Source organism: Mobula birostris, chromosome 9, assembly GCF_030028105.1.
Source record: "Mobula birostris isolate sMobBir1 chromosome 9, sMobBir1.hap1, whole genome shotgun sequence".
In the NCBI taxonomy this organism is placed as follows: Eukaryota; Metazoa; Chordata; class Chondrichthyes; order Myliobatiformes; family Myliobatidae; genus Mobula; species Mobula birostris.
This window is the reverse complement of record NC_092378.1, coordinates 99851062-99961578: the sequence shown is the minus strand read 5'-3', so window position 1 is coordinate 99961578 and position 110517 is coordinate 99851062. Positions and strand designations below refer to the sequence as shown.

The following is a 110517-nucleotide window of genomic DNA, read 5'->3' as shown; positions in this document are numbered from 1 at the left end:
AGAGGGAAATAAGTTGAGGGAATGATGGAGAGCAAAGGGAGGCCAAATGTTGGAGGAGGAACAAAAGTGAGGGAACAGAGAAAGAAGGTGGAGCAATGCAAAATACTGGAAGAGCTCAGTGGGTCTGACAGGGAAATGAGACAGTCAACGTTTTGAGTTGAAACCCTTCATCAAGTCAGTGGACACTCCGGGATTGGTGGCGTGAAGTTGACAACTATAAAGGAAAAGGGGGAAGGGAGGAGTAGAATGGAGGGATAGAGAATGGCGTGGAGAGGGGAGAGTCAGAAATGAAGAAGGATGAGGAAATGAAGAATGTTGAGGAAAGGAACAGGAAGTGAGGGAAGGGGAGAAGGGAGCAAGAGATAAAGGGAAAAGCAGACAGAATCATTAGAAAAACAGGAAAGGGTTGAAATGAATGGAAGAAAAACTGGGAAGAAAGAGGATGAGAATGGAGGAAGAAGTAGTGGGCAGTAGGAAGAAGGGAGAGTGAATATATGCTGAGATCACAGAGGCTGGAGGTGATGAAAGTAAATTCAGAATCAAAAAAACACGGCTACAGGAGTACATATCTCAGAGGATTATAACATTTATGAGATATTGGAAAGGGAATAATAAGAATTTTTCACTCCAAATTTTGCTTGTTACTCCAGTTAGAAGTAGGGTAATGCCTAAATCTGACAATCCAAGTTAGTTCACAGCAGTGGTTTTAGTTGTCCTGAACTTTATGGAGATCTTGGCATATCAGATGAGCCAGAATAGTTGATTGTGGAGGAAGCAAAGGCAGAGCTGTAATGTATAGTGAGGTGGGAGTAATTATAAATGGGTTCTGAATGTTTCCATAACATTGGCACCATTCTTGGGATTTTTCCATAACAGGGTTTATATACGAGTTCAAACAATCTGCCTTCTCTCCCACAGACACCTCACAACAAAAAGAGGTGGAAATCTTGATGGCTGTTGCACACAAACTCCAAAGTAGCAATCAATTCACTGTATATATAAATCAGAGGTACATGTCAGTGAAGTACCTCAATTAGATACAGGCAATACAAACCAAATCAGTAATAGAGTTGAAAATGAATGTTTAAGTAATATCTAGAAATGGTGATTCAGTTAGCATTAGAAAACTATTAGCACTGGAGAAATTAAAGGGATCGAAAGATGATACTCCCCAGGACCAGATAACCTGCATCCAAGGCTTCTAAATGGAATGCATATGAAGATAGTACATTCATTACCCATCTTGTTTCAAAAATCCATAGATGGCACAATAATCCCCACAGGTTGGAAGTAACTTCATTACCTAAGAGATGGAGAAAGCTAATGATAAACCCCAGAACATTTTGCCCAAAATACATGGAATGGAAAATGCTGGAATTTACTATAATGGAAATTTAAACAAAACACTTGGGAAGTAATAGGCTGACAAGTGTCAATGTGGATTTATGATAGGGAAGTCATCTTTGACAAATCTCGTTTTATTTTGAGGTCGTAACTAGCAGAATTGATAAGAGCAAACTAGTTGCATTTGAATTTAAAAGGCTTCAATAACATAAACACAAAGGTAAATTAAAGGTAAGAGTTAATTTAAAGTTACTATAGGATATTGATCAATCATGAAAGTGGGCAAAGGAATGGCAGATTGAAGTTAACTTCGACAAGTGCAAAGTGATATATTTTGGGAAGTTAAACCAGGGCAGGCTAAAGACAGTGAATAGCAGAGTCCCTGAGGGTGTTGTTGAACAGAGACCCAAGGTACAAGTTTTCATCTTTTTAACAACACTTTCTTTCAGATCCTCATTCATTTTAACCAGTTATCCTTTATCAATTCCTGGGATTTTATGCATCCATGAAGATAGACATAAAATATTTGTTTAACTTCTCGAGCATACCTTACCCCCTCAATACAATTTCTCTTTGTCTGTATGCAACCTACATGTTTTTCTAATTGTTTCCTTCTTACATTACCATAGAAATTTTACTCAGTCTATTTTCGTTTGTTTGTTTGATAAGATTACTCTCATATTCTATTTTCCCCTTCCTCATTCATGTTGTGGTCCTCTGTTGAATTCTGCACATTTCCAATTCTTGGGCGTTATAGGAAAAGACCATGCACTGCAGATCAAATCTCCGAATAAAGATCACAAGTAATTTAATACAAAAGCTTAACAACATTAATATATTGGTAACAATTAAAAAATCTGAAAAATGAAAATGCATTCTTATCCTGATCATGTAAGATCTTATTTGTGCTATAAATCTGAATTATGCAATAACTTGAATGTAAATAAGACTATTAGACATAGGAGCAGAAAAAGGCCACCCGAGAGTGTTCCACCATTCCATCATGGCAGTTGATTATCCTTCTCAACTCCATTCTCCTGCCTTTTACCCATATCCTTTGATGTCCTGTTAATCAATAACCTATCGACCTCTGCTTTAAACATACCCAGAGATCTGGCCCCTTCAGCTGTCCGTGGCAATAACTTCCACAGACTCATCACCCTCTGTCTAAAGAAATTCCTCCTCATCACTGTTCTAAAGGAACATCATTATATTCAGAGGCTGTGTCCTCTGGTCCAAGACTTCCCCACTATAGGAAGCATCCTCTCCACATTCACTCGACCTCAATTTCAATATTCAATAGGTTTTAATGAAATCCCTCCCCTCATTCTTCTAAACTCCAGCGAGTACAGGTCCAGTGCCATAAACAGCTTCTGATATGTTAACACTTTCATTCCCAGGATCATTCTCATGAACATCCTCTGGACCCTCTCCAATGATACAACTTTACTGGCATACTGTTTACTTTAAATTAATTGATTGAATTAGTGGTCTGTATCTTCAAAACCAACTCTGCAGAATTACAAGCGATAATATTTCTCCTATTTTACAGCACGTTATCAATAGTCCTCCAAGAGGACCACTACCTTGTCGCGGTTCGGAAGCTTGCGTGCCTCAATGATTCAGAGACCTATTCTGGCATGCCGCTTTAAGCACCAGTGGTGTAACAGGCAGAAAGTAAGTGATCAATAGTACAAAATAAAAAAAATCAAAGCTTCAAACCTTTAAGGAAGCAGCAATTATATCAATAAAGAAATATTAATTACTTTGTTTTCATTCATATTGCACATCAAATCTGATTTATTTCTATGCAACTCAAGTTTATAATGGCTACTTCAATAATAAGATAAGCTGATGCTTTGTCATACAAAAGCTGCTATAAATTTTTTTTAATTCAATAGAGCATCAGACTTGCACTTTGTGATTGCCCCTTTCAGTATAAGGTGGAGTTTTCTTATATTTTATAATTGTTCAAAGTCCTTGTTGTTTCCAAGCTCCATTCACACCTGTAGCATCGACAGCAATGTCAATTGTATCATCTGGAACTAAACACCTCAGGACCAACAAGAAAAAGAAGTCCAAAACAGCAACTAAAGCAAAAATGCAGCCAGCCACAGGACCACAGTGGGTTATTAATCGGTACAGTCGTTGGTTCATTGGCAGCACTCCTTCTTTGGCCACTCGGTCATAAACCTAAAACAAAATTAAAAGATGAAGATTAGAATCCACCAATTATCATTTGTGTTGGACTTACGATTATTATTATGCCATCAAAGCAAGAGAAGGACATATAAAAAAAGTCTTCTTGAAATGATCAGTTTTGGTGAGACCTCATATGCAGTGCGTGGACCTCATCCAAGAAAGAATATGTTTGGTTTGAGGAATATACAACAAAGGTCTACCAAACTATTCTGAAAATGAGAACTATCAAAAGAAGAACAATTCAAGTAGAAAGGAGGAGTGATGTCATCAGAACATACACAACATCTAGATGGTTTGGCAGGATACATGCCAAATGGCTCCCTATCCTCACAACAAGGTACTAACTAGTCAAGAATTTGATAAAATTACTTTAAAGTTATGACTCTTCAGAATTTTTATCCCTATTCTCTGTGCATGGTCAGTAAACTGGGTGTATTAAAGATGCAAATTGATAAGATTCTTCTGTTCTGATGAAGGGTCTTGGCCCAAGACGTCGACTGTTTATAGACGCTGCCTGGCCTGCTGAGTTCCTCCAGCATCTTGTGTGTGTTGCTTGGATTTCCAGCATCTTCAGAATTTCTCTTGTTTGTGATAGGAATACTTATAATGTTGGTTGATAGGAAGTTAAATTATTGATGACTTGGAGGAGAAGGGTGGTTTATACTGTTCTGACTTTAGAAAAATGAGTGTGAACCACTGTTCTCTTTAAGCTGTGCAAATGCTCAGCTGCGCAGTAACTGAAAAGCTCCCACACACAGAACCTTTGTTGCTTCGCAGCTGGTATTTTCTTTTATATAATATTAACATAATTTTGAAATTACAGTATGTTAATATAATTTTTAAATCTATGTTGATATAATTGTGAAATACCCTGTAATTATGTTAATACAACCCATAAATGTTCTAAATAATAAACATATCACGATCTTTAAATCATTTTGAATCATTTTAGTGCTTCAAACAATTTACATTGTCAGTGTTTCAGGTTAAAACACTGTTACAAATTGTAATAATAAACACAGAATGGAAGTCAGTAGGCCATTATAAATAAATCACTGTGACCAGAACTGAGAGCAGTACTCCAAGTGGGGTCTGACCAGGGTCCTATATAGCTGTAACAATACCTCTCAGCTCTTGAACTCAATCCCACGTTGTTGATGCTCCATACCATATGCCTTCTTAAGGCTGATTATACTTGTGCGTCAAATGTACGCCGTACGTACGGTGTGGCAGCGTACCCTACACTGTACTCTACGCCGAACCCTATGCCATAGCCTAACACGCACCTCTCCCAAAATGTAACCTCGCATCGCGGTGATGCAGACCTCAACAAGTGTGATTGGTTCACTTGGTAGCATCGTATTTCTTCCTACGCTGCAATAGCTTCCCATTGGCGAATGAAGGGCAGGGAAGGAACTCTGGCTGCAATGCTTTCCATAAAGCTTTACAGACCTCCGAAATTATGGAGGACCCTGTGCTTGACGCCAGTTTGTAGCTAGTTGCTACAGCCTGTTGACTTCCACCCGAAGCTAAAACCCGAATGGTGATTGCCAGTCTCTGAGTATACTGTGTGTACACTGATAGTCATAGTCATGGTCATACTTTATTGATCCCAGGGGAAAATTGGATAGATGCGAAATAAATGGTTGGAGACGATGAACCAAATCATCGAATCTACCTGCTGACATTCGAAAATATTTGAAATGCATTTCCTCGTCCATGTCCCTCAGTGGCCAGACAAACACAGAAAATTCACCCTCCTTCAGTCTGAGTTGCCATTGTTTGAAGTTTTGAGTTTCTTCATGTTGAGTTTCAACACGAAGAAACTCAACACAGTGGCATAGAAACCCCACAGCCAACTAGCGTTTTGGCGGTGAATTGCAGAGTGACGCAGACATACCAATGCACAACTATAAATGCTCACAATGGTGTAGACCACTTGCGTAGGCTACAGCGTAAGCTAGTACGCACAAGTATAAATCAGCCTTAAAACACAGAGTCAACCTGCGCAGCAGCTTTGAGTGTCCTATGGACTCAGACCCCAAGATCCCTCTGATCCTCCACACTGCCAAGAGTCTTACCATTAATACTATATTCTGCCATCATATTTGACCTACCAAAATGAACCACCTCACACTTATCTGGGTTGAACTCTATCTGCCACTGTCAGCCCAGTTTTGCATCCTATCGATGTCCCGCTAAAACCTCTGACAGCCCTCCACACTATCCACAACACCCCCATCATCAGCAAATTTACTAACCCATCCCTCCACTTCCTCATCCAGGTCATTTATAAAAATCATGAAGAGAAGGGGTCTCAGAACAGATCCCTGAGGCACACCACTGGTCACGGACCTCCATGCAGAATATGACCCATCTACAACCACTCTTTGCCTTCTGCGGGCAAGCCAGTTCTGGATCCTCAAAGTAATGTCCCCTTGGATCCCATGCTTCCTGCATGGGGTACCTTATCAAATGCCTTGCTGAAATCCATACACATCTACTCCTCTATCTTCATCAATGTGTTTAGTCACATCCTCAAAAAATTCAATCAGGCTCGTATGGCATGACCTGCCTTTGACAAAGCCATGCTGACTATTCCTAATCATATTATGCCTCTCCAAATGTTTATAAATCCTGCCTCTCAGGATTTTCTCCATCAACTTACCAACCACTGAAATAAGACTCACTGGTCAATAATTTCCTGGACTATCTCTACTCCCTTTCTTGAATAAGGGAACAACATCTGCAACCCTTCAATCCTCTGGAACCTCTCCCATCCCAATTGATGATGGAAAGATCATTGACAGAGGCTCAGCAATCTCCTCCCTCGCTTCCCACAGTAGCCTGGGGTACATCTTGTCAGGTCCCGGAGACTTATCCAACTTGTTGCTTTCCAAAAGCTCCAGCACATTCCCTTTCTTAATGTATATATACGCCAGCTTTTCAATCCTCTGTAAGTCATCCCTACAATTGCCAAGATCCTTTTCTGTAGTGAATACTGAAGCAAAGTATTCATTGAGTACCTCTGCTATCTCCTCCGGTTCCATACATACTTTTCCACAGTCACACTTGATTGGTCCTATTCTCTCACATCTTTTTTTTTCCCTTTTTTTATTGAAGGAATGACACAATACAGAATATATAATGGATTACATTTTCCTCCATTTTGCTTTAGTATCGTACCCCCAAAACAAACCTCCCCCCACCTGCCCTCCCCGAACATATCATGGCAGCTAATATATTTACAACACAACAATTCACAAATACAAGTACGGACATTTCACAACCATACCCCCACACTACTTCAAGACGATGGCTCACACACATCTGCAACATGTCAGATGATCCAAAATACACTCATATTTACAATTCATCAACCACCCTGTGAGGTAAATTATAAGCGTGTTAAATGGGAGGCAACTTCCCAAGTACAATCAAATGCCCTCAACTAGTAGGCAATTCCTTAAGACTCCCAAAATATGATTAGAAAGGTCCCCATTTCGAATAGAACTTTTTCACAGACCCCCTCAAAGTGAATTTAATCTTTTCTAATTTCAGAAAAAACATTACATCTTCTAACCAAGCAGCAGCAGTTGGGGGAGTGGCAGATTTCCAAACCAGCAAAATTCTCCTACGGGCCAATAGCGATGTAAATGCAATGATATCCCACTGGCTTGCATTTAAAACCAAATCATCATCTGCCACACCAAATACAGCTATAAGCGGGCATGGTCTCAGTGTCACCCCCAAAACCTCACTGATAATTTTAAAAACCAGTGCCCAATAGTCATCAAGCCGAGGGCATGACCAAAATGCATGTATTAAACCAGCTGGAGAGAAGGAACACCTGTCACAGCCAGCGTCTGTCCCAGGGTATATGTCTGCAAGTCTGGCTTTACTTAAATGTACCCTGTGTAAAACTTAAAATTGTATGAGCCCCAGTCTAGCACATGATGATGAGAAATGAACCCTATTCAATACTTTTGCCCAATATTCCTCAGCCAGGTCCATACCGAGGTCATCCTCTCACCTACACTTAGTTTTGTTTAGATCTTGAACTCCCAAAGACATCAGCTGAGAGTATAGTTCAGCGATCAGCCCTTTATTGTTACAGCTAAGAGTGAGTTTTTCCCATAACATAGCAGGTGGTAGAACAGGAAAAGAGGGAAATTTTTCCTTGACAAAGTGGTGAATCTGCAGGTATTTAAAAAAATGATTATGCGGAAGGCCATACTTACCACACAGGTTATCAAAACTATCAAATATGTTATCAGTATACAAATCCTTAATGCGCATAAGACCGTTCAAACCCCATTGTTTGAAAGTTGAATCGAATGTGGAGGGAGGAAATAAATGGTTTTGATGAATGGGGCCCAAAACTGAAGCTGATATGAACTTATAGTGGCAGCAAAATTGATTAAAAATTTTGAGGGTGGAGAGCATAACCGGGTTAGATGTGAATTGAGAGGATTTCAATGGTAAGGAAGAATACACCAAAGCTGGGAGAGACGAGGAGTGGCAAGACCGTGACTCAAGCAGGCACCAGATTATATCTGGCCGGTGGAGCCAAAATAATACTTTTTGAATGTTCGATGCCCAGTAATAATGAATAAAGCTGGGAAGACCCATTCCACCTATGTCACGACCTCTTTGGAGAGTGTGCTTATTAACCCTTGGGACCTTATTTTCCCAAATAAAGGAGGTTATAGCTTGGTCGACTGATTTAAAAAATAACTTAGATAAGAAAACTGGCAAACACTGAAACAAATAAAGAAATCTAGGAAGTATAGTCATTTTCACTGACTGAATTCTCCCAGTAAGGGGTAAACTGCGCCATCTCTCGAAATCAGCCTTCATTTGGCTAACCTGAGGCCTGTAGTTAGCTTCAAACAGAGATGTAAAAGAGCGAGTAATATGTATTCCTAAGTATACAAAACCATCTTGAGATAAAGGAAAAGGCAAAGATTCCTGTCGGATCTGTGGGGCCAAGTTATTAGTGGGAAAGCATTTGCTTTTTTGAAAGTTCAGTTTATAGCCAGAGTAGGCTCCAAATTGACCTAATAATGACACAATAGCAGTATACCTACAGGGTCGCTAACATAAAGTAAGAGGTCATTAGCATATAGGGATACACGGTGTTCCATGTCCCCTTTTCTAACACCTTGAAATAATGTAGTTGACTTAAGTGCAATAGAAAGAGGCTCAATTGCAATTGCAAAAAGAAGAGGGACAATGGGCAGCCTTGGCGAGTGCCACGTGTTAATGGGAAATAGTCAGATCGAAAATAATTTGTCTGTATACATGCTAAAGGCGAGTGGTATAAATAGCTTAATCCAAGCTATAAATATTCTGCCAAATCCAAATTTCTCCAAAACACTAAATAAGTATACCCACTCCACTCTATCCAAAGCCTTCTCCGCGTCCAAGGAGATAACAACCTCTGGACTTGGAGAATCACTGGGTGAATAAACCACATCAGCCAGTCGACGGATATTAAAAAAAGAATAGCGATTTTTAATAAAACCTGTTTGATCATCTGAATTTATCTTGGGAAGGGGACGTTCTAAATGACATGCAAGCACTTTAGCCAAAATTTTCACATCTACGTTCAAAAGTGAGATGGGGCAATATGATCCACATTGAGTCGGGTCCTTGTCCTTTTTAAGAAGTAGTGAAATAGCTGCCTGTGAAAGAGAAGGGGTTAAGGAGCCATTCTCCAAAGATTCCTGAAAGACTTCTAGAAGGACCGGTATGAGCTTATCCTTAAATTTCTTATAAAATTCTATTGGATAACCATCAGGACCTGGGGACTTACCACTCTGCATAGCCATAATGGCATTATTAATCTCTTCCTGCCCAAGAGCCCAATTTAGGTTCTCCACCTCCTCTGGTTCAAGAGTTGGTATTTCCAAATTATCTAAAAAACGTTCCATACTTGTTTTATCTGAGGGGAACTCTGAGGCATACAGAGAGGAATAAAAAGTTGCACAGATGTTATTAATCTCTTTTGGATTGCTTGTCAAGTTCTGGTGTGTGTCTCTTATCTGGGGAATAAGTCGTGATGCAGCTTGACGTTTCAACTGATGAGCCATAAGCCGGCTCGCCTTGTCACCATATTCATAATAGAGGCCACGTGTCTTAAGAATTAATTGTTCTGATAGGTTTGTAGATAGAAGATTAAACTTCGCTTGCAAATCAACCCGGCTTTTATATAATTCCGCAGTGGGTGCCTCAGAGTATTTTCTATCCAGGTCCCAAATAGATTGCAATAACACTTGCATTTCCTTCTTACGCTCTTTATTGGCATGTGAAGTATATTATTTGACCCCTCAAGTAAGCTTTTAAAGTTTCCCAAAGTAAAGAGTATGATACGGACTCAGTTTTGTTATTCTCGAAGAATGTGTCAATGTTAGCCTATATATAACTACAAAATTTCTCATTAGAAAGCAAAAGGGGGTTAAGTCTCCACAGACGCTGTTCTCTAACGTTTAAAGGAAAACATAGGTCCACTTTCATGGGCGAGTGATCAGATATAACTACAGCAGTGTATTCAATTTGTCTAATCATTGGTATCAAGGAGTTATCTATAAAGAAACAGTCTAGCCTGGAATAGGTGAACATGAGAAAAGAAAGAGAATTGCCTAACTAATGGATTCAAAAATCTCCAAGGATCCATATAACCATTTTGTTGCATAAACATCGAGAAGGCCTTTGCCATACCAGAAAATGTTCCCCTAGGGCAAGACCTATCAAGCAGTGGGTCAATAGCACAGTTCAAATCTCCGGAAAAGATTAGCTTATGTGTATTCAGGTTAGGTATTAATGACAAAACCTTATTTGCAAATTGGACATCGTCCCAATTAGGAGCATAAACATTTACCAAAATAACAGGTATCTGAAAGAGAGAGCCAGAGACTATAATAAAGCGACCATTCGGGTCACTGATTACATCAGATGGTGTGAACTGCACTCTTTTGGTGATAAATATTGCCACCCTCTGGACCTACTATTAAATCTGGAATGAAAAACCTGACTAATCCATGCTTTACGAAGTCTATTATGGTCCTCCACTCTTAAATTGTGTCTCTTGTAGAAATAGTATATCTGCTTTTAATTGTTTCAGATGAGAGAAAACTTTAGCTCTTTTAACCGGACCATTGAGCCCCTTTACATTCCAAGAAATAAACCTCACAGGGTGGCCTCCATCAGCAGCACTCACGTTAACCATATCAAAAGACACACAAGGCCTACAATCCAAAACAGTGCGAGGGCATAAGTTGCACACAATAACGCACAATGAAAAGAAAGTCTGATCAATCCGTAACACACAAAAGAATAAACTGCCATGGTAATCCCCCAAAACACTCCCCCCACCCCTTTACACAAACAACAAAAAAACCCAATTAACCCCCGAAACCTAGATCTACCTTCCTAACTGAGGATGATCGCAGGCAGTACCCAACAAAAAACTTCCAAGGCGTTCCCCACACAGCCCAACTTTCAATCTAATGTAGGGTGGCTCCCCTCCTTAAAATTTATCCTATCACTTATACTACCTTTAATATAACATATAGGCTAAAGATGACACAGGTCAAGCTAAGCATTAAAAACAAAAACAAACAAAAACACTGGGCAACTTAAATGCCCGAGATACAAGTCCCAAATATTTACATTTTGCCGGTTGAAAGTTTTTGTTAATCAGTTTCAGCAGCATAGCAGTTCGACCTGATCGCGTTCCACAAATTAAACTGGAAAAAATGAACAAAGAAGTGGATTGTGAAAATTAACAGTTTGCCTCGGCATGAGGCCCCTTCCATGCTGCATGAATAACCTAAAAAAAAAAGTCATTGTTCTTCTCGTTCTTCTTCTCCCCAGCGCAAATGATAAAACTCTTTGGCCGCCTCTGGTGTATCGAAATAATGCTTTTTACCTTCATGTATGACCCGGAGCTGGGCAGGATACAAGAGGCCAAACCTGACCCCTTTCCCGTAAAGCAGGGATTTCACCTCCTTGAAAGCTGCTCATTTTTACCCAGCTCCACACTAAAATCTTCATAAAAAAACACGCGGTGTCCGCGGAAATACAGCTCCTGCTTCCGTCTATTGATGATGCGTTGCTTATCTTGAAAGGAGTGAAAGCAAACCAGGAACGTTCTTGGTCTCGTTTGCTTGGCTCCAGAGACACCGGATGGTTTACGCCCGACTCGGTAAGCACGCGAAAGTACGAGAAGCCTTGGGAAAAAATTTGTCCCCAGCACTTCGTCAAAAAACTCGGTCATAAATTTAACAAGGTTTGAACCTTCCAAATTTTCAGGAATGCCGACTACTCTCAAATTGGATCTCCGCTACCAATTTTCAAGGTCATCAAGCTTTCCCTTCAGAAATGCATTTTCGCTCTGCAACGCTGCAATGGCAGCTTCGGCGCTCACCAGTCGGTCACTGTAATCACTCAGGCCGTCTTCAACCCCACGAACGCGTTCGTCGTGCGACTCGTAAGAAGACATAATTTGTCCCATGGTAGCATTCACTGGTGATAAGGCATCTTCAAGTTCTCTTTTTAGGGCAGAATGCACCACTTGCGTCATGTCAGTAATAAGTACTAAATGAAGCCTCTCCAAGTCATCGGGTAGTGCAGGTCCGGGTCCAGGTCCAGCAGCGTGCAACGGTGCCATTACTGTAACATCCACCTTCTTGTTCGAGGCTTCGCTATCTTTTTCCCCAAAGTTTTACTTCTAAGGTACATTCTACTTGCCATTTCAATGTCCAGTGTCGTGCACAATGGTAAATATTCAGTTATCTCGAGCATACGGCAAAGATAAACAGGTAGGTTTTCAATAAAAATCGGGAGCCACACTCACACGCACCCACTCACTCCATACTCAACCCCGGAAGTCATTCTCTCACATCTTATCCTCTTGCTCTTCACGTACTTGTAGAATGCCTTGGGGTTTTCCTTAATCCTGCTCGCCAAGGCCTTCTCATGGCCCTTTGTGGCTCTCCTAATTTCATTCTTAAGTTCCTTCCCGCCAGCCTTATAATCTTCTAGGTCTCTATTATTACCTCGTTTTTTGAACCTTTCGTGAGTTTTTCTTTTCTACTTGACTAGATTTTCAACAGCCTTTGTGCACCATGGTTCCTGCACCCTACCATCCTTTCCGTCTCATTGGAACATACCTATGCAGAACGCCACGCAAATATCTCCTGAACATTTGCCACATTTTTGCCATACATTTCCCTAAGAACATCTGTTCCAAATTTATGCTTCCAAGTTCCTGTCTGATTGCTTCATATTTCCCCTTACTCCAATTAAACATTTTCCTAACTTGTCTGTTCCTATCCCTCTCCAATGCTATGGTAAAGGAGACAGAATTTCATTTGGATGCAATGGTTATAGTTATAGTGGTTTTAGTTAATGCTTTGTAATAAAGGCAGACAAGAATATGTTTATGAAACATGAAAGATTTTCTTTGTTGTACTATATTTCATTATATCCTTCAATTAATAAATAAAACCAAAAGTATGTGATTTTTTTCAATTTTCATTCTAAATATTCACAGTATGCATATTACAAAAATAAATTAAAGAGCCGCACAGTTTTCAGGCCGTGTAAAAATTTCTTGCTCAGAGCAATGGTAAAGGGAGTGACTATTACAAACAGAGAAGAATAAAATTTTTTCACCCAGAAGATAGTGAATCTTTGGAAATTTCTAGCCTAGAGCATTATGGAGGTTCATTCATTGAGCATCCTCAAGCTTGAAGTCAATAGATTTGATTTATGATATTAAGGGGATCAAGGGATATGGAATTTGCTCAGGAAAATGCATCGAGGGAAAAGAACAGCCATAATCTTATTTAATGGCAGCATAAAAACCATTTAAATGGGGGATAATATATAATATAAATTCCATTAAAAAAGTAAAAGCCCAACAAATCTGGGGTAACATGACAAGAATGAAAATTAGTTTAGTGTCAGAAAGCAAAGTGCAATGCTCAACAGGAACTTTAGTTCTGGGGGTTAGAGGAGGGGTGAGAGTTGTGTGCAGTGGAGGTATACAAGGCTCATGCTGGGCCTCTTTCATTTGGTAATTATATACAAATATGAAGTAAAATGTAAGGGCCAAAACTTTGGTAGTGCAGTTGGTAGCAAGGAACAACATTCCAGATATCCATGGATCAGCTAGATGGGCAAAGAAATGGAGCTAATCTGGTGAAGCATGAGATCAAACAAGCTAAAAGAATAAACAGCAAATGGTAGGGTATAAGGTGTGGAGGAACAGCAGGATGGTGAAATGCATTTTGATAAATTGGCTAAGAAAGTTTTGTGGTTACTTACCTTTTTGTCCAAACATAGAACACAAGAGCAGGAAGTCATGTTGGTATTGTACGAAATTTAATTAGGCCAATCAAGAGTACTATACACATACTATGGGATGGATGTGATAGCACTAGAGTGGGTATTGGAAATTTAAAAGAGGCTTGGAGAATTATAGTTATGAGGTCAGACTCTCTGGGCTGAAATTATTTTTTTTGGAAGGGATTGAGGGGACATGACTGAGGTGCATAAAATTGTGAGAATCCTACACAGAGCAAATAGTAAAGGAGTTGTTTCTCTTAACAGAGATTATTAGCTGGGAGCAGGGTACAGGGTTGTCAATTGGTAGGAAGATTGGGGAAAAGCAGAGAAAAAATAACTCCATTTAATGATACATAAACAGTCTTTTTTCCCCAGAATGGAAATATCAGATAGCAGATGGCTTATGTTTAATGCGGAAGAAGAAAAGTTTAAAGGAGATTTGCAAAGCAATTTTACTTTTACGCACTGAGGTTAGTAGATGTTGAGAACACACTGCTGGGGAGACGGTTGAAGCAAATAAAATAGCTGCATTTAAGAGGGATTTAGGTAAAAACATGAGGAGGCAGGGAATGGAGGGATATAGGTAGAAGGGATTGGTAAGATTAACATCTTGGTTGGTGCAGATTGGGCGAGGGAAAGGTGGTGATGTAAAAGACCTGTTACTTTTCTGTATTGTTCTATGTTCTATTAAGAGATAAATGGCCTCCCTCAGTGTCATAAACTTTGGTTCTTAAATATTAAAAAAACCTAGGGTTTGCACAAGAATTTGACGATGTTAAAAATAATTTCTTATGATACTCTGATTTAAGTGTATTCATTTTTGATAAATTAACTTCCTTTGAAATGAGAATAAATAAACTGCATACATTGTTGCTCTTTTGCACAGTAGAAACGGAAAGGTTGCCTCTTTTTAGTTATGCACACTTTACAAAATAATGCAACATCTGAATGGCACACCATAATAAAGTTGTTTTATTGCTTTCATATAAAGTTGCTCAATAAACTGATTAGAAAGGCTGGCTCTGTTATAGGAGCCAAACTGGACACACTGGAAGCTGTGGTACAACAAAGGGCCCTATGGAAAATCTTGGCAATTCTGGACAATGTTTCTCATCCTCTGCATGCCACTGTGGTTGAACAGAGGAGAGCTTTTAGTATCAGACTAAGACAACTGCACTGCTCCAAAGCGCACTATATGAGGTCACACTTACCTTCAGCTATTAGGCTCTATAATGAGTCAACCTATAGCGGGGAAGTGATGACCCCGCTCCTGTTAAGACTGTTTGAGGTAACTTATTTTTTATTCTTTCAAACTTCTCTTCTAATATTTGTATTTCTGTGCACTTGTAATGCTACTGTGACACTGTAATTTCCTTTGGGATCAATAAAGTATCCTCTGTTAAGACGAACTATACATCAAGATTAAAAGGTCTGTTTTACAGTAAGTATATACCTTTTCAGTGCGTTCTGCCACATTTCTCCATGTGTATAGGTTCTTCACTCTGTTGTGTATTATTTCCACTGGTGGCAGTGTTCCTAGCCGTTGGCGAGTAATGGCAACTTCCAATCCTTCACACAAGGACTTCACAGTGGGCTCACATAAGATGATGAGATCCTCAGGTAGAACCTCTGGCACCCCACCAACCTTTGTACTGACAACCTTTTGCAAAAACAGAGAACATAGAAACCATAGAAACTACAACGCAGAAACAGGCCTTTTGGCCCTTCTTGGCTGTGCCGAACCATTTTCTGCTTAGTCCCACTGACCTGCACACGGACCATATCCCTCCATACACCTCCCATCCATGTATCTGTCCAATTTATTCTTAAATGTTAAAAAAGAACCCGCACTTACCACCTCGCCTGGCAGCTCATTCCACACTCCCACCACTCTCTGTGTGAAGAAGACCCCCCTAATGTTCCCTTTAAACTTTTCCCCCCTCACCCTTAACCCATGTCCTCTGGTTTTTTTCTTCCCTTGCCTCAGTGGAAAAAGCTTGCTTGCATTCACTCTATCAATACCCATCATAATTTTATATACCTCTATCAAATCTCCCTTCATTCTTCAACGCTCCAGGGAATAAAGTCCTAACCTATTCAACCTTTCTCTGTAACTGAGTTTCTCAAGTCCCGGCAACATCCTTGTAAACCTTCTCTGCACTCTTTCAACCTTATTTATATCCTTCATGTAATTTGGTGACCAAAACTGAACACAATACTCCAGATTCGGCCTCACCAATGCCTTATACAACCTCATCATAACATTCCAGCTCTTATACTCAATACTTTAATAAAGGCCAATGTACCAAAAGCTCTCTTTATGACCCTATCTACCTGTGACGCCACTTTTAGGGAATTTTGTATCTGTATTCCCAGATCCCTCTGTTCCACTGCACTCCTCAGTGCCTTACCATTAACCTTGTATGTTCTACCTTGGTTTGTCCTTCCAACATGCAATACCTCACACTTGTCTGTATTAAACTCCATCTGCCATTTTTCAGCCCATTTTTCCAGCTGGTCCAAGTCCCTCTGCAGGCTCTGAAAACCTTCCTCACTGTCTACTACACCTCCAATCTTTGTATCATCAGCAAATTTGCTGATCCAATTTACCACATTATCATCCAGGTCATTGATATAGATGACAAATAACAATGGACCCAGCACTGATCCCTGTGGCAAACCACTAGTCACAGGCCTCCACTCGGAGAAGCAATTCTCTACTACCACTCTTTGGCTTCTTCCATTGAGCCAATGTCTAATCCAATTTACCACCTCTCCATGTATACCTAGTGACTGAATTTTCCTAACTAACCTCCCATGCGGGACCTTGTCAAAGGCCTTACTGAAGTCCATGTAGACAATATCCACTGCCTTCCCTTCATCCACTTTCATGGTAAATAATTAGTTTTGAAGCTGAGGTATAAACAAATTGACAAATACAGGTTCATTGTAAGTGTACAATTACGACAAATAACAACATTTACTGGAGGATAACAGTTCACAGAGGAATAGGGGAATAGGTGGAGGAATGTTAATAACCATCACCAACCAAATATTAATCCAGTCCGGCTGCCTTTGTTAAGTGTTTGTCAACAATATCAGCACACTGGTGCCAAAGGCAGCAGTGGTCCAGGAGATGAATCCAGCTAAGATGTCTTATTGTCATAGTAAGTGAATCAAAATGTTGGGGAAGCACTGTGTAAACTCTATGATGCCATCAGTGACTTCCAAGCCACATACCCTTACTGTTTCTTTATTGTCGCCAGCGGCTTCAACCATGCTAACTTAAAAACAGTCCTGCCTAAATCCGATCAGCGTGCTGACTTTGCTAGCGGAGGTGAGAACACATTAGATGTGGTTTATACCAATATCCGCGGTGCTTTCAAAGCAGTTCCCCACCCCCACCTTGGATACTCTGACCACTTACCTGTTACGCTAATTCCTGCATACACTGATTAAACGACTCAAACAAGTTCAAGGGAAGATAGGACCTGGCCAGAAGTAGCAAACTCCTCAGCATTGCAAGACTGTTTTGAAAACAAGGACTCAAGCCTGTTCAGAAAGGCAGCTATCGACGGCCATCACATTAACACATGTGAGACCAGTGACTGTAAAGAAGTGCATTGAGGACCTCACTGTTATAACCACATCTCTGTGAGGGCAAATCAGAAGCTACTATTCACAGCAGAGGTCCAGGCACTACTGAGATACTGGAAATGCTGCCTCCAGTTCAGGTGATATGACAGCTTTCAGGTTCTAACAGACATCTTCAACATCTCTCTGGAATAGTCCATTGTCCCTTCAGGCTTCAAGGCAGCCAACATCATCCCGGTGCCCAAGAGGGTGACATTAACCTGCTTTAATGATAATGACCTCAACAATAATGAAGTGCTTTGAGTGGCTGGTTATGAATCGCATTAAATCCTATCCGCCTGCTATATTGGACCCCTTCCAGTGTAGTTATCACTCAACCCGGTCCACTGATGATGCCATTGCCTCTGACCTCCACTTTGTCCTGTCCCACCTGGAAAATAGTGCCTCATATGCCAGAATGCTGTTTATTGACTTCAGCTTGGCATTTAATATGATCATTTCTCAGAGGTGGGTAAACTGTCCTTGTTGGGTCTCAACGTCTCTCTCTGTAACTGAATTTTGGATTTTTTGACAGAAAGATCAGTCAGTCCGCATTGGCAGCAACATCTCTAGTTCCATCATGCTGAGCACCAACCAGCATTCCCCAGGGCTACATGCTCAGCCCGCTGCTGATGCATGTCCGTCCTGCTAGACCAGTTCAAACCAAATCTGCAAGTTTGCTCATGACACAATTGGTTGCCTCATCAACAACGACAAGATGGTGCACAGAGAAGGAGTAGAGTGGTTTGTAGAATGGTGCGAGCACAGTATCTTGAGTCTCAAAGTGGACAAGACCAAAGAGATGACTGTGGACTTTAGGAAGGCACAGGCTGACCACTCCTCACTGCACATAAATGGCTCCATCATGGAGAGAATTAAGGGCACCAAGTTCTTGGAATGAACAACATAACAGATGATCTCAACTGGTCCCTCATTACCACCTTTAGTTAAGAAAACCTAGAACTGTTTCCAATTATTGAGGAGTCTAAGGTGAGCGAGCGCCCCCCCCCCCCCCCGCCATTCTACCCAATTTTTACAGCAGCACTACTGAGAGTGTTCTGACCAGCTGCATTACCATCTGGTTACCGGAATGGCAAGGCAACTGACAAGACACTATAAAGGATTGCAAGGACTGATGAGGGAGTCACTGGGGTCACTCTTCCACCCATCTGATATATTTACCAGGAGTGCTGTGTAGGCAAGGCATTCAGCATAATCAATGATCTCTCCGATATGTCCAAAAATCTCTTTGGCACCCTCCCCTACTATCAGGCAAGAGGTATCATAGTGTTAGGAAAAGGACTGTTAAGGAAGAAAAAACAGCTACTTCTCTCAGGCTGTCAGACTACTGAACTCCCTGTCACCACATAGGCCTCACCATGTACGAAGCGCTAGTAGCGTTGTATTGTTCACTTTTTAAACTTGTGGCACAAAGGAATCTTATTATTTGTTAATGTACTTGTGGGCATATTACTTATTGTATTCTGTGAGAGTTGTATGTACTGTGTTGTGTACCTCGGCCCAGAGAAATGTTCTTTTGTTTAGCAGTATATATCATGGTTGAAATAACAATAAACTTAAACTTGAGAATCTATGAGTCAAGCCTCTAGGCTTCATCACTATTCCTGAGAATATCTTGTCCTAACAGTTCAGAGTCAAAAGCAAGAAGCACACCAATGAACTGGGACAGAGAAGGAACTGGTTGGGGGGGGGGGGGGTGAATCTTCAAAATTGCAACCACATTATGTCATATCATTTCCTGTCAACAATGGGCAAGAAATCCCCCTGATGATTACCCACTGCTACTTTCCCTGGTTTAAGAATCAGAATTTCTCCAGAAGGGGTACCATGGTAGTGTGGCAGTTACCATGATGCTATTACAGCTTGGAGCATCGGAGCTCAATTCTGATGCTAGCCGTAAGGAGTTTGTATGTTCTCCCTGTGATCGTGTGGATTTCCTCCGGGTGTTCTGGTTTCCTGCCATAGATAGTAATTGGTTGTTGTAAATTGTCCTGTGACTAGGCTAGGGTTAAATTGGTGGGTTGCTGGGCGGTGCATCTAGTTCTGCACTGTATCTCTAAAGTAAAAAATAAGCAATTCCTGGGGAGAGGCCTTCACCAACAGTAACTCTCAGGCAATACCGTCAGATCTTTGGACAAAACTGCTTCTTCAGTGGCTTACAATTCTGTTGTAAGCCCACTCTGTTAACTGTTGGGTTAATACAAGAAAGAAATGAAGTTTAACAGTTTTGTTTGTACAATGTGGTTCCTATTTATCAAAGACAATTCTTACATGTTATGTTTAAGTAATTTAGTAACTTCAGTTGTGCAGGCGAACCAGTCTTCTAGGTAGCACCAATTTTTCCAGATGTAGGTGTCTTTTTATTAAGGAAAAGGAAACTTAGAGTGAGAAAATCATCTTCAAATTCATTAGAATGTGAATTCCATGTTTACTAGTACACTAGATGCACTCTACTATAGACAGAGCAGCGATATATATCAGTTAATAGAGTGGTGTTGCAGCAACAACCTGGCACTCAATATCAGTAAGTTGAAAGAGCTGATTGTGGACTTCAGGAAGGGTAAGATGAAGGAACACATACCAAATCCTCATAGAGGAATCAGAAATGGAGAGAGTGAATAGTTTCAAGTTCCTGGGTGTCAAGATCTTTCAGGACCTAATCTGGTCCCAACATATTGATGCAGCGATAAAGAAGGCAAGACAGCAACTATACTTCATTAGGTGTTTGGTCAACAAGAACACTCAAAAATTTCTATAGATGCACTGTGAAGAGCATTTTGACAGGCTGCATCACCGTCTGGTATGGGGGGAGGGCTACTGCACAGGACTGAAAGAGGCTGCAAAGGGTCCTAAATTTAGTTGGCTCCATTTTGAGTAGGTCACATCCGGAATTTTTCCAGGTAGCAGATGACTTCCTCCCACGCTGTTCTGACGTAGTTGGAATTCGCGTACGAGGCAAGTTACAGCAGTGGTTTGCCATTGCCTTCTGCCGGGTGTTTTTTTTTTCAAAGAGATCACCAGCTCTTAACCCCGCACAGATGGAAAGAGTGGGATCTGAACTTCGGAACCTCTGCCCCGCAGTCCACTGCTGATGCCACTACGCCACCAGCCATTTTGGGTACTAGCCTACGAAGTACCCAGGACTTCTCCAGGAGCGGTGTCTCAGAAAGGCAACGTCCATCATTAAGGAACCCCAGCATCCAAGGCATGCCTTTTTCTCATTGTTACCATCAGGTAGGAGGTACAGAAGTCTGAAGGCACACATTCAGCGATTCGGGAACAGCTTCTTCCCCTCTGCCATACGATTCTTAAATGGACATTGAACCCATGAACACCACCTCACTTTTCTAATATATATTATTTCTGTTTTTGCACGATTTTTAATCTATTCTATGCAAAGATTCATAGTAATTGACTACTTACCTACTTATTTTTACCTTTTTTTTCTTTCTATATTATGTATTGCATTGAACTGCTGCTAAATTAACAAATTTCACAACACATGCCGGTGATAATAAACCTGATTCAGATAGAACAGGAAATTTACCTGAAGACCACAACTTGCTCCTTCAACTATTGCCATACAAAAAGCTTCAGTCAGAGAAGTGTTTAGAAAAATGTGACCCTGGACCAAAACATCTCGCACATCTTTATGCTCCAAGGCACCCAGAAGTCGTATTCTATGTGAAGAAAGTCAAAACGTGAGCAACCCATTACAAATCAAAAACAAAGATATATATTTTATGAATGATATAAACAATTGCAGATCAATTGCATTAAATATTGCGGTATTGGTTTAAAACAAGATTTATATTTGTCACAAGGTCAAATGTTATTAATATTTACACGACTTTTTAACGAACCAATTCTATAAGAGAACATAATTGTATTTCATTTTTTTTTTAAATCAGGAGGAAAACAGACCATGAACGGCATAACTCGATTTGTAATTACCTTCCTCCTGGATGCATCTCATTGAACAGCACTTCCGTGTCCGTCTGGGTGAATGTGGAAGCTTTCTCATTCTGCCCTGTAGCCTCTGATGTCTGTTCCTGCTGCCTGGCTGCCATTAGGAGTGCGTATTTAAGGGCTGACGCCCGTCTCTGTCTCCTCCATGCCAAAGCATCAGGTAATGTGCTAGGTCCCTTTTAGCACTTGTTTCTAGCTATAAACCACCCTACACTATAATGAATTGTAATCTTGACCAATTTCATTTTTGTTTTGTGGGAGGTCTGAGTGCACGTCCTAAAAGCAGCAATGTTTTATAAGACACAAAGCTACAGTGCAATTACATGGTAAGAGTAAGACAGCAAACCAACAAGAATTATTTGTAAATCTATAAGTCTATAAATATGTAAAAAGACAATAGTTTATCCATTTGAGACAGAGACAGATGAAATACAAATGGGAAATGACTGATAAGTTACAAGGGATGATTGATAAGTTTGTGGCCTAAGGTAGAAGGAGTCAATTTTAGAAAACCCTGGCATATTTATTTTTCAACATAGTCCCCTCCTAAATGTACACACTTAGTCCAGCGGTCCTGGAGCATACGGATCCCTTCTTTGTAGAAATGGCCCACAGCAGGGGTGATTGATAAGTTTGTGGCATAAGGTAGAAGGTGATGAGTTATATAGCTCTCGTTACATGCACATGCAGTTCAACTCTTTGAGTGAAAATGCAGGAAGTTTGAAGTTTCTCCTCATCTCCTTCTACCATAGGCCACTAACTTATCCATCACCCCTGCTGTGGACCACTTTCTGGAGGTCCAAGACACTGACTTCTACAAAGAAGGGATCCGTATGCTCCACGACCGCTGGACTAAGTTTGTAAATGCAGGAAAAATAAATGTGCTAGGTTTTCTAAAATTGACTCCTTCTACCTTAGGCCATGAACTTATTAATCACCCCTCGTATATATTTTGTTTCGGTCATCAGTTTTGACGATACAATAAATGTAGCATAAACAGTGAACAACCATAAATCAAATAAGAGCAAGGAACAAATACAACTATTACCAGTAGAGAAATTAATGGCTCCAAACGTTGACACATTCCCTAAATTTGAATGGCTACATTATCAGATTCTGTGAAAAAATACAGATAATAGACGTGGTGATCTTTAGGAATTCAATGACAGGAGGAAAGTGGAGGAGAATGGGGTGGGAGGCTAAGGTTGTTATGAGATTGTAAAGAAAGTTTAAACAATGTATCAGATAAAATTTTCATTTTGAAATTTCCTGCATGTTTATTATCTTCTTTCTTCGCATTACTGTTAAAGTAAGCTTTTAGCATTACTTATATAAGATTCATGACAAAGATGGCCATTAGTCTGTACCAGTAATTTCACCTTCCAGCACAATGTCTGCAGCTTTACAGGTCACAGTACTTCAATATGACAAAACACTCTGCCTCTCTGACTCTTTCAGGCAGAGCTCCAGACCCTCATTTCTCTCTCAGTGGGAAAAAAATGTTTCTTTATCTCTTCTGCAACTTCCTGCCACCAGGATTTCTTTCCTGCTATCCAGTGCATGATCTAGTACTTTTGGAACAGCACTAGAGAGCCAGGGCGCAAAGTGACGACTTTGCAGTCATTTCTTTTTTTTTTTTTGCAAGTATACCTTGCTTTACTTAAAATACATTTTCCCTTCAAAGGATATTGCTGCTCTTAAATGGCATTAGTGAGTGTTGATTTTTCAATTCCCAAAATAGGAGCACGTACTGCTCAGTAATTCAATATTGCTTATAAACTAAACCAATATTTGGGATTAAGACCAACATCACTGCTATTTCTCATCACACAAGTGCAGCAAGTTTGGCAATGTCTCATTACCTGTCATGAAGCTGGTACTTTTCCCGAACTTCCTCCAGCACTATCCGCTTAGGTCCTTCACCACCAATGAGAAAGTTTAAATCTGGATGCTTAAGGCACAGTTCAGGAATTATCCCAGCAAGTAAATCAATTCCTAAACATATATTAAGAAATATTAGTAATAGTACTAAAAATAATCTAAAGTTCAAGATATAGCTAGTGTTCTCATACAGTATATCCGAGATTCTCCAAATTAGAAAAATCACAATCTCCTTTTCTTTTGTAATTTCAAATATGCCAAAATACTAACTGAATAGTCATGAACAATTTGGAATTGAGTGATACTTCATATTAATTTGGATTTTTTTTTACATGTGCCACTTCACAGAAAAAGACTGGCACAAAGCTAAAGCTCAAAGGCTTAGATAGTGCTAGAAGCATTTATTTAAACCACATCTTTCGAAATTAGTTGCAGAAAACATTGAGAATAAGGAAGCTACATGAAAACAGAAAATGGTAGAGACCCTTGTCAAGCAGCGCTTGTACAAACAGGTTAACATTTAAGATCAATCAACTTGAGTCATTAACTTCTTTGGCCAGCTGGTGGCACAATGGCATCAGCGCCGGACTCCGGAGTGAAGGCTCCCGAGTTCAAATCCAAGTCGGGCCACTCCCCGAGCATGCTTTCCATCTGTGCTGGGTTGAGCGTCGAGCTAGCCACTCGGCCTCGTAAAAAACAAGGGTCGAGTCAGGAACGTTCATATTGTGACCCAGTTAATCTGAAAGGAGACCAATCCTGACACTATGCACCAGACAAGAATGGCTGACTGTCTGGTGCAACACGCAAGAAAAAAATTAACTGCTTTTAATTCTTTCTAAGTAACAAAAGAATTTCAAATTTCAAACATTTGAATCTTTTTTGATTTTCAGTTACATTTGGTCTGCTGAGTCTGGCACTTTCAGTCAGACCCTCTCCCAGGCATTAGACTTGTAAGTTTCAGCTTATCAAAGCAATTCTCCACCCTTTGTATTTACAGCATCCTTACTGAAATACCTTCCCATTTATTTGCTTACTATCTATTTCATTTGTTAACTCCCTGAAAAAGTTCAGGGTTTATTGTACCACTCATATGAATTTCCACATATTAGGCACAGTGGTGTATGTGGCCTCACAGCCCCAGGATTGGGGGTTCAATCCTGGTCACAGGTACTCTCAGAGAGCAGATGCAGACTTTGTGTTGTGTCTGCACATTCCTTGTAAATCCTAACTTTATAAAACTTTGACATAACTTCCTGAATCTTGAACTCAATGCCTCAACTAATAAAGGCAAGCAGGCCACAGTGGGCAGCATGGTAGCATAACACTATTATAGCACCAGACATCCAGGTTCAATTCTGCCGCTTATATGTTCATGTGACTACATGGATTCGTCCCATATTCCAAAGACATACAGGTTAGTAGGTTAATTGATCACATGGGTATAATTGGGTCTCGTTGACTGTAAAGGCCTGTTACCACGCTGTACCTAATTAAAAACATTTAAAAAGTGTGATAGAAGTGGAAGGATTTGGGTAGTTGATGAAAATATAGGGAGAATAAAAGGATTAATTTAAATGAGTGGCTGTTGGGCACTGTGGACTCAAAAGGCCTGTAGCTTCCTACTGCTGTACTTTATAATAAAGGTTTTTTTCTTTAGGAACTAATCCCTTCATAGAAATGCCAAAGGTCAAAGACTGAAGTCAGCAAGTCTGGAGCTAGAGGTCTAAAAGGTCTGCAAGTCCGGGCCAGAGACTGAAGGCTTGGCAGCAGCCTCCCCTGTGTGTGTGAGGGGGTGGGTGGATAGGAAAGAGGCTTGTTTTGTTTTGATGCTGCTTGTGTTGTTCTGCATGTGGGCATGCAATGTTGGTACTGAAGTATGTGGTGACACTTGAGGGATGTTGGTTGTAAACACAAATGTTGCATTTCACTGCATGTTTCAATGTACATATGATAAATAAATCTGAAATCAGAGGGTGACATGTACAATGCTTACTTTATAAATTCCAGATTTAACTCCCTGTCTTTTTATAAGACCCTCTGAAGTTCTGTTGTGTCACTTTATTCCTTCCCATCAGAAACTTAAGATCCAAACCAAAGTTTCAGAGAGGTATGGAGGGTGTGCTACACTTTCAACTATGCTATCCTTTGGACGATACTTTGAAACAATACCAGTTGGCTCTGTCAGTTGATGTAAAAGATCCCACAAAGACCAGGCGAATTATCCTGTGTGACAGTGAACTTCACACCTTATTCATTATAAGAATCATTCAGTAATCGTACTGCTCTTTGAGGGAGCTTACAGTGCGTAACCGACTTGCAAGCTTTCCTAATGCGATTTTTTTGTTCACAATTCCAAACGAATTCTTTCTGGGAGACAAGGCGGCCGTAGAAGGTAGTGTAGGCATATTTTTCGTTTTGGTGTCCAACTCAGTACACAAGCCTTGTGGACAGAGAAAAGCGTGGCCCGGCTGTACCTTTCCTGTACACCAGCCTGCTGACCACCACCACAGTGACGGTACCCGGTTCGGGCCGGCTGGGGTCGGGGATAAAGTCGGTGGGATCCACAGCGTTGGGGATGACCGAGACGCAGTCGGGGCTGAGGGCGGCCCGCAGCACGGTGTTCTCCTTGCTGGTATAGGAGACGCAGACAACGTGGTTGGTGTCGCACAGGGAGACGGTGAGCAGCTTGTTCGTCAGCACCGAGCTGAGGTCGGCGAACCCGAAGAGCGAGTGGTCGGTGAAGACAGTGCGCAGGCCCAGAGTGCGCGCGTGCCAGAGCGCGTCGTGCGCCAGCGCCGAGAACGAGCTGTGCGCGTGCACCACGCCGACGCGCTCGCGAACCAGCACGCAGCGCACGAGCGGCAGGCTGTGGAAGAGAGTCGTGGCCGTCGACTGGTTGTACATAACCCGCAGCGGCAAGTAGTACACCTTCAGGCCGTGCGTCAGGTAGCGTACGCCGCGCCGCTCGCCGTACGCGTGGCTCAGCACGATCACCTTGTGACCGCGCTCGATCAGGCACTGCGACAGCTGGTAGATGTGACTCTCCACGCCGCCCATGTTGGGGTAGAAAAAGTCAGACACCATGCAGACCCGGTGCTTGCGCCCGGGCGCCGGTGGTGCCGAGCAGGTCGCCAGCGTCTTTTCCCGGGTGGACCCGGGCCCCAATCTTGGACGGAACGTACAGCCGGCCGTTGGCGAGAGCGCGCGGACCCGGCGGAAGTTGTTTTCGTCACGTGATGGGGGCGGGGCGACGTCTCCCCCACGCGCCGTGTACCGCTGTTATTAATTCATAAATATGGATACGTACCTTTTGAATGAGTGACTAACAAGCAAAATAAACAGCTGTATCTCTCTCGTGTGTTATTCACGGCCACCCGGTTTCCTAGTAACACAAATATAACAAGGTGACATGTACTCGCGCTGTATTTATTGTTTTGGTTCGGCAAGAGAAATCCGTGTACAATGCTGGCGGTGTACTGCTGTGTAATGTGGGTGAGCGAAAAGAAAACGGCCACAGGAAGCGTGGTGAGTGAAGTATCCAATGGGAGAGAACGAGAACGGGACGGTTAAATAAATCAAGTAAGAGGGGGAGAATGAGAGAGAGGCGGATAAGAATAGTTAACGTGATTCTATTTGAAAATGGCGATAATGTTTGGAAGTATGGGATCGTATGAAGAGACGACAGCAGTTGAGTTCGTGCTCTGAAATGTTTGAATATTTTGTACTGGGAACTCAAATTTCAGATGATATTCGTGTTCGGAACTGTGATGGGTGTAAAAACGTTTAATTTATTACGTAGTCTACTGCAACCTCCTAAGCTTTCAGTGCTAAGCCTTATGAGGAGATAATTAGTCATAAGGACCATTATTCGCCTAAGCCTTTGATTATAGCTGAGAGATTTAGATTTCATAAAAGGACTGAAGGGCTAGCTAGTCTACTGCAGGGCTGCTGAAGCAGTTTTCTGAAGACTGAATTTTGGGCAGTTGTTTGACACATCCTGTGATAGACTCGTATGTAGTCTGCGAGGGAGACAATTCAGAAACGTTTGCTTACAGAAGACAGTCTAACATACAGAAGGTGATTGAGATTATTACATCTATGGAGATGGCAGCTAATGAAGCACAGCCTGTTAGGCACATCTTCCCAGGTTCATGAAGTTACTACTGACTTTACGAATAAGACATCAATTGGCAATCAATGTTACCTTTGTGGCAAAACTGGGCATTCAGTAAAAGAATGCTGGTATTGCTATGGCATAAAAGGACATATTAAACGTGCCTGAAAGTAAAAATACATTGTAAACTGAAAACACTGTAATAAAGAAAAATAACTTCTGGAAAAATAAAAGAAAATGAACAAGATGGAGCATACTGAGGACAGACTTAGTGACTCTAATTCTGTAGTTTAAAAAGCTTTGCTTGGTTTATCTGTTTCAGAACACAAAGACGGCTATTAGGTGACCCCACCCCGTGGATGGATGCAGGTGAACATAGGAGCTACAATATCTTTGTTTTTGGAGACAGTTTACAAGGAGTAGTCGCAGCATCTCATCCCAGAAGGGGCAAGGTTGACTTTAAAGGATAACATTGGTGAGGTTGTTCCAGTGAGGGGAGTAGTACATGGTACCATGGAGGTTAACAAACAGAGAAAGAAACTTACACTGTACATTGTTAAAGGTTGTTATCTAGTGCTTCTGGTTGGAGCAGCTTAAACTCAACTGGCACAAAGTGGTCTTGAATGGTGGGAACAGTGGTCTACAAGAGGTATTAAAGAAACTTGCAGAAGTGTTCAACAGAGAACTGGGCAATATGAAAGGAATCACTGTCAATACCCAAATGTTTGAAGGCAAGTCCTGTTCCAAACACCCTCAAACCAAAGGTAGAGGCTGAATTGGAAGGACTGGTCCAGAGTAAGGTATTGGAACCAGTATTTGTAAGCTCCAATAGGCAAATCCAGGAGTTCCTGTCCTAAAAGGGGATGGTCTTTAATGCTTTATGGAGACTTCAAGGTAACCATTAACCTGGTTCTTATGGCTGAGCAATACCTTCTTCCACTCATTGATGAATTTTTTGCAGGATTGGCTGGAGGACAGACAATTAGCAAGATGGATTGTGTCAAGTGTATTTACAGATGGATGTGAAGCCAGAGTCCCAAGAACTGTTGACCATAGTGACTCACAAATCGATGTTCAGGTACCTAAGGCTTTCGTTTGACATCACTTGAGCTCTTGCACTTTTTCAGTGAGCAATGGGCAAGATCCTGAGTGTTTTGACAAGGGTGACAATCCTATTTGGAGGATTTGCTCAATACTGGGAATTATGAGCGTAGGCACCTACAAAACCTGGATACTACACTACAAATACTCATGGAATATTGGCTAAGGGTTCAGAAAGGCAAGTTCTTTCGACCTTCAATTGAATATTTGGACTATGTGATCAACCATTCAAGACTTTACGAGGCACTATCAAAGGTGAAGACAATTATAGAGGCTTCATCACCACAGAATGTAAGTCAATTAAAGTCTTTCTTAGGACTACTAATACACTACACAAAGTTTGATCCTAATCTGGCTGGCACACTGAACCCACTTCATGAGCTTTTAAGTAAATCAATACACTGGCAATGGATAAATCGCTGTGAAGAGGCTTTTAAAAAGACCAAAGCAGCAATGTCACAATCTGAAGCACTCACACACTTCAACCCATCATTGCTCATACAGTTGGTCTGCGACATCTCATCCTATGGTCTGGGGGAAGTTATCTCACACATCATGCCATCAGGTAAAGAGCATCCAGTCACTTTCACATAAAGGACATTAAGCAAGGTAGAAAGCCAGTATGCCCAGGTTGAGCAAGAAGCACTTGCAATTGTCTTTGGAGTTAAGAAATTTCATCAATTGCTCTTTGGTTGACAATTTATACTACTAACAGGTCATTGCCCTTTGACATAATTTGTTTGGTTCACATGCATTCCTTCCCTGGTTACCAGCTGAATGCAACATTGGTTTCTGTTACTATCAGTACCATATAAAGCACTGGAGGTCGAAGCACCTTTTGAATGCTGATGGACTATCCAGACTTCCCTTAGCTGATAGAGCCCCAGAGTCATCCTTGAAAGAGATGTTTTACTTCAAGGAATTACCTGCAGCTCAAGTCGAGAAGCACATGCCTACTGACCCTTTTCTAACTAAAGTGGTGGACTTGGTAAGTTACAAATGGAAAGGAGAGGCAACCATAGTATTGAAACCTTACCAGGCTCAATGGAAGGAGCTCACAGTCCAAGCAGAATGTTGCTACTGTGTTGTCACTCCTCCACCATTATCAAAGCAAGTTAGGGAACCAGACAGGTCAGAAGTATGTGTAGGCGAACATTTTGGGTTCAGTGACCATAATATCGTTAGTTTCAAGTTAATTATGAATAAGGATTGGTCTGGTCCTCGAGTTAAGGTTCTAAATTGGAGAAGGGCCAATTTTGAGGAAATGAGAAAGGATCTAGGAAGAGTGGATCGGGATAAGTTGTTTTCTGGCAAGGATGTGTTCAGTATGTGGAAGGAATTCAAAGGTGAAATTTTGAGAGTGCTGAGTTTGCATGTTCCTGCCAGGATTAAAGGTAAAGTTAACAGGCATAGGGAACCTTGGTTTCCAAGGGATATTGGTTAAGAAAAAGAGAGAGGTGTGTAGCAAGTATAGGCAACAAGGAACAAATGAGGTACTTGAAGAGTATAGAAAATGTCAGAAAATACTGAAGAAGCAAATCAGGAAGGCAAAAAAAAGACATGAGTTTGCTTTGGCAGATAATGTGAAGGTAAACCCAAAGGGTTTCTACAAGTATATTAACAGTAAAAGGATAGTAAGGGACATAATTGGTTCCCAAGAAGATCAAAGTGGTCATCTATGTGTGGAGCCTCACGAGATGGGGGAGATCAATTTTTTTGCATCAGTATTTACTCAGGAAACTAGCATAGCGTATATGGAAGGAAGGGAAACAAGCAGTAGTGTCGTGGAACATATAGAGATTAAAGAGGAGGAGGTGCTTGCTGCCTTGCAGCGAATAAAGGTAGATAAATCCCCCAAGCCTGACATGATATTTCCTCGGACCTTGAGAGAGACTAGTGTAGAAATTGCTGGGGCCCTGGCAGAAATATTTAAAATGGCCTTAGCCATGGGTGTGGTGCCGGAGGATTGGAGGGTAGTTCATGTTGTTCTGTTGTTTAAAAAAGGCTCCAAAAGTAAACCAGGTAATTACAGGCCGGTGAGCCTGACATCAGTCGTGGGTAAATTATTGGGAGGTGTTCTGAGAGATCGGATATACAAGTATTTGGACAGCCAAGGGCTGATTAAGGATAGTCAGCATGGCTTTGTCTGTGGTAGATTGTGTTTAATGAATCTTGTAGAATTTTACGAGGAGGTTACCAAGAAAGTAGACGAAGGAAAGGCTGTGGATGTTGTCTACATGGACTTTGACGAGGTCCCACATGGGAGGTTAGTTCAGAAGGTTTAGACACCAGGAATCCATGGAGAGGTTGTAAACTGGATTCGAAATTGGCTGTGTGGGAGAAGACAGAGAGTGGTAGTGGATGATTGCTTATCAGACTGGAGGCCTGTGACTAGTGGTGTGCCTCAAGGATCTGTGCTGGGAGCGTTGTTGTTTGTTGTCCATATTAGTGGTTCCCAGCCTCTGGGCCATAGACCGATACATTGCTGCGAAGAATGCAGTTGTGCAGCAGTAGTCAGAACGCACCCAGTACATCTTTAAGAAAAAAGCCGAAATAAACAAGCTAATTAATTAGGTGCCGTCTGGCACATAAATGTTGGCCCAGATCGGCCTCTGATCTGGGCGGCACCTAATTAATTAGCTTGTTTATTTTGGCTTTTTTCTTAAAGATGTGCTGGGTGCATTCCGACTACTGCTGCACCACTGCATTCTTTGCGGCAATGTATTGGTCCACGGCCCGGTGGTTGGGGACCACTGGTCTATATCAATGATCTAGATAATAATGCAGTAAATTGGATCAGCAATTTTGCTGATGACACTAAGATTGGAGGCATTGTGGACAGCGAGGAAGGCTTTCAAAGCTTGCAGAGGGATCTGGACCAACTGGAAAAATAGGCCAGAAAATGGCAGATGGAATTTAACACAGACAAGTGAGGTGTTGCATTTTGAAAGGACAAATCAATGTAGGACATACACAGTAAATGGTAGGGCACTGAGGAGTGCAGAGGAACAAAGAGATCTGGGAGTTCAAATACATAATTCCCTGAAAGTGGCGTCACAGGTAGACAGGGTTGTAAAGAAGGACTTTGGCATCCTGGCATTCATAAATCAAAGTATTGAGTATAGGAGTTGGGATGTTATGGGGAGGTTGTATAAGACATTGATAAGGCCAAATTTGGAGTATTATGTACAGTTCTGATCACCTAACCATAGGAATGATATCAGTAAGGTTAAAAGAGTGCAGAGAAGATTTACTAGGATGTTGCCGGGTCTTCAGGAGTTGAGTTACAGGGAAAGGTTAAACAAGTTAGGACTTTATTCCTTGGAGCGTAGAAGAATGAGGGGAGATTCAATAGAGGTTTATAAAATTATGAGGGGTATAGACAGAGTAAATGTGAATAGGCTCTACTTAGATTTGGAGAAATAAATACGAGAGGACATGACTTTAGGGTGAAAGGGGAAAGGTTTGGGGGAACTTCTTCACTCAGAGAGTGGTGGGAGTGTGGAACGAGCTGCCATCTGACATGGTAAATGCAGGCTGACTCCTAAGTTTTAAGAATAAATTGTATAGGTACATGGATGGGAGAGGTCTGGAGGGTTATGGACTGGATGCAGGTCAATGGGACTAGTGGAATAAAGTTTTGGCACAGACTAGAAAGGCGGAATGGCCTGTTTTCTGTGCTGTAGTGTTCTATGGTTGTAAGTGCTTGACAAGCTACGTGCAGATCACTGGTGTAGTGTGCATGAAAGAAATTGCACACAGTTACTTCTGGTGGCCAGGGCTGGATGTAACCATTGAAGAGAAGGCCACATTGTCAGTGAGTGAGAAATGCTCCTCAACTGTCTCCTTTGCATTCATGGGAATGGCCTGAAGAACCATAGCAGAGAATTCACAAAGATTTTGCAGGACCTGTAGAAGGTCACATGTTCTTGCTCATACTGGATGCATAGTAATTGGCCCAACGTTGTCATCATGAAGAGCACTACATCTGAAGAATCCATTGAGGAGCAATATTCCACCTTTAGCCGTTTTGGATTTCCTCAACAGCTCGTAAGTGACAATGGCCCACAACTCCTGTCCGAAGGATTCAAGGCATTAATGGAAACAAACGGTGTTCAGCACATGAAGTCAGCATCATATCATCCAGTCACAAATGAGCTTGCTGAACGATTCATATGAACAATGAAACAAGCCCTCAAGGCTTCAGTGGGAAGTGGATCCCTCAACCAGCAGCGTCTTGCTGATATACTGCAACACACCTCACGCCTCCACCAAAATGGCTCCAGTCACTGCACCGATGAAGAGACAGCTTCATGTGCGGCTTGACACGCTTAGACCCCCAAACATGAAACAAATTGTGTTAATGAACGGAAAACTGAAGCAGAGAGACATGCCAAAGTGCAGTACAGAAATTTCACAGTAGGAGGAAAGTACTTGTCCAGAACTACATCTCTGGAACAAAGTGGATACCTGTGACGGTAGTGGCACAAACTGGTCCTGTGTCGTACACACTGGAAACTAGTATCCGCAATATCTGGGGAAGCACGTTGATCAGCTGTTGCCCACTTCTGAGGCCACTGAAAACAACACTACCTGACCAATCCAGATCCAGTTGTAGAAATAGAACAGGATTCTGAAACGACTATAAAACCTCCATTAAGATCAAATGACACAACCAGTGCTGCTCTGTCACCTGTGATTTCTGAGGTGCCACCAACTGACAATGCAGTACCCAAGTCAACATCAATGTGTGCACCACCAAGAGATGAAATGACTTTGGCGTCATCCCCTGGTTGTCGGTACCCTCACAGGAACAGGCAGCCTCCAGACAGATTGAATCCTAGTTTAGTGACTAATCCTCAGCACATGGGGCAGAATAATCCCCAGGGTTAGGTCTGGGCATAGAGGTAGTTTACCTTGTTGGTTGAATTTCCTGTATTACTCCATTGACTGTTAACAGTTCAGCCCCTGGTCTCTGTATGGGAAAGGGGAGAAAACTTTAAAATAAGGGCAAAGGGAAATGTTATGTACTCATGTACATTTTGACTCTTACAGGTTGCTGTCAAGCTTCTCTGTGTCATGTAATGTGAAAGGGCATTCTGGGGAGATGACTTGCAAGCAAAATAAACTACTGCAGCTTTGTTCTTCATCTCTCCCTCTCATGTGGGTTAGTTGCAGCCACCTGACTTCCCAGTACCACTAAAATAATATCTCACACCCTTTCCTCTCCCCACACCCCTCCTTCCTCTCCCCACACCCCTCCTTCCTCTCCCCACCCCCATCTCCCTCTCCCCAGCTCCTCCTCCCTCTCTTCTTCCCCTACCCCTCTATCCTCCTGCACCCGTCCTCCCCATTTCTTCCCTCGTCCCTGATCACCCTCCACCCCTTGCTCCCTCTCCCATGACCATATGACATAGCAGAATCAGGCCATTTAGCCCATCAGGCCTGCTCCGCCATTCTGTCATGACGGATTTATTATCCCTCAACCCTATTCTCCTGCCTTTTTCCTGTAGCCTTTGTAAAACTTACTAATCAAGAACCTATCAACCTGTGCTTTAAATATACCCAATAACATGGTCTCCACAGCTGTCTTTGTCAATGAATTCCACAGATTCACTACCCTCTGGCTAAAGAAATTCTACCTCATCTCGGTTCTAAAGGGATGTCCTTGTATTCTGATGCTGTGCCCCCTGGTCCTCGACTCTTCCACTATAGGAAACATCCTCTCCAATTTCATTCTGTCTAGGCCTTTCAATATTCGAGGGTCTCAGTGAGATACCTCTCCTTCTTCTAAGCTCCAGTGAGTACAGACCCAGAGCCATCAAATGCACCTCATATGTTAATCTTTTCATTTATAATCATTCTTGTTAGCCTCCTCTGGACCCTCTCCAATGCTAGCATATCCTTTCTGAGATAAGGGCCCAAAACTGCTCACAATCCTCAAAATGTAGTGTGATCTATGCCTTATAAAGCCTCAGCATTATAATCTTGCTTTGATATTCTAGTCCTCTCAAAATGAGTGCTAATGTTGCCTTTGTCTTTATTACTACCGACCCAACCTGTAAGTTAAACTTAAGTGAATCCTTCACGAGGACTCCCAAGTCCCTTTGCACTTTTGATTTCTGAATTTGCTCTCTGTTCAGAAAACAGTGTATGCCCTTATTCTTTCTACCAAAGTGCATGACCATACAATTCTGTACACTATTCCATCTGCCACTTTTTCCCCATTTCCCTAATCTGTCCTTCTGCAGATTTCCCGAATTTGGCTACAAACTCTCAATTTTGACATACAATGGAAAAGAAGTACTGCCAACTCCAACCCCTGCGGAACACCACTGACAGTCAACCAGAGAAGGCCCCGTGTTCCCACTCTTTGCTTTCTGCCAGTTAGCCAATCTTTTATCCATGTTAGTATCCATGGCTACTATAGTGCCTTGAAAAAGACTTCAGCCTCCAACCCATTGTTCATATAAATGAGTATTTCGATCAGTTTAACTGAATTTCTATTTGTGAATCATGTGATCCTTTTTCTTCCCCCCTCCCCCCCGCAGTAGACCTCAAAAAATGGGGGAAATTGTAAAGTGTGAAAAACTAAAAACTCAAAACCTGAAATGTCGGTGGTTCAAAGGCATTCGTCCCCCTTTGCTCAGTACTTAGCTGAATCAGCTACTACCGCCAGTAGCCTTTGGCTAAGTCTAACTCTCTATTTGCTTTGCACAATTTGCCCATTCCTCCTTGCAAAGTTCCTCAAACTGTGCTAGGTTATTTGGGGAGCAGTGATGGACAGCAATCATGAAGTCTTGCTAGAGATGTTCAGTCAGGTTACTTTATGCTTTATTGTCGTCAAACAATTGATATTAGAACGTACAATCATCACAGTGATATTTGATTCTGCGCTTCCCACTCCCTGGATTACAAATATTAAATATTAAAAATAGTAAAAATTAGTAAATATTAAACATTTAAATTATACATCAAATAGAAAAATGGAAAGTAAGGTAGTGCAAAAAAACCGAGAGGCAGGTCCGGATATTTGGAGGGTACGGCCCAGATCCGGGTCAGGATCCGTTCAGCAGTCTTATCACAGTTGGAAAGAAGCTGTTCCCAAATCTGTCCGTATGAGTCTTAAAGCTCCTAAGCCTCCTCCTGGAGGGAAGAGGGATGAAAAATGTGTTGGCTGGGTGGGTTGTGTCCTTGATTATCCTGGCAGCACTGCTCCGACAGCGTGCGGTGTAAAGTGAGTCCACGGATGGAAGATTGGTTTCTGTGATGTGCTGTGCCATGTTCACGATCTTCTGCAGCTTCTTTCGGTCTTGGATAGGACAACTTCCATACCAGGTTGTGATGCACCTTAGAAGAATGCTTTCTACTGTGCATCTATAAAAATTAGTGAGGGTTTTAGGGGACAGGCCAAATTTCTTTAGTTTTCTCAGGAAGTAAAGGCGCTGGTGGGCCTTCTTGGCAGTGAATTCTGCTTGGTTGGACCAAGTCAGGTCATTTGTGATATTGACCCCGAGGAACTTAAAAGCTTTTGACCTGTTCCACTTGCGCACCACTGATGTAAACTGGGTCGTGCGGTCCGCTACTCCTTCTGAAATGATGATTGCTGACGTTGAGGGATAGGTTATTGTCTTCGCACCATGCCACCAGATTCTTAATTTCCTCTCTGTACTCAAACTCATCATTACCCAAGATATGGCCTACAATTGTTGTGTCATCAGCAAACATATATATTGAGTTCGATGGAGACTTGGCTACACAATCATGGGTGTACAGTGAGTACAGCAGGGGGCTGAGTACACAGCCTTGTGGGGCACCGGTGCTCAGAGTGATTGTAGAGGAGAGCTTGTCCCCTATTTTTACAGCCTGGGTCCTGTCTGTGAGGAAGTTGAAGATCCAGCTGCAGATCTGAGTGCTAAGGCCCAGGTTCCGGAGCTTAGGCAGAGCTGTAGTCAATGAAAAGGAGCCTTATGTATGCGTCTTTATTCTCCAGGTGTTCTAAGGAGGAATGTAGGGCCAGAGAGATGGCATCTGCCGTTGACCTGTTGCTCTGGTATGCGAATTGCAAAGCGTCGAGGTTGACCGGTAGGCTGTGGTTGATGTGTGCCATAACCAATCTCTCGAAGCACTTCATAGCAATTGATGTTAGAGCCACAGGTCGATAGTCATTCAGGCATGCCACCTTGCTCTTCTTCGGCACTGGCATTATCGTTGCCTTCTAAAAACATGACGTTATCTTAGACTGAAGCAAGGAGCAGTTGAAGATGACAGCAAACACTCCAGCCAGCTCGCTTGCACAGGCCCGGAGAACCCATCCTGGGACGCCATCTGGGCCCGTCGCCTTCCTTGGATTTATCTTCAGGAAGGCCGTTCTAATGTCCTCCTTGGTGACGATGAATCTCGATGCCATCTGGTCCTGTTCATCCGGAGAGAGTGGGCTACTCTTCTTCTGTTCGAATCTTGCGTAGAATAGGTTAAGTTTGTCAGGAAGAGAGGCGCCACAGTTATTGATATTCCCAGCCTTTTCTTTGCGCCCGGTGATCTCATTTAGACCCTGTCATAGTCTGCTGGCATCCCTCAGGTTAGCCTGGGCTTCCAACTTGGCTCGATATTGCCTCTTGGTGCCCTTAATGGCTTTGCGGAGTTCACGCCTGGATTCCGTGTAGTGATTGGTATCCCCGGACCTAAAAACCACAGCTCTAGCCTTTAAAAGGGACTTGACCTCATAATTCATCCAAGGTTTCCGGTTAGGGAACACCCGGATTGTCTTGCGAGACACACAGTCCTCCGTGCATTTCCAAATAAAGTCCGTGACAGCTGAGGCATACTCATTGAGATTAGCTGCCGAGTCCTTGAATACTAACCAGTCCACCGATTCAAAGCAGTCATGGAGGACCTCATCCGTTTCCTCCGTCCAACGCGACACTACTTTTGACACCGTGACCTCCCGCTTCAGTTTCTGTTTGTAAGCTGGGAGGAGGAGTACGGCCTGATGGTCCGATTTTCCGAAGTGAGGTCATGGGATGGAACGGTAGGCACCCTTGACTGCTGTGTAGCAGTAGTCAAGTATATTCGGGCCTCTAGTGGGGCAGGAGACATGTTGGTATAACTTTGGCAACGCCTTTCTGAGGTTGGCCTGGTTAAAGTCCCTGGCTGTAATGAGCAAAGCCTCCGGATACCTGGTCTCAAGTTCACTGATGTTGGCATACAGTATGTTCAGAGCACGCTCCACATCTGCCTGGGGGGGGGGAATGTAGACTGCTGTCAGTATGATTGAGGTGAATTCCTGTGGTAGATAGTAGGGAAGACACTTCACCAACAGGTGTTCCAGGTCCGGGCTGCAGGAGCTTGTCAGTGCCACTGTGTCCGAGCACCACGCAGTGTTGATCAGTAGGCAGACACCACCTCCCCTCGTCTTGCCCGAAGACGCCATGCGGTCCATCCAATGGATTGAAAATCCCTCTGGTCGGATGGCACGGTCAGGGGTGGCAGGGGAGAGCCAGGTCTCAGTGAAACAGAATACACAGTAGTTCTGCATCTCCCTGCAGTAGGTGAGTCTCCCTTTAAGATCATCCACCTTGTTTTCTGTGGCTTGCACATTAGCTAGTAGGATGGTGGGCATAGGGACCCTGAAGCCCCTCAGCTTCAATCTGACCAGCAGCCCAGCTCTTTTCCCACGCTTCCTCGGTAAATAGTGCATCTTTCCAGGTTTCTATCGATGCAGTGTATTGTTGTCAGCTCTTTGATGTTGGTGGACGCATCCCGCGGGGATCGATCGGCGGGTCGTGTCGTCGGACGCTCCGGGTTGGGCCGAGTTACGGGGGAAGCTCCGCTGCCACTTCCAGCTGTCGGGGGCCCGGGCTGTTGATTGGGTCAGGCTCCGAAGCTGACAGTTAATCCCGGAGGTCCAGGCTCCTGGTTGAAACAAGTCCTTAAGCCGAGTCATGGTTGCGGAGGCCTCCGCTCCAGCCGAGCCTCGGGCTCAATTTCCAAGGTCGGCGGCGGAGGCCTCACTTCCGGCAGCTGTGGATGGCTACCAATGGGGCTTTACGGTGGTCGCTCCGGGGAAGAGTCTGGGGCACCTTGAAGTCTCCACCGTCACTTCTGTGTGGTTGTCTGCTCCGGAGTGGTTCTGGTCGGAATGGGCCATGTCTTCAAGCGCTCTGGCATGGTAGCAGACCGCGGGTCTCCGGGAACGTGGTGGGCCTCACTGGTCCAGTCCAGGTGCGGTCTGGAGTTTAAGAAGCAATTCTGGCGCGGTGGTCTCCAGCTGGGTCAGTAGCTTCGCCAGGGTGTTGTTAATCTTGATCTTGCTAGATTGGAGGTTTAGAAGAGTTTCTCAGGTTACAATCAGGATATCAATTTTCTTCATTTAAAGTTACTCCATGGTTGCTCTATGTCAGTGTGCTTTGAGTTGTTGTCCCGCTGAAAGACAAACTTCCTCCCCAGTTTAAGCTTTCTGGCAGAGGCTAGCAGTTTTTTTAAAATCCAAGATTTTTCTGTATTTAGCAGCATTCCCCTTTCCATCAATCGTGACATGATTTCCAGTCATTGCTGCTGAAAAGCATCCCCATTGCATGATGCTACCATTCTTTACAGTAGGGATGGTGTCACCTGGCTGATGGGCAGTATTAGATTTATGCCACATGTACTGCTTCATGTTAAGGCCAAAAACTTCCTCTTTAGTCTCATCCAACCACAAGACCTTCTTCCACATCTTTACAATATCTTCTAAGGGATGCTTTGCAAAGCCTTGACCAGCAAGGATATTCTTTCCTTTTTAGCCAGGGTTTCTTTCTTGTCACTCTTCCATAAATACCCTTTTTGTGCAAGGCCTTGGAGATTGTGGAGCCATGAACTTCATCTCCAGTTGTAGCCACTGAGTTCTGCAGCTCACCTGGAGTGGCTGTTGGTGTCACAGTAGCCTCTCTTGCAAGTGCCACTCTTCTCTGGCGACTAAGTTTAGAGGGGCGGCCTGACCTAAGCAGTGTGGCTGTTGTTTCATATTTTTTCCACTTTTTCCACAATGAACTGCATTGATCTCTTGTTTTCATTTTGGTTTGGTCTTTTAAAAGTCCACCAGGGGACCTTACGAAGAGAGGGGTTCTTTGTAATCCTTATGAATTCATTCAAATCAGGTGATCTTCCAGTTTTTCTACATCAACAAATTGTGTGAGTTGGTAAGGTAGGAAGTTAGCATAGTAATTATGAAGGGGGATGAATACTTTCTCAGCCTCATAATTTTGATTTTTAATTTTTAGTAAATTGTTGACAGGTTTTGCAATTTTTCTTGTGATTTGACATAGTCATAGAGAAGTACTGCCCTTTGGCCCATCTAGTCCATGCCAAACCATTTAAACTGCCCACTCCCATCGACCTGTACCAGGGCCATAGCTCTCCATAGCCCTACCATCCATGTACCTATCCAAACCACTTAAAAGTTGAAATTGAGCTCGCATGCACCTCTTGTGCTGGCAGCTCTTTCCACACTCTCACGACCCTCTGAGTGAAGATGTTTCCCCTCATGTTCCCCTTAAACTTTTCACCTTTCACCCTTAATCCATGGTCACAACCCTTGGTTGTAGTCCCACTAAACCTCAGTGGAAAAAGCCTTCTTGCATTTACCCTTTCTAGTTGTAGGTAGCTTTCTATCCCAGGGATCATGGGTTTGCGCCTCTGATGGACTGTATCCTCTTCAGGGTGCATGCCTGAGTGGGAAGATTTGAAGAACCGGCTGTTGCCCATGCAGCAGGTTCCCCCTCTCCATGTCACTGATGTAGTCCAAGGGAAGGGCAAGGGCCGATACAGATTGGCACCAGTGTCGTTGCAGAGATTGCCAGAGCGAAGTTGTAAACAACATCAAACTGCCTTAGGGACTCCGGCTGGGATTCTTCCTCGGGGTTTACTCCCAAAGCCTCTCCCATAGGTGGGTATGGCCGCAAGGCGGCGGAGGTTTAAAATCAGAAATTTCCTTCTAGGCAGCTGCCATCCAAGGCTGATGAGCCCCACCTGCCCGAAGCAACTGGTTTTGAGGTGCCAGTGGCCTGCCTTTGCCTCTTCTCTTGTCAGTAGAAACATTTCTGCCAGGCCTAGCAGCTAAGCCGCACGTGAAGGCCAAGAGTTGGACTTGGTTGTCAGAGGCTGTTAGAGTCGCACGCCATTTGGAGCACTTTATAGGTAGTGGGAGCTTATCCCCACTACCACCCCCAACTATGAAACCTTAGGAACCTTACCCTATCTGTACCCCTCAATTTTGTATACTGCTATCAAATCTCCTCTCAATCTTCTATGTTCTAAGGAATAAAGTCCTAACCTATTCAATTGTTACTTATAACTTGGATCCTCTAGACCCAGCACCATCCTTGTAAATTTTCTGTACTCTTTCAACTTTATTTACAGATTTCCTGTAGGTAGGTGTCTAAAACTGCACACAATACTCCAAATTAGGTCTTACCAATGTGTTATGCAACTTCAACATTCAATCCCATCTCCTGTATTCAATACTTTGATTTATGAACACCAATGTACCAAAAGCCCTCTTTACGAACCTATCTACCTGTGATGCCACTTTCAATGAATTCTGGACCTGTATCCCCAGAATCCTTTGTTCTACCACATTCCTCAGTGTCTACCATTTACTGTGTAAGACCTACCCTGTTTGGTCCCACTGAAGTGCAACATCTTACACTTACCTGCATGAAATTCCGTCTGCCATTTTTCAGCTGGTCCATCTCACACTGCCAGCTTTGATAGCCTTCCTGGATGTCCACTGCATGCCCGATATTAGTGTCATCTGCAAGTTTGCTGATCTAGTTAGCCACAGATCCAGATTGTTGATAAAGTTGACAAACAATGACAGTTCCATTCCCTGTAGAAGTTCAGTAGTCATAGGCCTCCAATCAGAGAGGCAACCATCTGTTATCACTCTCTGACTTCTACCACAAAACCAAAGCCTAATCCAATTTTCTACCTCATCTTGAATGCGGCACAACTGAACCTTCTTGACTAACTTCCCATGCGGGACCTTGTCAAATGCCTTGCTAAACTGCATGTAGAAAACATCCACTTCCTTGCCTTCATCCGGTTTCCTGGGTAACTTCCTTGTAAAACTATAAGATTGGTTAGACATGACCTACCATGCACAAAGCCATGCTGACTACCCTTCATCAGTCCATGTCTATCCAAATACTTATATCTGGTCCCTTAGAATACCTTCCAATGACTTTGCCACTACTGATATCAGGCTCACCAGCCTATAATTTCCTGATTTATGTTTAGAGCCTTTCTTAAACAGAGGAATAACATTGGCTATCCTCCAATCCTCTGCTACCTCTCCTGCCGCTAAGGATGATTTAAAGATCTTCTGCCTGGGCCCTGTCAATTTCTGCACATACCCTGGGGATTTATCCACCCTGATTTGCTTCAGGATAGTAAACACCACCTCCTTTGTAATCTGTATAGGGTCCATGAAGTTGATGCTACTTTATCTCACTTCTATAGTCTCTGTGTCTGTCTCCTGAGTAAATTCAGATGCAAAATACTTATTTAAGATCTCCCCCCTTTTTGCTCCACACGTGGATTACCATTCTGATCTTCCAGATGGCCAATTTTGTCCCTTGCAATCCATTTGCTCATAACATACCTATAGAATCCCTTGGGATTCTCTTTCACCTTGTCTGCTTGGGCAACATCATGCCTTCCTTTAGCCTGCCTATTTTTTTTCTTAAATGTTCTCTTGCCTTTCTTATGCTCATTTGTTTCTACCTGCCTATGCCTCCTCTGTGTGTGCGTGCATGTGTGTGTGTGTGCGTGCGCACACGTGCGCACCAGTAACTACTGGTGGAGTCATCAGGGCGTCGTCATGACAAGCTTTTTTAGGTATGCTCATTTTTTGGTCTTGGGCATCTGAAACCCATCCCTCTCTAGGTTTTTTCTTATGAGGTCGAGTTGTTAGCTCGATACTCAACCCAGGCACAGATGGACAGTGTGCAAGGGAGCCGGCCAGATTCGAACTTGGGACCTCTTGCCCCGAAGTCCAGCGCTGATGCCACTGTGCCACCAGCCGGTCACCTCCTATGTATCTCCTTTTTTTTTCCTTAACCAGGGCCTCAGTATCTCTTGAAAACCAAGGTTCCATTCACTTTAAAATCGCAAACATGAGGAATTCTGCAGATGCTGGAAATTCAAGCAACACACATCAAAGTTGCTGGTGAACGCAGCAGGCCAGGCAGCATCTCTTGGAAGAGGTACAGTCGACGTTTCAGGCCGAGACCCTTCGTCAGGGCTAACTGAAGGAAGAGCTAGTAAGAGATTTGAGAGGGGGAGGGGGAGATCCAAAATGATAGAAGAAGAGGGGGAGGGATGGAGCCAAGAGCTGGACAGGTGATTGGCAAAAGGGATATGAGAGGATCATGGGACAGGAGGCCCAGGGAGAAGGAAGAGGGAGAGGGGGGGGAAACCCAGAGGATGGGCATGGGGTGTGGTCAGAGGGAGAAAAAGGAGAGAGAGAGAAAGAATGTGTGTATATTAATAACGGATGGGGTACGAGGGGGAGGTGGGGCATTAGCGGAAGTTAGAGAAGTCAGTGTTCATGCCATCAGGTTGGAGGCTACCCAGATGGAATATAAGGTGTTGTTCCTCCAACCTGAGTGTGGCTTCATCTTGACAGTAGAGGAGGACGTGGATAGACATATCAGAATGAGAATGGGATATGGAATTAAGATGTATGGCCACTGGGAGATCCTGCTTTCTCTGGCGGACAGAGTGTAACTGATCTCCCTCCTGGCACTTATCCTTGTAAGTGGACAGCTTTCTGCAGGGATCGCTCCCTATGCAACTCCCTTGTCCATTCGTCCCCCCATCCCTCCCCACTGATCTCTCTCCTGGCACTTATCCTTGTAAGCGGAACAAGTGCTACACGTGCCCTTACACTTCCTCCCTTACCACCATTCAGGGCCCCAGACAGTCCTTCCAGGTGAGGCGACACTTCACCTGTGAGTCGGCTGGGGTGATACACTGCATCCGATGCTCCCGATGTGGCCTTCTATATATTGGCAAGACCCAACACAGACGGGGAGATCGCCTTGCTGAATACCTACGCTCTGTCCGCCGGAGAAAGCAGGACGAAGGGTCTCGGCCTGAAACGTCGACTGTACCTCTTCCTAGAGATGCTTCATGGCCTGCTGTGTTCACCAGCAACTTTGATGTGTGTTCCATACACTTGTTATCTTTACCTTTTATTCTGACAGGCATATACAAGCTTTGAACTCTCAATTTCACTTTTGAAGGCCTCCCCACTCACCAAGTACACCTTTGGCAGAAAACAGCCTGTCCCAGTCAGTACTTGCCAGATCCTTTCTGATACCATCAAAATTTGCCTTTCTCCAATTTAGAATCTCAATCTGTGGACCAGACCTATTTTTTTGCATTTTTGCTTTGAAACTATTGGCATTACGATCACTAGTTGCAAAACGGTTCCCCTCACAAGCTTCTGTCACCCGCCCTATTTCATTCCCTAAGAGTAGATCAAGTATCGCAGACTCTTGTTGGGACTTCTATGTACTGATTAAGGAAACTTCCCTGAACATATTTGACAATTATCGGTGGGAGGAGAAGATGGCGGTGCGGCGCAACTCACAGCAGCCACTCCGGTGGTGATGTCTGTTATTTGTCAAGTAGGGTGCCGTGCACAATCCTGATTTGATGGAAACAGACGTGAGAGCATGGAGGAACATCTGGTGAAACTTCTAAAATGCCTGCTTCACTGCTGCTGCTACTGTATGATCAAGAATCTCCAGAGGGGAAGGCCCCGAGTCCTTGGCTTTGCTTGTTGCTCGGCGGCCGGGGCGGGGTCGAAGTGCTCGGCAGAGGATGGTGCTCGGTGTCAGTGGGCTGGTTGGAGGCTTCAAGTTTTCGGATGGACTCAGAGTCCGCTGCGGTCAAATGCTTCCAATGGTGCGGCATCGGCAAGTTTACGGCGCTTGGAGGTTCATGGTAGGGAGAGTTTCTCCCTTCTGCCGCCTGTGTGAGATGATGAGGCTATCGGGACTTTGACACTTTTTTTACCGTGCCCATGGTCTGCTTTTTATCAAATTACGGTATTGCTTTGCACTGTTGTAATTATATGTTATAATTATGTGGTTTTGTCAGTTTTTACTCTTGGTTTGTCTTATATTTCTTGTGATACCATTTTGGAGGAACATTTTATCATTTTTTAATGTATGCATTTCTAAATGACAATAAACGAGGACTGAGTGTCCTCATAATCTAAATAAAACTCTATCCCATCTGGTCCTTTTACAGTATGGGAGTCCCAGTCAATATTTGGAAAGTTAAAATCACCTATTATAACAACCTTGTGTTTCTTGCAACAGTCTGCGATCTCTTTACAAATTTGTTCCTCTAAATCTCTAGGACTGTTGGGTAATGTGGTCATGCCTTTCTTATTTCTCAGTTCCACCCATAAAGTCTCACTAGATGAGTTCTCCAGTCTGTCCTGACTGAGCACTGCCGCGACATTTTCCTATCAGTAACACTAACCCTCCTTCTTTAATCCTTCCCGCTCTGTTGTGTCTAAAACAAAGGAACCCCAGAATGTTGAGCTGCCAGTCCTGCCCCTCCTGCAGCCAAGTCTCACTAATGGCTACAATATCATAATTCTGGGTGTTGATCCATGCCCTGAGCTCATCTGCCTTTCTTATGTTACTTCTTGCATTGAAGTATCCACAACTCAGAACACTAGTCGCACCATGCCTAACCTTTTGATTCCAGTCTGAGGTTTTACTGACATCTATCTGTACAACCTCTCCATTAATTGTCCTGCTACTCTGGTTCCCATCCCCCTGCATCTCCAGTTTAAACCCCATCATGCAGCATTAACAAACCTTCCTACTAGAGACAAATAGTCTCTTCCGTACATAACCCATGTTCCCTGAAAGAGAGCCCAATGACCCAAAAATCTTATCCCCTCCTTCCCACACCAACTCCTTAGCCACGTGTTAAACTGTATAACCTTCCTATTTCTGGCATCATTAGTGTGTAGCACAGGTAGCAATCCTGAAATCACAACCCTGGAGGTCCTGTCCATTAACTTAGCACCTAACTCCCTGAACTCCCTTTGCAGAACCTCGTCACTCTTTCTACCTGTGTCATTGTTAACTATGTGGACCATGACCTTTGGCTGTTCATCCTCCCACTTAAGAATGCTGAGGACTCGATCCAACATATCCCAGACCCTGGCACCTGGGAAACAACATACCATACATGATGAGCAATGTTTTGTAGAATAGCTCAAAAAATGCTACTTCAATGTATTTTCAATTTAGAGAATGAGACAGTAAAATATGAAAATAGTTGTGGGGGCTAAATACTTTTTGAAGGCATTGTATCCCTGAGTTCCTCCTCCTCCTCCCCCCCCCCCCCCAGCCCCTTCCCACTCCTTCCAAACACCTCTCCTCACCTTCACTCCCTCACCACCCAACCTCTTACTGCCCCCTCCTCCCTCACCCAATCCTCCTCCATCCTCTTACCCCCCCACCCTCCCCGGCCCTGTACCCCTTCTGTGTTCTCTGTCCCACACAGTTGTAATACCTGCCCTGACACCTCTACCCACCCCACTGTCTAGAGACCCAAAAAGGTAATGCAGCCAACCAATGACAGATCTTGCACTATGGCTCACTGCATTCTGGCCTCCTCAGTACTGGAGAACATCGAACAATACAGGAACAGGGCCTTCCACCATGATGTGTCCAGCTATTCAAACTAGTACTCTCTGCACATTCATGTGACCATGAGACATAGAAGCAGAATCAGGCCATTCGTTCCATCAAGTGCTCTGTAAACTTTGTGAAACTTGCCAATCAGGAACCTATCAACCTGCACTTTAAATATACCCAATGACTAGGCCTCCAGAGCTGTCTGTGCAAATTCACCACCCTCTGGCTAAAGAAATACCTCCTCATCTCTGTTCTGAAGGGACGACCTTGTATTCTGATGCTGTGCCCTCTGGTCCTAGACTCCTCCACTATAGGAAACATCCTCTCCACGTCCACTCAACGAGATCCCCTCTCATCCTTCTAGATTTGAGTGAGTACAGATCCAGAGTCGTCAAATGTTCCTCATATATTAATGTTTTCATTCCCAGGATCATTCTTGTGGACCTCCTCTGGACCCTCTTCAATGCCAGGACACCCTTTCTGAGATAACGGCCCCAAAGCTGCTCACCATATTTCAAACATGGTCTGACCAATGTCTTATAAAGCCTCAGTATTACATCCTGGCTTTCATATTCTGTCCTCTTGAAATACATACTTCAATTTGATAACAAATGCAGTGGAAATGGAGGAATGGAGAGGATCTGGTTGCTTCTTTACAGGAAACAGGGTGCAAGGAGGTGTACTTGAGATAGCTGTGAGAATCAGTGGGTTTATTGTAGATATCAGTGGATAATTTATCTCATGAGAAGGAGACAGAATTCTAGAAAAGGTAGAAGAGTATCAGAAATGGTCCAAGTGAGTTTGTGGGCAGGTGCAAGCTTGTAAGAGAGTACAAATGTTTGTATATAAAATTGAGTTTTGCGAAAGTGAAGGAAGCAGCACCAATGCAGCCATTGATGTAATGGAAAAGGAGTTGGAGAGAGGACTGTTCCATGTAAGCAATGAAAAGTTAAGTTAGTTCCCACATCTAAACCTTCAACTTATAGAAACTGGGAGGAATGGAAAGAGAGGTTGTTGACGATAATATCAAGTTCTGATAGGTGATGAGAGTGTTAGTGGATCTTTGCTCCAGAAAGAAGAGAGGACCCTAATACCTTCTTGATGGCAGTCTTGGGGCCCTCTGCTTCTTCCAGGAACAAAGATCTGGGAAAAAGCAGGTATATAGAGACTGGACATCCATGATGATGGGGCGGTTGGGAACAGGAAATTTGTCAAAATGGTGGAGGACATGAGAGGTGCCTCAGATGTAGTGGGAAGTGACTGGACAGGAAGGATTTTTGGTTATTGAAAGAATCAAAGGATGTGATGTTAGTGTGGGAAAAAGATGTTGATGTAATGCATCAGCCATAATCTTATTGAATGACAGAGCAGAACTGAGGAACTTCCTCTTTTTCAATTTTACAAATGTCAGACAATGGTCAACTCCAACAAGTCAAAGGTATAACAACATTTCTTGATTTTGAATGGTGCACCATTAATCAATTTTTGCCAGCCACACGAACACTGGCCATAGAAGCGAGTCTGACACATCCTCTTGGCATCGATCTACAGCAGGTGCCTCACCTCCTCATACTTCAAAGCCTTTCCACCATCTGCAAACAAGAAGTCAGGAACATGATAGTCTATGATATGTGTACCTTCATGCTATTTGTGACAAAGGTTCCTGTGTATTCACTTGCTCCACCACTAGCACACAACTGCTGCAATGTGAGCCATCAACAAAATCTACTGCTGTTACTCAAAACCACACCAGCACCTCTTAATGACAATGCTATAAAACAGAAAAAAGTCAGTGGACATATGAAAGCAGCATCATCTGCAGGTTCCCCTCCAAATCACACTTCACTCTGAATTGGAAATATGTTGCAATTCATCGTCATTGAAAATCCTGGTACAGTATTCCATTCATTGTAGGAGTATCCTCGGAAAGCCTGAATTAATTTGAGAAGGTGGCTCACCGCCTTTAGTTTAATTAGAAATAAACAATAAATGTTAGCCCTTTTGGTAGTGGCCTTATCCTGAAATATGAGGAATCTAAAGGTCTGAGTGTGAATGGGTTATCCTCCAAATTTCAGATTGTGCTGTTGTTCACAGATGAAGTAAACCTGTTTAGCAGTCAAAATTTAAACTTTTACTTTAAGTAGATGAACAAACTGTATTTGTACTGCCTTAGTGACTGAGCAAACTCAAATGGCTGAGCCATACTTTAAAACCAGTTTGCTGATGTAAAAGATCCCTTTAATTTCCAGGTCCTTTGAGGTCACTCCTGCAGAAATCTCAGCCAAATGCTTCCTCTTTCTCCAAGAATACTTAAGGAATTTCCATGTTCCTGTACTTAGAATTGTTAACATTCTATCTGAACTGTGTGTCAGGCCCACAGATCACCAGTTCTATAAAGGGAAAAGTTCTAGATATGAAAGGAATAAAACTGAGGAAGTGTAACTCACGCAACACACACAAAATGCTGGAGGAACTCAGCAGGCCAGGCAGCATCTATGGAAAAGAGTACGGTTGACGTTTCGGGCCGAGATGTTGACTGTACTTTTTTCCATATGAGGCTGCCTGGCTTGCTGAGTCCTCCAGCATTTTGTGTGTATTGCTTGGATTTCCAGCAGCTGCAGGTTTTCTCTTGGAGTGTAACTCACGCCTACTTTGTAATTATGAATTCTGAAAATAATTTGAAAAAGCAGAATTTATTTGGTTTAAAGAAGTGACATAGGGCCATCTCTGGTTGTCCCACACCAGTTTCCTAGTGCATTGATTCTTGTAAAGACATGTGGAAGACAGCAGTCTGATTGTCCTTGTTTACAGTATTGTATATACCTTGACAAATAACCCTTAAATGATGCACACATAACATAATATTTATTGTGCCATGACTATATAAAATGCAACTTTTATCTGGTATATAAAAATGAACAGACTTAAAATGTTACTGACCTACGAAGGTGCAGTTCATGTAGTCTAAACAAATCAGGAATATTTTCTCTGCAATCAATCAAAAATTAGTCTTTTTAATTTGAAGATTTTATTTGAACCTGGTGCAGTCTGTACTGTGCTGAAACTGGGCAAACAAGACGTTAAGACCATAAGACATAGGAGTAGAATTAGGCCATTTGGCCCATTGAGTCTGTTCTGCCATTCAATCATGGCTGTTATTTTTTTCCCCTCTTCAGCCCCACTCTCCAACCTTCTCCTCATAATCTTTGATACCATGGCTAATCAAGAACCTATCAATCTCAGCCTTAAGTACACCCATTGACTTGGCCTCCACGTCTACTCTGTCTGAGCCTTTTAACATTCAAAAGGTTTCAATGAAATTCCCCTTCATCTTTCTAAATTCCAGCGAGTACAGGCTCCAAGCCATCAAATGTTCTTCGTATGTTAACCCTTTCATTCCTGGTATCATCTTTGTGAACCTCCTCTGAACCCTTTACAACACCAGCACATCTTTTAGATAAGGAGCCCAGTACTCAAGATGAAGCCTCACCAGTGCCTTATAAAGCCTCAGCATCACATCCCTGTTCTTATATTCCAGACCTCTTGAAATTAAGGCTAACATTGCATTTGCCTTCCTCACCACTGACTCAACCTGCAAGTTAACCTTTAGTGTGTTCTGCACAAGGACTCCCAAGTCCCTTTACATCTCAGATTTTTGTATTTTCTCTCTGTTTAGAAAACAACATGCACATTTATTTCTTCTACCAAAGTTCATGACCATGCATTTTCCACCATTGTATTTTATTTGCCACTTTCTTGCCCATTCTCCTAATCTGTCTAAGTCCTCCTACAGCCTTCCCGTTTCATCAGCACTAACTGCCCCTCCACCAATCTTGGTATCATCTGCAAACTTGGCAACAAAGCTATCTATTCCATCAGGATACTAAAAGTTTCTTCAGTTACATGAAGAGTAAAAGGGAGGTGAGAGTTGATATTGGGTCACTGGAAAATGATGCTGGTGAGGTAGCAATAGGGGCCAAAGAAATGGCAGATTAAGAGATAATGGATGCATTGGTCATGATCTTTCAAGAATCACTTGATTCTGGCATGGTCCTGGAGGACTGGAAGATTGCAAATGTCACTCCACTCTTTAAGAAGGGAGGGAGGCAAAAGAAAGGAAGTTATAGGCTAGTCCATTAAAGATGAGGTTTCAGGGTACTTGAAGACTAATCATAAAATAATTCAAAGTCAGCATTATTTCTGTAAAGGGAAATCTTGCCTGACAAATCTGTTAAACTTCGAGGAAGTAACAAGCAGGGTGGACAAAGGAGAGGCAATGGATGTCTTTTACTTGGATTTTCAGAAGGCATTTGATAAGTTGCCACACATGAGGCACCTTAATAGGACAAAATCCTATGGCGTTACAGGAAGGATACTGGCATGGATAGAGAAATGGCTGACAGGCAGGAGGTGGTAAGTGGGAATAAAGGAAGCCTTTTCTGGTTGGCTGCCAATGATTAGTGGTGTTCCTCAGGGGTCAGTATTGGGACCCTACTTTTCACATTGTTTGTCAATGATTTGGATAATGGAATTGATGGCTTTGTGGCAAAGTTTGGGGGTGATACAAAGATAGTTGGAGGGGGCAGGTAGTGCTGAGGAAGCAATGCGATTGCAGCAGGACTTAGACAAATTGGAATAATGGGCAAAAAAGTGGCAGATGGAATACAGTGTTGGGAAATGTATGATGCATTTTGGTAAAAGGAACAATAGTGCGGACTATTATCTAAATGGGGAGAAGGTTCAAACATCGGAGGTGCAGGTAGTCCGTGAGCCAGGACCCCTAATTTGGGCCACCGGTACCATCTGGAAGGAATAATTCTTATAGTGATTCTTGGCAAGGTATACACCCCTAGTGCTAGAAAATATGTGATAGCATTGCAGCGGTGGTAGCTTTCTGTGATTCCATGGTGCTTTGCCTATCATAAGATGAATTATGCCAGGTTCCTGTCCCCTTACTTTTCTCAGATGATGAACCTCCCAGAGAAGAATCCTTTTGTGTATGAGGCCTTCAAGACAGGCCTATTCTCAGTGCAGCTGTCAAGTAACAACCCCTTTGGGCAGATCCCTGTGCACCAGGTTATTGAAATCACAGTGAACAAAGGCACACAGACGCCTGGAGGCACATCACGGTTCAGCCTGAATGCTGGAGCTATCAAGCGTTACTACATCACAGCAGAGCACCACAGTGCATTTCTGGGACAGTTAAGGGAGATGGTGCAAGGCAACAAATCAGAGCTTTGTCATGTGGAGCTACTGCGGTCAAGAATCCAGAAAGATGAGGAAGCAATTTCAGCGGTCTCTGATTTCCTTTCTGCTGCATCTATCCTTTCTTAAAGAATGGAGTGACATTTGCAATTTTCCAATCCTCCAGAACCATGCCAGAGTCCAATGATTCTTGAAAGATCATTACTAATGCCTCCACAATCTCTACCACTACCTCTTTCAAAACTCTAGGTGTAGTTTGTCTGGTCTGGGTGATGTATGTATCTTTAGGTCTTTCAGCTTTATGAGCACCTTCTCCCTTGTAATAGTAACTTCCTTCAACGCATGGCACACTGCTCGTGTCTTTCACAATGAAGACTTTCGTAAAATACTCATTTAGTTCATCTGCCATTTCCTTGTCCCCTGTTATTATTTCTCTGGCCTCATTTTCTAGCGGTCCCAGATCCACTCTCATCTCTGTTTTATTTTTTACATACTTGAAAAAGCTTTGATATTGTTTGCTCGCTTGTTTTCATATTTCATCTTTTCCCTCCTAATGATTTTTTAGTTGCTCTCTGTAGGTTTTAAAAAACTTCCCAATCCTCTATCTTCCCACTAATTTTTGCTTTGTTGTATGCCCTCTCTTTTGCTTTTACATTAGCTTTGACTTCCCTTGTCAGCCACAGTTGTAATATTTTGCCATTTGAGTATTTCTTTGTTTTTGGAATACATCTATCCTGCACCTTCCTCATTTTTATCAGAAACTCAAGCCATTGTTACTCCGCTGTCATCCCTGCCAGCATCTCCTTCCAATTTACTTTGGCTAACTCATCTCATACCACTATAATTTCCTTTACTCCACTGAAATACTGCTATGTCAGACTTTACTTTCTCTCTATCAAATTTCAAGTTGAACTCAATCATATTGTGATCACTGTCTCCTAAGGGTTCCTTTACCTCAAGCTCCTTAATCACCTCCAGTTCATTACATAACACCCAATCCAGTACAGTTGATTCCCTCGTGGGCTCAACGACAAACTGCTCTAAAAAGCCATCTCATAGGCATTCAACAAATTGACTCTCTTGATATCCATTACCAACCTAATTTTCCCAATCTACCTGCATGTTAAAATCTTCTACGACTATCATAATATTACACTTTTGACACACCTTTTCTATTTCTCATTGTAATCTGTAGTCCACATCCCAGCTACTGTCAGGAGGCCTGTATGTAACTGCCATCAGGGTCCTTTTACTTATGCAGTTTACTAACTCAACCCACAAGGATTCAACATCTTCTGATCCTACGTTAAGTCTTTCTAATGATTTGATGCTATTCTTTACCAGCAGAGCCACGCCACCCCTCTGCCTACCTTCCAATCCCTCTGACATAAGGAGTAACCTTGGACATTCAGCTCCCAACTACAACCATCCTCCATTCATGATTCAACATCATACTGGACAGTCTATAAAAGTGCAACAAGATCATCCACCTTATTTCTTATACTCCGTGCATTCAGATATAACACTTTGAGTACTGTATTTGCTACCCTTTTTGATTCTGCATCCCTAATGCACTGATACTCACTCTGCTGGTTGCAATTTTGTCCTATCATTTGCTGTCCTTACTGACAGTCTGACTGCTCACTATCTTTGCTATTATATCATCCATCCTATCCTGAGTTCCTTCACTCCAGTTCCCATCCCCCTGCCAATTTAGTTTAAACCCTCCCTAACAGCTCTAACAAACCTGCCTCCAAGAATATTGGTCCCTCTCAGGTCCAGGTGCAACCCGTCTCTTTTGTACAGGTCATACCTCCCCCAGAAGAGATCCCAATGATTCAGGAACTGAAGCCCTGCCCCCTGCACTAGCTTCTCAGCCACGCATTAATCTGCCAGATCATACAGTTTTTACCCTCACTGGTGCTTGGCACAGGCAGCAGTCCAGAAATTAATACCCTGGAGTTCCTGCTTCTCAGCTTTCTGCCTAGCTCTCTGCTCTCTAAATTCTCTCATCAGGACCTTCTTGTTTTTCGTTCCTATGTCATTGGTAACAATAAGTACCAAAACATCTGGCTGCTTTCCCTTCCACTCCAAAGTGCTATGGACACGATCCGAGATGTCCCTGACCTTGGCTGCTGGGGGATAACATACCATCTGGGTGTCCCATTCACGTTCACAGAATCTCCTGTCTGTTCCTCTGACTATTGAGTCCCCTCTCACTACCGTTCCCCTCTTCTTCTTTTTCTTCTGCAACATGGACCCATGCTCAGTGGCGGTAGCCTGGTCTCCGTGGCATTCCCCTGGGAGGTCTTCCCCACAACAGTATACTTATTATTGAGGGGAATGGCCACAGGGGTGCTCTGCACTAACTACCCATTCACCTTCCCATTCCTTCTCCTGACAGTCACCCAGCTACCCACCTCCTGCAACTTAGGGGGGGACTACTTCCCTGTAATTCTGATCAATTATCTCCTCACACTCCCATACAAGTTGAAGGTAATCCAGCTGCTGCTCCAGTTCCCTAACACAAGGAGCTGCAGCTGGATGCACTTCTTGCAGATATAGTTCCCTGGGAGACTCTGGGTCTCCCAGGACTCCAACATCTGGCATGAAGAACATGCAATGGCTAGTTAAACCTGACACAGTAAGAAAAAAGGAAACTTAACAGAAATTTACTTGGACAAATTGCCTGAACTGAACACAAGTTAACATATTTAGAATCTTAATGTATCACTTTGATATTGTAAACATAAGAAAATCTGCAGGTGCTGAAAATCCAAGCAACTCACACACAAAATGCTGGAGGAACTCAGCAGGCCAGGCAGCATCTTTGGAGAGAACTAAATGGTCAATATTTTGGGCCAACATTGGGAGTCTTGGCCTGAAACGTCGACTGTTTATTCCCCTCTATTGATGCTCTCTGACTTGTTGAGTTTCTCCAGAATTTTGTGTGTGTTAGTCCAGTTTCCTGGCTCTTTCCCTGCAATTTTTCCCTTCAATTGCTTATTTAACTCCCTGTATAATGTTATGATCAAATCTGCTTCTGCTGAATACATTTTCTAATTCCTTGTAGAAAGCCATGACTAAATCTGCTTTCATCACCCATTCAAGCACCAAATTACACATAATCTCTCAATGCGAGTAATAAGCCTTTTTCCTTCTGTCACTTATAGCTCTTTTGCCAATTACCTTATATCTGTATTTTGTGGTTCCAATTTTGCTGCCAATAGAAATATTCCTTTGCAGTAACTAGGGTCTTCACAAATTTGAGCACTTAACTCACATTTAAGCCATAACTGCACTTATATCAACACTAAATATGAATTCCTTTACACCTAGAAATATTTTACTGGATGTTTTCTAATATCTTTATTTATTTCTACACTGAATATTGCATTCACAGCACAATGAATGTTGGAGAATTCATTTACCTGTGTTTGTAATGTGACAGAACCGACTTTCTGATGCTGGAATATAGACTGGAATTGTATTTATATCAACTGTAGTTTGCAACTCTAATGGTCAAAAGGTATGGTATATTAGTCACAGGAATGACAATAAGTAAACATAAGTGACACAATTTCAGTATTCAGTCCTTGTTTTAAACTAATCATCTGAAAACGTGTTTGTAGCAGGGCTCTGACAGAGGTGGAAACTTAACAGTTATCAGTCAGCAATTTGTTTTTGGTAATAAAATTGTTAGTAGTCTCTGATTTTAATGGAGGGGTTATACAGGGGATTGTAATGGCAGACATTATAGGAGCTCCCTCAGACCACTCCCAAAGTAGCTCTTGAAATAAACAGGGATAATGGAAAATGGGAGAGGAATAAAGCAAATTTCCGTTGCATTTTAAGTTCAGGCTGCAGTACTCCTTCTATTTCCAGATTCTGCAGTCATTCTGAAAATTGCCACACCAGTAGTTTATCCACAAAGCAAATTTAGAAAAGTACATGGATATTGCTGTTGTTCAATCATTCTTCTACACACTGTACACTCAAATTTTATTTTTGTCACTTTGAAAAGTCGCTGTTCTTTCTAAATGGCAGTTCTTTAAGTTTGGTTTCTAATTCACTTATTTTCATAACTTTTTCACACATCCTTTAAAATTACTAATTTGAACGGAATATGTAGTAGAGAAAAATCACATGGTGCTTTCACATTTTTCCCTTGGTACCCTGGACATTCTTCTCCCACCCCCTCCCATTGGGCAGCCTGAAAGCATGTACTACCAGACTCAAGGCAGCATTTATCTTGCTATCATAATTCTATTGAATGGACCTCTTGTATGATCAGATAGACTCTTGACCTCACAATCTGCCTCATGATAGCCTCATTGTCTGCCTGTATTGCAATTTCTCTGTAAGGGTAACACCATGTGTTGCATTCTGTTCCTGCTTTTCTCTTGTACTACTTCAATGTACTGATGTGATGAAATGATCTGTGTGGATGGCAGGCAAAACTAAGTTTCTTCTATACCTTTGTACATGTGACAATAATCAGCCATTTTGCCAATTTATAGTTACGACTACGAGGGTAACTGTTCTCATTTACATCTTTATATTGTGTCACACACATTCTGCTGAAATATTTTGCTTGAGCTTAGAGAGCAACAAATTTTTTGTAAGAATGGAGGAGGAATCAATGGAGATGGAATTTATAAATTCAGTAAAGGAATTGAAATGAAGAGAAAAATAGAGAAGCAATAGGCAACATACAAGCAAATGAGTTAAAACATTTAAAACGCAAATATAAAAAATGTCTAATAACAAATTACTGACTCTGGGATTGAGGCTGCACTGTTTCTCCCTGCATCTGATCTCTGCTGTCCCTACCAACACTGATTCTAATGTGTTGCCTGCATTCACTCTCCTCTTGGTCAATTCTTACCACCATAGTAATTGATCACACAGACAAAGCATGAGGTGCAGAAAACTCATTGAAACAATCGTTAAATCCAAGTCTTTTAAATCAATAGATCTTTTTATTCTATATCATTTGAGTCAACCAGCTCATCGAATAATCTCTATTAATTTGTTGGTAAGAGCGAACGGTCCACAAACCATGAAATTCTGATGTTGGTAGTAACACTGCTACCAACCTCATAGTTACTTTACCCTGCACTGGTCATTTCTACCTCCTACTTAAGATCCACAAACCTAGCTGTCTGGGTGGGCCAGTTTCTGCCTGCTCCTGCCCCACTGAACTCGTATCCGTATACCTTGACTACATTTTATCCCTTTGGTCCAGTCCTTTCCTACCTCTATCCACAATACTTCACATGCTCTCATTCTCCTCAACAACTTTCAATTCCCTAACCACTTCTACCACCTGTCAAGAAGGCCTTAAAGTTATCTGCTTCTTTCTTGACAACAGATCCAACCAGTTCCCCACTACCACCACCTTCATCCATCTGGCGAACTGGTCCTCACTGTCAACAATTTCTCTTTTAGCTCCTCCCACTTTCTTCAAACTCAAGGTGTACCCATGGGCCTCAGCCGTGCATGCCTTTTCATTGGCTATGTGGAACAGTCCATGTTCCAAGCCTTCCCTGGTAATGCTCCCCAACTACATTCACAACAGCATTGATGCTGCTTCTTGCACCTATGTTAAGCTTATCAATTTAACCAACTTTGCCTCCAACTTCCACCCTGCCCTTAAATTAATTTGGTCCATTTCTGACACCTCTCTCCCTTTTTTTGATCTCTCTGTCTCCATCACTGGAGACAAATCATCTACTGATATGTTTTATAGACCTACCAATTCCCACAGCTATCTTAGCTATACAACTTCCTACCCTGTCTCCTGTAAAAGCACCATCCATTTTCTCAGTTCCTTTGTCTCTGCTGCACCTGTGCCGAGGATGAGACTTTCTTTTCCAGGACATCAGGGGTGTCCTTCTTCAATGAATGGGGATTCGCTTCCTCAGTCGCTAATGCTGCGCTCAGCTGTATCTTCTTCATTTCCTGGATGTCTGCGCTCACCCTCTCTTCCCGCCACTTTAACGGGGATAGAGTTTCTCTTGTCTTCACCAACCATTCTATAAGCCTTCACATCCAATCTATCATTCTCCGCAACTTCCACCATCTTCAACGGGACCCTACCACTAAACACATCTTTATCTCCCACACCCCCACCACACTCCACTTTTGCAGGGATTGCACCCTCTGTGATTTCCTTGTCCATTCAACCCTCCCTACTAATCTCCCTCCTGGTGCTTATACCTGGAAGTGGCAGAAGTGCTACACCTGCCTATTCACCTCCTCCATCACCTCCATTCAGGGCCCCAAAATAGACTTTCCAGGTGAGGCAACATTTCACCTGTGAATCTGTTGGGGTCATCTATTGTTTCCAGTGCCTCCGATGCGGCCTATTCTACATTGACGTCACATGGTGTAGAATGGGGGAACCACTTCGTCAAGCACCTCAGCTCTATCCACAAAAAGCGTAATTTCCTCGTGGCCAACCATTTCAAATCCGATCCTCTTTCTCATTCCGACATGTTGGTCCATGGCTTCCTCTTTTGTCATGATGAGGCCACTCAGGTTGGAGGAACAACACCTTGTATTCCTCTGGGTAGCCACCAACCTGATGGCATGAACATCGAATTCTGCAATTTCTGGAAATTATCCCCTCCCCCTTCCCGCTTCTTCATTTCCCTACTCTGGCCTCTTACCACGTCCCCACACCAGCCACCTGGTGCTCCTCTTCATTCCCTTCCTCCTATGACCACTGCACTCTCCTATCAGATTCCTTCTTCTCCAGGCCTTTGCTTTTTCCACTTATTGCCTATAAGCTCCTTACTTCATTCCTCCTCCCCCACCCACCTGGCTTCACGTCTTGCCTTCTAGCTTGTCCTCCTTCCCCTTCCCTCATCTTACTCTTCTGGCATCTTCTCCCTTTCTTTCCAGTCCTGATGAAGGGTCTTGGCCCGAAATATTTATTCATTTCTGTATGTTGTCCGACCTGCTGAGTTCCTCCAGCATTTTGCGCGTGTTGCTCTGGATTTCCAGCATCTTCAGAACCCTTGTGTTTAATGTTAAAGAAGAATTAGCTTGAATCTCATCCCTGAAGTACACAATGGACTTGGTTTACAACAGTCTAGCTTCCATCATAGATTATGGAAACCAGTGAGTGGCAATTCAGATGGAACACAGTTTTGTATCTTTACTGGTGAGAAAATGGTCATTGGATCATTATAGCAGGAATTGACCATGAGAATAAAAGACATTGGAGCAGAATTGGACCTTTTGGCTCATTGAGTCTGCTCCGCCATTCCATCATTATTATGTCTCTCAACCCCATTCTCTTACATTCTCCCCATAGCCTTTGACACCCTTACTAATCAAGAACCTATCAACCTTCAGTATAAATATACCAAATAACTTGGCCTCCCCAGCCATCTGTAGTAATGAATTCCACAGATTCACCTCCCTTTGGTGAAAGAAATTCCTCCTCATCTCTGTTCTAAAAAACATCCCTCTTCATCTCTGTTCTAAAAAGACATCCCTCTTTTCTGAGGCTGTGCCTTCTGGTCCAAGGCAATCCCACTATAGCAAACATTCCCTCCACATCCACTCTATCTTGGCCTTTCAATTCTTCTCTAATTTTTCCTGTTTAAGAAGGGACTACTGAACCTGTGCAGAAGACAACGGTAGTTCAAAAGGCAAGAAATTTGACTAACAACATCGCTAATAACACCATTTCTGTAGTAAATTACCACTGCAAACAATGAAGATCAAGTGAATTCGAGGGATGAGCCATGCTGCTATGTTGCAGAATCGACGCAGATGGAGTGACCCATGTGGAGAGGAGAAGCTGAGGTGTGGCCCGGGTCTGAGGTTGGATTGCTCTGGGCGCCAAGCTGATTTGGAGAAAGTGAGATCAGCTTTGGGCTGTGTGGTGAAATCTGGGCCCGGATCAAGTCTCTGGGCAGCGTCTGCTAGGACCGGAAGCCTTTTGCTGCAGCAGTGCCTGGATCCTAGTGCAAGGTACAGTATGCTGTTTGGACAATTTAAATACCAGCCCAGATATACTGGAAAGATAGAGTGCTGATTTCACTTGTTCTCCCACAATGTTCACTCCTCTCTCCATGGCACTGAGGCTATGACGACTGTCCCCGTCTGTTGTGCTCTGTGTCCGCTAATATGCCGGATTGATACTAAGGCTTTGGAACTAGTCTGAGGTTTGGATCTAAGGACTCATTTTGATTTGGAATGTTGTCACTCTTTCTATTGTTTCCATGATTTGTGTTTTTTCTCCCCCCTTTCTCTGCACATCAGGGGTTGGTCTTTTTTTTAATTGAGTCTTTCGGGTTTCTTGCTTGGTGGCTGCCTGTAAGTAAACAAATCTCAAGGTTGTATAAATTATACATTCTTTGATAATAATTGTACTTGAAACTTCAAAATTCTTCTAAATTCCAGCGAGTACATGTCTAGAACCATTAAACGCTCCGCATACCCTTTAATTTTTTTAGATGCTGCCTTTTAGTTTTTAAAAACTTCCTAATTCTCTAGCTTCTCTTGCAATATTATATGCCCTCTCTTTTGCTTTCATGCTGTCTTTGACTTCTCTTCTCAGGCACGGTTGCTTCATCCTCCGTTTAGAATATTTCTTTTTCTTTGGCAGAATCTCTCTTGTGCCTTCCGAATTACTGCCAGAAACTCCAGCCATTGCTGTCCTGCCATCATTTCTGCTCATGTTCCCTTCCAGTCAACTTTGGCCAGCTCCTGCTTCATGCTCCGTCTTTCCCTTTATTCCACATCTGATTTTAGCTTCTCCCTCTCAAACTGCAGGGTGAATTCTTTCATATTATGATGACCCCCTTCATAAGGGTTCCTTCACCTTAAACTCCCTAATTAAATCTGGTTCATTACACAACACCCACTCCAGAATTGCCTTTTTCTAGTGTGCTCAACCTGGTCCAAAAAGCCATCTCGTAGGCATTCTACAAATTTCCACTCATGGGATCCAGCACTAGCCTAATTTTCCCAATTTACTCACATGTTGAAATCCTCCATGACTATTGTACCATCGACTTTTTTACGTTGCTTTTCTATCTCCTATTGTGATTTGTATCCTAGCTACAGAGGCCTGTACGTAACTCCATCTGGGTCTTTTTACTGTTGCAGTTTCTTAACTCTATCCACAAGGATTTTACATCTTACGATCCTAAGACACCTCTTTCTCAGTCTTTGATTTCATTTTTTACCAACAGCGCCATCCCACCCTCTCTGCCTACCTGCCTGTCTTTTCGATACAAGGCGTATCCTTGGATTTTCAGTTCCCAACTGTGATCTTCCCTCAGCCATGACCTAGGGTGATACCCAGAATGTCATAACTGCTAATCTCTAACTGTGCTACAAGATCGTCTACCTTATTCCAAATTCTGCATGGATTCAAATATAAGACCTTCAGTCCTGTATTTATCACCCTTTTCAATTTTATCCCATGTTACTGGGAGTTAAATTCTAATGCATTTCTAAAGTTTCTGTTTTTAAATTTATTCTGGAGACTTTCATAATCTCTCCTGCATTCTCCTTCCTTTTTACTTTAGCCTCAATTTCAAAACCATTGAACCACCCCACTAATTAGTTTAAAGATACACTTCAACTCATCCCACTGACTGCAATTTTCCTATCAACTGCCTATCCTATCTCACAGCCTCACTATACACTGCATCTACTTGTATACCAAATGCCCCATCCTCTGCCGTATCATTCCAGTTCACATTCCCCTGCAAATTAGTTTAAATTCTCTCCAACAGCTCTAGTAAACCTGTCCACAAGGATATTGGTCCCCTGAAATTCAGGTGTTACCTGTCCTTTCTGTAAATAGCATACCTTCCCCAGATGAGATCCCAACGATCCAGAAATCTGAAACCCTGCCCACTGCACCAATTCCTCAACCACATATTCATCAGCCAAATCATCCTATTCTTATCCTCATTTAGCCCAAGGAATGCAGTCACAATGCTCACCCCGCTTCACAGCTCTTCAAACTTTTTCTCCCTCAAATATCTTGTCTGTTTATCCTTTGAAAGTCACATTTGAATTCTCCCGCCATTCTTTCAGGCAGCTAATTTTAAATCATAATGTGTCTTTCCACTTACCCCTGAGCTTTGCTTAAAACTATGTGTTGAAACTATGTTCTTGATCCATTTACTCATAGATATAATTTCTCTTCATTCACATGAATGGAGCCTTCATAGTTTTGTATTATACCAAATCATCTCTCGACCTTACAGTTCTCAGGGGAACCATCCCTGCTTTTCTAGCATATTCATAGCTAATATACTATACTTTTGCCACATTACTATTTTAAATGTCTACACCAAGGGTAGGCAACCTACGGCCCGCAGGCCAGATCCGTCCTACGAAGGTATTTTCACCAGCCTGTGAGCAAATATTGGGATACTAAGCTTATCCAGCCCGCGAGTGATTTTTCCTTATTCTGAGTGTTTCACGCGACCACACTGATGGACATGCATGGCGTTTTGTTACACTGGCCCCAGGTTCCGTTTTCTTCGAAACCAAACACTGGTATATATGAATGACGGGAAGATAGACTACCTTATTAATATGTATCAGATACTCTCCGTGCATGCGCGGGTTTTCAGATGGGGTCATTCAAATTTGTAAACAGAAACAGCATCACTGTGTTTTAACAAGAAATCCACGCTAAATATCCAGATATTTACATGTGCTACGATACTTGTTGAATAACTCGCGTTTCGAAATAAAATTGAAGAAAAAAATTCCAATGGCAATGAATGCAAAACGCAGGAAGGTAGACACTGAGTGCCGAAATTTCCAAGACACTTGGACTTCTTCCACATCAATGATTACTTCTTCATGGAGCAAGCTGGGAAACCAGTTTGTCTCATTTGCCTAGAAAATGTTGCTGTGAAAAAGGTGGCAAATATCAGGCGACATTATGAGACCCCAACTTAGTGGACCATGCAAAAAAGATGGCATCATTGTTTGGCAGCACTTATCTGTGTGAACAATTATGTTCAAAAATGCATCACACCAAGAACCATTTGAGAACAAGATTGACTGATGCCCATCTGGATAATGTCTTGCTTTTGGCATCAACAAGTCTGACACCCAATATTGAGAAGCTTGCAAGCAACAATCAGCATCAGCTTTCAAATTGATTTATCAACTGTTTGCATTAAAATTTTCTTTGTTATTATACTTAATTTACCACCATTCAATGCATCATGTTCATACGTTTTATGTTTAAAGATTCTTTGTGTCCTTTTAATAGATTCAAAAGATGTCTTGATTGAAATAAATTGCAACTAAACTGAGTTCTTTGATTGGCATCCTTGGTTAAGCACAAATGATTTTCTAGCATGTGTTATTCATTAATTTGAGGCAAAACATAACCAGATGTATTTAAATGGATAATTCCCATATTTCAAGTTTTTTATGGCATTTATCTGGCCCACCGCCGCTCATTAATACGCGACCCGGCCCACAGAGGCAAAAAGGTTGCCGACCCCTGGTCTACATCTTCCCCAAGATATTTTTCCTCTTCCTACAGTGCAGTGTTCAGTAGATGAGTAGCAATGCCAGTGTTTCAGAGAGGTTCACCTTTTGTATTTTATGATTGCAATCAATAATCATATTAATCACTTTATATTGATTTTCTCAACCTGTCAACTGCACAGTTGTCAGTTTAGTGCTATAACCCTTGATGTATCTAAGCTCATTGACCAGAAAGTACGTTGGGATAACATAAGGATAAAGCATTGTATAGATGAATGTTACCCCGCGTTACACCTTAGAGCAACAAACAAAAGCTGGAGGAACTCAGCTTCCATGGGGGGAAATAGGCAGTTAATGTTTCCAGTGGAGACCTTTCACCTGGACTGTGTATTCCTTCCCCCTGCCATTTAACTGGGCACCAAAAACCTGCTCCTTGCACTAAAGTGCTGGTCAGTTTATTGTCAATAAAGACCTAACACAAGAACTACAGTGTCTGGCACACCTTGCTCTCTGTCAGACTGGCCTATCCTGGTGGGACTAGTCCTCACTAAAATTCAATCTGACATTCTAAACGGAATTGGATAAATGACTTAGAGGAGAAAATGTGTGAGTGAGTTGGACTAACTGAGAAGTCCAGCCAAACTGGGCATGTTAGGGTCTGTTTTTAACAAAACTTCCTTTCTCAATAGTCATGGACGTGGTGACAAATCCATGTGATTCCAAGCCCGTTCGGCAGCAAATTTCCCTTTTCAGAACCAACAGTTCTGAACTGTTTGTTGGTGAGAGGCAAACGGTGACACTTTCAGACAAGTCCTTTTCATTCAGTCACACAACAGTGAAGTTCACCTGCAGTTGGAATATAATCCAGAGAGAGAGTTTCTCCCAGTATTCAGCAGATGTCTCTCAACCAGGCAACAGATGGAACAAGTGACTGATCAAAGAAATTAAATCTATCAGCACCCTCCAACTGGTATTTAATTACTGGATTTTAATGCCCTGGAATATGTTCAGTGTGGTCTTGAAGAATTCAGCTGCAATATCCAAACAGACCAGCTCGCTGTCTGTTGGGGAAAGTGCAGCAGTCGGTTATTTCAATGCGAAGTGAAGTTGATAGTTCTGGCCTCATTCTCTCATTCTCCCTCCCAGTGTTGCTCTGGTAATATTTTAATCTCCTCTGTGCAGAACATGTCTGTCCTGTTAGCCATTCCACAACAAACAAATCTTAAATGAGAAGATGGGTCAATTGTAAGAAGGGAAATAAGACCCTCCATTGCTTCATACTGTTCCAAGGCACCTTGTTTCCAATAGAGGGATGTCTTTGTTGTAATGTGACATGTTGACAACTTGTATATAGCAATCTCCCATAAACTATAGCCTGGATGTGATCAGATAATCTTTATTAGTGATACTGACTGGAATAACGTTTGCCAAGGGTGCTAGGCAATACAGCTTCGGTCTTCTAGTCGTGTAGGGTTCCGTAAGTACTGCACTGAAGTGTCAGCTGAATTTATAGCGCTCAAACTTCATGACTGTTCATAGTGCTCAGACTAAATTAACCAATATCCTCTCTATACCAAATATTGCAGTTTCTGCACTCTGCTGAAGTTTCAAACCACTGAACAAGAGGAATTAACCCTAGGTGTTAGTCTTCCCTACATCCTTTATCAACACTAGAGGGCAGCATTCATCCACAATCTTAACTCACCTCAGTTTTTAAATTTCTTGGTCTGCAGGATTAATATTATTTTCACATTAATATTTTTGGTGTTGATAGGCTATATTTTAGTAATTTCTGAATGCAAATGCCAGCACTTCCTGAATCACACTTGGACGTGCCTGTTTTTGTTTTTTCTTTGTTGAAATGCATATCCAACAAGGCACTAGAGAGGGAATCATAAACACACATTCTGTAAATGCTGGAAATCCAGAAAAATGCACACGTGATATCATTCTGTGTCCTGTTCTTTATTTATATCTTAAATCTTTTTATATATCTTTAATCATTGGAATTTGCTAATTTGTTAAATTTTGTTACTTAGCAATGTTGGTTCTGGTCTTAAATCTTTTTATATATCTTTAATCATTGGAATTTGCTAATTTGTTAAATTTTGTTACTTAGCAATGTTAGTTCTGGTTGGCCTGATTGTTACTCCATCTACTATCCTAAACATTCATTCTTTCCAGCACAGTGTCCGTAGTGTGGACCATCTTCAAAATGCCCTGCAGTTGTTTACCCAGGCTACTCTGGTTGCACCTCCCAAACTTGTGACCCAGTCACCAAGGACAGAAGTACCAAGTGAATGGATACAACAGCTGTAGGCACCTCTCCGGATAACACATTGGGATATATTGTTTTTTTCATTGTCACTGGGTCTAAATCCTGGAATTCCCTCCTCAGCAGATCTGTGTGAATAACTTCAGAGTGATTCAAGAAAGAGGTTCAACATCAATTTCTCAATGGTGATTCGGGATAGACAAAAATGCTGGATTTGCCAGCGATGCTCACATCTCAAAAATGGATAAAAAAGGACACAAACCCAACTTCCTTTTCAGGAACACAAGAACATAAGAAGACAGGAGCAGCATCACATGACCAGGTCTCTCAACCCTGCCCCACTATTTAATATGATCATAGCTGATCTACGCTGCCTTTATCACCTCTTCTGTGCCAATTCCCCATAACCCTCAATTTCTCAATCTTTCAAAACATTTATCGATCACTTCCATAAAATATCTGAAGAATCTGGCCTTCACCGTTCTCAGGGTAGGTTTCATGATCCTCTTGAGCTCTCGGTGGACCTTATCCTGACCCCTGCGCTTTGTTACATACAGTGTACTTTCTTTGTAACCGTATCACCATATTCTGCATTGTTTTGTTTTCCTTTTGTATTACCTCAATGTTCTTGTTTATGGAGTGATTTATCTGGATGGCATGGCAAGATTTTTGCTGTAACTTGGCACATGTAATAACAAATAGCCAATTACTCTCTGAGAGAAGAAATTTCTCCACATCTCAGTTTGGAATAATATCCTCCTTACTTTGTAGCTGCTGTAAGTCCCTCTTTTTGTGACTCTCTCATGAATAAAAACATCTCAACATCTACTCTGCCAAGCCCTCTTGGGATCTTGTGCGTTTGAAAGCTCCAGGTCAACCCTCTCATCCCAGGAATTAGCCTGTTGAACACCCTTTGGACTATATCCCTTCTTATAGGCAAGGGAATCAAATCTATGTACATTTTTCCAAATGTGGCCTCACCAATGTCCTGTACAATTGTAACAAAACTTCCCTTTTCTTAACTCCAACCTTTTCACAATAAAATCTACATACACTACATCTACAGGTTCATTCACTCCCTCATTCTCAAAGAAATTGAGAAAAATTGTCAAATGTGATTTAATTTTCAGTAAACCATGTTAACTAGGTTTGATTAGCTTTTTCTTTCCTAAATGATGAGTTATTGCCTCTTTTACTATTGATTCTAGCATATTTCTGACAACAGATGTTAATTTAACTGGCCTATTGCTCTCTGCATTCTGTCTTCTTCTTCGATGAGACTCACAATGTATCTACTATCTGCGCAGGCAGCTCCTTTAAAACGCTTGTGTGTAAAACATTGTGTTCTAGTGATTAGTCTGCCTTTAGTTATTCAGTACCTCAGATGTGAATTCTGCAGAACATGAGATACTACTGGAAGATATAATAGACCAATTGGTCAAAGAAATTTGCAGTTTCAGTACTTTGATGTCAACAGATTCGGAGAAAAACTAAAGTTATTCCTATCTATTCGAGGAAATCCAAGAATATGATGCTTACCAAGTTCCAGGGGAACCCAGGGAATACTTCCCCGTTCTTCCTACAGCTTTGCACTCTCTCAGTACTGCACTGGAGTATCAGCCTTTTGAGGAGGAAGAAAAAAGACATTTTTATTTCAACCTTTGGATATTGGAGTCCTTCCTACAAATGTATTCCTGATCTAAAGTCTTCAGAACTAAGGTTCAGGTATGCAGACATCCCACCCTGCAAAAACTCATTTCAGGGAGGTAACACCATCAATTTGTGGGAGAGGTGGGATGTCTGCAATAGAGTAGCTCCTGAGCAGTGAGCCAGCTAGTTTAAATAACGTTAGCTATGCTAATGAACGAATGACACCTGTTAAACTCACCTCAACATGTCTTTTACAGTCCTAACCCACCATGGGCAATAGAAAAGTCACTGTTGCAAACAGTGTAGCGAGCAACACTGTGATTATTTTGACCCCTATTAGGCAGGGGTACACTTTAGTGTAGTCTGGGGTGACGTACATTTTATTTTTTTTGGAACTCTCTCTCTTTCTCTCTCTCTCTCTTTCTCGCTCGCAGTCTCGCTTGCTTTCTCTCTCGTGCGCGCGCTCTCTCTTGCCTTTTTTCTCGTTTGCTCTCAAAAAAATTGATTTCCATGATATTGTATATAATATGCGGGCATCAGGGAACCACTATTAATATGCGGGAGACTCCCGGAAGTTCCGGGAGAGGTGGGACGTCTGGGTATGACATGACTTCTTAGTAAAATGATCGTGTTCCATGTATTAGTAATGGTAAAACTATTACAACACGTGACAGTAGTGGGCAGTTCTGATGCTTGTAGGATCAGACAGATTAATAGATTCAAAGAATAACATCAGCTCAGGCTTGTGCCATTTGGGCCTTTGAATCAGTGTTGACTCCCCAAAAGTAAATACATCCAGCTCCACTATAATTCTTTTTCTTTCAAGTGCTAATCCTAAAGCAAGGCTCTATTTAATGTTGACTCCACCACGTTGAAAGGCAAAACATTCTGGATGCAAGCATTTCCACATTTTGTCTTTGGATCTTCTGATTTTACGTGACCCTCAAACTAATGGAGGCACTTTTTCTCCATCTATTGTCCGAACTCTCTCACTATTTAGACTCTGCTTTAACGAGAGTAATCCCAGCATCCTTTCCCTGTGATATAAATCCCTCATCCCCAGAACTATTCTACTAAATTTTTTCTACCTCCTCTCCAAGGCTTTCACAGTCTGCGATATCCAGAAATGGACTCAGTATCTCAGTTGTGGCAAAACAACTCTTGTGCTCTGTTCACTATTAGGATAATACAGCACAGAAACAGGTCCTTTGGCTCAACTCACCTGTGCTGACCAAGATGCCCAGAACTTATGAAGCTCAAAAACTACTGTGGTAATTTAACCATTTTCTCAACCTGCCTAATCACCTTTTAACATAAATACATCTATGCCATCAAGTCTCAGTTCCTACCCTCCCTTTGCAATATATACTGTTTACAATACTCAGCTTGTCTTCTGTGTTTTCGTATTCCACTAGCCTGTCTATGCTTTTGTAAAATCTGTCATCATCTCCCTCACTGCTCACTACATCTCCAAGTTGTATGCTGTTATTCCTGTCCACCTAAAATTCAATAGAAACAGTTATCCCAGCAGCTGATGGTTGGTGAACATCCCTGTTACTGTCTTTCCTCAGTCCAATAATTCTCGTTTCGATATTTCCTCAAGATATACATGCAGGCCATTCCACCCCTTGCTGAATGATTTCCCCTTTTAATAATAGATAACGGTCTTCAGAGAAAGGGAGGCTACTGTATCTGACTATTATTGTGTTCCTCAACAAAATCCATACCTACTCCTTTCCTCCACCATCAGCCTCATCATTATCTTAGGAGTCATCCCCCTCCCACCCCCACCGACTTAGTCTGCCTCCTGTTCAGGTGTGTCCTCACCACCACGGAGAGCCGTTTCCACTGGAGGAGGGACTTTTTTAAATATGCAAATTCTGCTTGATGTAAAAGAAAATCAATAGGATGTAGAGGACTGGAGTGTAGGTTAGAGGTGCTAATTCTGGTGGGATGTTTTCTAAGGACCTATCTTCATGCAGTATTGGTTGAACAACCTCACCCAGTTGCTATTTAGTTATTCATTTTCCTATTGGATGATTCTTGACTGTCAATCAACCTCTTTTCCTTCCCCATTTATGATATTTTGTAAACAATAAATAGAAAAGCTATATGAAAATTAAAAAGGAAACTTATTTCTCCTGTGTTGTTGATAGTTGGCCATAGGGACAGCCTAAGAGTCAGAAGGTTGTGGGTTCAAGACCCACTAAGTTCCTATTCTCCCAGTCAGGCAGTTGAAAGGTCCACATGCTCTGTGAAGAGAGGTAGAATATTCATAGGTGTAAACATCACCAACAGCTAGTCCTGGTCCAACGATGTAGACACCATGGCCATGAAAGCATACCGGTCGCTCTGTTTCCTTGGAAGGCTAAGAAAATTTGGCATGATTCTGATGACTCACCAATTTCTATAGATGTCCCATAGAAAGCTTCCCATCTGGATGCACCTCATGAACTGTTCTTCCCAAGACTGCAAGGATTTTCAGAGTCGTGGACACAGCTCAGTCTTTCACAATAAAAAACAGCCTCCTCTTCATGGACTCTGTCTATATTTCTCACTGCCTCAGAACAATAGTTAACATGAAGTCTCCTCCCACTCTTCTCCTCCCTTCTATCAGTCAGAAGATACAAAAGGTTGAAAACACACACCACCAGCTTTAAGGACAGCTTCTATCGTGCTGTTGCAGGACCTCTTGAATGGACTATTGAATGGACCTCTTGAATAATAATGATGAACTCTTGACCCCACAGCTTACTTCGTCCTGACCCTTGCACCTTATTGTCTACTTCACTGCACTTTTGTTGTCAGACCATGTGTATGGATGGCATGCAAAATAAAGTTTTTCACTGTATCTTGGTGTGTGTGTGTGTGTATATATATATATAATCACTAATTAACCAATTACCAATTATTCAGTGAAGAATGTTATGGATAGTTATCTTGACCATTCATCCCAATATGGACCAAAAAATAACAGCCCTGGTCTTGATAATCACATTTCTAGGACTGTTAGAATTAGCCTCACTTGAATTGAATTGTGACCAATTTCCAGGCCAACTAAAACTGTAGAAAAAGTTGTGAACCAAATAGTTGAGAGGAGGGTTCTATTGTATATGAAAGAAAACACAAGGTGATAGAGCAAGGTAGCAAAACAGATAATGGTAATGAAAATTCTGAGAGTGCTAATGAGACTAGGACATGCACCATGAATTACAAGGTCCCAGGGGATATTAAGGAAGAAAGGGAACTTGGTGTATATAGGAAATCCAAAGATCTTTGAAGGTGAGTGTGAAAATAGATTACATGCTACAGAAGTCAATATTGATACTGGCCTTCATTAGTTGGTGTACTGAATGCAAGAGCAAGGAGGCTGTACTCCAATTTTATAAGACAATGTTCAAACCTCAGTTGGAATACAGTGCACAGTTCTGATCACCACACTATTGAAAGGATCTGATGGCACTGGAGAAAGTGCAGAGGAGACTCAGCAGGATGTTGCCTAGGAAGGAGAGTTTCAGGTGTGAGAAAGGACTAGAGAGGCTGAATCTATTTACTATGGAGCAGAGGATGTTAACAGGGAACATGACTGAAGTATATAATGACCCTGGGAATGAAAGGGTTAATGTATAAGGAGTGTTTGATGGCTCTGGGCCTGTACTCTTTAGAGTTTAAAAGAATGAGGGGGATCTCATTGAAACCTATCGAATATGAAAGGCATCGATAGAATTTATGTGGAGAGGATGTTTCCTATAGTGGGGGAGTATGGGACCAGAGGACACAGCCCGAGAATAAAATTATGTCCCTTAGAACAGAGATGAGGAGGAATTTCTTTAGCTAGGAGGTGGTGAATCTGTGGAATTCACTGCCAATAATGGCTGTGGAGGCAAGTCATTGGGTACGTTTGAAGTGGAGGTTGAGAGGGTCTTGATTAGTAAGGGTGTTAAAGGTTACAGGGAGAAGACAGGAGAATGGGGTTGAGAGGGATAATAAATTTGCCATGGTGGAATGGCAGAGCAGACTCGATAGCGAATGGTTAATACTGCTCCTAGGTCTTATAATATTAGAGGGTGTAGATAGCAACACTGCAGCAACACTTATCAGAGTGAATAAATTTAGAGAACGTAGGTTTAGTGGGGATCTGAGGGGGACCTTTTTCACTTGCAGAGTGGTGAGTAGCTGCAATACTCTGCCTGAGAGATTAATGGAAGCAGAGTCACTGGCAGCGTTTAGGAAGTGTCTAGTCGTGCCACTGAGTTGCTTTGGCACGGAGGGCGCTGGGTCACGTGCTAGAAGATGAAATTAGTTCAGATAGGTACCCGCTGATTGGTGTGGACAATGTGGGTTGAATGGTCTGTTTTCATTGGAAACGATTCTGTGACTGAACAACTGGACAGTGAGTGGGAAGGCAAGCTGTAAGGAGAAGAGAGAGATCTTACAGAGAGGAATTGATAAGCTGAGTGAATGAATCAGCAAATGGAGTATACTTTTGGAAAATTTGAACCTGTTCACTTTGGAAGGAAAAATGCTAAAGCAGTATTATTTACACAGATAAAACTGAGGAACATAGAGAGACCTTGGGGGTCCTCTTCATGAAGCACAGAAAACAAACGTTCTGGTGCAATAGCTAATTAGCAAGGCTAGTATAATGCCAGCTTTTAATTCAGGGGGGTTGGGGTATAAAATTAGCAAAGTCTTACCACAATTATTCTAGGCACAAAATGAGCCAACATCTGGACTCGGTCCCATTATTTAAAGAAAGATATATTATCTTTAGTGTTGGTTTAGAAAATACTAACTGGGATGATGCTGGATATTGAAGATTTGTTGAATGAAAAGAGGCTGAACAGATTGGTTTGTGCTTGTGGGAGTTGAGAAGAAACATCAAGTTCTAAAACAGGGTAAATACTGGAATGAAGTTTTCCTTTGTGGGGATGTCTAAAACCAGAGTGCATGCTCTTAGAATAAGGAGTAAGAGAGAGTCTGGTGGAAATATTAAAGTATTCAAGACACGGTGGATGTGTGGTTAGAGTGGTCGAGGAGGACATTAAACTGAGGAAGCAACAACTGAATGAAATGTGGAAGCAGCAGTTTACAGACCATTTTCTTCAGTTTACTAGTCTGCCCTTTATTGCCCCTGAGTTGAGGAAGCAGCTAAGAGTGAATTACATTGGTGAATCACAGACAGACCAGATCAGGAAAGGACAGCACGCACCACTTCCAGAAGGACAGCAGTGAACCAGTCGGGTGTTTACAATACTTTGGCACTTTTAAGTCAGTAGATTTTGTTGAAATTCAAGGTTTATTTAATAATTTGAATTTATGTTTGCCTGTTGCCACGTTCAGGTTTGCAGTTTTGACTCTGACTGTGGTTCAACAGTCCAGACTTCTGGTTGGTAGACCAGTTATTCTGCCGTTACACTGCTGCATCATAGCCACAGCCAGTCATACCCAATGGCCAGTCATAGCCACAGCCAGTCATACCCACAGCCCATCATAGCCACAGCCAGTCATACCCACAGCCAGTCATACCCAATGGCCAGTCATACCCAATGGCCAGTCATACCCACAGCCCATCATACCCAATGGCCTGTCATACCCACAGCCAGTCATACCCACAGCCAGTCATACCCAATGGCCAGTCATACCCAATGGCCAGTCATAGCCACAGCCAGTCATACCCACAGCCCATCATAGCCACAGCCAGTCATACCCACAGCCAGTCATACCCAATGGCCAGTCATACCCACAGCCAGTCATACCCAATGGCCAGTCATACCCAATGGCCAGTCATACCCACAGCCCATCATACCCAATGGCCTGTCATACCCACAGCCAGTCATACCCACAGCCAGTCATACCCAATGGCCAGTCATACCCAATGGCCAGTCATACCCACAGCCAGTCATACCCACAGCCAGTCATACCCAATGGCCAGTCATACCCACAGCCAGTCATACCCACAGCCAGTCATACCCAATGGCCAGTCATACCCAATGGCCAGTCATACCCAATGGCCAGTCATACCCACAGCCAGTCATACCCAATGGCCAGTCATACCCACAGCCAGTCATACCCAATGGCCAGTCATACCCACAGCCAGTCATACCCACAGCCAGTCATACCCAATGGCCAGTCATACCCACAGCCAGTCATACCCAATGGCCAGTCATACCCACAGCCAGTCATACCCAATGGCCAGTCATACCCACAGCCAGTCATACCCAATGGCCAGTCATACCCACAGCCAGTCATACCCACAGCCAGTCATACCCAATGGCCAGTCATACCCAATGGCCAGTCATACCCACAGCCAGTCATACCCACAGCCAGTCATACCCACAGCCAGTCATACCCAATGGCCAGTTATACCCACAGCCAGTCATACCCAATGGCCAGTCATACCCACAGCCAGTCATACCCACAGCCAGTCATACCCAATGGCCAGTCATACCCACAGCCAGTCATACCCACAGCCAGTCATACCCACAGCCAGTCATACCCAATGGCCAGTCATACCCAATGGCCAGTCATACCCACAGCCCATCATACCCACAGCCAGTCATACCCAATGGCCAGTCATACCCACAGCCAGTCATACCCACAGCCAGTCATACCCAATGGCCTGTCATACCCACAGCCAGTCATACCCAATGGCCAGTCATACCCACAGCCAGTCATACCCACAGCCCATCATACCCACAGCCAGTCATACCCAATGGCCAGTCATACCCAATGGCCAGTCATACCCACAGCCAGTCATACCCAATGGCCAGTCATACCCAATGGCCAGTCATACCCACAGCCAGTCATACCCACAGCCAGTCATACCCAATGGCCTGTCATACCCAATGGCCTGTCATACCCACAGCCAGTCATACCCACAGCCAGTCATACCCAATGGCCAGTCATACCCACAGCCCATCATACCCACAGCCAGTCATACCCAATGGCCAGTCATACCCAATGGCCTGTCATACCCACAGCCAGTCATACCCACAGCCAGTCATACCCACAGCCAGTCATACCCAATGGCCAGTCATACCCAATGGCCTGTCATAGCCACAGCCAGTCATAGCCACAGCCAGTCATACCCACAGCCAGTCATACCCACAGCCAGTCATACCCAATGGCCAGTCATACCCACAGCCAGTCATACCCACAGCCAGTCATACCCAATGGCCTGTCATAGCCACAGCCAGTCATACCCAATGGCCAGTCATACCCACAGCCAGTCATACCCACAGCCAGTCATACCCACAGCCAGTCATACCCAATGGCCTGTCATACCCAATGGCCAGTCATACCCACAGCCAGTCATACCCACAGCCAGTCATACCCAATGGCCAGTCATACCCACAGCCAGTCATACCCAATGGCCAGTCATACCCACAGCCAGTCATACCCACAGCCCATCATACCCAATGGCCAGTCATACCCACAGCCAGTCATACCCAATGGCCAGTCATACTCAATGGCCAGTCATACCCAATGGCCAGTCATACCCACAGCCAGTCATACCCACAGCCCATCATACCCACAGCCCATCATACCCAATGGCCAGTCATACCCACAGCCAGTCATACCCAATGGCCAGTCATACCCACAGCCAGTCATACCCAATGGCCAGTCATACCCACAGCCAGTCATACCCACAGCCAGTCATACCCAATGGCCAGTCATACCCAATGGCCAGTCATAGCCACAGCCAGTCATACCCACAGCCCATCATAGCCACAGCCAGTCATACCCACAGCCAGTCATACCCAATGGCCAGTCATACCCACAGCCAGTCATACCCAATGGCCAGTCATACCCAATGGCCAGTCATACCCACAGCCCATCATACCCAATGGCCTGTCATACCCACAGCCAGTCATACCCACAGCCAGTCATACCCAATGGCCAGTCATACCCAATGGCCAGTCATACCCACAGCCAGTCATACCCACAGCCAGTCATACCCAATGGCCAGTCATACCCACAGCCAGTCATACCCACAGCCAGTCATACCCAATGGCCAGTCATACCCAATGGCCAGTCATACCCAATGGCCAGTCATACCCACAGCCAGTCATACCCACAGCCAGTCATACCCAATGGCCAGTCATACCCACAGCCAGTCATACCCAATGGCCAGTCATACCCACAGCCAGTCATACCCACAGCCAGTCATACCCAATGGCCAGTCATACCCAATGGCCAGTCATACCCACAGCCAGTCATACCCACAGCCAGTCATACCCACAGCCAGTCATACCCAATGGCCAGTCATACCCACAGCCAGTCATACCCAATGGCCAGTCATACCCACAGCCAGTCATACCCACAGCCAGTCATACCCACAGCCAGTCATACCCAATGGCCAGTCATACCCAATGGCCAGTCATACCCACAGCCAGTCATACCCACAGCCAGTCATACCCAATGGCCAGTCATACCCACAGCCAGTCATACCCAATGGCCAGTCATACCCAATGGCCAGTCATACCCACAGCCAGTCATACCCACAGCCAGTCATACCCAATGGCCTGTCATACCCAATGGCCTGTCATACCCACAGCCAGTCATACCCACAGCCAGTCATACCCAATGGCCAGTCATACCCACAGCCCATCATACCCACAGCCAGTCATACCCAATGGCCAGTCATACCCAATGGCCTGTCATACCCACAGCCAGTCATACCCAATGGCCAGTCATACCCAATGGCCAGTCATACCCAATGGCCTGTCATAGCCACAGCCAGTCATAGCCACAGCCAGTCATACCCACAGCCAGTCATACCCACAGCCAGTCATACCCAATGGCCAGTCATACCCACAGCCAGTCATACCCACAGCCAGTCATACCCAATGGCCTGTCATAGCCACAGCCAGTCATACCCAATGGCCAGTCATACCCACAGCCAGTCATACCCACAGCCAGTCATACCCACAGCCAGTCATACCCACAGCCCATCATACCCAATGGCCAGTCATACTCAATGGCCAGTCATACCCAATGGCCAGTCATACCCACAGCCAGTCATACCCACAGCCAGTCATACCCAATGGCCAGTCATACCCACAGCCAGTCATACCCAATGGCCAGTCATACCCACAGCCAGTCATACCCACAGCCCATCATACCCACAGCCAGTCATACCCAATGGCCTGTCATACCCAATGGCCAGTCATACCCACAGCCAGTCATACCCACAGCCAGTCATACCCACAGCCAGTCATACCCAATGGCCAGTCATACTCAATGGCCAGTCATACCCAATGGCCAGTCATACCCACAGCCAGTCATACCCACAGCCCATCATACCCACAGCCCATCATACCCACAGCCAGTCATACCCAATGGCCAGTCATACCCACAGCCAGTCATACCCAATGGCCAGTCATACCCACAGCCAGTCATACCCAATGGCCAGTCATACCCACAGCCAGTCATACCCACAGCCAGTCATACCCAATGGCCAGTCATACCCACAGCCAGTCATACCCACAGCCCATCATACCCAATGGCCAGTCATACCCACAGCCAGTCATACCCAATGGCCAGTCATACTCAATGGCCAGTCATACCCACAGCCAGTCATACCCACAGCCAGTCATACCCAATGGCCAGTCATACCCACAGCCAGTCATACCCACAGCCCATCATACCCAATGGCCAGTCATACCCACAGCCAGTCATACCCAATGGCCAGTCATACTCAATGGCCAGTCATACCCACAGCCAGTCATACCCACAGCCAGTCATACCCAATGGCCAGTCATACCCAATGGCCAGTCATACCCACAGCCAGTCATACCCACAGCCAGTCATACCCAATGGCCAGTCATACCCACAGCCAGTCATACCCACAGCCCATCATACCCAATGGCCAGTCATACCCACAGCCAGTCATACCCAATGGCCAGTCATACTCAATGGCCAGTCATACCCAATGGCCAGTCATACCCACAGCCAGTCATACCCACAGCCCATCATACCCACAGCCCATCATACCCACAGCCAGTCATACCCAATGGCCAGTCATACCCACAGCCAGTCATACCCAATGGCCAGTCATACCCACAGCCAGTCATACCCACAGCCAGTCATACCCACAGCCAGTCATACCCAATGGCCAGTCATACCCACAGCCAGTCATACCCAATGGCCTGTCATACCCAATGGCCTGTCATACCCACAGCCAGTCATACCCAATGGCCAGTCATACCCACAGCCAGTCATACCCACAGCCCATCATACCCACAGCCAGTCATACCCAATGGCCAGTCATACCCACAGCCAGTCATACCCAATGGCCAGTCATACCCACAGCCAGTCATACCCACAGCCAGTCATACCCAATGGCCAGTCATACCCACAGCCAGTCATACCCACAGCCAGTCATACCCAATGGCCAGTCATACCCAATGGCCAGTCATACCCACAGCCAGTCATACCCAATGGCCAGTCATACCCACAGCCAGTCATACCCAATGGCCAGTCATACTCAATGGCCTGTCATACCCACAGCCCATCATACCCACAGCCAGTCATACCCAATGGCCAGTCATACCCAATGGCCAGTCATACCCACAGCCAGTCATACCCAATGGCCAGTCATACCCAATGGCCTGTCATAGCCACAGCCAGTCATAGCCACAGCCAGTCATACCCACAGCCAGTCATACCCACAGCCAGTCATACCCAATGGCCAGTTATACCCACAGCCAGTCATACCCACAGCCAGTCATACCCAATGGCCAGTCATACCCACAGCCAGTCATACCCACAGCCAGTCATACCCACAGCCAGTCATACCCAATGGCCAGTCATACTCACAGCCAGTCATACCCACAGCCCATCATACCCAATGGCCAGTCATACTCAATGGCCAGTCATACCCAATGGCCAGTCATACCCACAGCCAGTCATACCCACAGCCAGTCATACCCACAGCCAGTCATACCCAATGGCCAGTCATACCCAATGGCCAGTCATACCCACAGCCCATCATACCCACAGCCAGTCATACCCAATGGCCTGTCATACCCAATGGCCAGTCATACTCAATGGCCAGTCATACCCAATGGCCAGTCATACTCAATGGCCAGTCATACCCAATGGCCAGTCATACCCACAGCCAGTCATACCCACAGCCAGTCATACCCAATGGCCAGTCATACCCAATGGCCAGTCATACCCACAGCCCATCATACCCACAGCCAGTCATACCCAATGGCCTGTCATACCCACAGCCAGTCATACCCACAGCCAGTCATACCCAATGGCCAGTCATACCCAATGGCCAGTCATACCCACAGCCAGTCATACCCACAGCCTGTCATACCCAATGGCCAGTCATACCCACAGCCAGTCATACCCAATGGCCAGTCATACCCAATGGCCAGTCATACCCACAGCCAGTCATACCCAATGGCCAGTCATACCCACAGCCAGTCATACCCACAGCCAGTCATACCCAATGGCCAGTCATACCCACAGCCAGTCATACCCACAGCCAGTCATACCCACAGCCAGTCATACCCAATGGCCAGTCATACCCAATGGCCTGTCATACCCAATGGCCTGTCATACCCAATGGCCAGTCATACCCACAGCCCATCATACCCACAGCCCATCATACCCACAGCCAGTCATACCCAATGGCCAGTCATACCCACAGCCAGTCATACCCAATGGCCAGTCATACCCACAGCCAGTCATACCCACAGCCCATCATACCCACAGCCAGTCATACCCAATGGCCAGTCATACCCACAGCCAGTCATACCCAATGGCCAGTCATACCCACAGCCAGTCATACCCACAGCCAGTCATACCCAATGGCCAGTCATACCCACAGCCAGTCATACCCACAGCCAGTCATACCCAATGGCCAGTCATACCCAATGGCCAGTCATACCCACAGCCAGTCATACCCAATGGCCAGTCATACCCACAGCCAGTCATACCCACAGCCTGTCATACCCAATGGCCAGTCATACTCAATGGCCTGTCATACCCACAGCCAGTCATACCCAATGGCCTGTCATACCCAATGGCCAGTCATACTCAATGGCCAGTCATACCCAATGGCCAGTCATACTCAATGGCCAGTCATACCCAATGGCCAGTCATACCCACAGCCAGTCATACCCACAGCCAGTCATACCCAATGGCCAGTCATACCCAATGGCCAGTCATACCCACAGCCCATCATACCCACAGCCAGTCATACCCAATGGCCTGTCATACCCACAGCCAGTCATACCCACAGCCAGTCATACCCACAGCCTGTCATACCCAATGGCCAGTCATACCCACAGCCAGTCATACCCAATGGCCAGTCATACCCAATGGCCTGTCATACCCACAGCCAGTCATACCCAATGGCCAGTCATACCCACAGCCAGTCATACCCACAGCCAGTCATACCCACAGCCAGTCATACCCAATGGCCAGTCATACCCAATGGCCAGTCATACCCACAGCCAGTCATACCCACAGCCAGTCATACCCACAGCCAGTCATACCCAATGGCCTGTCATACCCAATGGCCAGTCATACCCAATGGCCTGTCATACCCAATGGCCTGTCATACCCAATGGCCAGTCATACCCACAGCCCATCATACCCACAGCCCATCATAGCCACAGCCAGTCATACTCAATGGCCAGTCATACCCACAGCCAGTCATACCCACAGCCAGTCATACCCACAGCCAGTCATACCCAATGGCCAGTCATACTCAATGGCCAGTCATACCCAATGGCCAGTCATACCCAATGGCCTATCATACTCAATGGCCAGTCATACCCACAGCCAGTCATACCCAATGGCCTGTCATACCCAATGGCCAGTCATACCCACAGCCAGTCATACCCACAGCCAGTCATACCCAATGGCCTGTCATACTCAATGGCCAGTCATACCCAATGGCCTGTCATACCCAATGGCCAGTCATACCCACAGCCAGTCATACCCAATGGCCTGTCATACCCAATGGCCAGTCATACCCACAGCCAGTCATACCCAATGGCCTGTCATACCCACAGCCAGTCATACCCACAGCCAGTCATACCCAATGGCCAGTCATACCCAATGGCCAGTCCCACTCCTACCATCTACTTAACGTTTGGACGAGCCTCTCATCCCTGATGTTGGACTGGCTTCTTTCCCCTACTCTCAGGATACCCCCTCCATTCCCCTTGTCAGATTATCCTCTCCCTTCCCCACTGTCAAACTGGCCATTCTAGTCCTGCTCATGGATCGAGCTCTTCTTTCCTGCTCTGACTTGTCTTCTCCTGTCGCACTCTCAGACTGCTCCCTCACTTGCACATAGAGCAACTGCAGTGAGTGTTCTCATATTCTGCCCTGAGACCCTTTTGATGGTGGTTTGGGGCTAATGGGAGGCAGTTGAGCATTCACTGGACTTTCTATACTCATACTCAGGATAATACTCATTTTTAGAAGAGAGGGAGGTTGGTGACAGTACTGGGGGCATGGTGGTTAGGGGCACAAGGGTGAGGGCGATGCATGGAGGCAGCAGTGGGTGTGTCAGAGTAGAGGGGCTGGAACTAGTGCTGTGGAATTCTCTCCATGCCCTTCTCTTAGCCCAAGCTCCTGTTCCTCTTTATTTATTCTGCACTGGACCGGTCTAGATGTAACTGGTACTTCTCCTACCAACCTGTGGGAGCCAGAGGAGCAGTTCCAGTGATGAGCCAGTCTCTCTTTTTATCAACAGCGATTGGGCAGAAAGACTGTATTTGCAAAGGCGGTTTTGGTTAATTCTCCCATAGTGTGGCAGTGCACACCAACTGGGCTGAATAGTTCATTGAACCATCGCCTACCTATACAGGTGAAGCCACAAGCCCTGACCATAAAATTATTTAGATCACATCCACTGGATTGAAGTTTAATTTCATCATAGAACATAGAACCGTGTAGCATAAGAACAGACCCTCAGCCCAGAATGTCTGTGCTGACCTGAGCGTGATCCATATCCCTCTATGCCTTACCTATTCAAGAGTCCGTCTATGCTTCATGTTCTATGATGGGATGTACCCGCGTTCAGCACTTCATATTCCATGCACCTAACACTCTTTGTGTCGAGAAACATGCCTCATGCATCACCTTTAATGTTTTTCCCCTCACCTTAAGTGCAGCATGTCCTCTAGTATTTAACATATGAGGGGTGATTGATAAGTTCGTGGCCTAAGGTAGAATGAGTCAATTTTAGAAAACCTAGCACATTTATTTTTCAACATAGTCTCCTCCTACACTTACACACTTAGTCCAGTGGTCAGGGAGCATACGGATCTTGGACCTCCAGAAAGTGTCCACAGCAGGGGTGATTGATAAGTTCGTGGCCTAAGGTAGAAGGAGATGAGGTGGCAGCACCAACTCCAGCTCAGATGCTGCGCCAGGCTACCCCTGGTGGAGCACACCAGCTCTGATGCCTCTCCCCTGACAGCTGTAAACAGGCAACACTGTGGCTTGGGGCCTAGTCCTCACACATAGATATAGGATACAGACCCTGAATCCATTCAAATCTTCAGTCAACCAAATGTCTTCTGCCAAGCTGGCAAGTGAATACCTTACTTTACTTTATTGTCGCGAACAATTGATACTAGAACGTACAATCATCACAGTGATATTTGATTCTGTGCTTCCCACTCCCTGGATTACAAATATTAAATATTTTTAAAATATTAAAAATAGAAAAAGTTAGTAAATATTAAAAATTTAAATTATAAATCATAAATAAAAAATAGAAAAATGGAAAGTAAGGTAGTGCAGAAAAACCGAGAGGCAGGGCCAGATATTTTGAGGGTACAGCCCAGATCTGGGTCAGGATCCGGATACTTGGGGTGGGGGGGGCCGCAGTGATGCCAGCCTGGATACCACCCCTAGTGGAGCGCACTGGCTCCAACGCCTCTCTCCTGGCAGCTGTAAAACTGTAGGCTTGAGGTCTAGTCCTTGCTATGACGCAGGCTACGCAGCTCCCCTGCCACCTGCCCCTGCTCACCACCAATAAATCAGTGAATCAAACTTGCGACATGTCACATTAACAATGTCCAAAGGGTCTTGCGGTCACATGAATAGCAACCAAGATGGTCACTCGCTAACGGACTGTAAGCCTCCTTCGACTCAGCCGGCAGCACATTGTGCGGCTCCTTCATTTTCTCCGTTAGCGAGCAACTTGCTGATGGTGTAGACCTGCAGTACTTTAAGTTCTTAATGTAGAACAGGATCTCGCAATCATTAAAAATACGTTTAAATACGACAGTAGCACCTTTGTTAACCCAGTAGTAGCCGCTACAACCAAACGCGTTACCATCTTATCAGAGGTAAGTCAGTTTGTCTACCCTAAATATGTCTCTCCATTATTTAAATACATTGATCAGGTCACCCCTCCATCTCCAGTGCTTCAGAGAAAACAATCCAGGTTTGTCCATCCTCTTCTTGTTACTAACACTCCCAATTAAGGCAGTATCCTGATAAGCCTCTTCTGCATCCTCTCCAAATTCTCCATCAGCTTCCTGTGATGTGGTGACCAATACTGTACACAGTGCTCCACCTGCAGCACTGTCTTCCAGCCTATACTCAATAACCCGACTGGTGAGTGGAAGCATGCCGTACGCTTCCTTTACACCCAGTCCATCTGTGTTGCCATTTTCAGGGAGCTGTGGATTTGCACCCCAACATCCCTTTGTACATCAGTGCACCAAAGGGAGCACCTTGAAAAGCTTTTCACCACTGCGACTGGGAGTTGGTAGTGATTTTCTATAGATGCGTCTCTTAAATATCTGTATTGTATCTGCTTTCAAGACTAAAACTGGCCGTCCATTTCCTCACTGACCACTCTATGTGTAAAAAAAAATTAGATTCAAGATTGTTTAATGCAATTTCCATTGCATAACTGTAAAGCAGAACAAAATAATTATTATTTTAGATCTGATGCAGCGTATAAAAACACACTTAAGAAAAAGACACAATTAAAAAACAGTAACTATAAATACATATGATAGCTTATATACAGCGATTGATTATTTGTACATACCTTGATGCTGGGTACAGGAGTGTTTCTACTTAAGGTGATTGTGATAGGAAATGATAAAGTAACAGTGATGGGGTGTTGTGGGTAGGGGGGAGTTGTTCAGCCTTACTGCTTGGGGAAAGTCACTGTTTTTAAGTCTGGTGGTCCTAGCATGGATGCTATGTAACCTCCTCCCTGATGGGATTAGGACAAGCAGTCCATGAGCAGGGTGGGTGGGATCTTTCATGATGTTGCTGTCCTTTTTCCTGCACCTTTCTGTCCGTATGTCCTTGGTGGTGGGTAGGCTGGTGTTGGCAATGCTTTGGACAGCTTTGACAACCCATTGTAGAGCTGCCCTGTCTGCTGCAATGCAGTTTCCATGCCAACCAGTGGTGCAGCGTGTTAGGATGCTCTCCACTGCGCACCTTTAGAATGTTGTGAGTATTGATGCGCATAGTCCAACTCTCTTCAGCCTCTGCAGAAAGTAGCAGCACCCCAGAATTCTCCTTTAAACTCCCCCCTCATCTGAAATGCATGTCCTTGAGAAGTTGACATTTCTACACTGAGAAAAAGATTCTGACTTTCTACACCATCTATGCCTCTCATAATTTAAGGATCATAATCAGATCTCCTCTCAGCCTTCAACTGAGAGGAGGTGAAGGCTGAGAGGAGAACACAATCTGTGTTTGTTCAACCTCTTCAATAGTCATACCTTCTAATCCTAGCAGCCTTCTGGTAAAACTCTTCCACATTCTTTCCAAAGCCTCTACATCCTTCCAATAATGTGGCAACCAGAATTTTAATCAATACTGGGATCTGGAATTAGACATGATGGAATGGCGGAGCAGACCCGATGGGCTGAATGGCCTATTTCTGCTTCTATCCCTTATGGTCTTACTCCAAGTAAGGGAGTTTAATTCAACTTCTTTAATATATTAACTATACATGAAACTTCATGTGGGAAAGAATTGTTAGAATGATCTTGGAGTAGGTTAAAAGATGAGTACAACATCATGGGATGAAGGGCTGGTACTGTGCTGTATTGTGCTGTGTTCTCATTATAAGTTATTTACCATCTCTGTATCAACTCTAGATCTCCTATGCAAACTGAAAATGCACAGTTTGCTCTAGAAACACTCAGCAGTTTGTGCAGACTCTTGTGCCTCTGTGGGGGAGAAAGAAACCATTAACTGTTTAGGTTCATGTCCCTTTGAAAGAGACAAACAAGTTAGCAAGGAAAATGGTGGGGTGGCGGGGGGAGATAGGAAGGTGGTGGGGATGAGTGGAACAAAAGGAATATCTCAGATTGGGCAACACAAATGAATTACTGAGTCAAAGTAACTGATGAAGCACAAGAGAGGAGCTGGAAGGGGACATTAGCAGGGATGACGCGAGAGCAGCAATGTCTGCAGTTCTGGGAGTCATTCACAAGACACAGGACTGGTTCACCCAAAAGAAGAAATATTCTAAAGGGAGGAATAGACAACTGTGCCTGACAGGGGAAGTCAAAGACAGCATACAAACAAAAGAGAGAACATACAATACAGCAAAAATTACTGGGAAGCTTTTATAAACCAACAGAAGACATCTAAAAAGCAATCAGGAGAGAAAGGATGAGATATGAGGATAAGCTAGCCAATAATATAAAAGAGGATGCCAATTTTGTTTTCAGATATATAAAGCATAAAAGAGAGGCAGGAGTGTACAATGGATGACTGGAAAATTACTCTGGAGAGGTAGGAGCAGCACAATAAGCACTGGTGTAACACTCTACGTGCCAGCGATCAAAATATTGGGGTCAATCCCCACCACTGTCTGTAAGGAGAATGTATATTTTCTCTGTGCTTATGTGGGTTTCGTCTGGATAGTCCAGGCTTTCATCCACACACCAAAGACGTACGGGTTAGGGTTAGTAAGCTGTGGATCTGCTTTGTTGGTGCCTGAAGCATGGCGACACCTACAGGCTGCCCCCAGCACAACATGCTCTTTGAAGCAAATGACACATTTCACTGTATGTTTCAATGTCGTGTAACAAGTAAAGCTAATCTTCTCTTAATCTAATCTTAAAGTAATGGGGTACAAAGAAATGATGGACAAACTCAATAAGTATTTTGCCCTGCCCTCCCCTCTCTTCTCTCTACTCTAGGTCCTGATGCAGGATTTCAGCCTGACACATTGACATTTTCTCCCCCACAATGCTGCTTGAGCTGCTGAGTTCCAACGGCAGGTTGTTAGTTGCTCTGCATTCCAGCATCTGCAGTCTCTTGTCTCTTTATGGGCACGTTGCAGCTTGCTTAGATACCCTACTTTTAAGAAATTGGTGCAGAAGCAGAGGTTTTCCACAGAGGCTCTCTTTTCACCCTTGCATACTTGGTCTTCTTCATTAAAGCCCTGAAAATCCTACTTTTGGTGCACTTCCTTCAGAAGTTTTCATTCAAAACTGGTGTACAGTATGAAAGTAACTTAGCACAAACGAGAGAAATAAAGCAACACATGGAATCTTGTTTTACACTAAAGTGTGAACAATTAAAATGACCTGTCCTGCTTTCAAGAACGTATTTGTTGATAGAAGCTTATCTCTTCTGTGTTTAAGGACCAAGGACAGTGTGTACAAAAATATGCACTTTGGCTACACATTACCTAATGAGTAACATAGAAGGTTAGCTCTTGTTTAATGTTCTGTAATGTAGTTATTACAAATGCAAATAATTTACAAATGGAAATGTTATGCAGATATTATCAGCATATCTTTGCTAAACTTTACCAGCTCTAACCCCTTCATCCCTCAAACCTACTTATGAGGTGTCAGTTGAGCTGTGGCTTGTTGTCATCAATTCACTTTGATACTTGGACCACCTCTCTTTTCCAGTCATCCTTAGGCTTTACATCGGATACACAAAAGTGTCATGACATCTGCAGCAAGAGAGTCTAACCACCTACCCATGACATAAACAATTCTGAGTACCGCGCCACCAAAATTCTGAGGTTACCCTTGACCAGGCCCTCCTTTGTCAACCGTGTAAATACTGTGACTACAAGAGCAAGTCAGAGATTTGGTATCACATGTTTTGTGACTTGCCTCCTGCCACCCAAATCCTCTCCACCATCCACAAGGCCCTAGTTAGGAGTGAGGTGGACCACTCTCCATGTACCTGGATGACTGCAGTTGCAACAGCTGTGAAGAAGCTGTATGCCATCCTTGACAAGCAGTTTGTTTGATTAGTACACATCTACCATCCTAAGCATTCAAACATTCATTTTCCCCTTTCACCAATCAGAGCACCAAGGTTGCAGTGTGCACTGTTTACAAAGTTCACAATGTTTACTCATTCCAGCAGCACCTCTTAGACCTGCAGCCTCACCGTCGCATAAGACAAGGGTAGCAAGAACGTGGGAATGCTGTACCCTTGGAAATATATTGGTTTTCATTTCTCTACCCCACCCACCTGACTTGACCTATTACTTTCTAGCTTGCCCTCATTCCCCCCTCCTCCCACCTTCTTATTCTAGCATCTTCCCCTTTTCTTTCCAACCCTGACGAAGGGTCTCGGCCTGAAACGTTGACTGTTGATTCACTTCCATAGGTGTTGACTGACCTGTTGTGTTCCTCCAGCATTCTGTGTGTGTTGCCTTTTCTTTAATCCTGCAACTCTCCCACCATCTGGAGTATCGGAACACATTCACCAGAAGGACTGTGGATGTTTGAGAAGGCGACTTACCACCAACTTCTTAAGGCAATCAGAGATGAGCAATAAATGCTGGCCTCACAAGTGATGCACAGATCCCAAAAATAAATAAAGACAATTCTGACTGTGAGTGGAGGATGATGCCAGAGCCCTGGGTCTTGGGTAAGGTTTAATCAAGGCGGTTTGTGGATTGGACTCTAGTTCATGTTACTATGTGTTTCTGGTTTCTGGTTGCTCCTTTTTTTGTTGTTATTTTGGGTGATTTTGAATAGGGGCGGCCTGCAGATAAACACTGAGCAGAACTGAAAATGCCTGGACTCTTTCTCTTTCAGTTTGTGTTTTTTTTTGCTCATTTCTTTTTGTTGTGATTTGCTTTCTTTTAGCTTGTGTGTATTGGGGGGGAGGGTGGAGTTGGATATTTTTCTTTGAATGGATTCCATGGTTTCTTTGTTGTCCGTAGGGAAGATGAATCTCAGGGTTGTATACTGCAAACATACTTTGATAATAAATGTACTTTGAATCTTTGAAGTGTTCACTCCTGCTTGCTCTTCCTATCCCGACTTTGAATCCAGCCACAGGATTAAACCTTTTACATTTATTTAGGCACTCTGTGAGACCACAGCTTTGAAGCCTTTGCAGTGTTTCTAGGGAAATCCCATGTGACTGGTTGCCCAACCCCATGAAACTTCCCTGCTCCTACCCTTCAGTTCTCAACCCTGTTGTGTGAATCAGGAGAAACAGGCTGTCATGTTGGGCTCACACTTGAATGTGAGTTATGAATCTTAGGATCATACACCACAGAAGCAGACTCTTCAGCCCAGCTACGCCATGCTGACCAAGATTCCCATTGCCCACTTAAGGCCTATATTGCTATCCATGTAGTCTAAGTTACCTTTTCAATGCTCGTGTTCTCATCACTAAATTCCTCCTCAGAACCCTCACTCCACCTTTCCCCTTTTCCTCATCTCTTCCCTTTTTCCTCACCCCACCCCTTGAATCTGACTCTTCTACTCCATTCCCCTCTCTGAACTCTTTTCCCTTACCTCCTTCTTCCAGCCTTCCCTCTTCTTTCCTCCTCTCCCTGCCTCAATTGCTTCGCTCTCTAGCATCCCTAATCCCAGCATCTTTGGGTGAATGTTGGTTCTGGCAGATAAATCAAAGAATGCACACCAGAGATGGCAACTCGTGTACTTGTGCCAGTCTTTGTAAGAGCTACCTGATTAGTCCCTATACCCCTGTTACTTTATCTGCAAGATCTTCCTTTCCAAATACCTATCCAATTACGAGCAAATGTCTTTTCTCAGGGTTCATTCTTGCTGTTTCTATAAATGTAGCAAATAAAGAGTAGAACTGATAATTGAAGATTTGGTGAATTAACTGAAACTAACATAAATTTATTCATTTGAATCTATTAGCTCCTCTATCTGTTTATCAAAAGGTTTTGTCACCAATTTCTAACTGCTTATTCAGAATCAGAATCAGGTCTATTATCACCAGCATGTGTCATGAAATGTGGTAACTTAGCAGCAGCAGTTCAATGCAATACATAATATAGAATAAAGAAAAAAATAAATCAGTATGTCAATTACAGTATACGTATATTGAATAGATTAAAAATGTGCAAAAAATCAGAACTAATATATATTACAAAAGTGAGATAGTGTCCAAAGATTCAATGTCCATTTAGGAATCGGATGGCAGAGGGGAAAAAGCTGTTCCTGAATCGCTGGGTGTGTGCCTTCAGGCTTCTGTACCTCCTACCTGATGGTAACAGTGAGTAAAAGGCATGCCCTGGGTGCTGGAGGTCCTTAATAATGATGCTGCCATTTCTGAGTCACCGCTCCTTGAAGGTGCTGAAGGTGTGCTGGGTACCTTGTAGGCTAGTGCCCAAGAAGGAGCCTACTAAATTTGCAACCCTCTGCAGCTTCTTTTGGTCCTGTGCAGTAGTCCTTCCATGCCAGACAGTGATGCAGTCTGTCAGAATGCTCTCCACGGTACACTTATAAATGTTTTTGAATGTATTTGTTGACATACCAAATCTCTTCAAACTCCTAATGAAGTATAGCCACTGTCTTGCCTTCTTTATAACTGCATAGATATGTTGGGATTAGGTTAGATCCTCAGAGATCTTGACACCCAGGAACTTGAAGCTGCTCACTCTCTCCATTTCTGATCCCTCTATGAGGATTAGTATGTATTTCTTTGTCTTACTCTTCCTGAAGTCCACAATCAGCTCTTTCGTCTTACTGACGTTGATTGCCAGGTTGTTGCTGTGACACCACTCCACTAGCTGGCATATCTCACTCCTGTATGCCCTGTCGTCACCATCTGAGATTCTACCAACAATGGTTGTATCATTAGTAAATTTATCAATGGTATTTGAGCTATGCCTAGCCACACAGTCATGTGTATATAGAGCAGTGGGCTAAACGCACACACCTGTAAAGTGCACCCATGTTGATCGTCAGCGAGGAGGATACATTATCAGCAATCCGCACTGATTGTTGTCTTTCTGTTAGGAAGATGAGAATCTAATTGCAGAGGGAGGTTCAGAGCCCAAGTTCAGGATTGTGGGAATGATGGTATTAAATGCTGAGCTATAGTTGATGAACAGCATCCCGACAGAGGTGTTTGTGTTGTCCAGGTTTTCCAAAGCCGTGTAAAGAGCCATTGAGATTGCATCTGCTGTTGACCTATTGTAGCACTAGGCAAATTGCAAAGTTACTAGATGTACTGGGCACAGCCAAATTCAGCTCCATTTTCAGTTTTTTTAAAACTTGTTGCGTTCTTCTGCTGTCCATCTGGAAACCTGAAGCCCAGTCAGAAATTACTCCAACAGCTTAAGACGTCAGTCCCCATTTGCTGGTACCAGATTCAGCACTCAATTCTGAATCTCGTGTAGTCCTGACAATACAACTCTCCTTGCTTGACCCACAAGCCATAGCTCTGGGCCAATGGCTCCACCATTCCCAGCCACAGCTGTGAATCGGACTCCACTGGCTCGGCTGACCTTCCAGGAAGGACACTAGACCCTTTGAGATTCTCACAAAGGTGAGGTTGGGAGAAGAGTCAAAATGGGGGATATGTCAATAAAATATTTATGGGAATGTTCAAGGAATCTCTCCTTACCATGTGGTCAGGCTGCTCTGTGATCCACCACACAATAGATTATTGCCCCTCATCTAAACAGGATCTCAATCTTCTGTACTGAGTTCGTGGCATATTCAATTTTTCCATAACCTGAACAGCATTTTGATGACTTAAGTTTGTCACTCACATGAGCTTGGATTCCATCTCTGATGGATCATTCATGCTGTTTTCTGGATGGAGCATCTCCTGAGTTTACTGTTAAATGGCCTTATATTTATGAACACTATTTCTGGTCTTGCTGGCAGGCACTGAACACTGCAATATATCCACCGTATAAAAACCCTTCTCTAATCTTAAATACCTCTTTCACCAAGATAAACTGAATGCATTCAGTTTTTATTGGTAGAAGTAACGTAGCAGCTACATTTGTATTTGTGTTCCCTGCAGTGTATTATCTTCACTTCCTCTATATTAGTGTGAAACAGCTATTGGTTCTTACATCCACTTATTCTTCGTGATCAGTTCAGAGGTATTGACCACTGCCAGATTCAGACATGGAAGTATGGAAACCATTCCATTTTATATAAACAAGATATTTTCTAAGGTATTGACATGATAATGATGCATTTAGTGGTTGGAGACAATCTGATTGTTAAGATTATTTCCAGCATGTTTTTTGTTGTCACAAACTGTTTTTCCAATCAGTCTGATGACAAATGAAGGAAATAAATCAACGATAATTATAACATAAGGACCTGTTTTCAGAAATCTCATGAGTACTTACTCTGGAACTGATCATAAGACAATCTAACTGTCAACCCTGAACAACTGGCAGAAGTTAAAATCTAGAGTATTTTTCCCTATAATAAATCCCTACTTTCAGGCGTCTTTGAGTCAAAATTGACTTTAGATTTTTTGCATTCCTCCATAGACAAAAGCACCTAGATTGCTAAATTGTGATTACATGAACATGGGTAGGAAAGCAAAATGAGCCCAGAACATAAGGCTGTAACAGGGCAAGATATATATTGTTCACATAAATCTGGCAAATGGAATAAATTGTGGGAATATGCAGTAATCCAGTCCATCAGAAAAGAACGTAGAAGAGGATACAGAGCTCAGAGATGTAGAAGGATCTGGTGTCCTAGTACATGATTCACAAAAGGCTGCTGTGCAGCGTAGCAGCCAATTCTAACAAATCAATTGCTGCTGCTGGTGACCCCCACGGATTGATATCATTGTATGATGTGCCTTCCAGTCACTCCAAAAACAATGTTCCTAAAGTCAAAGAACTATATTCGATCCTTTATCAGCAACTAGCAAAACAAACAATCTTGAAGCGATGAAACTTAAATGTAATTAAGTGTAACTAAGTGAACTTAAACGGTCAACAAAAGATATGACGTCTGTCAGTCTCCAGCTCCCAATGCCCGGAACAAAGCACGAATACTTAACTTATTCTCTTTGCTTTTACCATGCCCCCACTCATGTGACTAGTTACCACAATAAGCGTAATAGACATGCAACCCAGAATACAATGCAGATTGAAAACAAGTGCGTGGCTCATACACACAGGTGCAGAAAATAAATAGGAAAGCTAGCTGAAAGTTATTGGTTTGTAGTAGGGGGAATTGAACATCATGTCAAGGAGGAAATTTTTAAATCAGATGGGATATTGATGAAATCACATCACGATCCTTGGTCTTCATATTTAAGGAAGGATGTACGTTAATTGAAAGGAGGAGTTTCACTAGTCTAATTCCTGGAAGATACAAATTGCCTTATTGTGAGAAGTGACTCAGGCTAGACCTGTATACGCTGAAGTTTAGAAGAATATTAGAGGACTTGATTGAAACATGTTAGATCGTGAGGGATCTTGATATGATAGCTATTTCCTCTTGTAAGACAATCTAGAAGGGATCAGTGTTTAAAAAGGGTTCACCCATTTAAAACAGCCAAAAGGAATCTTTTATCTCACAGACGGATGTGAGTGTTTGGAATACTTGACTTCAGATTGGTAGGAAAATCTCTCAGTATCTTTAAGGCAGAGGATTTGCGTGAAAGGTTACCATGGGCAGATGATAATATGGAGCAGAGGTTACAGTCAGATCAATGAAGATTTTATTGAATGGTCAAGCAGGCTTGAGGGCCTCACTGGTCAGCTCCTACTCTGAATTTACGTCTTTGTATGTTCCAGCACTCAAGGTAAATTCTCACCTTGAACTCTTCCAATACAACAAACTAAAATTTGGGATGGCTTCAGCTACAGACTTATTCCAGAAGACAATGTATAGTTTAAACAAAGGTCTTATAGGATGCCCATATGATAGTTTCATGACCGGAAAGATGGAGAAGAGATAGAAAGAGAACCTAGAATGTGGATTTTGATGACTGAAGAAGCAGAATTATGGTTCTGGAAAGAAATCTGCCTTTGCTTCCCTGGATGTGCTCCATCTCAGTTGCAAGACAGATCTTAAAAATACTCCACCCAACTGAGGACAAGTTCCAAGTAGTTTTGGATGCAGGCTATTCCAACCAATTTGACAAAGCTGATAGCCTACTTAGAATGCTTCAACTGCAGATGCTGTGCTGTGCCACCAGCATTGCAGGCTGTCAAAGTAATCAAAATACTCTGAATGCCTGAATGTAAGCCTTGTACTCAGAAGTATTTAAAAAAACTCTTAAAATAAATTAAATAATAAAAATAAAAATGATTAAACTTTAAAAAATTGATAACCAGATCAAATAAAATACAAAGTACCATCATCGAGATCTTCTGCTATTTTTAAGCAAAGAATTAAGATCTTGACATGAATTGCATGGTAATGTGGAAATAAGTAAAGAAGCAAGGAGTTGTGCCCAGGGGATGGGAAGAGTTTCGGTGAATTTGCAGATTTCTATTCACCATGATCCAACAGAGTTACATTTGCATCTCGTGATGCATCACCTTAGAGCAGTGAGACAATTTTGTCACACGGTATGGAGAATGGGGATGAGTGACCTACTAATTCAGCGTCAATATCTCTTAACCAAAACAGGATACAACATTCACAACTTGAGTAGCAAGGTTTATCGATTGATGGTGGAAGTGAAAAAAATAAGCAAGTAGATATATACTAGAACTTACAACTTTAATGGTCTACAGGCCTCTGTAGTGTTCCGAGTAAATTCTGGTTTTACGGATGTCTTATGTTGTTTTGTCCGTAAGTTGGAAAATAAACAAAATTGCCCAATATGGTAACCATACCTGCACAATATTGTAATGAATGATGCTGATGAGGGCCAATTAACATGAACATCTATCTACCATCTTTGCCTACCTAGCAATAACTGCACAGAATCAGAATGTCTCATGCTCCATGGGTGATTTCAATGGGCTTGAAGTACTAGTGGCTATTACATAGTTAAATTGTTGCACAGATATAAGTAGAAGTGATTGCTTGTCTGTTTCCAAAGCTCTTAAATGGCTGCCTGCAGTGAAACTGGCCGCCTGTGTTCTTCAGTGACAATGATGTCTGATTACTGCGGAGTTTTTTCAAAACTGTTTTATTTACGGGTGTTTATTGTTGTGTATGGATCCACAAAAGTCATGCGTTTATAACGTGAGGAAATCTGGCATAAACCCTATAAGGTAGTTAACGTGATTCAGGGTGGCCTCAGCCAGACTGCAGTGTTGGATACAACAGTGTTCTCAAGTACGAGAATGAATATTACGAGAGTATGGATGCACTGAGTTGTCTGGCAGTTGGTGCTCCTCCATTTGAGAACCAATAGCAGGGGAGCTCGTGCTGTTGCTGGAGTACATGCAGAATAAACATGTCACAACCAAACAACTTGCTGCTGTCACTCATACATTTGCATCCTTTTGCAAGGATATGGTCATATCCAACAATGACAGGAGACCTGTTTTATAGGTGGAAAAGCCATTGCTCCATAGCAGTTCCACTGTCTCGACCTCAGAAGTTCGGCTCCAGTGGTACAAGCAAGTTTCCATCTTAGCTTTGCTAGGAGGAGGTTCCAGGAAAGTGGGTATATAAACACTCATCATGCCTTCCCTTAAACCATTGCAGTCTCTGATTTGTCCAGCTGTTCAAATGACTCCCAGTACTGGATGAGCAGAAATTCACTCTAATGAAATATTGGGAAAAGCAGTCATTACATTTGGTCCTATCATAAAACCTGAAAACGGGCCAGCTTAATTGTTACATTGGAGCTATGTTTGACCTTTGATCCTGTGACAAGTACACCTTGTCTCCATCACTAATGCCGACAACAACTATCTCTGTAGCAGTGATCAACTGCAGCTGTGTCTCTCCGCTGTTGGAAACTTCCCGGCCTCAATATACACATCTGGGTTCCCATCTTCCACACAGCTTAAACTTGTGCTGAACCAGTCCCAGGTGTCCCAGCTTTTGCATTGTTCTGTTCACCTACCACTCAGCATTGGTTCCCAGACCAAGGACGTATCAATTTTCTCACCCAGGTTACAAATACCTTCTTTACCGTAACCCTAAAACCGTATGTGTATCTTGCACACCCTTGAATTTAATCAATAGTTGTGTTTTCAGTCACCTTCCAAGTTCTGATGTTTCCCCCTTTCCTGTTTTAACATCCTTTTGTGGCTCAACGCTTTTTGCTAATGCTCTTGTGAAAAATTCATGGATATTAACACTCAATAGAAATGCAAGTTATCGTTTAAAAAAAGGCAGAAGTTTGTACTTTGGCATGCTGGAAACAATGATTGGGAGTACGTGTAATTTGCTAGGGTACATTAATTTTCTGTGCTAAACAATAGTATTGGAAATTTATCATTAATTAACTGAGACTTCAAATTATTAACTTGACTGGCGGCAGTTACCATTTTGTTAAATCTGAGATGTTGGTTCTGATTGAGCAAATAAACAAAAAAATAAAATAAAGTTTGCATTAATTTTGTCATCTGTGCCTCTGTCAGTTACACATTAAACAGTATCTTTCTGCTTTACTTCTCTTTCCTTTCCTCACCACTGAACAACATCACTGAAGATCTGTAGAATATTAATTCTGTATTTCCAGCACAGTAGCACAATTGGCAGAGCTGTTGCCTCACAGCCCCATTGACCCAGGTTCAATACTGACCTCTGGCTTTAGCTGTGTGGAGTTTGTACATTCCCCATTGATCGCGTGGGCTTCCTTGGGCCGTTCACATCCCAGGGACGTGCAAGTTAGTAGTGCAAATTACCGTCAGGCAGGAGGAACCTTAGGTTCCTTACCATCTGGTTCAGGAAGTTATTACCCTATGACCATCGAGCTCTTGAACTAGTGTAGATAAATTCACTCAGCACCAACCCTGAACTGATTCCACAACATAGAGACTCACCTTCAAGGACTCTACAGCTCATGTTCTCAGTATTATTTATTCTTTTATTTGCACAGTTTGTCTCCTTTTTCACATTGGTTGTTTGCCAGTCTTGTTTATATATAGTTTTTCATAAATTTTGTTGTATTTCTTTATTTTCCTGTAAATGCCTGCAAGAAAATGAATATATATACTTAGATAATAAATTTACTTTGACTTTGACTAATTGACCACTGTAAATTGGCCCTGTAGGTGAGCAATAGAATCTGGAGAGAATTGGTGAAAATATGAGGAGGATAAAATGGATTCAGTGTAGGATCAGTATAAATGGGTACTCTTTGGTTAGGGCGGATTCTGGGCAAAAGAGCTTGGCACTGTGCTTGACAATAACTCAAGATCACTGCAAAGTTTGAAATATATTTTTGCCAGTATTTGAGCAATTCTGTAACCATTCAGACTGAGTCACCCCTCACTCTGCTTTACTTTTCAGCTGGCTGTTCCACGAGGCTTACTCGTCTCTGCGATGACCTGAGACTGTGGTCTGCAACAGGCTCCTGGACCGGCTGTGACTGGACTCACTTTCACCAACTTCAATTCCAAATGTTACTTGCTTACTTTTATGGTTTACGTGCTTTGTTTTTCCCCTGCGCATTGGGTGTTTGGCAGTCTTTTTTTATGACTGCCTGTAAGGAGATGAATCTCAAGGTTGTGTTCAGTATACACACTTGGATAATAAATGTACTTTGTGTTTATGTGTGTTCCTGGGTTAGAGTTAACTCCTTCTATCCTGGCATTATTATTTTTATTTGGAAACAATAGAGAACGTGCATTCCCAGGGCAGCAAGAGGCTACCGGCAATTGCCCTCCTCAGAATACCATTTCTATTGACTGGTGAATATTCTGCTGGTGTTCATTTTCTTTTTCCTTCTTGCACTTCTTCTTTCACTCTTTCTCATTGTCTCTCTTTCAATTTCTCCATCTGCTCTCTCTTCTCAACCACCCTTTCATTTTCTTTCTCTTTTTTCTGTTTCTCTCTTTCCCTTTCTCTTTTCCTCTTTCTCGCTTCCTTTTCTTCTCTTTATTTTTGAAAGATTGAGCTGAGTCAAATTTATTATCACAAGTACATGTGCGCAGGTGCAATGAAAAACTCACTTGCAACAACCTCACTGTTCTTTCCTTCTTGCTTGCTCACCTCCTCCCCTTCCCCCTGCCTCACTGTAAACCTCAGGCCTGCTCTTCCTCTCTGACATCAATACTGAACATTTTCATAAACCCAGTACTGGTTTCATTTTGTTCCCCCTTTTATCTCCTCCAGTGCCTCCCACCAATGCCCTGTGATGAAGGTACAGCTTTGCAGCATATACAGTGACACAGTTGTCTTTTGGTGTACTGCCTTTGTGGTTCTTGTGTACCACCCACATACGAACTTTGAGAGGATGTTAACGATCAAAAAGGACAAGTGATATGTCAACCCTATTTCATATGTGAGAAAGTTCAGCTACGTTTCTTAATCTGGTCATGATTTTCAACCCCTTGCCTATAGTCTTATCTGTTTATTTTTATTGGCTTATTTAAATAAGACAAACAATAGTCATGGACTTACTTTTTTAATGCTCAAACACATGACTAAGATCCATAAGCAAAAAGTTATGCCTGGGGCTTGTCTCCCACTTTCCCACGCCGTTCCCCTGTGCGGATCCTGTAATTTGTAAGCTGAAGGTGTATTTGAGAAGCATAACTGCCAGTTTATAATAAAATGCTAGTAATTTATTAACTTCCACTGGACCGTTTGCTTAGCCTTTTGGACAGGATAATTGACAGCAGAGCCTGAGCTTATCTCTCTCTGAACATAATGACATTAGCAGGAGTGTACAGGGTGTGTGAGCTTACAGAACTTGATGGATACAATCCAGCCCCCTCCCTCCCCTGCAGTTTTTGCTCCCTGGGGAATGAATGGAATGAGATAATTGCAAAGCAATGTAGGTTGGCAGCAGCTCCGCAGACTGATTAGCCCTTTGAATGAGCTGCCATTAAAAGGCCTTTGGCAGAGATTAAATCCAGATGTTAACCAATTGAACATCATGGAGGACAAATTTTCGGCAATTTCAATGGTAACAACAGCAGCTTGCAATGCGCAGCACCTTTAATTGTCCCAGTGTTTGTGGCAGGAAGATAAATTGTGCTAAATGCGACAATGAGGCTTATTACAAGATATTAGAACAGGTGATCAAAAGCTTGTTCAAAGAGAGGGTTTAAAGAGCAGTTTAAAGGCGAGCACAGAGGCAGTCTTCCAGAACTTAGCACAAGGTTAGGTGATGTGTAGAAAGGGAAAAGCGGGAGTTGTCCAAGGAAATATTACAAATGCAGCCAATACCAGGCACCCAGTCCCATATCAACATTACCACTCTGTTGGGGTAGCTGTAGTTTGTCCAAAGGCAACTCATTGATGGAGGAGGCAGAGGACCAGATAGTAATACACACTGTAATACACCTCTCATCACAAAGGGTCTCAATTGATGCTGCCTGGCCTGCTGAGTTCCTCCAGCATTTTGTGTGTATTACTTTGATTTCCAGCAAATGCAGATTTTCTCTTGTTTGAGAGAGGACCAGATAGACAAGGAGTTCAGAAGATTTTCAGAGTTTCAGAAGATAGGAAGTTTTCAGAAGGAGCAACATATTATTGGCAGCAGTTAGCCTGATGAGATCAGAGGACCAAATACAAAGAGATAGCAGATATTTAACGAAGTAATTTGGGGTGCCCTACAAGGAATGTGAAAGGCACTATATAAATACTACTTTTTTTTGTAATTAACTGTCCATCTTCTCTTTGTGTATTATGGAAAGTAGCAACTCAAAACTTAATTCAAACCAATATATTCATACAAGGAATATGTTTGGTTTGAAATTCTTCATTATATAAAAGCATAGGCTGTGACATGATTAAGTAGAGGAGCTCTGTTTTCCATGAGACCAATGCTCCACATTTAGCAGTGTGCATGATAGAATCATTAATCTCGGGTCTTGTGCATGTAATCATGCATAAAATGCACACTATGCCCCAGTCACATGAGAAGTGCAGACCTCTCTCTCTGATTTCCTACCATGGTGTGGGCTTTTATATGGACCAGATCTTCAAAACTGCGCTGCTTTGTGGAAAGTTTGTCTCTGGTGGCTGAGTGATAGGGAGGGAAAACCTGGGCCTCTGGTGTTGAAGGAACAGAGCAGAGATCATGTTGGGCAGTGGTCTCTAGGAAACATACATGGGTGTGCTGGAGGAATACTTGGTGGGGATAGGCTCTTTAACAAACACTGAAGCAGGCACTAAGTTTGAAACCCTCTTAGTTCATGAAGCACATGGTCAGGGTAGCAAAATTACAACAAAGGTGCTTGCTAAATAGCATCACTGCGTACCCCCCATGACCTCTGTAAGTCTGTCAGCAGATGGGGGATTGCTGTATAATTTCATGAAGTGACCTTGGAGTTACCAATTGCCTTCAGTAATTAGGTATTAAATTAAATATAGGGCACTGCATTATGTGATACCAATTCCTAGACTATTTTATCATGTTAGATGATTGTTGGGGTGAAGGACATCAGGCAAAATGCTCAGAAGGTTGGGAGCTCACTTGTCAATAATTCTGTCCACAGCCTTGTTATACACGATGTTTAAATGAATTAGTCCCATCACAAGACTGTTGAGAGAGATATTCTGTGTCTGGTAGTTCAGAGCAGGTGAGCAACAGACTACTAGTTTTCCTCAGTAGCTTTACCGTCTGGACACATATGGCTCCATGTGACAACTATCCGTTGCAAAACTGGGATTATTTCCCAACTGTTGACGGAAGTGATAGGCATCTGTTGGCTCAATGTAACCGATCCCATGAAAATGCCCTGCATTATCGGACTCTGTGAGACCTCTCTTGCTCGAGGGACATCTGTTGTTGACTGCGGTTAGTTTCAGCTAAGAGGACAGCTGCAGCATTGGAGGAGGTGGAAGATATGTCTGATATTCTGCAGTTGTTCACTCTGCTTTTGCTAAACTTCTGACATGGGGGTTTTCAACGTAATTCATGTTTTGAGTAGATTGAAAATGGCAAAGCACCGTTGTGGGAACTTGCCTTGTTTATAAGCTGAAGAATGACATTTTCAAAGTTCGAATGTAAAGGATTATGTGAACCTTTTCTTTTGCACAAGTAACCTGAAGAATATGTAAACAGATCTTTTCATCTACAATGCTTTCCTTATGAGTACATATTCTTGCATTAAATAATGTACACACATTATGTTTTCAGACATAGGTGCAGAATTAGGGCATTTGGCCCATTGAGTCTAATCTACCATTCCATTACGACTGACTTATTATCCCAATCAACCAGATTCTCCTGCCTTCTCCCCATATCCTGACTCATAAAGAACCTCTCAACCTCCACTTTAAACATGCCCAAGAACTTGGGCCTCCACAGTCATCTGTGGCAATGAATTCCACAGATTCACCACATTCTGGCTAAAGAAATATCTCCTCAACTCTGATCTAAAGGGACATGTATTCTGGAGCTGTGCCCTCTGGTCCTAGACGTTCCCACTGTTGGTAACACCCTCTCTACATCTACTCTGTCTAGCCCTTTCAATATTTGATAGGTTTCCATGAGATCCATCCTCATTCTTCTAAAGTCCGGTGAGCACTGGCTCAGAGCCACCAAATGTTCCTCGTAACTCTTTCATACCCCGAGATCATTCTTGTGAATCTCCAGTGCCAGCACATCCTTTTGGAGATAAGGGGTTCAAAACTGCTCCCAATACTCAAAATACAGTCTGACCAATGCCTTATAAAGCCTCAGTATTAGATCCTTGATCTCAGCATTACTTCATTAATCATTTTATCTGAATGTTAGTTAAAATGAAAGAACTGTTATCAGCTCTAACATTCATAGGGTTCATAGAATTGCAATTGCTGGTATTAAGTTGTATCTGTTTCTAGTTATGTGCTCAGCATCAAACAATATACAAAACCACTTGCCTACTGAATCTGTCCTGGATTTCTCAAGACATGTTCAATTAGGAGGAGCAAGTCCACGGGATGTTCTCACTAAAATAATTGCAATAATGAGCTCAGCTTTCAACAAAATGGCAGATAGAGGGGAAGTCATGGAATTATTACACTCCTGTCATGATCAGAGAGAAATAAGAGAAAATCTGCGGATGCTGGGAATCCAAGCAACACACACACAATGCTGGAGGAACTCAGCTGGCCAGGCAGCATCTGTGGAAAAAAGTACAATCAATGTTTCGGGACCTTTTTGCAGGACTGGAGAAAAAATGATGAGGAGTAGACTTAAAAGGTGGAGGAGGGGAGAGAGAAACACAAGGTGAAACCAGGAGGGGGAGGGATGAAGTAAAGAGCTGGGAAGTTGATTGATGGAAGAGATACAGGGCTGGAGAAGGAGAAATCCAATAGGAGTGAACAGAAAGCCATGGAAGAAAAAAAAAGAGGGGGAGGAGCACCAGAGGGAGGCAATGGGCAGGCAAAGAGATAAGGTGAGAGAGGGAAAATGGGATGGGGAAAGGTTAAGGGGGGTGGCTATAGCAGAAGAGGGATATGGGTTCAAATCCCACTGCTGGCCAATATCCCTAAGCAATTCTAAGGAAGTGTTTCATCGTAGGATCTGTATTCCATTTGAGTCAGTAAACTGAGGACTTGCTTCCTCTCTCAGAAGAATTGATTCCTTCACACTACTTTGAAGAAGAGAAGGTTGTTTCACCTATCCCAGTCATGTTCACCATTTCAATAGCACCATTTAAAAAGATCAGCTGGTCATCATTTTATTTCTGTATTTGGAAGCTTGCTGTGTGAAAAATGCCTTAAGGATTCCTTACATTGTAAAAGCACTACAATCTAAAGTATTTAGTTAACTGTATAGCACATTGACATTGGGAGAGAGAAGATATAAATTAAGACGTCGTCCTCTCCTTGTCAGACCCTGTTGCTCCCTATGACTCCTGCCTTACTACAGAATCAACTTCTTTCCCTCATGAGACCAAGACTGTTTCTACCCGCAAATGCATGTCAGATGGATTACCTACTGGGAAGCTGTTTAGTGACCTAGTCTGACTAGGAGCAGAAGTAGTAGGCCAAGCCCCATTTTAATTTACTGTATTTCAGGTATGGATTGAGGTGCGAAAGGTTGGGGTGGAGTAGCCTTAATTCACGCCTTCATCAGCTGCTGGCTGCTAAAGGAGGTGCAGTGGTCTTGAAGTGGAGAGATAGCATCAATCATTCAAGGTCCTCAGATCCAAGGAATTCTTTTCCAGTTCTAACAAAAGGGCTTAAACTCTTTTTTTTCTCTTCACAGATGCTGCCTGATTGGCTGAGCATTTCTAATACCTTCTACTTTGATTTCAGCTTTCCAGCATCTGGAACTTTTTGATTCTAAGTACATATAAGGCCATTTGTTCATAAAAATTGGCTAAAGTTAGCTGTAGTCTACAAATGGAAGTTCAAGGTTTTACTGTTCACAGTTCATTTAACAGGAATGATGAAGCAGTTGACTGAGATTCTGCATTATGTTGTAAGCCAGTGGAGTGGCAGATAATGTTTTTAAACAAACACCCAACAAATATTTACTGAAATTTTGATCAAGTATAATAATCCCCTGGAGCAACAACATTAAATATAGAGTAAATCAATGGAACTTTGAGTTTTTGTGTAAAAGCAATGTGGAATCTTAGATTATTTGTGTTGTCGTTGTTCTGTGTCAACATTTGATCATTTAAGATAAAGGCATATTTCATATTGATTTGTACTGACTTAGAAATCTTTCATTTCTCTGCACATGGTTTATAAGCACTGATACACATTTATTAGATAAACTCTGGATAGGTTCAGCTTTTGTATCTGATTTCATGAAAAAACTTGGTATATTTGACAGAAGGAATGGCATTTGGGTATTAGCAAGTTGACACTGTGTGTGGTCCATACTTAAGAGCAGTTTGTATTTGTGATTTTGTATGCTGTGTACTATCTTGTATCTCAGTTCTATGTGCTGCAATAACTCTATGTGAATCTGTAGAGTATCCCATTTAGATTTGATCAGAACATTGGGTTAACTGTAGTTTTATTGACTTGGCCAAAGGAAATAGACTGTGTGACATGATGGTTTGGCTTTTGCAAACCATTTGGCTGAGAATATGGCTTAACTGTAAATGGACTATTTTGTTTATCCAACTGCAGGAAGGAGGAGAAATCATGCAAGAGATTAATCAGAAATCCACCAACCAGTTCTGGGAGAGGATGAGAACATCAGTGTGCTTAATCTGCCAGTAGATCTGAAGATTTTGCATGATGGTATCTCTCCAGAGCCCTGAGGTTCCTACTGTTGGTAGTGGATATCTCAGGAAGGCTGGGATCATATGTGGTTGTTAGACTTCAAGTTTCATGCTGGGTCTGAGGTCCTGATTTTCAAATATCTCTTTCTTCAAATGGCCAAAGTCTCAACTGGCTGGTTAAAGGCAATGGTAAATCTCATCACTGATGTTTGCCTTTGCTGAGAGGTACAGGAGTTGGTGCACATTTATCATTATTGTTTAACATGGGCAAGTTGGTGCAGGACCTTCGTTTTGCAGATGTTCACATGTGCTTTAGTGAATGTGTTGATGATGATGTCGAATTCAGTCTCCAAACACACTCATTGTAAAGTGATGCATGCTTGCAATAGATCAACTGTGAAGGTTGGTTGGCCTTGGTCCTGCAGTGGAGTAGATGTAGATTGAACAGTTGCGCAGATTTGTACTTTTCAGAGGGAAGTTTGATGGAGGTGGGGTACAGTGTTGAGGTGAGAAAGGATGATGATACAGCCTTGCTTGACACCAGTCTTCATTAAGATTGGATTCATTATCAACCATTACTTAGAATTACAGATTGCGCATTATTGTGAAACAAACATGCTGTAGGCTGGGGATGATTTTGAGGTTATAGAATAGCTGAGATAAATAATGAACAGTTTCAGATTTCACAAGTTAGAAACTTAATTAATTTGTTGCTTTTTGTGATTTCTGAAATTTCTTAAACACAAAGGTTAATTGTTTTATCTGCTCCTTCCCACTGCAGGAGCCCTCAATCCTGGTGGTTCTGCATGTCAACTCCTGCCCAATCCAGTGATGGCTGCACCAACTGCTCACCTTGTGACTCAAAATAATGCTCACCAACTGCTCACCTTGTGACTCTTCAGTTTCTAGGGAATTGTGTGAGGTTACTAGTTAGTCCATTCTGACAGCTATCTTCACCGTATGTTCCCAACTTTAAAGAGATATATAACTCCCACAACCAGGAAAGATTCTCTTCCATGTTTTGTTTTATACAGCTTCCAGAAGGATGGCAGTGCGCATGGTCGCAGCAGCCTCTCTGGGTCCAACCATAGGTATAATTGTTCATCTTTTTCACCTCTCTTACAATCACAAGACCCTGCTGGATCTTAAGAACATCAGGTACTGCAGGTCTACCCCACCAGTGAGTTGCAGGATAGCGACGGAGCAGGGCTTGTGTACCCGGTTGTCACCTGGACTTGTGCGGAAGTGGTGTGCGATCCAGCAAAAAGTGCAGGTGATTGTCTTGGATGGTGTCATTGTGATTGCAAGACCCTGCTGGATTGGTAATGTACAATACTGCAAGTTTGGTTCTCAGGTTCATTGGCCAGACAGACAGTGGAGGGGCTGCATCGTCTCGCTTGCTGCGTGGACCGGGCCCTCATGCCACTGTGTTACCTGCTGCAGCCACCTAGGAGTGGTGACGCCAGAGGCGGTGTAGGAGAGTAGAGGCATCTGTCGGCACAATGGAATCCGTGTTGGTTGGGGACTGGCCCCTCCCATTGGTACTGCTGTCCAGTGTTTGCACAGTGGAAGACAAGCTGGATTGTGTTCGTCTGTGGCTGCACTACTGCATGATGAGTAACTGCTGTGTGCTTGTTCTTGCAGAAACATGGCTTCAAAACAGCATCCCAGGCACAATCTATCCACAGGCCATTCAGGAATGGACTATATTTTTTGTGACTGGACATTTTTCCGCTATTGTAATTATATGCGCTATGTGCTATGTGCTGTGAGTGACTGTTGGTACTGTGATTTACACCTTGGACCCGGAAGAACACTGTTTTGTTTGGCTGTATTCATGTGTATGGTTGAATGACAATTAAACTTGAACTTGAAGTTATATCCCCTCTGTTGTCCCCTCCCCTCAGAGCCTCTTTGGTCCACTAATCTGTGAAGGAGACTCAGTGCAGTGGCCAAACTTAGTCAAAACTCCCAGCCACAATCAGGAGAAAATGTGCAGATGCTGGAAATCCAAGCAACACACACAAAGTGCTGGGGGAACTCAGCAGGCCAGGCAGCATCTGTGGAAAAGAGTACAGTCGACATGTCAGGCCGAGACCCTTCGGCAAGACTGGAGAAAAAAGATGAAAAGTCAGAGTTAGAAGGTGGAAGGAGGGAGGAAGAAACACAAGGTGATAGATGAAACTGGGAGGGGGAGGGGTGAAGCAAAGAGCTGGGAAGTTGACCAGTGAAAGAGATACAGGGCTGGAGAAGGGGGAATCTAATAGGAGAGGTTATAAGGCCATGGAAGAAAGAAAAGAGGGGAGGAGCACCAGAGGGAGGTGATGGGCAGGCAAGGAGATGAGGTGAGAAAGAGGATGGGGAACCTCCAACATGATGGCATGAACATCAGTTTCCTGAACTTCTGGTATTGTCCCCATTCCGCGTCCCCTTGTGGGCTTCCTCCCACAGTCCAAAGATGGACTGGTTGGTAGGTTAATTGGCCATTTTAAATTGTCTTGTGATTAGGCTAGGGTTAAATTGGGGGATTGCTGCGCGGTGTGGCTCTTAAGTTTCCTTTTCTGCGCTGCATCTCAATAAACAAATAAAATGGCTGGAAATTTTGCACACTGCTGAGCTGGGCTGAGAACACTTTTCATCATCGACAGATCTGTCAGGGTAACTTCTAGCTCCCACATAACCACACAGCTTGTCCAGCCATGGGGACCTCCAGCAATGGGGTTCCCAGCCACAGTTGAACCTTCACCAGCACATCATACTGTTCCAACGTAGCAGATTCTTCCTCCACCTGGGACCTGAGAGCTCAGAGCTCAGAGCTCAGAGAACCAATCTCAGCTGGGAACCCAGTTGTGGGCCATGTACCCAAAGGTGCCACAGTACAAGTTGCTTGTACTGCACCAAGATTCCTGGCTTTCATTTGCCATGCCAACGCCATGGATCACTGCCCAGTCGAGGGGCAGTTCCAGAACTAGTCCTTCTTCATCCGTATCAGCCCTCTCCTGCCCTCAGCCACAATAATCAGCACATTCTCTCTGTGTCCTGTACTGATTGTGTAGAACCTCTCCCCAGACTCTGCAGGTCCTCCTGTAGGATGGAACTGCAGCCTTCCCATGGGGCCACACTGAACAATAGCTCATAAAGGCCATATCCTATTAATGAGTGATTGTATCTGTTCTAGTCAACATCTTCACTGTCTACCTACCATCCCTGTTGCCTGTCTCAATCACTCTCTAGTTAGAGAATCCATTCTCTGTTTTTCTCTCTCAAGAACATTTATGTGGCTACCTAAAGCAGGAGCATCCTATACTCACTGCCACTATAGATTCTGTAGACTTTATTGTGTATCTGTTTATATCAGTACTGTAAATCAACAGGTATAAAGTGAGTAAACAGAGGTTAATGGAAAGCATTAACTCCCAATAAAACATAGTGTCTAGTTCAACAGTACAGGGTCTGTATCATAGGCTCAGTTGTTAAAGATACCTACATTTAATGCACCACAAAATTAGCTTTAAACATATCTTCAGCATATTTGTTGTTCCTGAAGTACAGCTCAGCTTGAGCACATGAAAACGGCATTGACTCAGGTGAACTGGCAAATTAAGTTAGTTAGAGCAGCATACATTTAAGTGGTTGTTTCAGGGTAGGCAGAAGAGATACATTCCCCAAAGGAAGAAAATTACAGGGGAAGGACTGGTTGTCTGAAAGCAGACAAAATCAAGGAATTAAAAGATGGAGAATTTAGGAAAATTGCAATCACTAGGGAAATGGTACTGTGTGAATTGTTGAAGCGATGGTCTGATGTCTCCAGTTGCTGATGGATTTCATCTTAGGGTCTTAAAAGAAGTGGTTATTGAGATTATTGATGTGGTAATTCTAAGTTTCAAAAATTCTTTATCTTTGAGTGAAGGTTCTATTAGGTTGGAAATTTGCAAATGTAATTATTCAAAACGGGAGCAACTCAGTTAGAAGGAAACAATAGGGCAGGTCATTTAACATCTGTTGTACAGAATATTGTTAAAGATATTTTTGCAGGGTAATTGGGCAGAGTCAACACAGTTTTGTAAAAGAGTAATCGTATTTGTAAGATCTGTTGTAATTTTTGATGAAATATGCCGTTGAGAAAGGGAACCAGTGTATGTACTATTGATTTCCAGAAGGTATTTGCTAAGGTGCCATGTCAAATGTTGTAGAAAATAAAAGCTCACATTGGAGAAGGTGATATCTTGGTGATGAAAAATTGCCCAGCTAAGATGAAATGTAGAAAAGGCTTAAATGTAGCTTTTGCTAGTTGACAAAATGTAACCAGTGGTGTATCACATCTCACTGGCATCGATTTACATTTGAAAACTAAACTCACTGATGATGCAAGGACTGGAAGAAAGTGAGTTGTGAAGAGAACATAAGAAGATAACAAAGGAACAGAGCGGTTATATGAATGGGCAAAGATCTGGCTGATGGGGTATAATGTGAAAAAGGTGAAGTATTCAATTTTAGAGGGGAAAAATAAAAAGAAGAATATTATTTAAATGTTGGGAGATTGTAGAGCTTGGAGATGTGCATATTAGTGTGCAAACAGAAAGCTGATAGAATATTATTGTTTGTTGATAGGAGATATGAATACATAAGAGGTTATGCTTCAGTCATAAAGGGGATTGGTGAGACCACACATGAAGTATATGTACAGTATTAATCTCCTTATTTAAGGAAGGTTGCTAATATGTTGGAAGCAATTCAGAGAAGCTTTACTCGACCAATACCGGGAATCATTGGATTGCCTTATGAGGGGAAATTGGACAGGTTAGGAATGTATTGGCTAGATTTTCGAAGAGTGAAGGGGGACTAGATTGAAACATACAAGATCTTGTGCTACTTTGAGAGGATAGCTCCTCTTGTAGGGATGTCTAGGTTGTCAAATTGAGTTTATTTCCATATGCACAAGGTTTTGATGAGGTAACATATCGTTGATGAGCGGCATTCAGGAGATGTTGCCTTTATAAGTTCCATAAGGCACTTGACATAGTGCTGGTAAGAAAATGGAGGTCCCTGGAACAAAGTGGTCAGTGATATAATGGGAAAAAAATTGGTTGAGGAACAGGAAAAAACATCATGAGAAACTGTTGGTTTTCAGGTTGGAAGGAAGAGGCCATGGTTTTACATAGGGCCAGGGCTAACATACTTCTGTTCTTGATATATGTTAAGTTCAAGTTTATTGTCATGGGCACACACACCCAGGATATAAATGCCATGAAAGTTAGCCTTCTGTAGCTGCAGCACAGTACATTACAAACATGACAAGTATCAATTATATAAACTTGTATTAATATAAATTAAACATAACTTGCATGACTCAATAAAGAAAAATAACAATGGTTAACATTACATAATGAGTTCTGAGAAGGGTCTCAGCCCAAGATATCAACTTTTTATTCCTCTCCATAGATGCTGCCTGACCTGCTGAGTTCCTCCAGCATTTTGTGTGTGTAACATAATGGCATTAGTGCAAGTTGTGGGAAATACTAGAATTAGAGATTTTCAGGTCCATTGAAGAACCTTTTAGCAATGGGGAAGAAGCTGTTGCTGAACCTTAGGTGGTCTTTAGGCTTCAGGCTCCTGAACCTCCCATCTGATGGCAGCAATGAGAAGAGGGCATGCCCTGGATTCAGGAGGTCCTTAATGATAGATGTTGCCTTCCTGAGACATCGCCTCTTGTTGATGTCCTCAGTGCTAGGGAGAGCTGTACCCGTGATGGAAATGGCTAAATCCATGTAAATGTTACCAATTTAGAAATGGATATATAGGTAAAATTTCAAAAAAACACAATTGATCTTAGCTTGAAGATCAGCCAGCTTGATTCCAGGTGTGCAAGGTAAATGGGGAATGGCAGAAATTGGGTTTGTTCTGTTATGAGAAAATAAGGTTGAAAGGAGATTTGAACAAGGTGGATAAGACCATGGTAGGTTTGGAGAGAATAGATGAATGTAAGCTGTTCTCATTGGTACATGATCCAAGGACCAAAAGACAGTGTTTTAAAGTAAAGGTTGGAAGATGCACAGCATTGTTAGGAAAACATTTTCACCCAGAGAATAATTATGACCCGTAACTCACTGTCTGAAGGAAGAGAATCAATCAGGGCTTCTAAAGGGAAGTAGATGGACAGTTTGGGAAGCTAGAGTCATATAGAACATCCAAGGCTAAAATAAACATATGTTTAGACTGCAGTTTAAACAAAACATTTGGGGATCAAGTGGAGCTGAGGCCTCTCATCAGATCAGTTATGATCTCAGTAAATGTGAAATAAACCCAAGGAACTGCATACCATACCCTGGCCAAATTTCTAAAGTTCTTTTATGCCCTAATGTATGGCCATTGACCTGAAAGGTAACTCTGTCTCTCTAAGATGCAGCATCACCTGATGAGTATCCAACAGTTTCTATTTTACTGCATAAGTCAAAGAAAAACTGGGCTGATTGTGGCAGAGAGAGAGAGAGAGAGAGCGCGAAATTGGTGCTGGATAGGAGAGACACAAGAAACTACAGAAGCTGAAATCTGGAACAAAGGAAAACAAACTGCTGGGGGAACTTAGTAGACTGAGAAACTTCTGATGCAGGATTTCAACCTGAAACATCAACAATTCCTTCCCTTCCATCTCCAAAGATGCTGTTCAATCTGTGGACTTCCTTCAGCAGTTTTTTTTCTGCTTCCTGGATAAAAAGGTTTTCCTTCAAAAGCATGATGGGAAAATCTCAAACCCAAAATCTTTTGAACCTGTTGCTATTATTAAGTAGCTCACATTCAGTCTGCAGTGGAGGAAGTTAAGGCTGACAACTACTGAAGGAGTATAGTCTTTCTCTTATGTGGCATGTACACATGCATATCCAAAATCACCTTCTTGGGGATTATGCAAGGAGCCAGGACTGTTGCTGGATTTCCCTCTCCAACACCTCGTGCCCAACAATACCTCTGCATAACTCAGTTCAGTGCATGTTAGAAGTCTTGCATTAGCATGGCTGAAATTGGCACCAATTCTAATGTTCAAAGATTAGGAACATTTTCCTTATCCCCTCAAACTTGCATCCCCATTCAATGATCTGTAACTTACAGAGATGAGGAGGAGTTTCTTTAGCTGGAGGCTGGTGAAGGCCAGGTCATTGGGCATATTTATAAACTGGAGTTTGATTGGCTCTTGATTAGTAAAGGCATCAAAGGTTACAGGGAGAAGGCAGAAGAATGGGGCTGAGATTGAAAATAAATAAGCCATGATGAAATGGCACAGCAGACTTGATGAGCTGAATGGACTAATTCTGCTCCTATGTCTTATGGTCTTACCTTATATGCTTCCTCATGCCCTATATCTCACTGGACCTTTGATTATATTCCAAAATACCCCAGCTTTGGAATACATATCACCCTACCTCCGCCAATAATCAACAAACCCACTTTGGCATTACAGTGCAAACTGATGTCTTCAATCAGTGGGACCAGCTGGCAGAGGTCAGATTATTTTGTTTATGTGCTCAGTTAAGGGAACATTGAGTTAAATGTGCTCTGATCATTGATGGTAAAAAGCTTGCTGTAGATGGCAGTGTGGTTCTTTTGCACTCAGTCAATATTAACTTTTCATGAATCATATAACTCAGGATTTTATTTTAGTTTTGTAGAGAAATCTAAAGATTCCTAGATAACTTAACCAAGTTTTGAATTAGTTTGATACAACATGTGGAAATAAAACAATTGTGAATGCTTTGCCACATTAATGGAGAGACTTTAACAATGTAGAGCCTCCATAGTTTGAAGTCCTCTACAGAGGACAGCAGAGGTTTGGAGACATTGGTTGTATTGGTTAGCTATGGGGTTGAAACTGAAGGAGAGTGAGGAAGTAATGTGGGCCAGCAAAGGAGTACACATCACATTACAAAATTAAAGTAAATCAAAAACGTAAAGTTGCAAGGTGTTTATTTTAATATTTAAATAATGTTTGAGTAATCTTGTGTATATAATAATTGATTAAGCATTCTTGTTCATTTAAATAATTAATTATGGGTTATATGTATAAATACATGAATTGCATATGTCATGTGATATGGCCGCGCTTCGC

General features: G+C 43.0%; 1 protein-coding gene and 1 long non-coding RNA gene across 5 annotated transcripts; one reads left to right on the top strand and one right to left on the bottom strand.

Annotated features, from left to right (window-relative positions):
* Positions 1–1685: 1685 nt before the first annotated feature.
* On the bottom strand, positions 1686–26633 carry piga (phosphatidylinositol glycan anchor biosynthesis, class A). Its single transcript, XM_072268438.1, has 5 exons — positions 25881–26633; positions 23388–23520; positions 21104–21236; positions 15356–15562; positions 1686–3537 (listed from the first exon to the last, which is right to left on the bottom strand). The coding sequence occupies exons 1-5, from the start codon at positions 26488–26490 to the stop codon at positions 3316–3318; spliced, it is 1305 nt and encodes a 434-aa protein (XP_072124539.1). The 5' UTR covers positions 26491–26633; the 3' UTR covers positions 1686–3315.
* On the top strand, positions 26180–65702 carry LOC140202896 (uncharacterized). Of its 4 annotated transcripts, none has more exons than XR_011887228.1 (3): positions 26180–26931; positions 28482–29186; positions 44300–44838. It is a non-coding gene; the product is annotated as an uncharacterized lncRNA (long non-coding RNA). The 4 variants fall into 4 exon arrangements; XR_011887227.1 differs by having other exon boundaries at positions 44297–44838; XR_011887230.1 differs by lacking the exon at positions 44300–44838 and adding an exon at positions 65218–65702 and having other exon boundaries at positions 26184–26931; positions 28482–28912.
* The last annotated feature ends 44815 nt before the right edge of the window (positions 65703–110517 follow it).

What these genes read in the sequence shown, in the direction of transcription:
- piga (XM_072268438.1), bottom strand. Translation starts at nt 26,490, where the DNA reads ATGGTGTCTGACTTTTTCTACCCCAACATGGGCGGCGTGGAGAGTCAC. An exon ending in CAGGCTGGTGTACAGGAAAG is followed by an intron (nt 23,521 to 25,880) that starts GTACAGCCGGGC and finishes ATATATGTTTAG; the next exon opens with GAATTGATTTACTTGCTGGG. An exon ending in AAGTACCAGCTTCATGACAG is followed by an intron (nt 21,237 to 23,387) that starts GTAATGAGACAT and finishes TTCTTCACATAG; the next exon opens with AATACGACTTCTGGGTGCCT.